This window comes from Ambystoma mexicanum, chromosome 1q (genome assembly GCF_040938575.1).
Source record: "Ambystoma mexicanum isolate Mex_15411 chromosome 1q, UKY_AmexF1_1, whole genome shotgun sequence".
NCBI classification, from domain to species: Eukaryota; Metazoa; Chordata; class Amphibia; order Caudata; family Ambystomatidae; genus Ambystoma; species Ambystoma mexicanum.
This window is the reverse complement of record NC_090922.1, coordinates 359,471,690-359,615,868: the sequence shown is the minus strand read 5'-3', so window position 1 is coordinate 359,615,868 and position 144,179 is coordinate 359,471,690.

Below are 144,179 nucleotides of genomic sequence, written 5' to 3'. Positions count from 1 at the left end.
TGCCATCTCCCTTACTGATTTTTGGGGACCCTCTTATAGTCAGGAGTAGGGCTCAGTGAAATTCAGCTCCTAGTGGTTCCACCTCTATTTGGAAGGTTTCTTCCTACCTGCAGACCCAGGTTATTTTCTTCTAAAAGGGAGATCCATGCAACTCATGGTACCATCACTGAAGCTAATGCGACTTCTCTGATTGATCGCTTCCTGCTGGGTCCGCTCTGGCTTTCTTCTCACACTCCTGCCATGGTCATTCTGCATTCATTATTTCTGCCTGTTTTAGCTGTCCTTTTATGCATGTTTTGCTTGCCTATAATTGCAAATGCTGTACAATTCCCATCAAGCCCAAGGAGAATCTTGGTTGGGAAGTGCTTGGTTCTGGGACGTAGTGATCACTCTTACCCTTGAGTGGCTCTAGCTTCTAGCCCATAATTGAAGTTTGTATCTGTTGACAGCCGTTGGAGACAAGCCCATCCGCAGGACTGTAACACATAATTGATTGATGACATGCATACGCAGGCAGTTACTAAAACTAGCAAACGCTAACCGTGTATATTGGATAGAATTGTGTTAGCACATGGGCTGAAGCTTCAAAGAAGTGAACCTGAACTGCACAGAGCAACACATGTGTGAACTACTGCACTCCAATCAAGAAATTCCATTAAGTTATAGGTCTAGATCAATGCAGAGTCAGACAATCTAGGCATGCAACGTGGGCTGTAGACATTCGGGAGGTCATTCACAATTGTGCATGCATTCAAAAGATTCGACCACTTAACGTTTGCACCTACGTGCAAACAGGGCCCCTCTGTGCAATTTCTGTCTGTCGAAGTGAACAAAACAGGTGTGAAAAGCAGATGTAATCACATTTACACCTTCTTTTTGCACTTTGAAGCGCAAAACAGGCAGCGTTTACAATGGATTACTATGGAATCTGCCTGCTTTTGCCATGTGGATTTTGGTAAAGAAGACCGGCGAAACTGGTACTCCCATTCCATACCACCCTCCTCTACTTCCAAAAATCTAAAACATGCCCCACAGTGTAAAAAAATAAATAAAGTTGTTAAGACAGACGTAACACCTTTATAGCAATCTTTAGCTCTTTTTTCTTACCCTCCATGCACTTGGAAAACGAACCCCTTTATGCATGCTGTATAAACCTAATCTACGGTCATGACACGTAACGTAGCTTCTGTATGGCAATAATATGTAAACAGTATATTAATAGCATAAAATCTGTTTTATTAACCGATTGAAACGTGTGTTTATGTGATTCTGCAATCTGAAATACATTTCCACTTTGTAATATTGATTGCCTAGTGTTTAAAGAAGGACTTCCATTTTGATGAGACTGCCCTCTTCCATGAGTCTGGCGGCCATTTGAGAGGATGAAACCAACACGATTTGATGCATGCTGTCAGGCGTGTAATTATAAATATCATATTTGGATTCGAGAAGATAACATTTCTGTCCAGACCTTGCAAGCTGTATGTAATACACGTGGAATAAGAGAGTTCTTAAACACGGCCAGGGCCAGAAGAAGTGGTGCAGGGCTCCAGGGCCTGCGTTGCAAAAAGCCCACACATTGCACTGATTCTGGCCAGGAAGAGGAACATTCCAGATTCGGATGAACTTCTGAATTATTCCTCTCACCATTCGTTTTCAGAAGCAAGTAAAGCAATTTCACAGCACTCGCTGGGCGTGGGCACGCTTTTATTAAATTGCTTCACAATCATGTGGTGCAGGGAGCCAAGGAGCACAACGTCAGCCCTCTCACGGTCCCTGTTGCAACACGCGCAGCAGCATTTACTCGACGTGCTGCTCCACTAGTTGGGCAGTGTGTGGTACTTATCCCATGTTGTTTTTGGGCTCTGTCCAGACTGTGTGCCGTTTGCTGTCTCATCGTTCGACATAATTGCTTTGGCGCTCTTAAATTCAGATGTAATTCCAGATAGAGAAATACACTTAGAACTACATCTGCAGCCCAAGAAGTATTAGTATTACTTTTCCTTGGCAAGACAAGTGATGTCTCTGCAATCTATACATATTGATTTAGGCTGATAATAAACAATTTGATTAGCCCCTATCTATAGGCTGTCATTTCAATCACTGTCACTGGCCCAATAGAGTGGAAGGTAGCCAGCAGACACATATGGCAGCATTTCTCCGAATAAGAAACTCTGGCCTGATTAGAGCCCTGGGTTCAGTGAATTGGACAAGACAGCTCGGCTGCCAGGTTATTAACTCCCTCAGAAAATACTCTGCCTTTTCCCCGGGGCAGGCCTGAATATTCTGATCTAGATCGATAAGCAATCTCCGGTGTGTACAAAATGCCAGCCAGAATCATTTGTCTCAGCTCGGCCTCCCTACAAAGGATGAAACACCTGCCGTGCGCGGCCTTCTCCTCAGCTTCTTCTTCTACGCACTTTTAAATAATTCCCCCTGGAGGAGTGGACGCGGCCGCGTCCATTCCATACCGAGGGGGCTTTCTCAGGTTTTGTTTGGGGGATATAATGGGAGGCTCTTAATCTGAACTAAATGATAGCGTCCATTGAACGCCTGAAGCTTGCTTATGTAGAGGAACTGAAATGAGTTGTTAATGCAGCTGCGGCGACAGCGCTCGTGCAGATCTTACATCCCACAGTGCCCACGTTTTAAGCAAAAGTAATCTTCTGCCAGGCATCTAGTGATGAGATGCAGTGTAAACGCTCATCTGGTGTGGCTATTGCATACGTTCATATGTTTCCAAACAATGATGATGTTTCTGCTATGTGTAGACAAGTGGGCTGTTGTGGCAGTGCTACGTTTGGCCCTTGCAGACAGGGATCCACAAAAAGTTCTTTATGTGTATTTTTCTCGCGGCGGATACACATACATCCTTAGTGTGTGACGCATTCCAATGTGCCCTGTGAGTTCAGATAAACATGTGGCTCACACCTGGATTGCTATGCATATGTAATCCCAACTGCTGTGGCAAAAAATCACCTCATTGCCAAGTGCTGATGCGCTACAAGGTGTCCGGGTAAATATTTGATTGCGCATGCACTGAGAATCATTTGAGCCCAGCACCTTTTCACCTGCCATTCTACCCACCAACCTAATGTAATACCACGATTAGCATCACAGTTCTCTTATAATAGAGTGTTATTGCCATGCAAAGGGCTGTTTCAAAGTGCTGCATATTACAGTACTTGTCATTGACACTTGTGATATTGGTCAAAAGGTCATGTACCCTTTTCTGAAATATGCGACCCTTTGTTTCAGTGAGCACATTTCAGACACATTTATTATGAATGCCCTCATCACGGGAAGGCCTAAAGACAAATGAACTGTGGCTCTCCGCTCTTTCCCCGGTGTTGCAGCTGATGAAAATCACCTCATTGCCCACTTTCAAGATGTTGGCTGTACATAACATGTTGCATTGACTTCTGTCCAGGGGACCCTATACACCATCCCCAAGATCGCGCCTAGTGGATGGTGTTGGGGAAACAATCAGCCCCGTGGCTTGATAGCTGATGAAATCTGTTACCTGTACTTGTCACTGTGCTTGATGTAGTCTGTCCATGGATCAACGTGTCCCTGCTTAGAACCCCCCAGATGAGCATTCCCATGTTCCCCCTTCTATAAACAGATTTTCAATTACACCAATTCAAACGCACTGCTTCATTGAAATGTGCAATGTTTAGGATCATGTATTTGAAATGATGCTTATGCATGGGATTCTCTGGCACTGTCCTGAATTGGTTTACCTCCTGTGTCTTGGGCAGACATCAAGCCAAACAGATTAACTAGTTCTGTTCTAACCAACTCTAGGTTTTCTGCAGAGCCCTGCAAGGCTCCAGTCTCTCACCAATCCTTTTAACCTTTTTTATGGAGCCACTGGGTACTCTCCTGAAAGATCCTATATAGCCATCCACCAGTACAAGGAATATACTCAGTTGTACATGAGAATAAATAGCAGAAATGGCATCCTTTCTTTTCTTTATTATGCAGCTATCATCCAGTCCTGGGTGTTGACTGCCTATCTCAAACTAAACCCATCCAAGACTAAATTCATCCTCATTGGTTCACCACTAAAAAACAGCTTGTCCAACAATGGCTCAATGATGTGCGCCTATAAGGATTTGATCCACAACTCTTTGACTCAGCAAAATCTGTGGGCTTTATAATTGACAGCAGCCTGTCCTTCCAGAAACACATAGTCAAAAAGGCCCCAACAGCCTGACTTTTACTCTCCATCCTTCACAAAATCAAACCCTTCATCCCGCCGGAGGACTTCCAGTCCATAGTGCAAGCTCTTGTGGTCTTGCACATCGATTGGGGGATTAGCGACTCACTTGGCTTTCCTAAAAGCAGTCCACCACACTGCAGCAAGTCTTATTATGAGTCCATAGAAATATGACGGTGTACTGGAGGGCGGAGCGACCTCTGAACGGGCCCATGAGATTCAGAGCTCGCCCTCCGGCACCTTAAATTGAGATAGCTGCACCTTGAGGAGGATGGGGTTCAGGATTCTCTTACTCCAACACCACTCAATAAGGACAAGTCAATGGTTTGGCAAAGGGAAGTCTGTTTAATGACAAGTACAAAAAACAGGGAAACAAATGGAAATCATCAGAGCTGCGATCATCTGTCTCGCTTCAACTCCCAAATTCTTCATGCAAACAGTAACTTTTATAGCAAATTCTCATCATCATTGACGTGTAAAACTCATAAGTTTGACATGCAATTCTATTGGTTGGAAAAGGTAACTTAAGTATAGGTACTATATCTGCATATGTTAACAGAGTGTGTGGATTGGATAACTCTTACCGGTTGGGTGTCTATGCCCATCCCTCTACATCACTCGTGATAGACGTCACTAAAAGTACAATGTCTCATTGGTTCTACTAGCTATAGGACCCTAGATTATTTGGTCCATTGTGATAGGGTGGGTTACACCCCTAGGCATAAATCTTCACTTTAATTAGCAGCATGCAGAATGGTCGCCCAGGTGCGGGATGGCCCAAGATTCACCCTTCCTCCCTTCCATCAATCATTACCCTCAGGCCCATGTGTCAATTAGTTGACTGAGGATGGCCTCGAAACTGTAGCTTCTTATCGGGGAAAGTTATGACATCCTCCAGTTTTTGGTGACATCAGACGTTGGTACCTCTTTGCGCTTGACTGGTCACGTGTCAGTACACTGCGAAGCTGCTTCATTTTCCATCTATTTGTGTATTTGATTCTTTGTTCGGCCTCATCACGTGCCTGGGCCTCCTTATCTCAACCTTCACGGGGCAGGGTTCTATGCTCTTAGCTTTCAATTCTTCAGAGTTGCTGCTCTCCTCCCTTCCTTGGGTTGACCTCAAATTCCTAGCCATGAGCTGCTTCTTGCTAAGTTTTGATTCTGCTCTTTCGTCCGACTTTGTGCTGGTACATGAATCCTGGCCTGTTAGGCCCCTACCATACTGGGCTTAATTCTGCTTTCGTAAAATGGAGTCGCGCTTGTATAATGTGCTTCTTGAGGTAGACATATAGTTGGCACTTGCCGTTCTATCCTCCTACTAAGCATTGCAAGCAGTACCGTTTCCTTCGCTTCATATGTTCCAAGCCTATTTACAAGCATTTGGCCAGTTACACATTTCCATCCTGCTCTCAATGGTTACGTTTCTTTAAAGTTCAGCATTTTTTCTTCTTCTATGTCTATTACATGTTTCGCAACATTTTGTCTTCGTTTTATCTCATTTTTGGTTGTCATTTCTTTCATCTGACCGTCTGTCTGGGCCATTGTGTCGTTACCATTCGCCTCCAATTAGAGCCCTTTTGGGCTCTTCAGGGACAGTTTGTAAGTGGTCTTCATTTCAAGTCAGCTGCTGGTATGGTTGTCTTAATGGGTACCTTACAGTCCATGGTTGTCTGGTTATTGGCACTTCAATAGGTATACAAGTCCTTCTGATGGGTACTGGACAGAGCACCACTGTGGCTCGCTGTTGGTTCATTTGCTCCTTATACGTCACGTATCTTGGCGAGTATGCTTCTGGTATCTCAAAATGGGTGGCTGGAGTGCAGGCCATATTTGGGACCTCCTCTACACACCCCCCTCTGGTCGGTTTATCGACCACTTTTTTTTCCTCCTTTAGATTACTCTTACTTGGTTCTTCTATATCCAATTCTTCGTCTTCTGGGTTTGTACATGATGGTGTGAACGTGTGTTTCTTTGGAGTCCATATTTTTATCACTCCTTTCAGGCTTCCTGCTGTTCTTACATGTTCGTCTTTGTTCCAGGTCATACGCTGACATTGTCCATTTGGGCTGCACTAGATCAATTTTCCTTCATAATGTCTACGTCTTCTGGGATACACACATTTCTTTTCTTCTGGCGCAAATTCACTGGCCTTGACGAAGTATCTTATTTCTTCATCAGTCAGGTCTCTGGGCTTCCATCCTGATTTGACATCTATCATGATCTTCATGCCAATGGCTTTCTTCGCACTTTTCTGGCATTGTGTGATGATTATCTTGATAACACAAAACCCTAATAGTATCATCAATAATAAGGCTCCCAGAAACTTGAATACATCTGCCATCCATTGTGGGACCCATGAGAATAGTGTTGCAAACCAGCTGTCCTCATCTATCTCGTCAGTTTCGTAGATCATCTGGTTCTGTAGGTTTGTAAGCATACTGATGGCTTATGTTAAGGTTCCATTTTCCTCATCATGTGAAGGAATAAATGTGCAACATGATTCTCCAATTTTTGCACAAACACTTCCATCCATCGCTGTGATCATGTCAAGTACACATCTGTTCTCGAGAGTCATCAATCGGATTGCTCTTAGTTCCTCTTTAATCGCATTGAATCCTTTTATGGTAGTGTTAATGGTCTGCAATAAATCCCATCGGGTTATCTGCAACCATTTAGTGTTTGCTCCAACCTGGAATCTTGGCATGAGGATTGTTGCGAACACTGATGAGGTAAGACTAAACAGCCTGTGTTTGTATGGGATTGCATGAAATGCTTCTTCTGATTTGGCAGAAAAGTAATTCTCTCTCTTTATTCGGGATACCAGTTCCACAGATCTCCTTTTCCTCAGGTGAGCATCTGCAAACTGCCGATATTCAGGTCACTCTTCGGGAACACTAGTGCAGGAACGTGGATGTTCACTATTGTGCATATGCCTCCCCAGTTTTTCGGCAGTCTAATGAATGCTTTGGATCCACACACCCAGTAGTGATCCATAATTACTGCAGTTCCGTGAGTCATTCCTAGAGCTTCAAAGATTTGTCCGCAGTTCTGATTCTCTCCCATCTTCCTCGTGCCATTGTTCCTGAAGCACAATTTCGGGAATTCCAGTGGCACTATCTGCAAGGGTTGTGGGATGTTTTTGCCCATGCATACAAGCCCTACCATAAAACTGTGCAGTACTGGCATGGAAAACATCATGATGGCCAGAACTCCCCAGAGAGTGCACAGGGAAAACATGAAGAATAGGCTGCCACCCATTTTTGCCTATGTTGTGAGCACAGGAGGGCACTGCCTAAAACCACTATTGGGCTACACACACAGTAGCCTGAAACCATTGGGAATGGCAATGCTGATTGCCAAAAAAGCAACTCAGAACTGTGGGGAATTCATTTTCTTAATCCCAAAAATGGTTGCATTACCAGTACTCACCACTATCAGAAAGCCAGCGTTTTAAAACCACCAGACTTTTGTGTAAAACTGCACAAATGAAACAAAACCAGACCAAGGAAAGACTTGCTAAGAGGTGGAATAATGTAAAACCACATTCTGAAATGACTTGAAGGAAGCAATTATTTAATGTATAGGTACAAATTGTCAGTTTGATTTGAATGTAGAAAACTGGGAACAAAAAGTGACATTTAGCTGAAACCTGGCTTAGTGAAACTGGATTCTGCCTGATAACTACCCCTGACAGGAGAAACCTGTTCAGCAACTCTTCCCAGGCCTAGCTGCATCCTGCTGCCCCTTGCCAAAAGGAGTTGTCACCTCTCTGTTTAGATTAGGGGTGGAGCACCTGGGAACTGGAAGGAACAGAACAATGCAACTCCTTGACTCAGGCAAATGTTATATTGGGGGCGTCGTAAAGAGGCTTCCTCTTAGGGGAAACTGGGAGGGGCAGTGCCTCTGCTAGCAGCTGAGCTTGGGGGAAGTGGATAAACCAGTTATTCCACCCTGTGATGTGGGAAGCCACACCCCTTTTTGACCAGGGCATAATTTTAAAAAGATAGATAACTCATAGTGCGGACTTGTCAGAATTATATAAGTAATATCATTATTTTTGTGATTTTTCTGTGAACATTTTGAGAGGCGTTAGGACCCTGTGGTGTATTCTGGGGGGTTGCTAGCGGAAAATTGGGTCTCACTCCAAATGTCTGCATGTTAAAAATCTGACACTTCATCAATTAATGTCCATACTCCTTGCGCACATGTGTGTAATTTTGGGTAAATGTCCGATATTGCAAAACCAGTTAAAAAGCGCAAAATGTTGTCATTTTTGAATGCAAGCCCCCAGGAAGATCAGAGGCGGACAAGCATGGACCATAAGGAATATATAATGTGCACATGTAATTTAAACAAATTGTATATCTGGGAAAGATGTATTTGAATCAAATATAGATTTGTGGGCAAACTGACCAGGGGAGGATCCTCTGACCCATAAACATACCTCATCATGATGACAATCCATTTCCTTCCCCCAATCATGGGAGAGGGGAGAATTGGGCCAATGACAAGTAGAGAGGGGCAGGCTTAGCTAGGCCCAGGCACACACCCATTTCCAAAACACATAAAAAGAGACTGCTGGGACAGGTAGGGACATTCAATTCCATTTGCTGCGGAGCATGCTGACCGACGACTTCACATCCAGAGATCCAGACTTCAAATCCACCAATCTCTAAAGACCAGAACTTTACTTCAGAACTTAAAGCAAGGGCCTAAACCCACAAACTGAGAACTCTTCTCAGCAGGCCTCAGCATCCTTAAAATCATTTGCAAACTATTCCACAGCCGGGCGAGCTGTTTGAATTCTTTGGCCAAGAACAATTGCCAGAGACCAGACCAGATATCCAGAGTAACCCAGACCGCTGTGAGCAGAACCAGAGAGCTGACCCAGATCACTGTGAAGTGCCGAGACCAGAACCGGAGTCCAGTCCAAAACCTGACCAGATCCGTGACGAGGCCTAGTTCAAATTTATATTGTGAGTACCTAGCAGAACTGTGCAGAACCAATCTCTTAGTTAAAATAATCTAATCCAAACTATTTTAACCTAAGTAGAACAGCCTCCTAGAAATCGTGTCATCTGTCATTTGTAAAGCTGCACAACTGTCACCTGTCAACTCTGAAGCTGCAAGCTGTCACCTGTCATTTTGAGTTTACTTTAAATCCGAAAAACTACCTTTATTTAATCGTCCGTATCTCTGGAACCGTTTGGGCTAGGAACGAAATTTAACTTTTAGAATCTAAGCTTTCCAATGAACCTAAAACCGACTTGCTACTCCTTATACTTTTGCCGTAATAGCGATTCACGCACTCGCGAATTTTGCCGCGATTTGCGATTTGGCCTGATATCTTTACCTGTAAAAAGATAGCAGCTTTTTGCTTTCCTTTGCTAAAAATTTGTTTGCCTCATAATAACCATCCCTGAATCATTGCTAAAGTGAGCCTGAGCTCATCCCAAGTATCTCTCACTCACCCTGAACCTCCTAAGGGAATTACAAGCATTTTCAGCATATTTCTCACTTCACTGCCACCACATTCAAAGCATTTTGGGCATGTGTTTCAAACTCCTACCTGTTTCCTCTAAGCTTGCTTGCTGGGGGGGAACTGAATTTCGTATTGTATTTGATTGCATTCCTGAGAACTGTGTGCTCCTCTTTCCATCTCCTTCCATTTCTTACATTGCATAGGGGAGGGGGGAGAATTGCAAGAGAAAAAGTGATTATTTGATCTTTTGCTAAAATCATATCAAGTATTTCTGTACTGCATTTTATTCCTCATTGCTTTTCCCTTGAAACCATAAAAGTATTTTTGCTACTTTATCCATCCTATACTCCTCATTGATTGTAAATAAGTGTGCTAGTGCCAGATTACCCATTGTTGATCAACATCATATGTCTAAGTGTACTATCAGATATTAATTTATTCTAAAAGTGTGACATATATATATATTGTTTAATTTTTCAAATAAACCAATTAATTTGCAAAACAAACCTACTTCTTGGCTCGGTGGGGTCAGGGGGATTCTAAGAGGGGGGTGTTATACAAAGGTTGTCATCCAGGATACTGAACTGATTATAAAAATACATCAATAAGTGTTTTCCTCAGCATCCCAGACTAGGCATTGACTAAGCTGTAGTGTTGATTGAATATCGCTTACAAAAGTGGGGGCTCGTCCGGGATATTCTGGGTTAGATTTATCACTTGTGCAGATTAATACAGTGTGCTAACTGACAGGAGACATGCATCCGGTCGGATCACCACGCTGTGTTACGCTGTAAAGCACTCCTCAAAGGAACGCTCTAAGGAAACGGTCTGTTTTGCAAAAATAAAATACAAACTTCTGTAAGTCAGGAAGGAACTCAAATTCCAGAATGACGACACTGGTAGACATCAAAATAGCCAGAGAGCACTTCTTACATAAGCTATTTGTGAGAGGTGAGTGGACTCATCAGGACCAAACGATCTGGTTGCAGGCAATCGCGCAACAGGTCACTGAAACAGGGTCAGATATATGGGGAGATCAGGGTCCCCTACATGTGGCCCTGAGCGAACTATATATGTCCCCTAAAGCCAAAGATGAACATAATAAGATTGCCAGGATAGCGGCATATTTGTATCTATATATGGGAGCCATGCAGGACAAATGTGCTGAAGGCCAAGATCTGGCAAATAGGCAACAGATGGCGTTAGAGAAGGCCAAATCTGATCTGGACTCTTCTGAGCAGAGGCTGCTCAGGAGCCAGGAGTCAGAAAATGATAGACAGTACATCACTAAAATAAAGGAGGATATGGATATGCTGCAACAGGAAAAGGCTGACCAGGATACCAGATTTCTGGCCTTGCAGAAGGAGTACCAAGAAGGTTTGGACTCCCTACTGCAGAGCCAGAAAAAGCTGGAGCAACAATTAGATTTCAAATGTGCCGAGCAGGTAGTCACCCTGCAAAGCCACCTAGATAGGGAGAAGGAAGAGAGCAATAAACTGATTTTGAAAGACCTGGATACCCAGGCAGAGTTTGACCAGGAGCGCCAGAAAGCTGGTGCCTTCCAAAGGCAAAGGGACGACCTGGCGGCACAGATGCAGGCTCTTAGTCAGGAAAGGGATACCTTAGGCCAGGAAGTCTGCCACTTAAAAAGGAAAATGGAAGAAAATCACTTGGCCCTCCAGGGACTGGGTGACCTCCAAAAAGAACACCAGAACTTGTTAGAGCACACCAGGAGGGTGGAGGATGCTCTGGCAAGAAAGGAGCAGGCCAGTAGGGATGGGTCTGAGGAGGTAACCCTCCTGCAGCAGAGACTGGCCCAGTACTCCAGGACCAATCAGGAGGCACAGAGAGAAAATGAGGCTCTCTATCAGCACAATGATAGGCTCCAGCAACAGGTAGCCATGCAGGAGAGACTGATAGAGTCTAGTAAGGCCTTAACTGAGGAACTGAAAGCGCAGGCTCTTGCATTGCAACAGGAAGCAGGGGCGGATAGAGATGAGGTTCGCTGGGAAAGAGAAACTCCTGAGCATAACCTCAGGAGCCCTAGTACCAGAGGCCTTCATCTCTCCCAGTCCCTGGACTCTGCCACCCCCATGTCCCCTCGCGCACATGAGCCCAGAGCCTTGGGGATGGCAGATTACTATCCAGCTAGAAGTATGGGGCTCATAGGCCAGTACCTCCCAGGAATGGATGGGCGGGCATCCGGGTATGGGCACCCAAGCACAGTGCAATTTAGTGGGGAACCCCAGGAGAGTAGGCCCATTAAGGGCATCCTGAAAACCTCTGCCCAGTTAGGTCAGTGGGGGGGTACCCAGCAAATCCTGGCAGCAAGGAGGGGTCTGAAGACTCCTCTGAGCATTACAGGACACAGGAGACCAAGTCCCCACATTCTGCCAGCCATTCCCAGGCTCGCAGAATCCGGGAAAACCTGGAAGATCAGACGGGCACCTCTGGAAGCAGTGCTTCTGAGTCGGAGGATGAATGGACCAGGGTTACCCGAACCAAAAAGGCCAATAAGGCAAAACGGGCCTTGCTTAAGGACCCCTTAAAGCAGATCAAGGCAATCAGGAGTGTCATCACTCCCTATCATAAGAATGCCAAGTATTCCGTTTGGCAACACTTGGAGCTCTATGAGCAAATGATGGAGACTTTCCATTTGAAGGACAGCAGTAGCTGCATCCAGTACGTCAAATGGACATTCTCCCCAGAATACTCCAGTTTCTTTGCGGGGCTGGAAGACCAAAATCATTTAAGATGGTCCACCTATAAGGCGGCCATCTTGAAACATTTTTCTGTTCACAGAAATCCTCAAGAGGCTCGCAAGGCAGCCTACAATTTGCAATGTGGGGAGGATCAGGCCCCACAAGAGTTTGTGCAAGAATTAAAACGTGCTTTTGCGCAGACCACCAGAAGGGTGCGCACGGATAGCAGAGAATTTATCAATAAGTTTTTACATGCCTTACCCAAATACATATTGACCCAGCTCGAGAGAGATTTTCATGAGAAAAGATCTTTAGACTGGGTCATTGAACAGGCTACCCGGATCTATGAGGTGCAGAAGCCTATTGAAAATAAAAATAATGCGCCGAAAAACCCCAAAACCAACAGCACCTCTGCTGCTGCCAAGGTGGCAGAGGTAAAGGTTGCCCCCGTTTTAGATTTGGAGATGGGGGGGCCTAAAAACCTGCCTGCACCAAATAATTCACAGCCCAGAAGGCCCTCGGGCCAATCACAGACAGGGAGTCGAGGAGGTAGTCCCACAAATGGGGTCCCCCGCTCCCCTGACTATTTAAGTCCCCACTACAAGGGAAACCGACCAATCCTGGGTTATGTGTGGACTCCTCCAGCCCAAGGGGGGGATCCAGCCAAGCACAGACCCGAGGAACTTCCCTCCTAACTTCCCCCAGGAGGGCAGAAATTCACCAAATCCTGGGTAGAACTTTTTTCCCAGGTATCCACCCAATTTCGAGCCCCAAAATCATCCATCCTTCTTTCCCCAATTCCCTGAGCCCAGACAACCTAATCCGGGAGAGGGGAGGCCAAGGGTGGAGGGGTACCAAAATCTTTCAAACCAGGGGTACTACCAGAGAAGGGGTCAGCCCAGGGGAGAAAATAGAGCCCCCTATCAGCCTGAGCGGGTTTCACAACTTGAGCGCCAGGTCCAAAATATGGCACGGGATCTGGGTCACATACTGAGGGCTCAACAGAACCCTCAGATGAGCATGCCACCGCAGAATGCCCCAAACTCTGGACCTGGTGCTCCAGAACAATGACGGGGGCAGCACCCCGATAGCCCACCGGTTCCCAGGGAGGATGCACAAGGGGAAGGGCGGTGTAAAGCCTTGGAGGAAGCTTCCTTCCCAACTTTTAAACAGCCCCTGGAAAACCAGGAACCGGAAACAAAATCTCCTGCCCCTGAAAGCCTGCCTCCCAAGGAGAAGGGGGGGGGGGGTAGGAGAAACAAAGGACCCAAACACACCCACTTTGTGGAGGAGGTACAGGTCTTCCAATTTGAGGGAGAGGGATCCTCAGAAGATCCTGGGAAAAGGATCTTCTCCTTCAGAGATGGGGGAACTCCTCCCAAGGAAAAATGGGTCCCAAGGGATTCCAATCCAGACTGGGGAGATGTGGAGACTGAGCTACCGCCGCCCATCATCTCATCCCAGAACCGACAATACCAAAATCCCAAGGGTCAAACCCATCCTGGTGACTGCCTCCAAAAAGGGCAGGGCGGCCCAGAACCGGAACCAGGGGAACCCACAATGGCTCTGATCTCCAGTTGCCAACTTTTTCTTTCAGATTCCCAAGGCCCTCCACAGAATTCTGCCCAAATCTCTTCGCTAGCAATGTCCAAAACCAGAAAGTTAGCCCACCAGTTGTCCAAAAATGTGCATTATCTGTACCCCCTTGAGGAGAAGGAGGGAAGATACTATGCCCCGGTACAAGTGCAGGGGCAGGGTACAATTTTGGCACTGGTGGACACTGGATCCCAAGCTACCCTTCTGTCCAAAAGGGCCTTGGAGGAACTAAATGCAGGAAGGGGGGAGAATTACCGAATTCCTCTCACCTCTCTTCCTGGACAACTGCAGAACTTTGACGGGAAGGAAATTCCCATTGAGGGGACTGCAGACTTGGACATTAAAATTGGGCGACACAAGGTGAAACACCCGGTCATAGTAGTGACTCCAGAGGGCACCCCTTGTTTAATAGGGAACGACCTCCTGAGAAGTTTGTCACCCCAATAGATTGCGTAAACAAGGTCCTCTGGACCCAGACGAGCCGACCAATAAAATTAAAACGGAGTGTCAACCATGTTAGTTTAAACGGCACCTGCCACATGGTTGAACAAAAATCTGACCAAGTAGAATTTCACTTCCAGAACAACCAAATTCCAGACGTGACAGTAATAGCAGTAGGACAACAGACTGGTGATGGTGGGGTCCTCTCTATTTCTGAAAATCAACCTTCCTTCCAGTTTAAGGTGGTATTCCACACTGGAAGGAAACACCCTGAAATTCTTCACCAATGCACAATCAGACACTCCCACTCCTATAGTCCAGAAAGATGTGAAATCAGCTCAGAGCCTGGCTGATATTCAGCAAATTGGAGAGCAGTTGTTCATGCCTGTTCAGTTAAATGATGGGAAGGACTCTGTTCTCGCTCGAGTGTGTGTGAACAACGGTAAGAGCTTCATCAGCGAAGCCATGTTCCGCCAAATCCCAAAAGATCCAGCCATTCCCACATTCAAACTGATAGACAAATGGGAAATGGACCTGGAAGCACCTAATTACAAACATCTCCTGCCAAACAGGTGTATGCTCAAAATCTCCATTGGCAACAAGAGCATAGTCCATAATTGTTGGGTCGTGCGAGACGTCACTGCCGCCTTTTACTTAGGCAGTGACATTCTCAATCGCTTTGCCATTAGTTTGGACCTAATAAACTTCAAAGCTTGGTCCCGATTAGCGGATAATCCCATGGTCTTTGATGATCCAGAAAAAGCATTTAGGTCAGCTCAATTGCTACCTTATGCAGTTGAAATTCAGATCAATGGGGAAGTCACCATCCCAGAAAGGACCCGACAATTCTCCCTTGAAGTGAAAGTTAAAAGAGGACAAAAATTACAAAACCCTGATGCTTATATACATCTAAATGCTTCTCTCCAACAGCAAGGGTTGGGGGTAAACCCAACTCCATTAGTCAACATAGAACATGACACCATTCCAATAGAGGTGGATAACAGCGACTTAAAGAGTATTACTCTAGCCGCAGGCACCATTATTGGAATGGCGATTGATGACCGACATTTCTCCATTGATTTAGGAAATGAACTGTTAGGACCAATCCCCAAGGACTGTTTTGACAGTGACAGTGAGGACAAAACAACACCAGACAGGATTTTCACCCGGCATGGGGGGAACTTCCTGGTGTACACTTCTTGCCCTTAAGGTAAGGAAGATGTGACTTGTGACTTCAGAAGGGATGAGGTGATTTTCCAGGTCCATGAGGGCTGCCTTTCCCACCTGAAGCCTCCAGTCCAAATCAGCACTCTGACCAGGGACTTCTCCACCAGCTGGAGGAGGCCGCTGAGATAGCCAAACCAGAAGTCTTTCCAGGCTTCAGGCAGATGGTGGAAGAGAGGGTCAACCTAGCTGACGCCTGCGTGACTCTGGAACAGAAGCAAAAGTTGAAACAAGTTTTCTTGGATTTCCAAGATCTCTTTGCGGTAGACTCATATGACTGTGGTTGCACCGACATCCACACCACAACAATTCCCACGGACCCTGGAATGACTCCAGTGTTTGTGAAGCAATATCGCTTGCCTCTCGCATCCATGGAGTCCCTTACTGAAATAATTAAGAACCTTGAGTCCCGGGGAATAATCCGTCCAGTCCAACGCACTTTCAATAATCCGGTGCTGGGAATATTGAAGCCAAACGGCCAGTGGAGACTCTGCGCCGACCTTAGGGAGCTCAACAAACGGGTCCATACTTCCCGATGGCCTCTGCCCTACATTGACCAAGGGCTGGCCCAGATCCAGGGGTCACAGGTATTCTCAGCAATAGACTTGACCAATGGATACTGGACCGTGCCTGTCAGTAGGGAGGACCAATACAAACTGGCTTTTATCTTTGGGGGAAAGCAGTACACATGGACCCGGACTCCCTTCGGATACCTCAACTCCGGCAATGAATTCAACATTTTCCTACATAAGGCCATGCCCGACCTGGGTGCGAGGGGTAACCTGGCTTATGTAGATGATGAAGTAACTACAAATTGGAGTTTGGAGGCAGTCGCCTCCTGTTTATACCTCAGTATTATAACACATGTGTAACAGAAGGCTAGGTGATTACAAAAGTTATTCCTGACGCTGAGTCCCTAGCACAAAGTTAAATGACCCTACATGTAAAAAATCTCTCGTATCCGATGTGGAGTGGCCCTAGTGAGTGCTGCTGAGCCGACTACAAAGGATGTTGAGATCCTGACCCTATCCTCTCTAAAACACTTTCCTAATATCTACAGGTGCACGCAAAACATGGAGGTCGGTATTTTGTTTTTAATCTTTCCGCCCCCACAACGCGTGTCTTATCGTTAAAATAACAAAGGTCCTCACTGACTGTCACTAGAGGAATTAAAAGACCCTATTACCTCCCCACTAAGTTGTAGTGGAGCTAGAGTATGTAATGATAACTTCAGTAATTTCTTTGTGCAACCCCTTTCTCTATATATAAGGGTATTGGAGTCTGGGTTATCAACCAGTACTCTTAAACCAACAGTCAACCGGTTTCAGCGGGATTCTTGGCTGGCCGCTTTCATCAGGACGAATACTTTTCTGTTTTTAGTATTCTCAAATTGTATTCAATTTTTTGAGGAGTTTAGGGGTATCTTCCGTTGTCCAGAGTGGGTATAATGGAAAGATCCCTGATCCTATAAGGACAAAGACAAGAAAAGACAAGTGGGACCCTTGTCAGTCTCAAAGTACTTATTTAAAAACCTTTTTTAAACTATAGGTTATGAGGTGTTGTCTTTACCTATATCTGTCGAGGTCCTGGATCGTGTATTAGTCCCGATCTCTGTCTTCGACTTTCTGTTCTGGGAGGAAGGTGTTGAGTCCTCTCTTCTCTCCCGGATTGTTCTCACTGAGATGAGAGCATCGGTGTTAGGTCAATAGTGTAAAGGTTTTGCAGCCTACTATTAAGCACGTTTGCTATCACCAGTGTTTAACGACTTCATCCTAGTTTGGTAAGGTAAGTCCGGTGCTCCTTCTCTAGGTTCTGAGGCAAGATATCGTCTAGCTTTTATTAATGGTGCAGGAGATATCTTGTGCGTTATTTTCATCATAGTTCACATACATTATTGTTGGCTATGCGGGAGTCCTTCCCTAGTTGTTGCAATCTAAGCAGATATTGAAACGCTACTTCCGAACGCTTACCTCTGTTTAATCGTGGTGACCGCCTCTCGTTGCACGTACCCTTATCGCGCCATCTTGGATGATTTTTGTTTACATCCAAGCGTCACGTGTGCGCGGTCACGTGTGGGCTTCAGAAAGGACTCTGAACCTCCTGGGAAATGTAGTTCAGCGCCGTTTCTGTTCCCCATGGACGTGTTTTTAGGCTGCAAATGGTTCTACACGAAGTGTCTGAGCATGTGGTAGAAAAGTTTGGAGTTCCACAATGGCCTGTGCGTCTAATCCTTTTGGAAATGACATATTGGTGTTTGGCATATAGTAGGTACAGTGGATGAAACCACTGAGGTCGCCTCGGTTGCCTGGTTGATATCAATTGTCCAGTTGTTTCTAATGCGTTGAATTTTGTATGTATGTAAGTCACGTGTTGTGGATTATTGTCAAATTATAGGAATTTTTGGTTTTCTTTAGATTGTTTCTATTCACTTCGCTGTCACTTGTAAATCATTTATAAGACCGCCAGAGTTTGCCAGCAGATCTCTTCATTAAGGCCTGTCTGGTGGCTGTGGGTCTTGTATATCCATTGTTGTTCTCTGCTGGCAAACTCTGGCGGTCTTAAAAGGTACCGTGTCCGCCTGGCTTCCCTTTTTGATCGGTTCGAGTGAGGTGTCTTAATCCTCTCCGTTCCGTTGGGTCGCCTCCAAGCTTTTCTCATTCGTTGTTCTGAACTGGTTCAATCTGCCGATAACAATTTGCTACAAAGACTTGAATGCATCTCCACTAGAGACTTTTTGGGACATCGCGCCTTGCCTCTCTCCGAGTGGGCCTGGCCTCTGAACTTTATGATCTATTGTGGTTCTTGCCTTCTTACCGTACATTTTGCCCGTGAAGTATTGAACTGTGTTGATTTCATCTTTTTCTCTCCCGTCCTAACCAATATTAGAGTGTCATCTAGGTTGAAGTATACACCTCTGTCTGAAAATAAGCGGTGCCGGTAGAACCTAGACTTGTCGAAATATTGCAAGGGGGATTGATCGTTTCGTAGAGTAATTGTGTTTGATTTGTTTGCCGTGAAAGTGCTATAGTGTTTTTCATAGATGTTCCGTTATAAATAAATACCTTAATATCTTTACACTAAGCCTCGTTGAGTGTTTGCTTGTCTTGCGGGGAAGAATTGCCCTATTTTGTATACTCCACATACTGCTCAACTCTTCTTGAGGGAAGTCTGACTGCTCAGCCACAGCTACCAAGTGAATCTGTGTGGTACAGACTGCTACCAAGTGGGTTCACCGCCAAACACCTGTAGTCCTAAATCTTTTGCAGTGGTCCCAGAGGGAACTGCACAGGTTTCCGCCTAACACTGGTGTACAGCGGTGGGATTTGTATCGAGTATACAGTTTAGAGTGCTTTTCGACACTGTAGGATAACTAACCACAAAACTTTGCACAAAAAGCAACTTTCAAAAAACATGTCTACGATGGAAACTCACAGTCAAGAGTCCTTGTCAGGTGAAAATACTGAGAGTTTGCGAGCTCTCTGTAGGCAAGAGAATCTTTCTGTAAGAGGCAAGAAGTTAGAACTAATCGAGAGATTGCTGGCGAACCAAAGTCTGGGTACTGGTTCAGAGGAACCAAACTCTCCAGCAAATGTAGATAACAGTAATGATGTTGATCTAAATCATAATTCTAATGATAGCGATGAAGAGGCTGACGAGGACGGCGAGGCTAACGAAAATGTCTCCCCTGCTCCTCTACCCGCCTTACCAGCTGTGCCTACGGGGCCCATACCAGGTCCCACGAGTACCCTGCTTATTTTGAACTTGAAAAAATGAAGCTCGAATTAGAATACAAACGGTTCTTGGCTCAATCTGAACGAAACCAAGAGCTCGAGTTCAGACGGATGAATGCCCAGACTGAGCAGAAGCAAGCTGAGTTAAGACTCAGGCAAATAGAACTTAATCACGAGTTAGAGATGAAAAAGTTGTCTATGGAAAATACTTCTCTCTCCTCTGGTTCCTCTAGGAGCTCCAGTCCCAAAAGACCCCGGATGCCGAAGGAATTAGTGGGTATGTATGAACCGAGATTGGATGTGTTGGATTGGCTGAAACTGTTTGAATACAATCATGGGCTCCAGGACATCACCGGGAATGCTTTACTTCCCTGGTTGTTCTCTAGGCTCCCTCCTGTTGCGACTGATGTGGTAATGGAGTTGGGGGAGGTGGATAAGACGGATTACGAAAGTGTGAAACTCGCTTTGATAGCTAGATTCGGGAAGACCCCTTCTCAGTATCTTAAGAGGTTTAGAACCCTCAAAAAGCATGATGGTACCCCTTGGGCTACCTGGGTGAGTGAAGGTTTGAAGAACTTAGAGGGATGGATTAAGGGTTACAAAGTGAACACTTATGAGGGTATGAGGAATCTTTTTATGTTGGAGTCGATTTATGATGCCTGTTCTCCTGAGCTCAGACAGCACTTGGCTGACTCAAAGGAATTGGATTCCCGGGAGCTAGCTAAGGCTGCTGACTTATGGGTTGCCAACCGGGCTACTCATAAGGATTCTGGGGCAACTCAGAAAAAGGATGAGGGAAAACGGCCTAAAAAAGACTCAAAAGAGAATTCTAATAACTCACATTCCAAAGAGGGCCCCAAACAAAACCAGAAGGGTAAGCCACAAGGAAAACCACAGCAGAATAGTGTGTCTTCTGGTGCCAAACCGGAAGGAGGTCAGAACAAGCCACCATTCCAGAAAGCATTCGGTAAATGCTTTGTTTGTGGCTCGACTGATCACGTGAAAGGAGATCCCAGATGTAAGGGTAAACCTTCACGGGTCCAGCTTGTCTCCTTAGCCTTCGCTCCAGAGGAGGAAGTCCAAATGGCAAGTGGAAACTTTCTACTGCTAGCTGACGAACCCATTGGAGTCCCAGCCAGCGTTTCATTAGTATCTCTGGGGTTGTGGGAACAACAGAATTTAGATGTCTATAATTCTATCCCCGATAATACTAAAGAGTATTATAAGGAAGAGTATTATAAGGAGAGTGTCCAGGTGAATGGTCAGGAGACTCCTGCCATTAGGGACATTGGGGCCAGCATAACTGTGGTGGATAAATCGTTTTTTCAGGCTGAGGATGTTGCTAAGGCACCCAAACGCCTCACCAAGTTAGCTGGAGGGCCTGTGCAGATGCTTCCCCAATTACCATTTCTCATCCAGTGTAACGACATGACTGTGAAGATACCTGTCAGCATACAGGGTGAGGTACCAGGACGCGTACTGTTGGGTAACGATTTGAAAACTCTCGGAGTTGTATCGCATACTCCCAGACCTCCTAGTAAACGGTTACAGGAGCTAACCAGACCTGCAAGAGAGAGGACCATGCGCGGTACTCTCCAGGAGATGATGAAGAAAGAAATCACTCCTGCTCCACTGGAATTGTCGGCCGCTGTCTCCAAGAAATCAGAAGCGAAAGGGAAACCTAAGGCTTCTATCCCGAAACCAGCAGCCAGCATTCCAGTGCAGCTAACACGGACTTCTCCGCAGTTGTCCAAAGTTACACCCGTAACTCCACCTCCAGCCGAGGCTGAGAGGGAGGTACAACCCTGTGTGGTAGAATTGGACTCTGAGGAAGAGCTAATGGAGGGCCAGGAACTCATTGGAGATCTGGATCCTGTTGACCATCCTGAGCTGCAATCGTTACTGGCAGAAGGTGGACCCAGCAGGGCAGACTTCAGTAAGGGACAGAGAGAATGTCCAACTCTGGAAGGTCTTCGCCACCAGGCAGAAGCTCAGGCTGAAGGGCAAGAGCCTGGGAAATACAGGTTGCACTGGGAAGATGGCCTCTTCTACAGTGAACCGACCGAGTCTGCACCTGGAGACTACAAACGACTTGTAGTACCCCAAGAGAACAGACCACAGTTCTTGCAGTTAGCCCACGAGATTCCTTTGGCTGGTCACTTCAGTTTCAAGTAGACTATGGAAAGGCTCTCTCTCTACTTCTATTGGCCAAAGATGGGGGCCGAAGTAGAAAAACACTGCAGGAGCTGCCACACCTGCCAGATCTCTGGTAAGGTTGGCTCCAAGAATGTGGCAACTTTAGTGCCCCTCCCAGTTGTGGGAGTCCCATTTGAGAGAGTAGGGTTTGACATTGTTGGTCCCCTTGATCCTCCAACCTCCTCAGGCAACAGGTTTATACTTGTTGTAGTAGACCATGCTACTAGGTATCCTGAGGCAATTCCTATGAGGACTGTTACAGCTCCGGCTGTGGCTAAGGTCCTCCTTGGTATTTTTACTAGGGTCGGGTTTCCTAAGGAAGTAATCTCTGACAGGGGGTCAAACTTTATGTCCCACTACATGAAAGCCATGTGGGAAACCTGTGGAGTTACTTACAAGTTCTCAACGGCTTACCACCCACAAACCAATGGGTTGGTAGAACGGTTCAACCGAACCATGAAGAGCATGATAGGTGCTTTAGAGGAACCCCTTAAGCGTAAGTGGGACCTTCTATTGCCATGCCTTCTCTTTGCTTATAGAGAAGTCCCTCAGGAGGGCGTAGGTTACTCGCCCTTCGAACTACTCTATGGTCATCCCGTCAGAGGTCCATTGGCCCTGATTAAGGAGGGGTTGGAGAGTGCTCCTTCCCCCAAGCCAGTCAGAGTGACTGACTACGTGATCGGTCTCCGGAGGAGAATGTCACACATGATGACGGAAGCAACCGATAACTTGAAAGCTGGACAAGCATTGGTCAAGCACTGGCACGATCAAAAAGCTAACATGGTTGAGTTCGCTCAAGACCAGCTCGTTCTCGTTATGATCCCAACAAGGCAGAGGGCCTTGCAAGATAAGTGGATGGGACCCTTCCGAGTCGTGGGTAAGCTCGGAGAGGTTAACTATCTGGTGGACTTGGGCAATCCCAAGGAGGCTCCGACAGTCTTTCACACCAACCGACTCAAAGCGTATGTCTCGCGACCTGATGTAGGAGCGTTGCTTCTAGCGTCATCCGAGGAAGAAGAAGAGAGTGAAGCTCTTCCGGATCTCCTCAGAGGCTTACCTTTAGATGAAAAAATTGAAGGAGTAAATCTCTCCTCCAATCTGACACCCGAGCAACAAGAAGAGTGCAAATCTATGTTGAATCAGTTTGCCTCTCTCTTCTCGCTTTCACCAGGCTTGACCCCTTGGGGCCAGCACGACATACTCACTGGTGACTGTCTGCCAGTCAAAAGCAGAGGATACCGCATGTCAGAAAACGTACAAACCCACATCAAAGGTGAGGTCAGCAAGATGCTTGATCTCGGGGTAATAGAGCCCTCGACTAGTCCATGGTCTAGCCCAGTCGTATTAGTACCAACGGCCGGATCTAAAGAACTTAGATTCTGCGTGGATTATAGAGCTCTTAATGCAGTCACCAAGACTGATGCCCACCCTTTGCCAAGAACAGATGAGTTGGTGGATAAACTTGGCGCCGCCAAGTTCCTCAGCACATTTGACTTGACGTCAGGCTATTGGCAAATAGCCCTGACAGACCATGCCAAGGAGAAAACTGCATTTTCTACCCCCGTTGGCTTATACCAGTTTAAGGTAATGCCTTTCGGATTGAAGAATGCACCTGCTACGTTTCAACGGATGGTAAACCAGGTTCTGAATGGGATGGAGGACTTCTGCATGGCATACTTGGATGACATCGCAGTGTTCAGCAATTCCTGGGAAGAACATGTAACCCACCTGAGAGATGTTTTGCAGGCTCTTGGACGAGCCAATCTGACCATAAAGGCGAGCAAATGCCAAATTGGACAGAGTAAGGTAGTCTATCTTGGGCATGAGGTAGGCGGTGGAGAAATAAGGCCTTTGCTCAGTAAAATTGAAGCTGTGCAAAATTGGACAACACCGACTACTCAAACCCAGGTGAGAGCCTTCCTAGGCCTCATTGGGTATTACAGGAATTTCATAGAGAACTATGGGACCATAGCTTCTCCACTGAATGTCATCTCCTCGCCCAAAATTCCTAAAAAGGTTAGATGGAACGAGGAGTGCAATCAGGCTTTTGAAAACCTGAAAAAGGCTCTTTGCCAAGCCCCAGTACTCAGAGCTCCTGATTACCGCCAACACTTCATTGTGCAGACAGATGCTTCAAATGTAGGAATAGGTGCCGTACTCAGTCAACTGGATGGGAAAGGTAGGGAGCACCCCGTTTGCTTTATCAGCCGCGAGCTAAAGGATCCTGAAACAAGGTGGGCAAAAATCGAAAGAGACTGCTTTGCTATCGTGTGGGCTCTGAAGAAGTTTAGGCCGTACATGTATGGTTCTACTTTTGTCATTCAGACTGACCACCAACCCTTGAGATGGTTAATGCAAATGAAAGGGGAAAACCCAAAACTATTGAGATGGTCGATCTGCCTGCAAGGGTTTGATTTCACCATTGAGCACAGGTCAGGATGTCACCACCAAAATGCTGATGGTCTCTCTAGGATGTATGTCATCGACTAGAGGTATGAGATTCATCCAGGAGTGGATTAAATCCTCCTGTCCCTTAGTCTGGGGGGGCGAGTGTTAGGGAGAATTCTCTGTTTAGGCTGAATTTCCTAACCTAGTGAGTCCCCCAGCAGCTTTGCTGGATTTCGGGAGTTGTGTTTTTCCATCCTGCCAAGAGTGAGACTCTTTTTCTCCCACTCTTGGACATGTATCTGTGTAATTCCTTTGAATGTCAATGTGTTCAATGGGCTATGGGGTCTTTTACTCCATAGGGTCTCATATGTTTTTCTATGTGTGTTACACCGCACCCTATGTGCCGTAGCACTGGGGCGTCCTAGCGGACCTGCACCATAGACTCCATACCCGGGGACTGACTACTGTCTCCCCGGGCATGTAAAGTCACCATTGGCTTTACTAGACCTAAATTTACTAACAGAACTAGTACAAACCATCTTATTGTGGACGTACTAGTAGGGGTAATTCGATTACTCCTGGATCTGTTACTCGAGGGGGCACTGTCCCGTCCCCCCTCGTCGAGTTTTGGCTGGTGGCAGAGGAAACTACTTGTTATGTTCGACCCCGAACCTAACCCTATGGGATTCGTCCCATTGTTGGAGATTGATACTTTTTCTTGTTAATCTCTAACGTACCACCGATCTACTTATCGTAAATAAGTTTATCGGATGGTACTTTCTTCCAGAACTCGGTTTTTAAAATGGCGTCTGTGTTCGTCTCTGTGACTCCTAAACCAAAGGTTGAGCCCTTTGTTCCACTTTTGGCGGGCCTCTGTACAGAGACCCTCCAAAGTGGTGCCATTCTGTCTGGGTTACCACAGGGATGTGGGAGGGGGTTTAGGCACCCTGGACCGAGTTGCCTTGCCAACTCCGGTCGCACTCTGGAGTGATTGGCCCAAGTGGTGAGCCTTCCCGCTCACCACTTAGCATGTGTTGATTGACAGCTAGGCTGAATGAATGGGGGTTTTCTGCATAAAAGCAGGGCTTTTGGGACTGGATCTTCAGAAGTCGCCACAGGACCTAAGAATCCGACGAGGGTAACGCTGAGCCGACCTGCACGACGACACCTCCGGTGGAGCCCTGCGGAACCGACTCACCACTTCCCGACGACAGAGGAGATCTCCCTGCCGGAGAGTCTCTTCCCCTGACTGGTGGGAACAACCAGTCCCCTTTGCTTTTTATTCGCCTCAGGACGCAGTGGTCGAATTGCCCGTGCAACGCACCCCGGCAACCGGATAGCCACTACCCCTGTACCGCGACCAAAAGGTGGTACCTTGTGACGGAGCACTCTGCGGCTGGTCTCTTCCCTGGTGGTGCACCGGACTTCACTTTTCTTCGACGACGAGAACCTCTCTACTCTTGGCAAAGACCCGACGTGCATCCACCACCAGGAACAACTGCCCCCGCCGGAGCTGCCCTCCACAACAAGGTACCGTGTCCGCCTGGCTTCCCTTTTTGATCGGTTCGAGTGAGGTGTCTTAATCCTCTCTGTTCCGTTGGGTCGCCTCCAAGCTTTTCTCATTCGTTGTTCTGAACTGGTTCAATCTGCCGATAACAATTTGCTACAAAGACTTGAATGCATCTCCACTAGAGACTTTTTGGGACATTGCGCCTTGCCTCTCTCCGAGTGGGCCTGGCCTCTGAACTTTATGATCTATTGTGGTTCTTGCCTTCTTACCGTACATTTTGCCCGTGAAGTATTGAACTGTGTTGATTTCATAACCTGCCTATCTTTTTCTCTCCCGTCCTAACCAATATTAGAGTGTCATCTAGGTTGAGGTATACACCTCTGTCTGAAAATAAGTGGTGCCGGTAGAACCCAGACTTGTCGAAATATTGCAAGGGGGATTGATCGTTTCGTAGAGTAATTGTGTTTAATTTGTTTGCCGTGAAAGTGCTATAGTGTTTTTCATAGATGTTCCGTTATAAATAAATACCTTAATATCTTTACACTAAGCCTCGTTGCGTGTTTGCTTGTCTTGCGGGGAAGAATTGCCCTATTTTGTATACTCCACATACTGCTCAACTCTTCTTGAGGGAAGTCTGACTGCTCAGCCACAGCTACCAAGTGAATCTGTGTGGTACAGACTGCTACCAAGTGGGTTCACCGCCAAACACCTGTAGTCCTAAATCTTTTGCAGTGGTCCCAGAGGGAACTGCACAGGTTTCCGCCTAACATTAACCACATCTTTTCCCGTTTTGGTCTACCTCAAAGGATTGAGTCAGACAGAGGTAGCCTCTTCACCAGTGAAGTAATGACAAAGATGTGGGAGATACTGGGGGTTAAAAGGAAGCTACACATTGCTTACAGGCCAGCTTCTTCTGGAGCTGTGGAGAGATACAACCGAACCATTGTGAGCATATTAAAAAAGTTTGTGGCAGATTCTGGGCCAAGTTGGGATATCCGATTACCTCTGGTCCTAATGGCCATCAGATCTACCCCTTCATCTGCAACCAAAATGTCACCATTTGAGTTGATGACTGGACGCAAGATGGTGCTTCCCCAGCATTTGCTCTACAGAACCCAAGAGCAAATGTTGATAAATGCCTCCACAACTCATGAGTATGTGGAAAATTTAAGGAAACACCTTCAACATGCTTTTGCCTATGCTCAGCGGAATCTAGAAAGATCAGCCGAGAGCATGAAGACCCACTATGATTTAAAAACTACCCAAAAGGAATATAAGGTCGGTGATCGGGTCTATCTATACAATTTCCAAAGGAACCAGGCCAAACAGCGAAAATTCTTGCCTACATGGAAGGGACCGTTTGAAATTATAGACAAGATTGCCCCTGTTGCCTATAAGATCTGCATCCCCAAAGGCAGTCTGGCGGAAGGGGAAGACAAGTGGGTACATATAAATCAGCTTAAGTGTTGCCATCCCAGGCACACTCTGCAACAACTGGAGGAATCCACTGGAATCCCAGAGGGGGCCGCTCCAGAGTAATTCAGTTCCAACCCTAAAATATTCCACATATAGCATATAAAATTCTGTGATCCTTGTATATATATATATGTTTTTGTCTCCTAATTTAAAAAAGAAAATGTATATGTTCATATCTTCTGATTCATAAAATGTATATGTTCGCCACACCATTAATAGTGGTGAAGAAATGTCTACGAATAGGTATTGCCGCTTTGCTTTATCATCCTAGGAGAGATGAAACCATGGAGACTGACCAAGGAGGACGACCGGGGACCGGGAGCAGAGACCCGAGGGGCCGAGGGTACCGCCCAATCCTCCCATCAGGACCAGCAAGGAGAACTGATTGATCGACTGGAGGGAGGAAAAGATGCTGAACTGTGCCAATCATGGAATTGGAAGAAGAGGAGGCGAACATCCCAGATCTTGCGAGTTCCATCAGCGAAAGGACAGAATGGCCATCGCAAGAGGGGGGGCTTGTGGGATGTTTTTATCCATGCATACAAGCCCTACCATAAAACTGTGCAATACTGACATGGAAAACATCATGATGGCCAGAACTCCCCAGAGAGTGCACAGGGAAAACATGAAGAATAGGCTGCCACCCATTTTTGCCTATGTTGTGAGCACAGGAGGGCACTGCCTAAAACCACCATTGGGCTACACACACAGTAGCCTGAAACCATTGGGAATGGCAATGCTGATTGCCAAAAAAGCAACTCAGAACTGTGGGGAATTCATTTTCTTAATCCCAAAAATGGTTGCATTACCAGTACTCACCACTATCAGAAAGCCGGCGTTTTAAAACCACCAGACTTTTGTGTAAAACTGCACAACTGAAACAAAACCAGACCAAGGAAAGACTTGCTAAGAGGTGGAAGAATGTAAAACCACATTCTGAAATGACTTGAAGGAAGCAATTATTTACTGTATAGGTACAAATTGTCAGTTTGATTTGAATGTAGAAAACTGGGAACAAAAAGTGACATTTAGCTGAAACCTGGCTTAGTGAAACTGGATTCTGCCTGACAACTACCCCCGACAGGAGAAACCTGTTCAGCCACTCTTTCCAGGCCTAGCTGCATCCTGCTGCCACTTGCCAAAAGGAGTTGTCACCTCTCTGATTAGATTAGGGGTGGAGCACCTGGGAACTGGAAGGAACAGAACAATGCAACTCCCTTGACTCAGGCAAATGTTATATTGGGGGCGTCGTAAAGTGGCTTCCTCTTAGGGGAAACTGGGAGGGGCAGTGCCTCTGCTAGCAGCTGAGCTTGGGGGAAGTGGATAAACCAGTTATTCCACCCTGTGATGTGGGAAGCCACACCCCTTTTTGACCAGGGCATAATTTTAAAAAGATAGATAACTCATAGTGCGGACTTGTCAGAATTATATAAGTAATATCATTATTTTTGTGATTTTTCTGTGAACATTTTGAGAGGCGTTAGGACCCTGTGGTGTATTCTGGGGGGTTGCTAGCGGAAAATAGGGTCTCACTCCAAATGTCTGCATGTTAAAAATCTGACACTTCATCAATTAATGTCCATACTCCTTGCGCACATGTGTGTAATTTTGGGTAAATGTCCGATATTGCCAAACCAGTTAAAAAGCGCAAAATGTTGTCATTTTTTAATGCAAGCCCCCAGGAAGATCAGAGGCGGACAAGCATGGACCATAAGGAATATATAATGTGCACATGTAATTTCAACAAATTGTATATCTGGGAAAGATGTATTTGAATCAAATATAGATTTGTGGGCAAACTGACCAGGGGGATCCTCTGACCCATAAACAGACCTCATCATGATGACAATCCATTTCCTTCCCCCAATCATGGGAGAGGGGAGAATTGGGCCAATGACAAGCAGAGAGGGGCAGGCTTAGCTAGGCCCAGGCACACACCCATTTCCAAAACACATAAAAAGAGACTTCTGGGACAGGTAGGGACATTCAATTCCATTTGCTGCGGAGCATGCTGACCGACGACTTCACATCCAGAGATCCAGACTTCAAATCCATCACTCTCCAAAGACCAGAACTTTACTTCAGAACTTAAAGCAAGGGCCTAAACCCACAAACTGAGAACTCTTCTCAGCAGGCCTCAGCATCCTTAAAATCATTTGCAAACTATTCCACAGCCGGGCGAGCTGTTTGAATTCTTTGGCCAAGAACAATTGCCAGAGACCAGACCAGAGATCCAGAGGGACCCAGACCGCTGTGAGCAGAACCAGAGAGCTGACCCAGATCACTGTGAAGTGCCGAGACCAGAACCGGAGTCCAGTCCAAAACCTGACCAGATCCGTGACGAGGCCTAGTTCAAATTTATATTGTGAGTACCTAGCAGAACTGTGCAGAACCAATCTCTTAGTTAAAATAATCTAATCCAAACTATTTTAACCTAAGTAGAACAGCCTCCCAGAAATCGTGTCATCTGTCATTTGTAAAGCTGCACAACTGTCACCTGTCAACTCTGAAGCTGCAAGCTGTCACCTGTCATTTTGAGTTTACTTTAAATCCGAAAAACTACCTTTATTTAATCGTCCGTATCTCTGGAACCGTTTGGGCTAGGAACGAAATTTAACTTTTAGAATCTAAGCTTTCCAACGAACCTAAAACCGACTTGCTACTCCTTATACTTTTGCCGTAATCGCGATTCACGCACTCGCGAATTATGCCGCGATTTGCGATTTGGCCTGATTTCTTTACCTGTAAAAAGATAGCAGCTTTTTGCTTTCCTTTGCTAAAAATTCATTTGCCTCGTAATAACCATCCCTGAATCATTGCTAAAGTGAGCCTGAGCTCATCCCAAGTATCTCTCACTCACCCTGAACCTCCTAAAGGGAATTAAAAGCATTTTCAGCATATTTCTCACTTCACTGCCACCACATTCAAAGCATTTTGGGCCTGTGTTTCAAACTCCTACCTGTTTTCTCTAAGCTTGCTTGCTGGCGGGGAACTGAATTTCGTATTGTATTTGATTGCATTCCTGAGAACTGTGTGCTCCTCTTTCCATCTCCTTCCATTTCTTACATTGCATAGGGGAGGGGGGTGAATTGCCAGAGAAAACGTAATTATCTTATCTTTTGCTAAAATCATATCAAGTATTTCTGTACTGCATTTTATTCCTCATTGCTTTTCCCTTGAAACCATAAAAACATTTTTGCTACTTTATCCATCCTATACTAACTCCTCATTGATTGTAAAGAAGTGTGCTAGTGCCAGATTACCCATTGTTGATCAACATCATATGTCTAAGTGTACTATCAGATATTAATTTATTATAAAAGTGTGACATATATATATATATATATATATATATATAATATATATATATATATATGTTTAATTTTTCAAATAAACCTTTTAATTTGCAAAACAAACCTACTTCTTGGCTCAGTGGGGTCAGGGGGATTCTAAGAGGGGGGTGTTATACAAGGGTTGTCATCCAGGGTACTGAACTAATTATAAAAATACATCAATAAGGGTTTTCCTCAGCATCCCAGACTAGGCATTGACTTAGCTGTAGTGTTGATTGAATATCGCTTACAGGGTCCTCCTCTGTCTTCGACCCATGTCAGTAATCTTGTTAGTTTCGGCCATAAAGATTTGCACAACCTCTGTGAGTTCTCTATTGCTTCCTTATAGGCTCCATAGACCATCCATGCTCGGCAGATCACCACTCCTTCTTCCCATCCGTTTGGTGAAAACACTGTTCCCCAAATCTGCATTTGGCCTCTGTTCTTCCAATTTTTTTCCTCTTCTGGAGTTTTTCCTTGGACAGTTAACTTTGGGTTCACTTCCCATCTGATTGCTGTTCCTTTAACGCCAGGCTTCTCGTACCTGATCACATGATTCCTTGTATGGGCTTTTTTTCTCGTCTTAATGTCCTGTATATAATCATCTTCATCGGGGTAATCTGTCTCGGTTGCCCATATCAATGAGGCATCTCTTCCCATGAACTGTCCTCTGGTTTTGTACATTGCTACGTGTGAAAGACAGTGTGCTGTCGGAACGTCAATTTCTACAGCCACAAAGATCTTGGATTTCCCCATGCTGTACGGTAGAAGTGCACAAACAAAGCATTCTCCTTCTGATTTCCTTCTTCCAACTTGTTTCATGTGCTGGTACCAAATTTTGTTTACTAGATGTGCTGTGCTATCTAGGTAGTCGTTCAGTTCACTGTTATCTTCATGCAGACTTCTCTTGAATCTTAGTGTCTTCCTGTAGTCCGCTATAACTACATCTCTAAATGCGTCTGTGTGGCTTTTCCTTGCTGGGGGATTCTAGGGCATTCTGGTCGATGGAGCAGGTTTCCTTCTCTGCATCGATGTGGTAGGTGGAGGTTTTGCACTTCTCTCCTTCTCTTCTTGCAGCCCTTTCCTGCCCTCTATAAGTGTCTTTATTAGCCACCAGCCTGTCACCGGCCCCGTGTATGGCTGCATCATGGGCCTGGTACTTGTTCCTTGTTGGAACTTGTGTGATTGTAAGTACAATCTCTGTGGGTTTATTTTTCAGTTCCTCATGTAGTTTCTTCACTCTAGCTATGAAAGGGAATAAATGATCTATCAACATTTGTGTCCTTGCAGTGAATCCCCTCGTAGCCGCTTCTGTCTTCTCGAGGGCTTTTGCTATGTCTGCATTAGTCGGCCTTCCATTAGATTCCTTTTGGTCTCTCTCCTTGTTTTCTGGGGCTGATTGTTCAGTAGGCAGTCTCGTGCTCTCTGCTGCCTTTGCTTGAGGTTCTGCAGCAATTGACACATGCCCTAGTTCGTGTGCATTCGGTGTATGGGTGCGTGTAGTAGTTAGTGCTATGTTTTCATTCATTCCATGCGGACCCTGTCTCCAGCTTTTCTCTTCATTCGTTACCTCACGTGTGTGTGTGTAATACTGCTAATTTCATTGGCCCTCATTACGACCCTGGCGGAAATCGGAAAACGATGGCGGAAATGCAATACCGCCATCGAATAGCGCTCGGTGCGACTATGACCCGTCACCGCAAAGTACGAAGCCATTAGCGACACCGTAGTGAACGCCAACGCTAACTGCACCAAGCACGCGCGCGCGCGCCATGCCAAACCGTAAACACCACCATGGCGCAAGGGTACGCTAATTCCGACCCTAGCGGACATGTACCTAACGCCATCAAGCATGGCGGAATGTACCATTCCGCCATGGTGAGAAGTACGGCATCGCGAATCAACCGTAAACGGCACCACTGAGTGCCTGTACACCGCTCCCTGCCCACAAAGTACAACTCCCCGTAGGTGCACTGAAGTCACAATGCAACCATTGAAATGTACAAGTCACCCATGCATGCCAACGAACAAATGAAACACAAGAGGGGCCAATGGGAGCTGCAGGGCACAGATGGCACGAATACAGAAGCCTTCCCAATGGACATGACCACAGTCCCCCACCAAGAAACGCACGCAAACACAGGCACCTGTGACCAGCAATATTGCGAAAATCACATCATTCCACCAGTCCACCTGGCTGACCGGCATCTGTTACACAAAACCCAATCCCCCGCCCCTGAGCATGACAACATTCAAACAGTCATATTGGCAGCCCCCATCCCTGACCTCACGGGCTTCGTAGGCAAACGCGCCCAGCACAGTACCACGCAACTAAACTCCGAAGCTGGAACCCAATGCAGATCTCCTCACAATACATCGCTCCCCAAATAGGAATATGCCACATCACTTGCAAAGAAGAACGCTACACGGGCCAAATCAGAATAGAAATTTAATGCACAACAAAATCACCAAGCCCATACAGCCATCAGGCCATGAACTCCAAAACACATTTCACCATTGTGGGCTGCATCCGCAAGAAATGACCAGCCACTACTTGTGTGACGCCCTGTTCCATCATGGTACACAGAGCCACATTCACGTACGAAAAGGCAACATGGAAGCGCACAGAACCGCAGGGCTGTCCCAATGGGGAGGCGCTAGTCCAGCTGAAAGGCGAAATGTTGCTCCGAGCCACCAGTACTGCGTAAGGGCATGTGGCCCATTGGCGATCGTCCCATATGATCGTAATGCTGCTCCACTGATTAACACGAAGCAGCAGGTGTCGGGAGTAAAAGCCATCTGCAGGAGTGGCATACAGATGGCAGTGGCAAAAGGGGAGGAGATACCTGTCAACCAAAAGAAAAGAAAAAGAACAGAATGGCCATCAGAACTACATTCGAACAACTCACTTCAATGATCACACTAAATCCACAGCCATATGCATGCTAGCCCACTCCAAAGGATCATCACCACCCAAAAACCACTTGCGACTCATAACTATCTATATCGAGGTGTAAACACCATCACAAACGAGTGTACCTGTGCATGCGTCTGTCAAAACAGAATCCATCAGATGGGATTGGTAACGTGCATGGACACAAGTGTCTGAGGGCGCGTCGAGACAGGGAGGGCTCAACAAGGCCAGATAGACGATGGTCCCACTATGGCAGCCCTGCATCACATAGCGTAGGGGAGGCGGATAGATTCCAAGAAGCCCTGTACATGGCAAACTCTGTATCAAATCACCTGCCCATGCATCCATTCATCATTCCCTCATCCCGGGATTAAAACGCCTGAATATATACTCACATAACATTAGAAATATCCATTGAGTCTGTGCGTTATGCAGCCTGCAAAATCCACAGTGCCCCAGCCCGTAATTCCAGTGTAGTGAAGTAACATGTATTTGGGAACGTCCGGCCTCATCGCCCACGTCGCTATTGCGCATCCCAAACCATTCATATCAATCATTGCATCCTCGCCATGGCCCCTGTCTCAAGGACATTGAACAATAGAACGTTATGTTTGCAGTCAGACCTGTGGGCATTTCCTCGCCGCTAGCTGAGAACCGAAAGCGCCGCCCTTCGAATTCCTCATTTGCAACATCACGTCGAGGAGGCATCTGTGGCCGTTTGAAATCACTAATTAATCCATCGAGTGCGGCTGTGTGTGAAAATGGCAACTGCCTTCACCCACAAATGGGACGCCCCGCCCGTCGTTGCAACTCGGTACAGTGATGCATGAGGGCCCACCGTTACTCGAGTACTACGTTCCACTGACCCTTCACAAGTCTGTTCGCGACTGCACAGATAGTATGTGAAACAATGGGACCACAGCAGAATGAACATATCAACCAATGTTACACGGCCATCGGGTACAAATACATGATTGCAATAGCAAGATGCCATTCCCCGAATTGCAGCGTTGTGTGCGGGACGTGCTCGGCCAAAGGGGAGAGCAGTTTGCACAGGTGGAATGAATCACCACAGGTGGAGGCCATACAGCCTGAAAACACATAAATTGCACAGCCAGTCTCCTCCCACAACCACACCGAAATGCTACCGGCAGGACTCGCGATGTTGGCCCTGGGGGACATGATAGCACTGCAAGTACTCCAACTCCAAGAAGAAGACGAACACCAACTACAACCGGCCGCACGGAGGAGACGCAGGAGGAGGAGGAGGGCAAGGCAGGGCCAGCAAGGGCCGCCAGCACAGCCACTACCACCACGCAGGCAGCCCGCAATCCCACGCCTCCGAGCACATCCGTTCAACCTCACTGATGAGCAGATCCACACCCTCTACCGTCTGGACCGGGACACCATAGCCGCCATTGTGGACATGACACAGGCTGACCTTGTCAGCATGATAGATAGCCCAACCGCCATCCCACCCCTACTGAAGGTGGTGTCTGTACTCCACTTCCTGGCCACAGGCACCTACCAGCACACAGTCGGACAGTTGCATGGCATTTCTCAGCCACTGTTCTCACGGACACTATTGCAAGTGCTTGATGCCCTCCTGCAGCACGCAGACGACTACATCTCCCTACCACGCTCGGAGCAGGAAATTACCAACACGAAAGTGGGATTCCATGCACTTGCCGGCATACCGGGTTGCATTGGTGCCATCGACTGCACCCATGTGGAATTGGTCGTCCCACATGCCATGGAGGCCCAGTACCGCAACCGAAAACAATTTCATTCTCTGAATGTACAAATGGTGTGTGACTCCAACAGGATCATTACACATTGTTGTGCCCGATTCCCTGGATCAACCCATGATTCTATGGTCTTGAGGAACTCTACAATACCACGCTACATGGAGCGACACGCAGGGAACAGATCCTGGCTACTCGGTGAGTCTCATTACATGCATGATAATGTGGGGTATGTGATTCGGCAATGACCTGGCAGGAAGGGGGGGGGGGGTGTGCGTACGTAGCAATGGCATTCCACATCATACGTTTATCGTCCACATACAGGTGATGCTGGATATCCACTGAAGAGATGGCTCCTCACACCAGTCCGGAACCCACGGGACCAGCATGAGGAGGACTACAACCATGCCCACTCACGTACCCGTGTAGTCATTGAACAGGCATTCGGCCTACTGAAGGGTCGTTTCCGCTGCCTCAGCAGGTCTGGCGGGGCACTCCTGTACCGCCATGAGAAGGTTGCAAAGATGGTGATGGCATGTGTCATGCTCCACAACATGTGCGTACGTAGAAATGTGCCCATGCCCCCTGACGCAGAACTGCAAGCACCTGATGATGGTCATGATGAGGGTGGGGATGTGGCAGCACCTCAAGGAGTCTGCGAGGCACCGGAGGGCCGTGACATTCGTCAGCATCTCATTGATGTATGCTTCTAGCACTCACGCCTGGTGGCTGATACATGGACACGGGACTCGTGCGTGTGTGTCTGGGACATGCACAGTATGGACTGTACGCCTATGATGGCCTAGTACACAAAGATCAATGTCCACACATCTCATTGGTTGATCGTGCACTGTTTATGGCATATGTGATATCATGTTGTACACCCTATCGACCCGCCACCCAAGTGAGCCCAACACACCCCCTCCACCCTCCTACCTCCCCCCCGAACACCAGTGTCCACAGATGCTCATTGTCAGTGGGCAGTCGCTATTGCAAGCCCCCTCTGCGGGTATCAGGGGCACCCCTGCCTGTGGAGCGCAGGTTCCTCCCAGATCTACGTTGGGGGCTGCCCTGGACGGAACTTGCAACGGATGATGTCTCTGCCTGCTCACGTCCATGCATGTCCCTAAGGGTTTGCGAGAGCTCAGTGAGCACACGGCGCACTGCGGCAAGTTCGGCACATACGTCCTTGGACGTCGCATGCAGTTCCCCCCTCAGGCTCTCGGTGCTTCTCTCCATTTGTGCCCTTAGTGTCTCTGTACCTCTCTCCATTTCTGCCCTGAGTGTCTCAGTTGATGTTTCTATGTCTGCCTTAGTGCCCCCACATTCATCGGCATGGTCCTTGAGGAGCGTAGCCAGTTGCTGCTGTTGCACGATTAACTGGTCGAGGGACTGTTGCCTCTGCTGGGCCATGGCCATTTGCGGGGGTGTCACAGAGGGGCTGTTGACCTCATGTTGCCTTGCCACAGGGCTTGTGGGGGATGGCCAGTCGTCGTCTTGTGGGTGCCCCTGCGTGGTATCCTCATGTTGTACGGGATGGGACAGACAGGGGGATTGGGACAGGTCATGGATGGATCTGACTTCGACATCCCCGTCTTCTGTGTCGGAGCATGCTGCCATCAATGGGGTGTCACCTATGGTGCTGCTGCCACCAGAGGCAGTGCCTTCTGTGGCATCCGTTGGGGGGACCTGTGGTGGTGGTGTTGTGGGCATGCTGGCTGCTGGGGTGCCTGTTGATGTTCCCTCCTCTGTGCTGCCACCTGATTTGTGCTGCTGCCGTGTCTTGATGCGTGCAGCTGAGGTGGAGGGTCTTTGGCCGTTGGTCTTGGCCCTCTTTGCAGGTGTGCTGGTAGGGGTGTCCTGAAGCTCGTCGTTTGGATCGGACCCTGTGGTGGAGTAAAGGAGGGCGAGGGTTATTGATGGGTCTGTGGGAATTGGAATGGCATTGTATCACATGCATTGGGGTGGTACCTGAGGGTGATTTGGGTCGGGGCCTTGGAGGTGCTTTCATTTGTGTGTGGAGTGAGGGTGCAGTTGTTTGGCAGCCTGCAGTTAGGGTGTGCCTGCTGCACGTGTAGTGCGTGTTTTAGGGTTTTTTAATTATTTATGTATTTATTGTGGGTTTTAACGTGCGCTATCAGGCCGATGTGTGTGGACGTTCTCCTGGACATGTGTTTCTGTTGCACTATGTGGACACATGGTACTTCACATGGATGGACTTTGTGGATTTGGCATTGTTTTATCTGGCCCACCTACCTGAATCTTCGGATGTCTGCACTCCTTTCTCCATCCCTCCGACTCCCTCTATGCTCTCCATTCCGATGGTGGAGGCACAGATTTCTTCCCAGGGGGTCAACTTGATGGGTGATTCAGGACCTCCCCCGGTGGCTGTGGCAATGTTGCGGTTGGCAGAGAGTATGCTGCGGACGCGTATCCGCAGGTCGTCCCATCGCTTTCGGCATTGCTGCGGGGTGCGGGGTGCGGTCCCCACCGCACTTACCCGCTGTGCCACCAGAGCCCATATGGCCTTCTTGTTTGCAAGTGCCGTCCTGGTCATTTGTGTGCAGAAGACGACGGCAGCATTCTCCTGGAGGGTCTCTGTTAGCACGGTGAGTTCCTCACGGGCGAAGTGGACCTGCCGCTTGCGGTCGCACGCTTTCTTCGCTACTTTTCCCATTTTTCTTGGTTTCGCTAGGGTGGATGACGGGTTGGGGTGTGTCTCAGGGTAGTGTTTTTAGTGGTTGTGTGGTTTTAGTGGTTTTATAGGTGTACGGCGGGATGTTTCCCGTTCCGGGCCCATGTTTTTACTTCCGTTTCCGTATATTTCCGGTCACCGTACTTTCCGGTAGGCGCACACTGCGGTGTCCGCTGTGATGGGTGGCGGTATTGCACCTAGGGCGCCGTACGGCGGCGGTGTGGGCCGTTTTGGGGTCATTTCCGCCATCGCGGACTTTGCACTTCCGCCATGCCGTGGTGCTCGTGCCCGATGGGTCGGAATGGGCCGCACTTTGCTCCTTCGTGCAATGGCGGAAACGCTATTTACGCTGTGGCGGTCCGGTCAGTCACTTTCCGCCAGGGTCGTAATGAGGGCCATTGAATTTTAGTTCATTTACCTTACCATCAGATTTTCTTGGGACTGGAATGACTATATAGGGTTTGGTTGCCTTTGTGGGACTCATGCATACATCATCAGGTGGATGCACTGCAATTGGACCGTTTTGTGCACCAGTAACGAATGCAGTTCTGATTGTTAATGACAGAAAGACAATGATAATCACCATGCATATACATATAATCGTGCGGTATGAAAGGTGGCAGCATTTCCTTCCAGGGAAGCGGTGGTGCTCCTCTACTGGTTGAATGACCAGGTTACTGTTCTGGGCCCCCATTTCAATCATCACAAAATGTCAATGTTTATTCCTTTTTCCCCAATTCACTTGTTCTCGAACAGTTTGTATCGTAAAGTGTCTGGTGCTTCACAAGTGTCCCCCCTCTTGCGGGTGATGATTGTCTCTTGATAAAGGATTCAGTATCCCCGCTAGACTATGGCGAATAGGTTACACTAACACTTAGACAAGTCACTTTTACTTTATATATTCAAAAGAGCTAAGTTCCTAGTCCACCCCCCTGAATCTGCTTCAGTCCTGAAGACATGGTGGAACCTGTTCAGTGTGAAAAAATAGAGAACATGGAAAATCAAAAATCATATCAAAATCAAAATAACAAAATAACAGGGGAAGTTCTTGTCTCCGCTCCCTCGATCTGTCCCGCAGCAGAAAGATGAAGTGCTTTAACTCTGTCTCCTGGATCTGTCCCACGGCAGACGGTTTCACTGGAATCTCCTCATTTAGTCTCTCTGAAAATTGGACAGCTTCACTTGCAGTTCTCATCTGTACGATGTTAGCTGGATCTCTGATGAAAGTGAGGACGTCAACCTTGACAGGTCTCCCCACTATTTCCGGAAAGTCAGTGACTAGGCGAAACAGTACGTTGTGTGCCAGTCGGCTGTCCTTGGGCAACATGGACATTTGTCATGCTTTGTTGGATTCAGGATTACAAGCCCTTCTTTTGACGTACACAGTCCTTACACTTTCCTGCCGCATGGATTGCGACCAAGTAGTTCAGCTTAGTCCACAGTTTGTTCAAATGTTCAGTGTTCGTTGGATCTCTGATGAATGTAAGAGTGTCTGTGGTTCTCCTGATAAAAGCTGGGCACTCTTCGATTATGTGAAAGAAAAGTGTATAAGTAAGTTCATCTATAATTGCCTGTGGTGGAAGCATTTGTGTCCTTATCACTGTATTCTGGCAACGCAATGAATGCTTCCGCGATGACATTGAGTAGTTGCCAAATTACTTTCTTGTTGGCAGGATCTTGGATGAAGTCTGTGACACTGGTGACTCTCCCTACAAGTGATGGATATGTCTCTAGCACTAATTGGAAACAGGACAGCACATCCCTTGTGATATTTCTGCTGAGTTACACCGTAAATGCTCCAAGGCGACGTCTTGTTCTTTGATGAGTCAGGATACTGTGTTTAGCTCTTGGCAAAGTCTTTGATCACGATTTATTTGAGTCGTGTTTTCACTGACGCTTCAGTGTGTTTGATTTACAAGTTCGTGTCAACAAGCGTGTTGTGGGTTAGATGCGCAATTGTCTTCTTCACCCTACAACTTAGATGCATAGAGTGTCCGTTATGTCCTTATCCCCTTTTTTGCTTACAGGAACTGTCTAGTTTAAGCCACAACTTGCAATAGAGTTCTTTGTCTTGTATTTGCTCCTCATACGTCCTTCTTCCTCATCATGGATCTCTTCTGCACGTGCTGAGGTTCTTCCCCGTTGTCTGTATTTTTTTCGCCGTGGGGTGAAGCTTGAGGGCTTTCTCCGATGCAGGGCTTAATGTCATTGAGAAAAATACATGCTCTCCTGCCCTTTAATTTTACTGCTGATGGAGTGCAGTCTTCTACGATGAAAGGACCATTGAATCTCGGCTCGTCCCACCTTTTCCTCGTGTGGTTCTTGATTAGGACTGCGTCTCCAGGGAAAATGAGTGGAATACAAAGACCTTGAGCTGGGTCTGTTGCAGTGTCTTCTGCAATGCTTTGTGCTGTGCTGCACCCTTTTTGCCATCGCTGCAGTTGGTCTGAAATTACAGTAAGGCTGGCTGTCATGCAGTTCAGGTACTCTTGTAACTCAGTTCCCAGGACCTCTCGAGTTGGCTGGACATCGCATCTACCTCTATTTTGTGGGGTATTCATTCTCCTTCCTGTGACTATCTCGTGCAGCGTAAGATGATGGTTGGAGCCTGGTTGGTTCCGAAGGGTATACAATGCCAGTGGAAGGCAGTGCAACCATCCCCTCTTTAGTGTAAGCTTCAACTTGGCTATCCTTTCCTTTAACAAGCCGTTGAGCCTCTCACAAACACCATTATCTTCCGGATGATACGCCGACGAGAACTTGTGCTTTATACCAAGCAACAAGCTGATCTGCTCAAAAACTGTGTTAACAAAATGAGCCCCATTGTCTGACCTCATCACCTCGCATACCCCCCATCTAGGGAACACTTCCCTCACTAGAAATTTGGCCGCACAGGTAGAGTCTGGGTGTGCACATGGACCTGCTTCTAGCCATCTAGAGAATGGACACACCACTACAATTAAGTACCTGTACCCGTTACACACTTGGATCATGTCGACATAGTCGATATGTAAGTGCTGAAAAGGCCTATTTGGCCAGGGGGGACTCCTCTCACTACTTTTAATGTGTGCCCAGCGGTGAATTGCTGGCAGATTATGCAGTTCACCATAAAGAATACAACATGCTCTGCTAAATTCAGCATAAACCTGTCTTCCACAAGCGTTGCTGCTAAGTTTTCCTTTGTCATATGTATGGGGTAATGTAATTGCTCCAATGCTATTTTTAGTAGGGCTACAGGCATGACTGGTTTACCAGTGCTGTCTTGCCACCACAATCCATCAGAGGGGTTTAAAGTACACCCTCGACATTTCCAAAGGTTCTTTTCATCTTGAGGTGCCTCCCCTTGAAGTTCCATTAGTTGCGTCTGCCCCATATTACCATAGGCTTCTTGTGTGGTTCGTGCTACCATCATCCTTTCATGGGTGCATGCCACTTCCACTTCCATGATTCTCATTTTTAGATGCCATACGCTTGGATTCCATGTCTGCTGCTTGATTTCCACGCTACACAAAATCTGTCCCGTGGGTGTGGGCAGCGCATTTCATGACCGCTATGCCCACTGGAAGCTGTAGTGCCTTAATCAGTCTGTCCAATAAGGCTGCGTGCTGCACTGGCGTGCTGTCCGCTCGGAGGCAGCCCCTCCTTTTCCAGCATGCTAGGCCTGCGTGCACTGTGGATGTCACATAGGCGGAGTCACTGTACACCGTTACTTCCTGGTCTGCGTGATTCTCGATGGCGAGTATCAACACCAATAACTCTGCAGCCTGTGCTGAGTAATGAGATAGTATTCATGCACTGACAAGTACTCGAAATTCTCAGTTTGCTATTTGTTTCATCACAGCTATGCCTGTGTATCTGTGTCAGTTTTCTTGGTCGATTCTCGAAGAACCGTCAATGAAAACGTTCCCTCCTCCTGCTAGGGTATTTTCTTTCATCCTCGGGATTTCATCATAGAATTCCTCATAGTTTGCACAGTCATGTATCGGTTCTCCTTCAGTGACTGGCTCGGCTATGAACGTAGCTGGGTTTACTGTTTTAACATCAAACTATTTTGATCGACGGATTAGATATAATAACCTAATAGACAGAAGCTCTTTGAGATGTCAACGTACCTTTGGTTTCTCTAAGATGGCAAATAATGAGTGCTCGACGTATAACGTCATGGAACATCCCATTACAATGGTTGGCGCCTTCTCTATCGCGAACGCTGCGGCAGCTAAGCTTTGTTCACATGGGAACTGGCCTCTCATTACGGGGTCCAGATTCCCACTGTGATACGTCAGAGGCTTGTACCCCAACGAGGTTCTCTGAGCGAGCACTGCCGTCATAACGCTGCCATCTGTGTGCGAGAACAGGTAGAATTCCTCTGCATAATTAGGAATTCCGAGAACTGGAGCCATACAAATCGCTCTCTTAAGTTCTCTGAACCCCTTTTCCATTGTCTCAGTCCATTCAATCTTTTCCTTTGTCACAGGGGCCTTCTTTAGGGCCTGGAGCAAGGGCTTGGCATATGAACTGTAATCGATGACCCATGCTCTAACATAATTGCACAGGCCTAAAAAGCTCTGCATTTGCTTTACCGTGAATGGCTTTGCCATGTTCAAGATAGCTTCAGCCCTTTCTGGTGTTACCTTTTTCCCCTCATGCGAAATTAGCTGGCCTATGTACAGCACCTCTTGTTGACAGTATTGCAGTTTTTCCTTGTCAATCTTATAACCTTTCTCAGCCAGTATAGTCAGTAGCTGAACTGAATCGCGCCTGCATTGCTCTTCTGTTCTTCTGTTGTGCTGCAGATTATAATGTCATCCACATACTGCAAGACGACACTTTCTACTGCAATATTGCTCAGGTTCATCTGTAGGACTCTGTTAAAGATGGACAGGGACACAGAGTACCCCTGTGGCAACCTCGTGCTTTTCAGACGCATCTGTCTGAATGTGAACGACGTCGGATCTTGTGAATCATGATGCAACAGTATTGAGAAAAAGGCTTTGCCTCGACTGGTATATTACATAAAATTGTAGATAGATTAGGGACTATAGGGAACTCGGCTTCAACAATATCGTTTAATGCTCTTAAATCTTGGACTAGATGCCAAGACCCTCCCTTTGATTTCTTGACTGGATAAATCACTCTATTACATGGTGACTCTGACATCACTAGGATGCCCTGTTCCATCATGGCGGAAATGTTCTTCGCAATCCCTTCATCCGCCTCCCTGGACATGGGATAATGTCTTGCTCTTGGTAAAGTTGCTCCTGGTTTCAGCTTAATTTTCACTTCTCCCACCCCCTCAGGAGGCCTACATCATAAGGTGCTGTAGTCCATACTGAGACAGGCACTTGGGCCATGTCATCATCAAAGTATTCAGGACATACCAATGCCAACATCATTCTCTGAGGCACTTCACTTTTAATCACTTTTACACAAAATATGAGACTCACTTCCACCCTTGTCTCCTCTGAGTCTGTTTGTTCTTCAAACAGATTGTCATCGGTGATGTCAGTCACTCGATACCCTTCTTCAATGGTGATAATCACACACCATTGTCTGCTTTCGTCATCGTAGCCTTCAACTAGTTCTAACCTGTCTCACACTGCTGCAGCATGTATCATCAAGGAAAATATTTGTCCATCCTTTTCATGCATTGCTATTCTCGGCCTGAATAGAAATTCGTCAGGGGTTCTCCTGGCCTTGTCTGCAAGGCCCGGTAATCCTGCCATAAGTACATGTATGCCATATGTGAAAACCTCAGGTTCCAGCGGTGTAGCTATCATGGCTCTGTGTCCTGAATAGGCCCTGATCATATCACACACGTTTGAATAATGCATTCCCGGAGTAGAGCATACTATGCCCTCCTCTGTAAACAAGATGGTCATATTCAATTTTGTCATTAAATCTCGACCCAGAATGTTTACAGGGGTCTGACGTGAATACAACAAAGGTACATTCATTTTGTATTCCCCTATGGAGACTGGGAGTGTGTCTGTAAAGGGAACTTGACTGTGAGCTCCTGTAAAACTCTGAGTATCTATAGCCTCGCCGGACAAGGAAAACTTGCCTTCTCATATGCACGAGCATGTTGCCCCCGTGTCAACTAAGAAGGAATATTCTTTACCCCCTATGGCGACATTCATCCTAGGTTCCCTATTAGGGTCTGGTGTCACTGATAGGATAGAGCACATCAGGGTTCCCAGTGAGCTGTCCTAGTTCATATATAAATTCGGTCCACTGTACACTTGTGGATTCTCTCCATTTCCCGGGTTGGCTCCCCTTCCGGAGTCTGTGCCCTGAGACATTTGTGGTGGTGCCTGTTGGAATTGCCCTTGCGGCAAGTTCCCCATGCTCAGGGGTTGAACCCCCTGCTGCGCACCCTGCTGCATGCCTGGTGCTTGCTGCTGCACTGTGTGATTCTGTGCACCGCCCTGTTGGGAGATTGCAGGTGGATTCACTGTGCCTGCTCCCATTCCGTGGCTATTTAGCCACGCGCCTAGGCTTCTGACAAGCGTGCCATATGCCCCGTCATTCCACACAGCCAGCATACCGGCAGTGGTCGGGCTATTTGTCCATTCGCCATATCTGTGTTGCCCATTTTGTAAGATCAAGCACATATCGAGGCTTGGTAGAACCAAAAATTAGATCCGCCAGTCAAAGATTTATTCTGTACGATTCAAATATCAAAGCAGATAGCTATCTGGTTCACAACACCTCGCAGTGCGTACCAGAAACACTGTGAAGGGAGTGAGGCCTGGTCATCACAAAACATGCAGTATTTATACACAGTCCTGGTCAAGCCCATCTCCAAACTAATAGGTTACACATTTGGGTTTGTGCCCAGTTCACATGGCAAATATAACATTATTGTCTTTACATACTTCAAGTGTTTTCCAGTCTTCAAAATGCAATAGTTACAACTTTGTTCTGTCTGGTCATGTTGGTTATCCAGCTTAGGCTGATCCTAGTTTCAAGAAACAAATTCAATAGCTTGTTGTTAAGGTACACAGTTCTAGTTTGTCTAACATTCAGTTCTTATGTTTGAATATGGCTGAGGCTATTGATACAGAAAACACTTTAAATTGGAGTTCACTTTAGCTCCAAGGTTCCTTAAACATACTGACAAACTTTGTTGTCGTCAGCTATGTGGATCTTTAGCTTTCTAAAGTAAATTCTATTTCCAGAAATGTACACAGGATTCCTTCAAAAACATGCAGCATTAGTTTACATTCATTGTATAACACTGTTTGTGGGAGGATGAATTTTGTATAACACTTTGAATGAGAGTTTGTTCTGACTACAAGGTCTTGTTTGCACAGGACAAATAGTCTGCTCTTCCAGCCCTAGTGTTGACATAGGCTCAAAGGTCGATTCTGCCCTGGAAGCTGAAAACATAGCTAATCATTACTGAAGAGTGAGCAGAAGTTAGAACCAAGATGGAGGACTTTTTCCAAGATGGTGCTTGAAGTCAATTCTAAATCAGAACTTTGCAATGCGGTTTTCCCCGTGGAGCGACTAGGCTTAGGCTAATATAAATCAAAAGGAGGCATAATATGATTTCCGTTTAACAAACCCTCCTTTTGGCCTAAGCCAAGTGCTAAACTAAAAACTAGTCGCTTTACGAGTAACTCCACATCTCAATGTCCATACATCCTGAATCACATTCATCAGATATATCAATTGCCATAAGATCCGCGGGGGGAAATTTCCTCCATCACAAATTTGTTGGTCATTCTTTCCGGTGCGTGTACCTTTGGCCCTAATGTTCCCATCCCCCTAACATTGAACATATTGCAGGGAAGGCTTTGTATATAGCAACAGAAAAACAACAGAATACCCAGAATTATCAATATAAGACCGAGAGAAGCTTCCATCGCCAAGATTGTAAGAAGTCCCAGAACCAAGCACTAAGATCCCAGTTTCCCTCGGGAACATGTACCTCTGAACTTAGGACATGCAGATTTTGTATTGCCTTAAATATGGTTGGGGAGGAATCTGGACCGAAACCGCAGCAAGCGGACCCCACTAATTTGCATACTGCACCACGCTCAGCCAAGATGACGTCTAATACCATCCGGTTTTGTAGCACCACTAATCTGGTTGCCTTTTGCTCTAGAGTCATGTTATAGAGTATGCCAGTGGTCTGGTTCATGGTTTTATCCAGTACTCTTGCTAGTCTCCTGATATCCTCGGAATTCATAATCTGCCCCCAAAAAGGTACAAAGGATTTTGCTACATCGCCCAGAACTTGTGACAAAATATCGCCATTCTCGTCCCATCTAGGACGAGCCCTAGAGATTTCAGTGGTACTGGCTACATATACCCCAGGTGGCAGAATTCCCAAATAACAAGTTCCCTGCCAATCCCTAGATAGCCATGGAAAAGCTTCATTACCGCAAACAAAGTAGACAGGTTTGCCTACATACAAAGGTCTGTCCTCACTGGTAAAGTTTGCAACCCTCGAAATCACCCATTGACTGAGTACCATTCCTCTATATGCATAAAGAAACTGAGTTGGGGCTATGGTTAACAGTGTAAGAAGGTGGCATGGCATCCCTATTGCCTACAGGAGCCATCTTAAAAGAAATCAAAGATTGAAAATGTCAGGACAATCTATCAGAAGGCCTAATAGAAGCAACATTAAGCTTGCTCCTATTTGCGAAGAGTGAGCATCCCAGAGGCGTTATGACTCGCCTTTCAAATTCGTTCAAATTTGTCCAATCAAAGTTCCCTGAGATACTATCATTCCATCGGCCGAAGAAGAGTGCCTGTAGAGAAGCATAACATGCAGTAGTTAGAGGCAAAGGATAAATATACCAGTCCAACCCTTTTTGCCAATGTTGCAGTAAATGGGAGCAGATCCAGCAATTTGTCCTATTCAAAATGGCATGAGTTGCGTTCATTATAAGCAGTAATGTATTGTTATGATAGCTCTGTCTATGTTGAGTGTCTCTAGGAGATAGAGTGCGCAGGTGCACGAAAGGTGTAGATACAGTAGGAACATTCTCAGTAGGCAAGACTGTTTCAAGTGGGCGTACTTCTTCCATATACCAAAATCAAAAGGCAGCTAATATTGTGAAACTGGTTAACGCTATGACAAGAAAACAACACCTTTTAAAATACCATGTATTTGATCGTCCATTGTCATTGTTGGCCACACACGTGACTGTTTGTACGAGTAGGGTCGATAACAGGCATTGTTCCTTTGAAGCGAAAACTCTGTAGTCCGTTTGCTTGTGATCTCCTGATCACGTGTTTTCTTAGTCTTTTCCTTATCCCAGGCCACCTCTTTTCCTTCGGATGCAAAAGATGGGGTGAAGGATAAGCCCTATATTTATTTTCCTGTGGGCACAGCCGAACCGTGCAGTAAGTCTAGCTCCGTGGACGCAGATTGTACCTTGTGACTCCTGGTACAGTGTGATCTGCGAACAGCGTGTCGTTGCTTCCTGATGGAAGTGATGAATTTGCAGCAGAACCAGACAAGGATGCAAAAGGATCTGCAGGAGAGTATGGAGATGAAGCAGCTATTTCCCCAGGCCCCGAGGGCTCACGGAGTGTTTCCAAAGCACTCTCAGTACTGCTCAATGCTGACGGATCGCTGGGAGCAGAGCAAGTAAGTTTCTCCTTATCTTCTCCATCATGTGGCAAAGGGAAAGGTATCCTCTTGACATGCGAAGCGTGGATACAGTGTTTCTTCCCAGCTACTCGTACAGCGGTCTGTGTGGCCAATAGGACCTGATACGGTCCTCTTCTGCGTGGTGCGAGACTGGATGCTCTCTCAAATAACTTCGGAGCACCCATCTACCTGGTTGAATTATGTGACCTGGCCCCTCGTACTTAACTGGGAGGGCTTCTCGCACCTGTTAATAAATCAAATAAAAGTCTTGAGTTAACTGGTTACAGCATTTAGTAAGAAGCAAATATTCCAAATATTTTTAACAGGATTTTGGTAGACTTCAAATATTAGCTGGCCTCCCCTCCATGGTTTCATCCGGGGGGGGGGGTTCCAGTTCTTCTAATCTGTGGGGTCATCCATAGGGACAATGGAGCTATTCATAAGTGTCTAGTTATTTCACATTACTGAGATGTTTTGCATTTACCCAGACAGATTCTAGTATTTTATGGATTTTTCGAGCACATATGTAAACGGGACCATGAGCCTTTGTGATCATGGAGGTGGCTTGTATCGGGTAGCATCCATCTCCCTTTTGAACTGTCTACCCAACACCTTTCCTCATCCAAAGTCGCTAAAACCCGCAGCCCAATATCTAAATTCTTTTGGAGTAGCATCAGCTTGAATATCCTTCATCAAATCAATCCCTTCATCTACTGTACATATATTTGTGGTTTCTTTCCTGACATACATTTCTAAGTACAAATCAATAGAGATATGTACAGCTATCCTGTCCGCAAAAACGTTTTCTCTCCCTACATCATCTACTATCTTTCAATGTGTTATGCGCTTCATGATCGCTAGTTGAGTAGGAAGCGCAAGTGCTGAGAGTAGCTGAACTATCGGGGTGCCATGTCGGATTTTTTTGTTTTCCGTGCGAGGTCAAGAAACCTCGTTCTAGCCTTTGTCAATCCAAGTTATGAAACACTCCAGAGGTATACCAGTTATCTGTAAATATATTCACTCTAAATCTTTCTAAAAGTTCACAAGCTTAAATTGGTGCAATAATCTCTGTGGCCTGCGTGGAGTTATGCAAAAGTTCTCCTGGTTTCCACAATCTTGCTTGGTGTACTGATGGCATAAGCAGCAATGGAGGTACCATCCGAAAGTTTTAAAACAGGAGCCATTGAAAAACAGCTCCCCTTGTAGATCGTTCAAAGGTGCATCATTTAAATCAATCCCGCCTTTAATTTCTTACTCTGTGGTATAAAGGCGGTCATGTGACATTTTGTCACTGCAAGCAATGTCTTGCGGAAGAGGAATCAATTCAGCCAAATTAAATACGTAACACCGTTCAATTTGAATATGCGGTACAAATAGGATCAATTCATATTTTGTTGATCGTGCGGAAGTAAGGTGTTGCGTTTTGCGTTCTTCTTAACAGAACATCTACAAAGTGAGGTGCCATGCCAGTTAAAGTATGGCCTAGAACCACCCCCTCACTCTGCTTTACAAACGCAACAGCTCTCAGACAACGCAGCAAAAGTGCATGCAACAGGATCAAGTATGAAGGAAAAAATAACCGCACAGTCTATTCTCCCCCCCCCCCCTTCATGCTCCTGTATTAACACAGCCAAAGCACATTCATCACATTCATACACATACAACACAAAGGACTTATCATACTTTGGTGTGCCCAAAACTGGTGCTGAACACATTGCAGTCTTGAGTAGATCAAAAGCTTTCTGGTATTCCATGTTCCACGGTAGTGGCAAAGAAATGCCCTTCTTTGTCAATGCCAACATTGTTTTTTTCTTTATTTTGGATCCACTATCTACAGTAAGAAACCATTCCTATCAAGGCTCTAACTTCTTTCTGTGTATTTGGGACAGACATGCTAGAAATACTTATTTTATTTGTGTGTCAATCTTCTTCCCTCCTTTGATGGGAGATAGCCTGAATAGGCGACCTCCTGTAAACAGTACTAAAACGTTATCAAATGAAGCTTTATGTCCATGTTCTACTAGATTAATACTCAATACCATGGTACCCTATTTGCAAGCATTTTCCGAGTCTGTAGCTAAGACAAGGTCATCAATATACTACAACAATGTACAAGCGGAAGGCAACTCAATTGTCTCAAACTGCCCTTTCAAAGCCCTACTATAAATGCTCTGACTCTCTGTGTACCTTTGTGGTGCACGGGTGAATGTAAACAAGCATTCCCCTAGGGTGAACGCGAACAAATATCTACTATTCTTGTATATGGGAATGCCAAAGAAGGCATTCTTAAGAACCGTAATACTAAATGGAGTTGCAGAAGCTTGAATCATTATCAGTGTCATTGTTAAATCAGGCACAATAGGAAATTGTGGAGCAACAATCTTATTGATAGTGTGTAGATCGGCAATGAAACGGAATAGAATCGCATTATCCCCTTTCCTGTATTCCGGTGAAATCAGGCTATTGCACCAACTTCCTGCAATTACCTCAATCACTCCCTGATGTATAAATTCGAAAACTATACACTTCAAAAGCTTGCTCACCATCAACTGAAATCTTATGTTGTGGAATTCGTGACACCTTTAACTTCAAGTTTCAAAACAATTTTAACAAGCTGTCTGTAAAATACCAACATCATTATCGTCAACCGCCCAAAAACGCATCGGAACTAAATTCTGGAGGTAAAGGTCTAGTCGGAAACTGTGCGGCAGAAAATTACTGAGGTGAAATCGTCAAACGCACTCCATCCAAAGAACAATGAATTACCGCATTTAATTATTTCAATAGATTCAACCCCAACAAAATTCTCTCCACAGTTCGTTGTCAGAAGGAACGAACAGTAATTTGCGAATGGACCCAGTGAAATCAGTACCAAAAAAGAAATCAAAATTAACCACTGGCGTACCAGAAAATCCTAAAAACGTTGTTCTGCCTTCACAGTGGAATGTCTGGAACCCGTGAATGATCAATGGAACACTTCTGTGCCCCCATATCTATGAAAAAATAGATGCTTCCTATTCCCCTCCTTCATCACATTGTAGAGACTTATTTGATTAACGGGAATAGGCATCGGTTCCAGACCCTGCTTCGGGCCACCCTAACGGAACAATATGTCATCAAAGACAAGATCTTTAGAAAGATAGACAGTGGAAGCATTATCAAAGATATTTCTACAATCCACATTAGATTGCTGATTATTTCATGAAAAACTGAGAATTTTGAGCAAACTGGCTCCCCCCAGGACTCTCTGCTCCAGGGCGGCCTCTGGGTCATTTACCCATGACACCATAGGTGTTATTTGACCTCTACTATAGGATCGGACCTTGTGCTCTCTACTGACCCTCTTGTCTGTAATATGCACATTGGCCCATCTGTACAGGATTCAACTGCTCATTATTCTGTGGAATAGACTGACCTCGAAACTATGTATTCCCACCTCCAATCCCTCTAACTTTCTGAATCTCAACTCTAAGAACAAATGTCAGAGGACCCTCCCTCATAAGCAACTGAGAAGTAGGCAACTCCGATCATTTGTTTAAGAAAGAAAAAACCAGATCAAGCACTAAAAAGTGGTAGGAATAATATCGGGTTCCAAAGAGCTCCCTTATAGACAATCATCTGTGGGACAATAAATCTCTTTTGCATACACTGATCCTTCAGGTATTCTATCATTACCTGTAACATTTACCTCTGCATTTCTGGAGTATACTAACTATACGTAGCATATACTTGTGTGGGAGACCACAACACATTCAAAAATCCATCTAAGCGCATCCCTTGTGCAAATTCGTGTTTCTTTACTCTTTGACTTACAAGGAGGAAGGAACCGTTCTGCGCATACAAAGCGTCCAAACTATCACCATCTATTTCATCATTCTGTAACCGTTCTAACTCCCTTCTTAACTCAAAACCCTCTTGACATGCTCATGTTCTTTCTCAGCAGAATCCCTTGAATAGCCTAAAACATTCAAATCCCTCAACCCTTCTGGGACATCCACGTCCGTCAATCCATTCCATTTCAACTAAATGTATCCCCATCCCCTCAATAAAAACACCCTGACCGGGAATACCGTCTAGAATAAGGAGTTTTAGCTAAGACAGTACATTTTTCTCTTTTCTCTATACATTGCTTAGCCCATGCATTCAAATCTTTTCCTCTTCTCTTTGGAAACCATGTCCTATGTTACAACTTTTGATTCAGTGCTCGCCCCTTCATCAGCTACAAGCGAAGCAAAACCGCTTGGGAAAGAAAGAGAGTTGGCAAATCCTATACAATAAATAGTGAAGACAATACTACTGACAACAAAAGATGAACTTACTGGAACAATAACAGTCGGAAAAGGTGGAGATACAAGTAGAGAAACAACACTAGAAAACAAAGCAATAACTAGTGATGGAGGAACAACAGGAATTACTATGGGAGAAGAAGCAACAGCAAGAAGAGGTAAGACATCAGGAATAGGTACATAAGGAGGTGGTGCAGTGGCACCAAGCCTTCGTTCATTTTGGAGTTTATCAATTAGTTCATCTAAGACATGAAAATCTTTAGACAGATATTTTTTCTATACACCAAGTTTAAAGCACCCTATCTACGCTCCTAACAGATTCTGACTGTTTTTGTTGACCAGAAAATGATGGTTTTCTTCAGAATTTTAACATATGATGACATGCATACTTCTATTTACTCTTAAATTACTACATAGCTTCTCTTTTGTAATTCTGTATTACATCAAAACACCGCAGGTCTAGCATTTTTTTACTTTCTTTAAAAATATAGTTTCTGAATACTCTATTCAGGCAATCTCAAAACTACCATTGACTGACCACTAAAATTCTGAAACATGTCTAGTTTGTCTGTGCCAAATATTATGGAATACTCTACTACCAAATGCTGTTCTTACAGTTCATAGACATGTCGGCGACCCTTCCTGTGGTGGCGGTCGGACAAATATCAAAGATTGTCTGTCTCTGCAGAATAACGCCCTGGAACAGGCAGACAATTTCTCAGGCATGTCAGTTTACTCGTGTTACCTGGTCAATAATTGTACTCGCGACGACAATTTTCCAAATCAAATATCAGGGTGCTTAGGAATCAGGGCACGACTCACCTGATTCAAAGGACAAAGGGAGGGCCGATCGGATTACAAAGGATCAACCTGGCTGGCGATTCTGGCAAAAATACCCGCCTGGATATGGGGACCCTCGTCAAAATGCCATCTCGGACTGCAAGCTCACCGTCCAGGGATCAGGCCGTGCAGTACTGTTGAGGTGTTGCGTCTCATCCAAGAAGGGGCCCCCTTTCTCACCGTCCGATCCCGGTCCGATAGCCGCGTCAAATCTTCAATGAGATGGCATCAATCTTGAGGGTGCCTATTCGGGCACCATCTTGTAAGATCAAGCAAATATCGAGGCTTGGTACCACCAAAAATTAGATCCGCCAGTCATGAAGTCAAAGATTTATTCTGTAAAGATTCAAATATCAAAGCAGATAGCTATCTGGTTCACAGCACCTCGCAGTGAGTACCAGAAACACTGTGAGGGGAGTGAGTCCTGGTCATCACAAAACATGCAGTATTTATACACAGTCCTGGTCATAGCTCAGCCCATCTCCAAACTAATAGGTTACAAATTTGGGTTTGTGCCCAGTTCACATGGCATATACAACAATATTGTCTTTACATACTTCAAGTGTTTTCCAGTCTTCAAAATACAATAGTAACAACTTTGTTCTGTCTGGTCATGTTGGTTATTCAGTTTAGGCTGATCCTAGTTTCAAGAAACAAATTCAATAGCTTATTGTTAAGGTACACAGTTCTAGTTTGTCTAACATTCCGTTCTTATGTTTGAATATGGCTGAGGCTATTGATACAGAAAACACTTTAAATTGGAGTTCACTTTAGCTCCAAGGTTCCTTAAACATACTGACAAACTTTGTTGTCGTCAGCTATGTGGATCTTTAGCTTTCTAAAGTAAATTCTATTTCCAGAAATGTACACAGGATTCCTTCAAAAACACGCAGCATTAGTTTACATTCATTGTATAACACTGTTTGGGAGAGGATGAGTTTTGTAGACATAGATAACACTTTGAATGAGAGTTTGTTCTGACTACAAGGTCTTGTTTGCACAGGACAAATAGTCTGCTCTGCCAGCCCTAGTGTTGACATGGCTCAAAGGTCGATTCTGCTCTGGCAGTTGAAAACATAGCTAATAATTACTGAAGAGTGAGCAGAAGTTAGAACCAAGATGGAGGACTTTTTCCAAGATGGCGCTTGAAGTCAATTCTAATTCAGAACTTTGCAACGCGGTTTTCCCCATGGAGTGACTAGGCTTAGGCCAATATAAATCAAAAGGGGGCATAATATGATTTCTGTTTAACAGTTTGCACGTTTTGAAAACCTGCCATCCCTTTCCTCTAAATCCCCTTCCCCTCGGGTACAATCCTACGTTACCCTGGTTGTTCTGCTATGGGTTAGTCACCTGTTGTACGTTCTGTTCAGCTGGGCTAGTCAGCATGGCTCCTTCCAGAGCATACTTTGATAATTTATTTTCCACCAGCTTCGCTTCCTCACCTTTCCACGTTGCCTCCTTTTTCCAATTCTTTTCTTGCAACAATCTACAGTCAATAGTTAACTGTATTTCAGCCCAAGGTTTGGCCTCAACTCCTACCAATTTCTTGAGTTGTGTCTGCACTTGTTCTGGCAATCCTGGGCATAAAATGTGGTAAAACACAGGTATGGATTTTGTCCAAGATTGATGCATTTCGAGCACCCACACGTCTTGGAAATTCTGGATATAAATTAACGGATCTCCTGACTCCTTCATTTTGCGAGTCATTATAGCTCCCATATCGGAAGTGTCTGGGTAAAACACTTGTAGCGCTTTCCATACTGCTGCTCTAGAATTGTTGAATGGTGCTCTGTCGTGAGCAGTGTTCATTATGGTAACATCAGGGTACCCAGCCCGTGCCCATACATCGCCTGCTCTCTCACCGAGTATGGCAATCAGGAGACCTTTAATGTCCCCTATAGCTAACGTGACACTCCCTGTCATCTTTTCTAACTCGTGTATCCACTTCCCGGCTCCAGATGTCAGCATTGAAAGCTTATTCTTCAAGTTTTCTCAATCCATGTGTGGCCATGGACTATTTTGCTGCCTTGCTCCCCCCTTTTCTAGCAGCGGAAATTGGAATGCGCAGCCTACTTTCTCCTTCCCCATAGTTCTTCTGTCTATCGCTGGGGTAACATTCCTGCAACGCCGTCTGCCTGGCAACGTACTCAACCTGTCCACACAGGTGGGCGCTGGCACCCCCTCTGACCATGGGGTGTTCCTTCGAGTTGGTCAGACTGTGATGTAGATTCAGATGCCCTTGGTGCAGACTCGCTAGCGTCGGACCATCTTACCCTTTTGTCCCTTGGGAGCCGCTTTTCGCGCTGCCTCCCTTCTTCATTTGTCTCGCACTCCGTCTCCTCTCCGGAGTCGGACAGTGATTGTTCTCAATTCATGCAACTCCTTGCGTCATCGTCATTCTTAGTGATTTCTAGCCTATCCAGGGACAGTCTCCTGCTCCCACTACTTCGGGTGACATCCTCAGTGTTATGCAGCTGAGTGCTTTCCAAGCGTTCTTCTTCCCCTTGGGTTATTGGTTCTAAACCCATTTCACCATATATTTTATCGATCGTTTCCCCGATGCTCCTGGTGTCAAAGTCATCCTCAATATTCGTCCCACTATTGCCTGGTACTGAATTGTACGCAGGGAAAAATTCTTCACTGTCTTCCCATTCTACAACAGGATTGGGTTTTTTAACTTCCTGCTCCAGATATTCGAAATCGCGTGCCCTCTGTCTACGCTTACGTTCAATAGCATCATCAAATTCTTTGTGCTTCCTCGTTTCTTCTCTGACCTTATCTTCTTCCTTTTTCCTTTCATTTCTACGTTCACTTGCCCTTCTAACTCCCTCATCCTATCGCCTCTTTATCCTTTTTTCACATGCTCTTTGCTCTTCTTCCAGTTTTTCCAGGTTCTGCCTATACTGGTCATAGGCTGCGTTCTGTTTGCAACTGAGCTGCTTTCCTTGCGCTCTGCGATATAGCTGTTCTCTCTGTAGCCTATCTTTCCTTCTTATTCTTTCATCCCTTATTTCCCTTTCCTTCTCCTTCTCCCTTCTCTGTGTCTCATCAGACTTTTCTCTCGGTCTCACATCGTCAATTCCTTTACCATCGAGTTTCAACAGTATCTGTCCTCCCATCCATTCTTCTTTCGCGAATGCTATGTCATCAGTTCTGTCTTCGCTTCCTTTCCATTTCATTCCCTCTCTCTCCTTATCGAGAGGTGCACTTGTCTGTGCCTGATCCTTCCTCTCATCATCATGTCTCTCCTTGTCCATCAGGACTGCAGAGGTGAGATTCTTATCCTGATCCTTCCCTTTATTTTCGTCACTACTGTACGTAGGTGACTCATATGCGTGTTGCTGTACCCCGCAGCTGCCTTGAGCTCTCTTAATGGGTAGCGTCCCTCTGACTTACTTCCCTTGGTTTCTGTTTCAGGGGGGCAGGTGGCGCAGTAGGCGTCTCACCCCCCTCCGTGCATACATTTAATATCCAGTCTGGCGGTGGCTCTTCATCCTTCCACTGTTCGAACATTTTCCAAAGTTCTAGAACAGCGAGGTGTTTCTCTAGGTTCTTGTCTGTATATGTGGCATGCACATAAGTTGTCATATGTTGCAAGGCGGCTTTAGATAAGGACCCGTTCTGTGGCCACGGCATGAACATCATGTGGGCGGTACCCTTAACCCACTCTGTACTGTATTTCTTAAGCTTAGGTGCATGTTTAGGCAATTGTTTACATAAGTGTGCTAGCAGAGTAATATCATCCATGCTTAAATCTGTTCTAGCAATACTTTCATGCAACTTCACCACACCCAACAATATGAGTGAGCACCAAATATCACAAGCTCCAATCCAATCTTTTCCCACCAAATTTTATATCACCAATTTACTCAAGAACATCAATTCATGTGCGATTCCCTCTCAACTATAGAATCGCGTCAAATCCCTTGACCAATTTAAAACAACAAGGAAACAAATTTCCTTAAATGTGACACATCAACAGAACATGTATGACAAATGTTAAACAGACCAGACAGACACCAGCTGGACACAGATATCTCTGCCTTCTAATCAATACACCGACATGGAGTTTAAATGAACTCCTTTTACGACGTCTTTAATCGTCGTAGTAGCCTAATCTTTCCCTATTATGTAGGACTATGAGTTCACGTTTCTTCTGACCGCTATATTAAAGTGCAGGAACAAGGCGTATCCTTTACCTCGGGTGTCCTCCCCGGTATCCTCTCTCTTTATCTCGGGTGTCCTTCCCGGTATCCTCTCTCCTTATCGCGGGTGTCCTCCCCGGTATCCTCTCTCTTTATTTATTCAGTTATTCTCGAGTCATTATCCCCCTATGTATATACAGTCTTCTCTACTTCTGATTATTTTGTTTTCTCCACCTCCCTCTGTTACCTTTCCCCTTACTTGTTCTATTGCTTAAGGACATTGGCCAAAGCATCAATTTTCATTTCACTCACTGCTCGCTTCATTCCTCTCTGTGTCTTCGGGATCACCGTCTCCGTTACCGCCTTTTATGGTCTTTCATCTGATCGACTGCCCATAGGAATGGAAGGGTTTATGTTTGTAAAACAGGTGCCTTCAAACCCACTGCAGTTTTTTGGACATGTTTATACTATCATTGTCCACGGGAAGCTTCACAGTCTACTCGGCCAAAATGGCGAAGCACTTGTGATATTGCCGAAGACCTAGAGTTACTTAGTGTCAACGGTCAATAGGTGGCTTATCAATAATCAATATTCAATAGTTGATGGTCTCTCTGCTACCAAGTGAACTGGAGGGCGGAGCGACCTCTGAACGGGCCCATGAGATTCAGAGCTCGCCCTCTGGCACCTTAAATCGAGACAGCTTCACCTTGAGGAGGATGGGGTGCAGGATTCTCTTACTCCAACACCACTCAATAAGGACAAGTCAATGGTTTGGCAAAGGGAAGTCTGTTTAATGACAAGTACAAAAAACGGGGAAACAAATGGAACTCATCAGAGCTGCGATCAGCTGTCTCGCTTCAACTTCCAAATTCTTCATGTAAACAGTAACTTTTATAACAAATTCTTGTCATTGTTGACATGTAAAACTCATAAGTTTGACATGCAATTTTATTGGTTGGAAAAGGTAACTTAAGTATAGGTACTATATCTGTACATGGTAACAGAGTGTGAGGATTGGATAAATCTTATTGGGTGGGCGTCTATGCCCATCCCTCCACATCACTCATGATATACGTCACTAAAAGTATGGCGTCTTATTGGTTCTACTAGCTTTAGGACCCTAGATTATTTGGTCCATTGTGATTGGGTGGGTTACACCCCTAGGCATAAATCTTCACTTTAATTAGCAGCATGCTGAATGGTCGCCCAGGTGCGGGATGGCCCAAGATTCACCCTGCATCCCTTCCATCAATCACTACCCTCAGGCCCATGTGTCAATTAGTTGGCTGAGGATGGCCTCAAAACTGTAGCTTCTTATCGGGGAAAGTTATGGCATCCTCCGATTTGGGTGACATCAGACGTTGGTACCTCTTCGCGCTTGGCTGGTCACATGTCAGTACACTGCGAAGCTGCTTCATTTCCATCTATTTGCGTATTTGATTTTTTGTTCGGCCTCGTCACCTTCCTAGGCCTCCTTATATCGACCCTCACGGGGCAGGCTTCTATGCTCTTAGGTTTCAATTCTTAGGAGTTGCTGCTCTCCTCACTTCCTTGGGTTGACATCGTATTCCTAGCCATGAGCTGCTTCTTGCTAAGTTTCGATTCCTCTCTTTCATCCGACTTTGTGCTGGTACATGAATCCTGGCCTGTTAGGCCCCTACCATCCTGGGTTCAATTCTGCTTTCGTAAAATGGAGTCGCACTTGTATAATGTGCTTCTTGAGGTAGACATATAGTTGGCGCTTGCCATTCTATCCTCCTACTAAGCATTGCAAGCAGTACCGTTTCCTTTGCTTCTTGCGTTCAAAGACTATTTACAAGCAATTGGCCAGTTACACATTTCCATCCTGCTCTCAATGGTTACGTTTCTTTAAAGTTCAGCATTGTTTCTTCTTCTATGTCCATTACATCATGGTTCGCAAGATTTCGTCTTTGTTTTATCTCCTTTTTGGTTGTCATTTCTTTCATCTGACCGTCTGTCCGGGCCATTGTGTCGTCACCATTCGCCTCCAATTAGAGCCCTTTGGGTCTCTTCAGGAACAGTTTGTAAGTGGTCTTCATTTCGCGTCAGCTGCTGGTATGGTTGTCTTAATGGATACCTTGCAGTCCATGGTTGTCTGGTTATTGGCGCTTCAATAGGTATACAAGTCCTTCTGATGGGTACTGGACAGAGCCCCACTGTGGCTCTCTTTTGGTTCATTTGCTCCTTATACGTCACGTATCTTGGCAAGTATGCTTCTGATATCTTGAAATGGGTGGCTGGAGTGCAGGCCATATTTGGGACCTCCTCTACAACCGAATCACCCCCATCCTATGCGAACTACATTGGCGTCCAATCCAGGCTAGGATACTGAGGAAATATGCCCCGAGGTGGTGAGCCCTCCCTGTGGGTAATGGCCTGCCACCCAAGTTAAGGACCAGAGCAAAACAAGGGTCCCTTAATGAGGGTGGCGGGCCATTATCCACAGGGAGGGCCCAGCCACTGAGGGGCATATCGGCATTAGCACCCATGTGCAAGTGCAAGTGCTAATGTTTTTTCTTTTTAAAAAGGAGAGTATTTTCTTTCCATGCATGAGACGCCTCCCAGTGTCCCGTTCACAGATAGAAAATACTCTACCAACATGGCCGCCATGGATTAGGAACTTGGGGCTCCGAATGGATCCCCTCTTCCATTTCCATGGGGGCCAGAGCGGGGACGGTAGCAGCAGCAGCAGCTGCGGCAGCGGGACTCACTGCTGCAGGGAACAGGTAAGTGGGATGGGGTGTAGGGATTTAAAAAGAAAAGAGGGTGTAGTTGAGGGGAAGATCGTGGACAGCGTGCCGGCCATCAGGCGGCATAGAACGCATGCTTTCACTAGCAGTGTCAGTCTGTGTTTCTAGCCACCTGATTGGCTGAATCCCCTGCCCAGGGTGCTAATGTCAAGACTGCGTGTATCATCTATAAAGCAGTCACGAGTCGCACACTAGTGTACCTGGTGCCGGCAGCTAAGCTCTATAGATCAGGTGGCACACACTCCTCACGCAATGAACTGACCAAACGCCTTGAATCAAAACTCATCTGAAAAGAGAGGTCCCACAAACAATCCTTCTCTTATCATATACCCACCCTCTGGAACTCGATCCCAGTGTCAACCTGGAATACCCCCAAAATTCTCCAATATTGCAAATCTCTCAAAACATGGCCTTTTCAACAACACCTGGCCAAAGACTATCTCCAATGGATGCACGTACCAACGTACAGAACTCAACTCACAGTACTGCGCTACTATTAAAATATCCCAGCCCAAATGCTGGCTACACACACTCTATACAGCGCTCTGCTGCTCTCGATCTAGGTCTGTGCTTTTAACAATAAAAATAAAAGAATTTTAAAAATGATGCCATGTAACTTATTTAGGAGTACACATCACACAATTAATGTGGAAGAAAAAAGTGGTGTTTGTGATGTGACATTAGCCAAGGAGGCGAGCGCAGTATCAGGAATGGGGGCATGCTAGGCGTGTCTACGTTTTTTTTCTATATGTTGTTCAGGTTCAAAAAAGGTAGCAGGCAACCCTCTCTCGAAAGAACACAGCATGATAACCTGTTCAGTGGTTTTTAACCACTTTGAGAGTTTGCAGCCATCTGCCTTTTGCTCACTGTACCTTTCACAGATGGGAAATATCCATTAGCATATCAGTCTTTGTCCAGCACCAAAATGCTATGGCAATTCCTTTCTGAACAAGAGTACCAACAGCAACCCCATACACATGTTTCAGCCTTGTTGGGCCTCATCAGTGAGGTGGAGCTGTGCCTCTCTGAGCACAGTGAGCAGGGAGTCCACGTCAGGTTGCCCCAATGTAACTTAGGGTAACCAACCCCAAGTTCCTTCCAAAAATACGTTCAGGTTCATAGTCTTGTCTGTAGTGCTGTAATGGTTTGAACACTCAACATTAAAAGGGGAAACACCTGTAAGTGAATTCAATCCGACACCCACCCAATTCACGCCCAGCATGTAGTGCGCAAATTAAACCCTTATTTATTTTTATCTATAAGTTCAATATTCTGAACGATATACCAGTCATATCACACCCTTCTCCTGAGACCCCCCGGGTCGCACTGAACCAGGAATCAGGCTAGTTTGCAAAGGTAAATAGTTATTGATGTATTTAGAATTTAATCACTATATATTTTAATAGGTAACAGCAATCACCAATGGGGTGAAGGAACACTGAATAATATCTTTAATACACTAGGAATCAAGTAATGAGCACTAAACAAATGCAGCACAGAAAAGAATACTGTTGAGTTGGTTTAAAACAGATAGCACTAGGAATACACAAATCAAACAGAATATCAGTCCCACCTTCCCCCTTCAATGGATAGCTAACGATGTTAGGTAAAAACTGAGGAAGTTATAGAGTTTTTAGTGAGAGTAATTTTTGCGAAAAAAGCACGAGAATGGAAAACAGAAATGCACTTTGAAAATGAAAGATGGGATTAATTACACTAGATTATGACTATGAAAAAGAGGATGACACACATGAATCTCCACAGTTACGTGGCCAGCGTAACCCTTCACATAGTGGATACTCGATTTCTTTCTGGGATCCACTTTAGTTACTCAAACACTAATTACTTATGATTTTATAAAACAAATGAGAGAAAATCAGTGCAAGAAAGGTTCTGACATTACTAGGATTCTGGATTTACAGATAAAACGGGTTGAGATTGGGATGAGACAATGCAATTATACTATGGGTCACTGTTCTTCCTATTAATACTTACAGTCCTTTGTAATTAAATGGGACCGTCAGTTCTGGTCATTGGACTGGGTCTGGTCTAGGAAAGACAGCACATCAGGCGCGGGACTGGATCAGCTATGCCGGTCACTGGTTTTGCACAGGATCTGCCCTTCTTGTTTGTGGGTAGTTCAATGAGCTGTATAGCATGATCCTCAGGCAAGCCTTGTGGTAGCCAACCAGAGAGTTTCAGGTTATTAGTTCAAAAGGCCTTTCCACACCCCACAGCGCTTCACTGGGTGGTGAGAATAACTTTGAGGATTTGGACCTTGCTTAAATCAATAGTTCTCTACTGCTGGCAAGAGTCTTGGCATCTGGATCTGGAAGGATGTTAAAGCTGGATGTAGAATGCTGGATCAGAGTGCTTCGCCGGAATCAGGAAAGTGAGTGGATCAATGTGTTGTCAACTGTCTCTATTTATCCTTTCAAATGACTTCACAAAAAGGGTGTATGGGCCGGCTAGCTAAACTTGCCCCTGTGAGCTGGGATTGTATCAAAACCTCATCTCTGCCTTGCATTTGAGTGAGTGGATCAAGGCCGGATGATGTCACATTTTATGGTTTGCTTTACAGTTCTTAGAAACCTCACTTTAGCCACTGGTTTCAAAATCAGATTTTATACTAAATACATATTTCTACATTGGTCACCTTTACACAAATCACATACAAAGATATCATATGTTATGTAGCATCTGTTCCTCAAAATCCTGCAGCTGTGGGATCTTGTTTCAACTTTCTACAGAATGTTGTCCTTTTCGCTATGAACACAATTTCCAAACTTTATGCATATTTCCACAAATGTGTGTGTTTAACATAGGGATGTGTGTGTAAATTTTCACAATTCTAGGATTAATACATTTCACATAAAACCACATATATTGCCATTCCTGTCCAGAACATGTCACACAGTTCTACCACCTCTTAAAATGTGCAGCCAAAAATTAGACTAACAGATCTGTCCTTTGTATATTTTTCACCACTTTGAATCACAAGTTATGAGTCTCTGAAAATTGTTCATTGTTCATTCTTAACAGCAAATGGTACACCCCTTTTTCTCTCCCTGGAGTCCAGGAGCATCCCCCTCCTTGGGGAAGTTCCTTCCAGGAGCCATTTACGACCCTCTCATACCCCTGTTTCATGGGCTGAAGGGTCTGCTATTCTTTTTCTTTCTGTAGACAAAAGTCTGGGGTAACCCACAATTATCATCTACCAGTGAGTTTCAGATGAGAGAATTTCCCTCCCCCTGGGAGAAACCTGTTGCCCACTTCCAAAGGGTTGCAGCTCACCCAAGCTAATTTATTCTTAATTAAAGATCCAGGAAAAAACAAACTTGTTGCATCAAACATAAATACATTACTTTCTTAGCTTTAACTCTATGGGATAAAAAGCAACTGAGATCTGTATTCTTTTTAGCCACAATCCTTTTTATGTTTGCTAATCCGGCAGACTTTTTAGTTTAGATCACTTTGAAGTTTCATCAGTAACCCATCTGACAGCTGTCATTCAGGTAGCCCAAGGTACTGCAGCCAGATTTTGACAGGGGCTGTCAGTTTACAGACAATCCAGTTTGTCTGATGAATGTTTTGCTCTTCACATTAGGACTTTGTATGTTCGCAATGCTTCATTAGATTACATGAATTTTAGCGACAAGCAAGATTTTGAATGTTGAGAAGTGTTGTGTTATAGGCATTTTGGAGTTTTTAGCAACAAAGCAAATGTCATTTATAGGCACATTTTGGAGTTTAATTTGCAAAGTGCTGCTTCTCCCTCTGCACTCTGCTGGTCATGGAGCCCACTGGCACATTTTCTGCAGGGTGTGCTCTATTCCACCACACATGCACCATGGGTGGCTGGTTGTGCATCAATATTTTTGTGTGCTCGAGAACACAGTTTTCGTAGGTTTTCGGCACGCATAAGTTTGCTGCCATTGTTGCAGTTCCTTGCACCATACTATCAGAGTGATGCCGCATAGCATAGCGGAGTGGGTCAATACATCCCACACACCGGGATATGAGTTTGAAGTATGGCTCCTCGAACGCCTGTTTGTGAACTGGCCTAAATGACCTGGTTACAACAAAATACTAATGATTACCTGTATGGCATTTGTTTTTTTTCTGTGAGCAATTAACCTCACAGCTTGATAACCAACACGATCCGGGGGGGGGGGGGGGGTGTTTCTACACTTGGTAAATTGATTTCAACGGTTCATGTTCCCATCTACAAACAGTACAGCTCATGGATAATAGGCCAACATAGCTGACTAAGACACTGATTGATTGATTGCTTGAAATATGTGCTATTGTGAAACAATACAAAACGAGCGATGTATATCAAGAGGTGACATTGCGTGGCACCACTAAAAGGGGGAACAAATGAAGAATAATACATAATATCATACATACCAGTGTTCAACTATTTCCGCTCCAACCTGTGTCTGTGTATCTCAGGGCATGGTGTTGCTGCTATGATGTATTTATTGCATTCTAGTTTACTACTGACTGGGGTGCCTAGCTGGCATGAAGCATGTGCTAACTTCCTCCATTGCGCCTAGTATTGCATTTGAGGTCTGGTGTAATCTAGCCTCTTGTCTTTGCAAAATGTGCATTCATATCTTTTCACTGTTCAATTTCTTTCTACCATGGATGCAAATGCCAAGTAACCCTGTTTAAAATGGCACCAACCCAATACTGATTTTGCATTATAGGTGTTGGGACAAAAGATACATGATACTAACTGGATCCATTAAAACACCTTTCAATTCACAGTACTCTAGGGAGAGTGCTCACACTGGTGCAGAAAAGGTTAGGGGAGGAATGAAAACTGGGGCGGACAAATTATCAAGTGGCTAGGCTGTTGACAACACTGATTCGTTGGCGGCTGCTCTCCCACATTCTCTCCGTTAGTTGCATTTATCATGTGGCCCCTGGGCCTCAAGCAACTTACCAGGTACATTGCCGTGCACCAGCATAGGCTTTTTTTTATTACCGTTCTGAAAGCCCTTATCCACAACACACATGCATATGTTGCCCTTTTTTACATGCCTTGCTTCTGTGCCTATGTTGTGCAATTATCATGTCTGCCGATAGCATGTACAACACTATGTTACTTGTCTAGGAGCCAATATGAAACTTGTTAGCCCTGCTGAGTCTGGAAGTTCAAAAACGGGGCTGCCCAAGAGCTGCTCTCATTCCAAAAAGTGACACCCTTATTAAGCAATGTTGTCCCAACGTGTGTGGTATTTCTAATCACTGTATGGTGATTTTGTCAGTTATGGGGGCATGATGCATGGGGCAGGCCCAGGGCTTTTTCGTACTATCTCTTTTATTGTGTAGTCATTTGGCCACTATGAACATAGGTTTTACTTGACCAGCAGCTCTCCATATATTTTAGTCTACGCCTCTCACCTTCCCTCTCCATTCACATGCTGGCTTGTTGTGCTTGAAGTCATAGGAGCAGTTTGTATTCCCTAATTCAAGGGTCTGCAACCTTTAGCTCTCTAATTGCTTTGGACTACAACATCCATCACTCCTTTCCAGCTGTACCAATTCGGAGGGTTGAGAGAAGTAGGGGTCCAAAAAATATAGCGACTCACATATTGTAGACTTCGGCCCTATTTCTCTTGCCGTCCAGTGGTAACCAGTCCCACAACACAAAGCCCCTGGTTTTCAGTGTGTCCACAGTTTGTCTCGTGTATACCTGATATTTAGTAATGTTAATTAAAGTGACCTATTATGATTTCCAGTTGATGTTGGACTGTTGAGTATTTTTGGCTAGTGATTCAGCCAGACGTGACAAACCCATCTAATAATCCCATGTATACAATCCCACACAGCAGTTCATGGCAAAGAACAGACAGTGATGTATTGAAAATCAAAATATATTTAAAAGAGTACAGTTTCAATTCCAAAATGGCGCCAGTGAGTGAGGACATATTGTTCTCAGCTCTGATCTGGGCTGAATCAGCAGGCCGCACATATCCATATTTCAGAGGTGGGTCCAGCGAATAAGACATACCATATAATACAAGAATATGGCGTTGACCCACAGGAGCAGCTAGTGAGCCCCACCATATCAAAAGGGGAACAATCCTGCATATACACCAATATGGTGACACATGGAGCTGGCAAAAACATGACAGGCGCATGGTAGTCAGAGAGCGGTGACGAGTTAGGCGTTGGCCCTCAAGGTAACTGCAGCATTGAAGTGGTGTACCAGAGACCTGCGTGGTTTAGGGGCGATCTAAGAAGGAACGCCTCAGAGAAAGGTAAGCTATCATGCGCGGGGTCCAGCAGATCTGCAGCTGTGATCGAGTTGGATTGAGATACCCCACCACTGGTGCCAGATCATTGGGAGAAATTTGGAGGTGGAGGGGTTGATTCAGTGGCGAGGCGGACCCGCTGGGAAAAAATGTATGGTGTGAGTCGGCAGGTAGAGTGTGAAGCAAGCTCTGCAGCAAGGAAATAAACCCCAGCGAGTGAGGGTGAGGCAAGGACTCTGGAGAAATACATGGGGTTACAAAAGTGGGACTGACCTTCATGGGAGATACTTTGGTGGTGACCCCTGACGAAGGAATGCGGTGGTGGAGAAATGGGTAAAAGGAGAAGAAACACCAGAGGAAAGAGAGCATTGAGGGACAAGAGCGCATGCCATATAGTCAAAATATAAGTGAAAGAAGCAGGAAAGTGGGGGAGAGGCCCACCAGAAATACGGGAGACTGCCCCCAGTCACAAGTATTTAAGGAATAAACATTGGTGGGGCACCACCCAGAAGCCAAAATCTAAAGAAAAATATACCCCAGTCAGAAAAAGGCAACCCCAAGTAACACAGGAAGGACAGCTGGAGCGCTGTTGGAAACAGCGGGGTGAGGGTATACCAGGATCTGATAAAAAGGATGTTGAGGAGGAGAAAGGGTATGCCCTAGAAAGTGTGGGGATGGCTATCAGCAAAGAAGACTTTAAGGAATGCCTCAACGATATGGAACGGAGAATTATGAACACCTTCCAAGCGCAATTTACATCATTACAGGATGAGCTGAGCAACTCCCGGACTGAAGTTAAAGTGGAAGTGAAGGTATTGGGGGAGAGGGTGGATGTGACTGAACAGGGCCTACCGGAGTTGTCGTTTGAGGTATGACAGAACAGTGAATTGCTGGATCAGTTGGCTAGGGTCTCACATAACTTGGAACTGCAGGCAGAAGACCTGGAGAACCGCTCACACCGGTCCAATATTCGGGTGAAAGGCTTAAGTGCGACAATATTGGAAGCTGATTTAAAGAATATGACCCAACAATGTTTTTGGAACTTATTGATGGACATACAGCCGGAAGACATTGGAATTGACCAGGTGCATAGAGTGGTGCCGAGGAGAAGGGTGCCAGGAGCAAGACCGAGAGATGTCCTGGTTGCCCTTACTTCATATGCATTAAAGGAGAACATTTTGCAAGCAGCGAGAACAGAAGGGAACGTCTCAGTGAATGGGGCATAGGTGCAGCTGTTTCAAGACCTGGCTTTAGTAACATTACAAAAACGGAGAGATTTGGGCCAGGTCACACAGACTTTCATCGCAAAATAAATTCCATACAAATGGACATTTTCATTTTGCGTACTCTTCATGCCGGAAGGTGTGCAGCATCGTATAACATAATGTGCAGAGGGCCTGGCATTGCTGAACTTGGAAGAAGAAGAAGGTCATGGAGAGAGATGAATGAGGCCCTCCACCCAGCATGGGCTGAGACAATGGGACTGGTCTAAGGTGCAGAGGAAGATGAGAGGCAGTGGGACTAGATTGAAAGGTTAGCTGGGAAGAGGAAAAGGGGGAGGGGCGGAGGGTGCAGCAGGGGGTGAGTCTTAGTACATGGTAATGTTGAAATGAAGGAGGGTGGACGATGCAGGGTTAGATTCTGGGCATTTAACCTGGAGTGGAGGGCTGGTGGGCAACATTTTGGAATCAGGGGGAGGTGTTAGGATACTTCATAATGGGGGTGACCTCAGGTCCTTTATTTGGGCCAAAGCTTTGGGGATGGTCCCAGAAGGTATCATCGGATCTTCGGCCTGATCCTGGGATGGTTTGTTGGGGGGGTTCACTTGGGGAAGTTGAGAGGGGAGGGGGTGAGGAAAGGGGGCAGAGGTTGGTGAGAATTTAATTTAGTAGAGGGACTGTGATCTTTATAAGCATGGTAATAATCATACATTATGCTTCACATTTAAAGTAGTGTCACATAATGTGAGAGGTCTAAACTCCCCTGTGAAGCGTAAAAAGGTGGAATCCCTAGCGAGAAGGAAAATGGCGGATGTGTTTATGCTACAGGAGACAAATATAAAGAAGGCAGATAAATCTGCTGTGAGGTGGCAGGAATTTTCCCGGATTTTCTAATCCAATGCGACAGGGAAGACCTCAGGGGTTTTGGTATGGTTTAGAGACTCACTTAAGGCCACGATTGTATGGTTCCTGGTGGATGTAGAGAGGAGGTATTTATTTGTACTATTGCAGTTGGAACATACACAAGTTCCCATGGCAATGGTATATGCACCAAATACAGGACAGGATACGTTATTATGGGATGAGGTAGCTAAACTGGAGGAATTTGCAGTAGGTGAAATAATATTCACGGGTGACTTTAATTTGGGATCCTATCATGGATAGTAGTGTGGGAGGGGATCTCTACCCCCTACAAAGGCGCTAAAGGAAAGCTTCGAAACCCTGACCCTATGAGAGGTTTGACGGACTAAGAGGGGAGAGGAAAAGGGTTATACGTGTTTTCCACATGTATGTCAATCCATGTCCAGAATTGACTATGTGTGGGCAACAACTAGGTTAATGGGTGAGGTAAGGCAAGTAGAACTGGGGTCCATATCATTATCAGACCATGCCCCTCTGCTGCTAACCATTAGGGACATAGGGCAGCACATGGAGTTATGGGCTCGTACGTTCCCAGCGAATTGTAATTGGGGACAAGATAGACAGGTATTTCTCGGTTAATGATAATCAGGAAGTCTCACCAGAAGGGACTTGGGATGCATTTAAGGCAGTAAGGTGTGTGGAACTTATAGCGCTGTGATCTCAGTGGGAGAAAGTGAGAGTGAGAATGGAAAAGGACTTAGAAGCTCAAGTAAAGTGTGTGATACCCAACTGGCCAGAGCAAAGCATAGAACGACTGGTTCTCCACAAAAAGCTAAAGGAACTCGATAGTCAGCGGGAATTGCTTTGGACAAATGGGGCAGAGAGATCCCTGCTGATGGCAAAACAGAGGTATTATGCGTGGGCCAAAAAAGCAGACAAGCTGTTGGCTCAGCAGCTGAAGCGGTCAGAGGCAGCTAGGACGGTCCTGCAAATTACACAGCCCGATGGTTCGATTGCCACTGAATCAGAGGCTATAATAGAGGCTTTCGCTAAATTTTACGAGTCATTATACGCCAGTTGTCAGGCATTACTTTTCGGACATATCACTACCGATGATAATGCCTATGGAACAGAAAGGGCGGGCCACGATATAAGAGAGGAGGAGGTTGAGGCAGCTATCAAGACACTACTGCTGAACAAAGGTCCGGGACCAGGTGGTTTCCCGGCAGTTTTTTTACAAAAAGTACACTTGGCAACTGATTCCAACGCTGGTGTTGCTGTTTAACTAGATGGTGGCTAAAAGGGGGGGTAACATTGATCATGACAGAGGCGAAAGTGGTTGTGTTTGGGAAATAGGGCAAGGATTTGATGAAATGCAGGTTTTACAGACCTATTGCATTGATGAACATTGATGCGAAAGTTTTACCTGCGAGATTAGTGACCCTTCTTCCGAACCTTACAGATATCGACCATTCAGGGTTAATTACGTGGAGGCAGACATGGGAGAATGTTAGGAGGGTAGTACATTTAATAGAGAAGGTTAGCACAAATCAAATTCCATCAGTGTTAGTCTCCTTAGATGCAAAAAAGGCACTTGATCGGGTGGAGTGGCCCTTTCTATTTACTGCAATGGAGCAGATGGGAATGGGGGCTAAGTTTATATGAATGGTCCAGGCAAACTACTAGGCCCCTTGGTTACATCTGTTGGTCAATAAGCTATTGTCCCCTAGTATAGAGATAAGCTGTGGAACAAGACAGGAATGCCCTTTGTTGCCGCACTTTTATGCAGCATATTTGGAGCCACTTCTGGTTAAACTTAGACAGAGATCAGCAATGCGGGGCATTCCTTTTGTATGGGAGGATCATAAGATAGAAGCCTATGTGGATGACATGCTAATAACATTGGCACACCGGGAGCAATTGATACCGGCACTTGTGGGGGAATTAATGGAACTAGAGCAAGTGGCAGTCTAACAGTTAATATGGGGAAGTCGGAGCTACTAGACTTGGGGCTCTCGATGACAAAGAAGGAGACTCTGCCCTCTTACTCTCAATTTGAGGTGGCAGACAGTAGTATTAGTTACCTAGGGGTTGATATAGCTAAAGCGGTGTCGCAGATGTACGATATAATTTACATGCGGTTGCTCCAACACGTGAAGGTGGATCTGGGGAGGTGGTCTTCTCTCTGAGTGTCATGGCTAGGTAGGGTGGCCACCATCAAGATGGTAATACTCCCGAGGGTACTTCACCACTTTCAGGGTTTCCCAATACCAGTCTTGTGCCTATTGTTTTAGGCATTGAATAAAAGGTTCCTATGACAAAATAAACCTCCAAGAGTAGCATTGTGGACTTTAATGGCACCCAGAGACAAAGGGGGTGGGTCTTCTGAATTTTATAAAATATTCGGAAGCCGCACAGCTGTGGGTACTGCGAGAATGGTTTATGGGAGATACTTTGAAACCCTGGGGGGGGATGGATAAGGCAGTGACGCGATGTACTTTGGAGGGGGTCCTTCAGCTACACAGATGAGATAGGCCCCAGAACAGATTAGCCAGGTTCTGGCAGTGGTTTGCGATTTATGGGACTGACTACTTGAAAAAGGTAGTCTGTCTATGTGCCCATCCCCTATTACCCCATTATTTGGGAACCCACAGTTTTACCCGGGGACAGTACAGGGAGCATTTAAGCAGTGGCAGAAAATGGGGTGTACAAAATGGCGAGATATGATGCAGGGAACAGATATCCCCACTTTTGAGGAATGTAAGCAGTTTGTGGGTCTTTCTAAAAAGGATAGAATGGAGCATTATCAAATAAGGTATTAGATAGCCAGCTCAGTGGGTGGGGGGTCAGCAGTGGGGAGAGAGTTTACAGTGTTTAAAAAATGTATTCCCACACACACAGGTGACAGACAAATGGTGTTGACGCTATATTCAATTTTGATGGAAGGGGAGTTGGGCCAGATGGAAAAAGACTTTGGAGATGAATATCCCAAGTGAGCAATGGCAACATTTATGGGTGATTATCCCTAAACTAACAGGTCAATCCAGGTCAGAAAAGCATGGTATAAAATAATGGTTCAGTGGTATTACACCCCAGAGAGACTGCACAAACTTTTCCGGCAAACAACGAAGCAATGTTGGAGCAGATGTGGCATGAAAGGGGATTGGAGACATATCTGGTGGGGATGTCCGGGCATGGAGGAATTCTGGTAGGAGGTTACAACCCAGCTAAAGACAATGTAACCCCTGATGCAAATTTGACACCTAGGATGTGTGGTTTGTATGATCCAGAGATCTGCCTTCCCACTAGGGCGCATGGCAAAGCCTTTATTAATGATGATAGCAGCATGGCTGGTGACAGTGAAATGCTGGAAACAAAAGCAGCCATGGCTGGCTGTTTAAACTATGGGGGTTTGTGGCAATGGAGTGGATGACATATGTCCAGCAAGGGGAAACTAGGAAGTTCCAATAAGATTGGGTGATGTTTCGGGACTTCTCAAAGGGGACTATGTATGCCAGTGGTGTCCTCACAATTTAAGAATACTGGACATTATTTAATAGAACAATATCCCAATGACATCCTGAGAGGTGAAACACAACTTCTGCCAAGGGATGTGGGGTGGAAGTGGGAATTGCGGGTGTTAGGGGATAATGTTGTGCTATTTAAAATGCTAATAAAAATATGTTTAAAAAAAAGAGTTCCGTTAAAAAACAAATGGGTGTCGAGCTTTACCCTGGAGACCAGTACAATCTATATATATATATAAAGGTTTGTTGCAAAGCGTTGTTCCTTATACAATTCCACCCCCTTTCACCAATCTGCACCAAATTGTGCATAGTTACCTGTTAAGACACTCCGGATATTACTGACTACATGACGTTTGAACACCCGCCCCGGATTTCAGCACAAGTCAAAATTTGTTTGTGGGTTTCTGGTTGGATGTAACCTTGTTCCTTAAACAGTTCCACACTGCTTCACCAATCTTCACCAACTTTTGCATAGTTAACTGTTAGGACCCTAAGGATATTACTGGCTACATGATATTTGACAACCAACCCCGTTCCCCGGATTTTAGCACAAGTCAACATTTGTTTGTGGGTTTGTCGCATGGCAAGGCATTCTTCCTTTTACAATTCCACACTGTTTCACCAATCTGCACCAATGTTTGCATAGTTACCTAGTAGGACCCTCTGGACATTACTAGCTACATGACATTTGCACACCCATTCCAATTCCCCGGAGTTTAGCACAAGTCAATATTTGTTTATGGGTTTGTAGCTCACAAGGCGTTGTTCCTTATACAATTCCACACTGTTTCATCAATATGCACCAACTTTTGTAATGTTACCTGTTAGGACCCTCTGGACATTACTAGCTACATGACATTTGGACACCCCACCCCTTTTCACAGATCTTAGCACCTTCACACATGAGACAGTTGCCTGAAATTGGCAAACATCAATGTGGTCGTAGAAGGACCGGTCTCGACAGAGGAACAAAACTCAAGGTCTAGGCCCTAGGATGCACAGTTTCCAAGATATGTGCACCTCAATGCACTGAAAAAAACTGGCGACAAATGGGGAGACAGCACAGAACTGCCAAGTATGCAGCAGCATGCCAACTCTTGCCTCTCCCCAACGTCTGCTCTGGGGTATGTCAGCCAGCCACATGCGCCCCTTCTCAGTGCAGTTTACTTCAGCATGCAAACCACCTCAAGCGATAAGTGACTTGGAACAGGGAGCTAAAGGATCAGTGTTATCATGTTTGTCTACAGAACTCGTTTGGAGAACAGGTACTTCTGCTAGTATTGTATATATCCAAAACAAATAAAACAAAATGTTTACTTGCCTATATGAATCTCACTATTACAAGTCCAGAAAGGCATTTCTGTTTAGCATTGAACAATTTGAAAACATTCCTAGTTTCTCCCAAGAACATTTTACATAATGCAAATATGTTAACCATTTGATTTTCTCAAGCATCAAGATAAGTATGGTATCAGATAAAATTTGATTAAATCCAGAAAAATTATTTATTTTCACTTAACTTGTGTAATGTTATAAATGTGGGGATTATAGGTAAACGGCTTATATGCATACATTTCTATAAGTTTGAATTCAAAATTACTTTTTCAATAATTGATTTCCCCTAATCTGAGCCCACATGTATATTGGGTGTTCAATACACCAAGGCACAGCTTTCTCTGAACATGTGTAAGTTACTTTCACTCAATATAAGAATACTGCTTGCAATCTGTACATATATGTATGTGTGTGAGTGTCTGTGTCTTTCCTTTAACATTAATGTATTCTTGTCAATCTAGATGCATGCTCAGTTTTAAAAGGGCTTGCATGTAATTCTTTTAGTCTCTTTTGATTTCTGAGCTTTAGATATACTATTCTCCTATAACAGATACTTATTTGAAGACCCCTTTCCCTCCCACATTACACCTGAGCCTGCCTATTCATTGAAAGACAGGGGAATTAAGAAGATTTGTGCTTCACACAGTTCTCAATTAATATAATTGATTCTTCCTACATACATTTTGTTGTGCACATGACCAGTCTATACTATAGTCTCCAACAGCAGCATTAACTGAATTATGTCTCTAAGGCTATAGTGAATCACTATTGTTGTTACATACCTTTATTATCCAGTTTTCCATGAAAGCATAAAATCTAAGATAGTAAAACAATAATATAACAATATCAAATTGCCATATATAAATAAAATGTGCAAGCCTCATGACAGGATAATTGATAACATTAAACAAGTTTCAAACATTTGGTACAGTCTCAATAAATACTCAAAATGGACCAGCACCCCAAAGTTCAAGAAAACAGCTAACAGGATATGCGTGATCATATGAAGAATGAACAAACATAATATTACACAACTTAAAAGAAATACATATAATTTATGGGGTTTAAGCCCCAATAAATTGACAAGCCCTTTTCCCATCAGTGTGCGGCAAGAATCATCAGAGGTGTAATCAGCTAATTTAGTAAAACAGTATGATGTAATAAAACAGAATAAGCCCTTTTACCATCAGTGAAAGGCAAGAATCACCAGAGTGGTAATCAGCTAATAATAAAACAGTAAGATGTGATAAAACAGAACAAGCATGACCATAATACAACCACTTGGACCTTCTCAACCACGCCCAATAGAGATATTTTGAGACAAAGAAAACTGCATTCAGATCACGTGTATGTTTACAGAAATCCAAGGCTAATAGTGTTGACCTAATATTTTTCTGTCTAAATAGCAGGAGAAGGTACCTTTTTCTCAGATCACACAATCCTTCACAGAATATTAATAAGTGGATAAGTGTCTCTCCGACAGCACCACAAACTGGGCTCTTAGCAACATTGGATAATTTCCATTTAGCAGTAAAAGATGCAACTTTGAGTTTAGTAGGCAGCTAAATAAAAAGGGCATGCACGAACCCTTTATTGATGATAACTTAATATGATTCAAAACCAGGGACTTTCTTTGTGCTTAAACACCACCGACCCGTACTCAAATTTAGGCAACCTAGTTTCATTTGGCATAGTATGGCCTCTGATCTTGCAGTTTTCACTATTATCTAAATGACTCAATACCAGCCTCTACCCCTGACTATATGTGCAAATAATACTTAGCTCTACAAAGGCAATCCCAGTTTACAGTGGCAGCCATAATGCTTTTGAGATGTGGATTCGTTTTTCACTGCAAGGTGGATGTGCTTTAAAGAAACCACATCTTAGTTCGTTTTTGATATATGTTAGGAACACAGAACATTTGGATATTAGCCATATTATCCCTGTTTTCGAATTGCACCTCGCTGCTGTACAAGTCCATTTATCTTCGTAGATTTTACCCTGATCAGAAATGCACAATTTGGGTGCTGATTTACATTTTAAGATATAACATGATTTTGGGAGAACCAGCAAGGGACCCAGTCAGCCAGACATCATTCCATCAGCAAACCTTCTGTTCAGGCAGTCTATTTGTAAATCAGTCAGCAATCACCGACTAGTCTTCCTTCTATGGGCTGTTCTGCTCTCTGTCTTGGTAAAATGACAGATCTTCCCTCTGATTAGAAATAGTCCTACGGTTTTATAATCTCCAGTTTGTTCACTTCCTTAGTCTTCATCACTGACATCCAAATCCCACCCTTCTCGCTCTGTTCTATAAGTATGCCATTATATTTCTCTCTAATCAAACCCCTGACTTGTCAGAGGTGTGGTGTTCTAGTCACCTCACTTATAAGGGTGAGAGAGATGTGGTTCCCTTTTGAAGAGAAGCTCATTTCATTTGTATACTATAATTTCTGACTCATCTGTGCTACCTTGATAAAACCATATTTTTAGATTCTGCAAGTCTGGTGAAAATTTGGAGATATGAAATAAATAAACTCTGGTCATTTTTGATGATTGTACTTATTTTTACAAGTTTTGGGCAATTTGAAACATGATGACCCCCTTTTATTTCACATAATCTGATCAGTATTACTTCTTTCTACAACATATCCAAAGTTCAGATCAATTAGAGCATGCAAAGTGATGCACTGTGTAAGGGTGTGGATGGAGGAGACTGACACGGGTGTCATGATTGTTATTAAAGACTTGTATTAAATGAATGGGGGTTGGGGAAATACCTTCCTGTCCCTAATACTAAGAGGGGTTCCCTGTCTTGAAAGAATATTCCAAGGAGTCTGTCAGGATAGTCCAAAGAAACAAGTCCACTGTCATGTGAAATATCTTTTTTCCAGCCCTTACTCTAAGAACTCAAACTAAAGTTAAAAGGAGTTCTTCTTTATCCTCAAAGTTCTTTCCCAGATTACAAAACAAAGTTCCAAAATGGTGCAACAAATAAACTTCAGAAGGAAGGACCACCTAACTCCCCATATTGTCTCACCGACTGAATGTCCCATCAGGGTCTTTCTTCTTTCAGTGTTCCAAAAATGTCCACAAAACAATTCCAGGGGGCTTTGCGTACCTTCCCCTTGGTTTGTTCCCCATATATTTCACAGTCAACCTGACTCCTGTTTCTTCCAGATACTGTGACTATGAAAATTCCTCTTGTCTTCCCCTTGATTTCACAACCAACCTGGTACACTGTCCTGCCAGGTACTGTGACTATGAAGAGTGCTTTGGCTCTCTTTTCATATGTGAGTGAGTCTCAGGCTTTTGGCTTTTCTGTAGTTGTAATTGTGTTTTTTTCATTTTACTAATACGTTGTTCATCACATTAAACCTGGTATGCTATCCTGCCAGGTACTGTGATTATGAAGACTGCAAAGGATGCCCCAAGAATGCCTTTACCAGCAGGTAAGCGTCCTGCTCCTGGTACCGTCAGTGTCTCATATCCTTTACTGCTGTCCGGTGTTAAACCTCCCGCTTTCTCCTGAGAGGGCTTCTCTCTTCAACAAATCCTCCTTCCATTTTTATGTTCCATTCCGATACTCTTGAAAAAAATGGACTAGTGCATTTGTAGTGTTTAGTGGATTGTTCCACATTCCTCTGCACTTTCTACTTGTCTCAGTACTGGGAAGGGGGTTTCCACTTAGGTAACTCCTATTCTTCCTTGTCCCAGTACAACTGATGTTACTTCCTTCTAGGTTGTTCTTAATCTTCTTCGTCTCAATTATATAATGTGGTTCACATCGGTAGTTCTTACTCTCCTTCGTCTTGGTATCAAGTAGTGAGTAGTAACTTTCTACCTTACCGACATAAATAGAGCTTTGGGGGACTATGTTACCCTTCTCAGGGTGAGAGGGTGAGGGGCTTAGGGAAAAGGGTTCTGTGGGATACTGTGCTTTCCTTGAATGGTCGTCCCTCGTCCCATAAGGGTTTTTCCTCCCCATGTTATCTGCCCAGGGCGCACCACCCCTAGGGGGACTTCCGGACTGTAGCTGCACTGCCCTGGACCCATGTTAAGGTTTTCTCACTATGGGAGAAGGGACAGCATCCAAAGATTCATTAAAACTGATTAAATATGTCATTATACATTGCACTGACAGGTTTTCTCATGTACATGCATTTGATTCTTCTGTCATACAATTGAAACTGTTATCCACTCAGAGGCAGAGATGATACATTGCCTAAATATTCCTTTTCCATGTTACCACTTATCCAAAGCAGAATTCTCTTGGCATGCATATTCTCAATCGCTTTTCACCTTGACTAATCCATGGAAGATGCCTGGTGCTGGGCATCTGGATGTCATCCTCTTATGACTAATGCATTTTTGAAATGCTTATGGAAATTGATTTATGTGGAATGTCTTCTTTGAAGTCAAAACCAATATTCATTAGTGAATGAATGAAGTAGACTTAAAGTGCTTATCGTGTTTAAAGCCTGCCTTGCATACAATGGAGCAGCAGTTTAGGGTGGCCTAAATGCCATCTGGTCTGAACATAGCATTAACTAATCTTCTAAACAGGCCCAAACTGATCTTCACAATACTGAATTTCTGACTATGACATGCTTGGAAATGTAGAGACACCACGCGTTTCCAGTTCTGGTTCTCTACAGTTTGTATCCCCAGATTCAGGCATTTGATTTTAAATCTAGACTGCAAGAACTCCAAGTACATCCATATGTGAGAATGCATTAAACTGTAACATTGGTTCCAGTTGTATAATTCACAATATTACTTTAGGTAACTTAAATCTTACAGTCCTAGAAAATACACGTAGGTTTCTATGTCAGATAATTGCAATTTCTGATATCCTCCACTGGATATTTTAGGCTCAGGAAATCTCACATGGCTAAAAGAAAATGTGTAATGGCATTCTATCTAAAAATTACAGTGTGCAAAATGTGAAGTATGACAAGTGCCCTTTTAATTGTGACAGTGAACAAGAGGCAGAAATCTACAATAAATTCCAATATTTGTGCGTATAATTCCTTTTGCTCTGCCCAGAATGCCTTTCCCATATCATGTGTTTGAGGCCTCATTTTTATTATAAAATCCATGACAATATCCAGCACTCACACTGACAGAGAATGGGAGAACGACTTACTGTTTGCTTGTTGTGTATTTGCATATATTTATTCAACTCTTGTTTTGTTTTAAATGAAAGCATTAATTACCAGTGTTGCATTAATCAGTGTGTGTTCTGAGGGAGAGAGCTTTGTCATTTGTCTAATCAAGTCTTTGAAGGTTTCAAGAATGTCGTGTGTCAGCCGGAGTTAAAAGAGAATGAAACCTGATTGATTAAGTGGGGTGGAAGCTGACACAAGTGAGGAGTGGCACAAAACTGGCAAGGCATGTCATTGCTGAATTGATGAGTCTTGCCATTGCAGTGCTAGATGTGATCCTCTCTGAACCTTGCAAATAGAAAGGGCTGAATCACAATCAACCTATTGAGTGACATGAAGGCTTTATTGTCCACCTTCTAGGAGTTAACCTTTTTAAACTGTTCTTAATACTGCTCAAGAGGGACACAATGTTTGAACAAACTGTGGATGTTGTCATCTGGTGAGTAGTTTCAGATGCTACTAATTATGTGTTTATCCTCTCTGTTAATGGCTTGCAATGATGAATGAGGTAATGGGGCACATGTGCTGGTTTTCCTTGTTTTACCAGAGGGGAGGGATGGATTAGGGGTTTATATGGATGGACTGGCTTTGCTGGGGTTCCAATGTCAAGTAGACAGGAAGGTGGTGATGTGGGGGAATTTGTCATGATGATGTGAATTGGAGAGGTGTTATACTGGACCAATAATCATGCCTGGTGGGCAGGATGATGAGGAATGGATAGGTCACTGGGTAGGCAGCCCGAGGAGCGCTTGGGGGGACTTTTTGGGGGATGGAGTGGAATGAATGAATCCTGGTTAGAATGTATTGTGATGCCTGTTCCTCCTAAGGTAATTGCTCAATTATACTGTTACTATCAAAGAACCCTGACATTACCATCTGTGTTTCGCCCTACATATAGACCCTTGCAGCCACCTTTACCTTTTCCATGGGTACAGTTTACCGCAACAGCAAACATTGTTGCTTAGAAGGCACATATGCTATTCAGCAAAGTTCTGTGAACATCCTCTGCACCTGAAGGTCCTTGTTCTTCATTAACAGGTATGTTGTGGTTCACCAAACTGTTGTGTTCTTTTTGCAACTCCAGTTAATTGCAGGGATCATAAATACGATATTCTTACCCCGGACCTTTCTTCCACTCCATGATGTCATCCATGTTCAATGTTTCCTCCAAGACAATGTCCAGTGGGTTGTAACTGATAAGTTCATGCTAAAGAAAAGAAACATACAGTATCTTAATATCATGGGCCTTCATGAGGATTCATACTGTATCTCTCAGTACACTATTTACAACAGATGTTACAATAACTTAGAATTTAGCCATTCCCCGTGGACTACCGAACCTCTGATCAACGTGGTAGTTCATGTTTTAAAGCCTACTGTGCATACATTCAATGGAATGGAGCCCAATGTTTATATTTGTATAAAATAACAATCAGAATACAAAAATGTTTATCATGTTGGGGTCTGAACAAACAAGCTTACCACCATGACAACAATGAACAGTATCTGAATGCCTATATGTTTTAAAGGACGTATTCTCCACACTTGTGCAGTACAATACAAAAAGTGGGCACTCCAACAGCACAGGTTAAATACTCAACTGCTTTACGTTTATATCCTGTTAGGTTGCAGTAGTTGAATGCATGTGCTCCCATTATCTTTAAAGCTTGATTAGTGACTCACAGCATCATAGAATCGTCATGCAAATGTTTTTAATTGATTACAATCCCACATCAACTTGAAAGTCATGAGACAGTTTACTAAATTAAACAACAGATAATGCGACTGATGAAAATATATAGAAAATTATAGAAAAATGTGTAGATATAAAAGAAAACAAGGTGAAATAATACCTGACATGATTATATGTGGGAATGAACAGTACCCTAACCAAAATAAAAAAACATGACATAAATAAAGACACAGTCGCCCCAGTAATGTCTATTGTATACTGGGAACAATAGCATTGGTAGTGAGGTTTGAACTCTAGTACTCATTTGACTGAGGGTTCTACAAAGTGTTTGAGGGGATCCACTGGGTAAGTTCTCTGACATCATGCCTCCAAATGGAAATAGGGTAGGATGCGGTCCTATATTTCTATGTACTTGAACATGGTGTGCCTGTGAGTGTTGTGGCCAGGTCATGTAGGTGGTTTGACCTCTGACACCTACTGACAAAATGATCGGCAATAGGTGGCTATATCCACCATTTATAGGACTTAGATTGGGTCCAAAAAAGTGGTGAGATGTGTTGGTGATATGGCCAATTTGAAAGATAAGTGATATGTGCAAATGGAGGTCATTTTGTATGTGCCTGAAATGGTAAACAAGATTGTCAAACAATCTGCTTCATCTCAAAAAATCTTCAACAACATAGAAGTGCATCTCCACCAACTTCTGATTTGCTTGCAGGAAGTGATGCTCTGGATTCCTTCAGAATTCACCTGGCTTTTGCACCTGCAAAAAGCAGTTCGATTTCATAGTAATCCATGTATATGTTGGGTGTCATGCACACATGTGTAATAAGTACATTCTAGATGGTAGTGTTAAGAACAGGACATGGGATATCCAAGCATGCTGGGTGGGGTAGATTTTCAAAAACAGAAGCATAGGTTAGCTAGATGTCATGCTGAGTTAGCTTGGGGATGACAGGGCTCTGGCCTTCACAATGCTCAGGATGGCTGTGTATGCTATATTCAGTTTTTGATGCAATGACTCCCTGTATTAGGAAGGAAAGGAAGCAGCTGCTTCATAATGTATGTTGTCATTTCTACATTCTGACTCGCCAGCAGAAAACATACAGAGCTGGTGATAAAACTTCAGAGGAAGAGATTGTATTTTGAAAAAGGAAACATGGGGCAGCTAGATACCATCCTTAGTTAGCTTGGAATTATAAGACAGTTGTTCAGCGATGCTCAGTCCTAGGTGAGCAAAAAAAGTTGTAGAGAAACACATATGTGATCTATCTTTAGCTGCCTTTGGTGCCCATCAGTTTTTAGCTTTTGATGCAATGAGTAAGGGTTTTAGGTCAGGAAAAGGAAACAGATGTTTCATAATGTATGTTGATATATTGATCAGCTATTTCCATCTTCTGATACGATGACCACCCTGTATATTGATATACTGTGCATTCAGGATCAGCAGCAGGAAACAAATGGGGTGCTGATAAGAAAGTGTGTATTGCTAAACACATCTGATGTGACCAGGAAGCAGTTGGGATGTAGACAGGACACTGGAACCGTATGGAAAAGGTTTTGGAGTTTGACAACCGGGATAAAAGAACATCTAGCGTCATGTTCTGGTCTATGGATGTGCAGGCTTCCGGTTTCCTGTCAGCACATCCTCAGCGCTGACATCCAGACCCATGGATGTTATCTAGGGCTACCGGGGTGCCTGTCTTGGCCCCTTAGAAACAGTGTTATTTCCTGGGATGGTAGATCATCGGACCGATTTGGATTTGCTACTGGAAGCAGGAGTTGAATTTTTGGCAACTGAAACCATGGATGGTTTTAACATTGGAAACCTGGTTTGGAGTTGCATGCTGGGTGATTGATTAAAGCTGTTTGCAGGACTGCAACAATACTCTGCTGAAGTGCCGCAGAGCTAATTGTATATTTTGGAGCTCCAGGTTACCGTGCAGAGGGATGCCCCCTGCAGAACCCTGGGGGGTTTTAACAGAATGCTAGTGCTGTTGTTAGTTTTATTGGGTTTATATTTTTGAAATCTATATATAAAATGCCTAGGTATGTTTCCATACTCAGCTGATGCAATTTATCAGTATTAGGTTTCCCTCTGCTGTTCAAATGGCAAAGTGCACCCACTTCAACAACAGCTATCATTTCAACAAACGGAATGAGCACGGTTCTACACGGTCACCTTCACCTTCCACTATCGCGAACATTACGAATAATTTCAAGTTACTTGGTTCTGCCCCCACTTCTCTTCACACAGGGCACTGTGGTTCCAGTGTCAATGAACAGTTAGTTACCGGCTCAACGCTTCCATCTCTAAAGAGCGTAATGCTGTAGGACGATTGTCTCTTCATGAGCTAAAACTGAAAGTAGGTGCTGAAAGTATGCTACTATGCAACCTTATGCCATCAGAGGGACTCTGCAATGGAACAAAGTTAACAATTATGCATCTACAAAGACAAATAATAGAGGCCTGTGTGATCAATGGAACTTAGATGCTGTTCTCATACCGGGCATACCTCTCATTCCATCTGATACGTTTTGCCTTTTCAACAACCATTAATAGGTCACAGGGAACTATGCCCCCTTCCAGGAAGCTATCAGTGGCAATTATGATATTTAAGAAGGGGGACAGAAGTGATCCTATTAATTACCGACAGATATTGACCTTTAAGATATGCAAGCATGGCATATGTTATGCTGGGAACAGCCAGTGTGATATAATTAACTAATGCTTTCTCTAGCATTTTAGGATATTAGTCATAAAATGAAAACATAGTTACATTTGTAAATGAAAAGTATCCTATATAAGAAATAAATTATGCTTTTTTCAGTGAATTCAGGTTTGCATTGTGCATGTTGTTCACAGTTCCAATGTAGTATGCATTTAACACCAAGATGCATCTATGTGGTGTGTTTATTCATATTAATGGCAAAACGTGTGTTGTTCTAATGTTAAATTACGTCTTTTTATGGTTTGTTAAATTCCTAATGTGTCGCAATTTTTGATTCCAGAAACAGAGTTAGCCTACATATTTAGGCTAGGAACTATCAATGCATTATTAGTTCTATCTGGGAGGTGTTTGCACTGCAAATGCATTTAAATGTTTCTGTGTTTGGGGGTGGGGCTCTCACTGCTGCAGTTATGCTGTACCATGGTGGGCAAATTCAAAGGCAAGCTTTTGCGCTCGATATTCGGAGTTCCTGCTGCTGTGCCATTCGTGGCCCTTCAGAGTGAATTGGGTGGTCCCCTACATTTGTTCATTATGGCTTCAACAATGCTGCAGGCTTTTTGACAATATTATCACTGCCAGCCTGGGATCTGATATATTAATAGGCCTTTTGGCAACCCACTATTCGAAGGAGTGCTCCAATACATTTTTGTCTGACTTACACTCCACAGCACTCAGTCACTTTAGCAATATCGAAATTGTATTTGACGAAATGATACAACTTTTTTTAGAAATCTTTAAGACAAGATATTAAACCTTGATCCTTTAGCACAAAATAAATTATGTGTGATATATATATTACAAAGGGCTTCAAAGAAAACTCTCCTAGATCATGCTTGACTAAGCTATGTGCAACACAACTTCATCGATTTCTTACATATTTACGTTTCAATATACTACCGTCCAGAGAGCATACAGGCAGATGGACCAATTTACATTGTGAGGAGTGGACTTACCATCTTTGTAACTCAAACACTGAAACAGCACGTCACCTCCTCATTAGATGTTCCAAACTGATGCCGTACATCTTGAAGAGCTAAACCAGTCAGTTAATGAACATTATTTCTTTGGAAACAGAGCAGTTCTGGAGCAACCTTTTGAGGGCAGAATCGATTGCAATATTAGCTGCTGCTTATCGTGTCTGGAAAGTTGTTTTTAACTTGATGATCATTTTGCTGTGATTGATTAATTTTATGAGAGTTTTAATCAAGAGTATATACATTCCATGTATTTGTTGCTTTTTAATTTTAGTAAGTGCGAAAGGTTTGTATAAGTATAACCAACGCATAACAATACAAACAAATTTAAAAAAATGATGTGCCTTTAACCTGATCCTCCGGATGCACACAGACCAAACAAAGGCATGTATTCTGCACCATGTATCAGCAAAAATGCTACCAAATGATTGCTGACTTCCAACATTTATTAAAATAATCTGTCTTGTAAAGTGTTTCTACACCATTCTCTGTGCCTTCAATCCCAAATTAGCTGGCATGTTAGATAAACCTAGACATCCAAAGCCTATCAAACATAGTCTCATACCTTACTTCAATAATCACTGAAACCTTTCAATTCAACAAATCAACTTTTTTATGGAAGAAGGTTCTCCTTGGGAAGGTATGCCAAACAATGAACAGGAGTGTTAAACATGTTTTAGTTGTGAAATTATTCACACACTTTAACAAGAGAAACAGCACAAACATAATTAGTTTTTATATTAAAACTTCACAGAGACATCACCAATACTACACTCCTGTTTTTCCAAGCCCTGTATAGTCGCAAAAAGCTTCTGTTAATTTATTAAAAAAAAGATTTTTCAAAAGGGTGACAATCTAGATATCAATGACTGCAACAATAAATATATTTGTTAAATGCTTCCCAAATAAAAAAATCTACTCACCACATTCTTTCAAGTTTTAAGGGTTTCTTTGGTGCACATTACAATTACTCTCCATAATTGTAATGGAAATATTTGTACAACAGTCTACATATGAGCACCACCACCAGTTCTTAACCCCACAGCTTATAGAATACAGCTAGGCTAGTTCAGGTAATGTGCAGAGAGATGCCTATGCTGCGGATCACCTCTTGCAGCCATTCCACTTAGGATGATTGAGAAAGGCGCATGATTGAAAACAAAATAATTTCCATAAAGTTTTGTATCAAAGCATCAATCCCTACTGAAACATGAATGCCGGCATTACCGGCAGTGTAAATAAAGGGTAAACTACTTTGCATTAAGGCAGAGGAAAAAGGTATAAAGTGGCTCTCCAGCCAACATTACCCTAGATAGCAAAATAAGACAATTGAGGTTTCCTTCTACCAGGCACACAAAAGTCACAATTGTTCAATACACAATTCAACATCAACTAAGAGCATGCCGCATGTTATCATTCGACCGGGATATGGTAGCTACATATTGCGTTCAACCTAGTTTTCTCAAAGCAATGGAAGCATCTCTTAATGTTACTCCATTGTATTAAAATAAGTTCTCAAATACCACAGGCAAGCAAGCAGAGGATTCTTTTCCAAACTGATTAAAATATAGAATTATTTTAAACTGAATTTACTGTGTTTACCAAAGCCCCATGGAAAACATAGCACAGTACCTGTTGATGTTACAAAATGTATCGCATTTAAAAATAAATCTCACTATTTCAATGTAGTGGTTCACATTGTATAAACTATTCCAAATTCTGATCCTATATTCTTTTTGTATTTATTTAGCGACAACATGTATTCTAATGGAAATGTGCAGTCGTCAACAATGGATCTAGGCTTACCCATGGATATGGAATGTGGAACCTGCCAACTGCCAGATGCAGAAAATATGGAATTTTCTGCATCTGGTTCAATAAACTCCAGCACTTTGGAGGGACCAACAAGACCTATTGGATGTGGTGGACCAAGGATAGGGCCAAATGTTTTTTGTGATTCAGCAAGGAGCTATGGTTTCTGCAGTATTTAAGCGATGGGGCTTCACAACTGGTACTGTGGGGATGTCTTGGCCAGCAACTGGGGCTCTTGGGCCCCTCAGCGATCCACGAGGAAACGTATGCTTGATCATGCCCATTGTTTTGTCATTGTAAGGGTGTGTACAGCAGCAGAGCCACAGCTGTCAAGGCAATGGATTGACCCCATGCCATGGAATCTAATAGGCCATGAAGTTGAACCCCCACAGCCATCACGCAGGATGTGTTGGCTGATATTTCCGTTTTTTTAATCATGAAGAATTTCTTTCAGGGCTGAGAATGGTCCACTATAACTTGTGATTATAATGCTTAAAAGTTATGTCATATGTCATCTGTCATACACACTGGATGTGGGTTTTTATACAGCTTTTAAAGGCATATTATTGAAGAAAATATATTACATTGGAGCATATTTTTGGATAGTTACTAACTGTGTAGTGCTCCTTCTCGGTGGTTATTTTACCCAGCACAGGAGAGTTGCTTTATCAGCCCCAAAAGTATGAAAGGCGGAGTCATCAGGGGTGTTAAACCTATTGTGAAGTTCACACATAAATATCTGAAGATGGTGCAATAACCCATAGGTATATGATGTTATGGGTACCAGGGTACAACATCCATACATGTGGGCTGGCAGGGCCTTTCGAGCTGCAGCAAGACTTACGTTGTCAGAAAACCACTAGAAAATACCAGCATACAGCAATGACCTGCATGCCCAAATAATATTGCTTGGTTCGACAGCTGTTGGCAGCCTCTTTATACACTCTTGCAAAAGCAGTTTGAGCTCCTTTGTTTTGTAGAAGGTATGTCTGACAGCCTCAACAATGATCATTTACTGCTGCCGAACATGGTGACTATGATCATTATAGATGATTTGATGACCAAGGGTGGCCAGAGCACCGAACTAGAAAACGCCTTTACTCAATATCCATCACCGCAATCTGAGCATTTGTTATATCATGCAAAAAGTGTTCAACAAGGGAAAGAGCAACAAATCTATAATGCTAAACGCTAGTTATATAGTATAATTTAAAAACATCTGTGATAAACAACTAGCCGTGATAGTTTGACAGATGTATCCATCTAAAACACATTTCTTCATGTAGGATTTTGAAGATGGAACCAGTAAACCCTACGGATATCTTGTGGTTGACTCAAAAACAACCACTCTAGAGAATTATAGATTGTGCACCAACATATTCCCGCTGCTGTTTACACTCCTGAAAAGATATCTAAAAAAGACCCTTAACCGCAATACAGCATCAGTAGCCAGTCATGCTTTCACCATGTTGGGAGGCATAAAGAGGAATACGGTGCTGCTTAAAATGCTTGTATACACCACCCCTCAACAACACAAGGCCATTTTAGCAATGGTGGGCACTATTCCAGAGATTGCCCAGAACACATTAAAGGGACAGGCTTCCTTAACCCATTATCAAATAAGTGTTTTGAAAAGGAAAAAGAGCACCATAAAGAAACTGGTCAATAAGCGGATATTGCTATGAGCTAAAGAAAAGGGGTCTCTCAGGCCAGTGGATTCATAGGATCTGTCACAGGCATAGCCTTACCACTAATCACTAGATTGCTTGGGGGCCAGTGATGGACCATATGCATAAAATGTATTTGGTGAACCAGCACCAGTTAGAAAGTCTGGTGGCCCCCAGACCCTGGATGGGTTGGGATAGGAATGTATATGGTAGTTTGACACAATGCCTCTCAACTTGGAAAAGAAGGATGTTGTTGTGCGTTGAGAGTCGTGAAGATATAGGAGACCTCCGTCCCCAAGTGCCGCACAGGGAGAATCACTTATCACTCCCTGTGCAACCCTTGAGGCCACAGGTGGAGAAGATCCGAAGCCGGAACTGAAGTACCAGGAACCCCCAGGTAGCTGTAAGGGAAGGCAATGATTACAATCCAAGCAAGCAGGGCACAACGAGTAATCAAACAGAGAACAATCAGGGTCTTACCGGGGACTTGATAGGAAGGACGTTGAACCTGAAAGGGAGGATGGTTCCAGGACTCACTCAGGCAAGGGACCGGATAGGACCAGATGTAATTCGTCAGTCTCCACCTGAAGAATTTTGTACCGGAATAAAGGGTCCCAACAGTCTGATTACAACCACCACTTGGGAGGCGTGACCCACCGTGCAGCGAGGGGATCTGGAAGATCCAAGAGAAGTCCGTTGAGCAGAAAGATGGGTCTGAAGCCAGGAAGAGCCGTCCGTGGAATAACCAAGAGCAAGATCCAGAGGGAGTCCGTGATTCAGTCCGAGGTCAAGAGCCGTGCTGAACAGAGGAGTCGGTGTCGCCGTAGCCAAACGTGATCTGCAGGAAGTCCAAATAACAAGAGCAAGGTTTCAGGAAGCCGGGTAAGTAATACGAGTAAGTTCGCCGCCAGTCAGGGTCTCCAAGGAAATCAGCTGTGAAGCGTGGAGTACAGGTACTGCCCGGTTTAAATACGTTCACCTCCTGGTCACGTGACGATGATTGGAGTCACGTGACCGTGAACCCGGGGCACATGACCGTATGGACGAGTCACGTGACCGGGTCAACACGGTACGAGGGCTCGAGCGGCTGCCTAATCTCCATGGCAACTGCCAATGGAAAAACGGCCGCAGGCGCGACTGAATAGCGTGCAGCGATTGTTTCGCCAGCGCGCGAGCCACACCGGGTTGCCTGTTTGAGCCCTGGGGGACAGGTGGAGGAGAGTGAGTGCTGGATGACGGGACATGGCCGGAGGTACGTACCGAAGACATGACAGAGCCCCCCCCAAAGGCCCACGACCCCGTGGGCACGAAGGATGCTCCCGGTGAAACCGAGCAACCAGCCGGGGGGCCTGGACATCCGAGGCAGAGACCCAGGAACGTTCCTCCGGACCATAACCCAACCAATCGACCAGGTATTGCAGGCGACCTCTAAGAAAACGGGACCCTAGAATGTTTGAGACCTCGAAAACATCAGGCACCCCCAGGGAAACAGGGGCAGGAGAGGGGCGAAGACGGGTTGAGGAGGGACAGGGCTTGAGGAGGGAGGTATGGAACACAGGATGAACCCGCCAAGAGGAAGGGAGAACCAGGCGATAGGCCACCGGGTTGATGACCCGGGAAACGACATAAGGACCCACGAAACGGGGCAACAGCTTGCGACAACCCTTTAAGTGGAGATGACGGGAGGACAACCAAACCCGAGAACCAACGGGATACAAGGGTGCCATGGTACGCCTAGCGTCCGAGGAGGCCTTCATGGAAGCCTGCGCCTCCTGCAGATGAACGAGGACCTGGGCATGGAGGGACGTCATATCTCGAATGCAGGCTGCGGCGGCAGGGTTCTCGGAGGGTGAAATGTCAGGGACAGGGAGGAATCGGGGATGCTGACCATACATGGCATAGAACGGAGAGAAGCCCGTGGAAGAGTGTGTAGCGTTGTTGTAGGCAAACTCAGCATAACGGATGTTCTGTAACCAGGTTGTCTGTTGCTGCAGCATCAAACAACGCAGATACTGCTCCATGGACTGGTTTGTTCTTTCCGTCTGACCATCGGTTTCCGGGTGGTAAGCGGAGGAGAACCGTGCATCGATACCTAGCAGAGCGGTCAGGGCACGCCAGAAACGGGAAGTAAACTGAGAACCACGATCGGACACCAGGACAGAAGGAAGGCCGTACAGGCAGAAAATGGAATCAAAGAACAGTTTGGCCAAGACAGGGGCAGAAGGGATACCATGACAAGGAACTAAACGAGCCATTTTGGTGAAGACATCGACCACTACCCACACGGTGACATACCCCTGAATCCTGGGTAAATCAGTCACGAAGTCCATGCTCAGGGTGTGCCAGGGCTTTGGCGGCGCGGGTAATGGGCGTAATAGTCCCAACGGACGACCCCTACGATGCTTGCCCTGAGCACAGACCGAGCACGAGGCGACGTAACAGCCCACGTCCCGTCTCATGGAGGGCCACCAACACCAGCGTTTTAAGAGATCCAAGGTGCGGGCCTGGCCTGGGTGTCCATTGACCGGGGCGTCATGTGACCACTCCAGGGCTAGGTTTCTGGTGTCAGTGGTAGGGAGGACTAGACGGTCCTGTACATACGGTAGACCGTTATGAAAGGAGGGATCCCATTCTGACAAATGATCGGGGTGTTTTTTTTACCCAAGAGCGGATCTCCTCGAGTAGAGGTAGAGGAGGAGTACAAGTACAAATAACATGCCCCCGGGGCAAGAGCGTGTCAGGAAATACAGGTAACGAAACCCCCCCAGGGGAGCGAGACAAAGCGTCTGCCTTACTATGCTCAGAACCAGAGCGATGTTTAATCTGAAAGTCGAAAGCGGCGAAGAACAGGTGCCATCTGACCTGTCTGCTGTTAACGCATTTCAGGGCTGCCAGGTCTTGCAAGTTTCTGTGGTCGGTGTATACCGTGACCTTATGTTTGGCCCCCAACAAGTGATGACGCCAGGTACGAAAGGCGTCCATCACCGCCAGCAGCTCTTTTTCTGTTACGGTATAATGGGTTTCTGCAGGGTTAAACTTACGTGAATGAAAGACTACAGGATGTAGCCGCCCCGTATTGGGACAGGCTTGTGACAGGATAGCCCCCAATGCCAAGGAAGAGGCGTCAGCCTCAACTACGTACGGCTGGTCAGGGTCGGGGTGCTGGAGCACAGGGGCAGTGGTGAAGGCGTTCTTCAACGCGTCAAAGGCCTGCTGGTGCATCACCTCCCATTCGAACGGGACAAGAGGACTGGTAAGGGAAGTGAGAGGAGACACAAGAGAAGAAAACCCAGAAATAAAACGCCGATAGAAATTGGCGAAACCCAGGAAGGATTGCAAGGATTTCAGGGTTTTTGGTGTTGGCCATTCGAGGACCGCCCGTACTTTGGCATGATTCATTGCTAGACCACCAGGTGTAATATTGAACCCCAAAAACTCCACGTTAGTTACATGGAACAAGCATTTTTCGGGTTTCACAAACAACGAGTGGTGTAGCAGCCGGGACAACACTTCTCGTACATGTTGGACATGTTCCTTCAATGTGTGAGAAAAAATGAGTATGTCATCGAGATACACCACCACAAAAATGTCCAGGATGTCCGAGAAGATGTCATTCATGAAATGCTGAAAGGTGGCCGGGGCGTTGCATAGGCCGAAGGGCATGACTGTATACTCGTAAAGGCCATACCGCGTACAGAAGGCGGTCTTCCACTCGTCTCCCTTTCGGATGCGGACGAGATTATAGGCCCCCCGCAAATTCAACTTGGTATACATGGAGGCATGGGTTAAACGGTCTAGAAGAGGAGAGATGAGTGGAATCGGGTACCGGTTCTTAATAGTGATGGCATTGAGCCGACGGTAATCCACACAGGGGCGAAGGTCGCCCTCTTTTTTGGGCACGAAAAATATGGGGCTAGCTGCAGAAGATCTAGACGGTCGTATGTGACCCAGGTGCAGCGCTTTATCGATGTACTCTTTAAGCGTCAGATCCTCCGACATAGATAAAGAATAGATGCGGCCCGAGGGTACTACAGTCCCGGGAACCAAGTCAATCGGGCAATCATATGGGCGGTGAGGAGGGAGTACTTCGGAGGAGCCCTGATCAAATAGCATGCTGTAATCCCGATAAACCACAGGAATGTGATTGGTGACTAAACCCACTATGTGTGAAGCAGGGGGAATAACACCGCCCAGTATTGATAGTTGGGCAACCGCACCAAGAGCCACTGCTGGGGTGTCAGTCTCTGTGTCTGCAGGTAGACAGAAGTTCTGGCAGAGCTCGGATTCGAAATATATCTGACCTGTTCCCCAATCGATATGCGGGTTGTGCTCTCGTAACCATGGTATGCCCATGATGATACCGAACTGGGGCATGGATATCAGATGGAAGTGGAGGGTTTCTCTATGGGTCGATTGGATGGTCAGGACGAGGGGAGCTGTCTGTTGCTTGATGGGACCAGAAACAAGCTCAGTCCCGTCGACTGCTTGAACCGGTTCGGGTCGGTGTTTGTTGATCAAAGGGAGATTCAGTGTCTGGGCTAGGGTGATATCGATATAGTTCCCGGAGGCCCCGGAATCTATGGTGATCTGTACGGGATGAGTGATACCAGGCGCAGGTTGTATGGTAGCTTCTACCTGGATGGGCCTGATTCGACCAAACGACGGAATGTGACTCGGGGAAGGGCATGGAGAACTCGATCCTACCCCCGTATCTAGGATCGAGATGGACGAAAATCCGGTTTCTTAGTTTTGGGTTTTCGAGGACACTCCTTGACTAAATGCCCCCCCAATCCACAGTAAAAGCAGGCGTTCTCGGCCCTTCTGCGCTCCCTTTCCCTTGAGGTGATGGGACTCCTAACACCCCCTATTTGCATAGGCTCACTGGTGGGTTCAGAGTAAGACGATGAGACGGCAGAGCCGGCAGACTGGGAGAATCCGGCCTCAGCCCTGCGTTCAGAGCGCCGTGCGTCCACTTGGAGTGCCAAATCCACCAGAGCCGGAAACTGAACTGGTAGGGACGGGACCATGGCCAGAGCGTCCTTCATAGGGTTGTTTAGCCCTCTGTAGAATACTACCGATTTTTTGCTTTCGGGCCATGAGGTCTCAGCTGCTAGCTGATTGAATCGTGTGATGTACTCAATGAGGGAGCTCTTACCCTGCGATAAATCCAGTAATTCTAGATCATGGGATTGCGCTTTGTATCTGGTGTCAAACACCCTGGACATTTCTGTTATTAACTGGTCGAAATCATAGAGGGCAGGATGATTGTTTTCTAACAGCGGGTTTGCCCAAGCAGCAGCCGTGCCGGCTAGGTGTGATAGAGTGAATGCCGCCTTGGTGGTGGGGTCAGGAAAAGCAAGGGGTCGACACAGAAAGTGGAATTTACACTGGTTAAGGAAGGTTCTAAACTTCCTCGGGTCCCCATGGAACTTTTCTGTGGCAGCCAAAGGAAAGGGAGAGGGCAAGACCACCGGAACAGGAGCCGAGGGAGCCGGGAGTGGGTGTACAAAGGGTACAGAAGCTGGAGTGGCGTCACCCAGCTCTGGATCTGCGGGCAGGGGATGCTGGGCACTCTGTAATAGGTCGAGACGCTGATGGACTGCTGCATTAGCAGCCACCATGTCGGCCCGTAGTACCGTAAGTGCTTGGATAACAGCGGCCAGGGGGTCTTCAGCGGCGCCCTCCATATCTCACACGACTAGGCTTCACAGTCTGTTGTGCGTTGAGAGTCGTGAAGATATAGGAGACCTCCGTCCCCAAGTGCCGCACAGGGAGAATCACTTATCACTCCCTGTGCAACCCTTGAGGCCACAGGTGGAGAAGATCCGAAGCCGGAACTGAAGTACCAGGAACCCCCAGGTAGCTGTAAGGGAAGGCAATGATTACAATCCAAGCAAGCAGGGCACAACGAGTAATCAAACAGAGAACAATCAGGGTCTTACCGGGGACTTGATAGGAAGGACGTTGAACCTGAAAGGGAGGATGGTTCCAGGACTCACTCAGGCAAGGGACCGGATAGGACCAGATGTAATTCGTCAGTCTCCACCTGAAGAATTGTGTACCGGAATAAAGGGTCCCAACAGTCTGATTACAACCACCACTTGGGAGGCGTGACCCACCGTGCAGCGAGGGGATCTGGAAGATCCAAGAGAAGTCCGTTGAGCAGAAAGATGGGTCTGAAGCCAGGAAGAGCCGTCCGTGGAATAACCAAGAGCAAGATCCAGAGGGAGTCCGTGATTCAGTCCGAGGTCAAGAGCCGTGCTGAACAGAGGAGTCGGTGTCGCCGTAGCCAAACGTGATCCGCAGGAAGTCCAAATAACAAGAGCAAGGTTTCAGGAAGCCGGGTAAGTAATACGAGTAAGTTCGCCGCCAGTCAGGGTCTCCAAGGAAATCAGCTGTGAAGCGTGGAGTACAGGTACTGCCCGGTTTAAATACGTTCACCTCCTGGTCACGTGACGATGATTGGAGTCACGTGACCGTGAACCCGGGGCACATGACCGTATGGACGAGTCACGTGACCGGGTCAACACGGTACGAGGGCTCGAGCGGCTGCCTAATCTCCATGGCAACTGCCAATGGAAAAACGGCCGCAGGCGCGACTGAATAGCGTGCGGCGATTGTTTCGCCAGCGCGCGAGCCACACCGGGTTGCCTGTTTGAGCCCTGGGGGACAGGTGGAGAAGAGTGAGTGCTGGATGACGGGACATGGCCGGAGGTACGTACCGAAGACATGACAGATGTTTTAAACAGACCTGATTTACCTGCACTTGCTAAAGCAGCCTTATATGTAGATATTCTGCATAAATACTTAAATCACGCAAAGCACAGTGATGCAAACAAAAACAATTAACCTTATACATGCCACCCGAGGAATGTAACGGTGTGAAGGCTCTGCCTGCAGTTGACCCAGTTTTGGCAGACGTGGTGAACACACTTAGCCAACGCTGAAATCTAATGTGGAATTATTGCTACATAAAACGGGACTTGAAAAGAATGTGGATGTGTGAAATGATAGGGGGGAGTTTATCTGCAGAGGCACGGTTGTAAGGGGCTTGAACCTGAACAGCCTTGTACAGGGTATTACAAGTCAACAGCCCACTCATAAAATAAATGCCCCCAGTGGCAGAAGTTCATGCAAGCGGTCACTGATTTAAATATCTCAACATCCGTTGTGGGTAATGTCACCCAACAATGCCTTCTGGAGCGACTAAAAACTGGTACCCCAGGTACCATGCAACAAAAACACAGTCCTCTAGATACACCCATAAACAGATCCGATTCACAATAGTCCCAATGCAGGGTAGAATATATGGAGGTTTAAGGAATCTTTACCCACCCCTCACAACTCTACAATCCCCCTGGTTGCTACCTATACCTCTGAACCAATTAGGCCACACCTGAGATGCGTCCCTCCTAGTTGGTTGTCTGAGAGCTGGGAGTCTTATTAGTGCCAGGTATACACTATGAGTGTATACATTTGCTTTCTGCATTGAATTGCTTTTACACTTATAACTTTTTTCATTTCTGTTTTACATATTTATTTTTTATTTTTTATGAATAAAATGTGTTTTCAATTCATAAAATGGGCTGGTTCTTTATTATGTTGTCCTATTTGTTATGTATAATAGCGCACAATGCTTGTTGATTTTTAAAAAGTTATTTTATTGACACATGCACCACTAGATAGACGACATTCATATTCATTTTTGACACACTGTAAACATGTTGTTAGATCTATACACCTTAGGTAATGTCTTATTAATGAATCTGGTCACCATTTGATCATTTTGCTTCTGGTTGTCCAAAAACATTCTCAAAACAGCCGACAGATCTCCAGTCTAACATTTGACTGATAAAGAATATACAGTGCTGGCTGCAGGTAATGGCTTTAGAGTGTTAGACCGGCATGGTAGTGTAACGTAAATACTTTGCAGCGCTTTCCACATAATCCATTAATACTCTGGCATATATGGGATGGTGTGGGATGCGTGCTAAGCTGTCAAGCACAGTTATCATGTTCCCCTTCAACCACAAAGTTATCCAATGCATTCCACGACAGGCCTGAGGATCGGTGTTCACCACTAGGCTAACCAGGCGATTTCTGGGTAGATGCTTGGGGCATGCATCACTGGCACACACACCTTGAAATGTTTTCCGAGCGTGTCTCTGCTTACACAGAAATCCTTTTATCTGTAGTATCCATTAAATATCAAAGAGTATTTTTCTTTGTGTGTTGATCTTGATAAAGCTATCAAAAACACTCCACACTAGCGGCGAGTGTGTAGCGTTTAGGTTTCTTTCAAACTTTATCTTGGCGCGAAGGTTCCCGCTCCTCAAGAGGTTGAAATGACTCACTGATGTGTTGTTGGGCTTTGAATCAAAGGCCAATAGGGAATAGACGAGGGTATACTTATTGCATGTGATTGAAACCGGTGCATCCCGCATGTGCTTCACTGTGATAGCTACCAGGGCCATGCATTCCCTGATTGGAACTCCAAAATTAGGCGCTTATTCTTTGGCAGGGATTAGGACATCATCCTTATCCAGCACTGATTAGTTAATGTTACAATGTTTGAAGTTGAAGTCGAAGGGATGTTGATCTTATGCGCGAGTGATCGCTACTATTTTAACAATTCCCATGATGATTATTTTTCAGAGCTGCTCCAGGAACAGGTTGTCTAGACTGGTAGACCTGCTGCCGGTTGGAATGCTGAAACCTTTAAGGGCAACCCTCTCCACAGAGTACTTTACATTAGATATTTGCAATGCCTCTGCATGTGCTAGTCTAATGGTCAGAGAGATACTCACATGTTTAACTAATAAACTTGCGAATATGATGACTATCTTGTATTGTTTGGCATCCCTGCTCATGAGGCAGAAAACGTATGTGTTTTTGGATAGTTTCACTTTGAGATTGATGCTGTTGATCAATAGTGTATCCTGGAAGAAAAGGTCAGCGTGCAGATGGCCTAGTAAATCAAATTCTCTACTGGTCCTGACGTGGCAGCTCTATTCACAAACCTTGTGTTTTCTCCATCAAGAGTGGTGGCATCAAAACGTCCTGCATTGTCAAGGTAAAACAGGACTGCTGAGAGCTGTCTATCCAGGGTTTGTGGACATAATTTAATATGCTCTCCATATATGCCCTGTAGGCAGACATATTATCACTGTGCATTATCATTCAATCGCCCAACAGCACGTCCACATGGTCGGTCCTGTCTGCTGTCAATATTTTACAAATTGGATGCAGCAGCATGTCATTCAAATCCAGATTCATGTCTGTCAACCCTGATACAAAGTATTCTATGGGGGCTAGTGGCAATAGAGCCAGCAGAGGCGAGACCTCTGTGAAAAAACTGTTATCAATGCTAGTCTGGGTCTGGGGTATGGTGAAGAGATCGAGCTCCAATTTTACACACTCCTCAGAGGCCATTGTTCGTTAAAAGATATCACCACCCTTGTGTCTTTTAGGGATAATGCGCTTCTTCTTCTTACTCTCCATGTCGGGCCCTCAAGCAGCTTGTTTTGGTGGGTTCCGGGGTCCACACAGATAGGATTCTGTCCTCTTCCTCTTAACGTTTGTACGTGGTCTGTAAATGAAGCCTGATCCATCGTAGCCCTCCTTTTTCTGTTTGACGACATGCTCGGAAACGTCCATTGTCACACTCCTCATGATGTCTTTTGCAATATTGGTGGCCACTGTTTTCACGTGTGATTTAGCTCATTCAAAGCCACAGCATAGGAAGGGCATTGCACTTCTGAAGAGACTTCTAAAGATACTGCTGAGCCCTGCTCCATACATTATGGGGATCCCACTAAAATACAGCTGATCATAGTACCCCGCCTCATTTCCGGTGAGATTCCATATTGGCACTGTGGTCCCCATAGTTCTTCACCACAGCCATTGCAGCACTGTTTTATGAGTCTTTCAGCAGGAGTGGTCTGAAGTGCAGTCTCAGATAGATTTTCCCATATTTAAATGATACAAACTGTCCTTCATTATCTCTTATCTGTATGTTTACAGCTTTGAAATGTTTTTTACACACAGGGACGTAAACAGGTTTGCTGTAATAAATGTTCACAATATCGTTGCTGTTTCCTCTAATCTCCAGGTTTCTAAGTAGCGGTGCAAAACTATACCCCACCCTTTCACAATCCATCATATTACTGTAAAGTAGTAAACTGTTGAAAAAATGTTTAATGTTGGCATGGTTACTGTCCAGCATCTAGTCTTCACTTCTAACATGTTTTCCAATTCCCAGTATGTTATGCTGCCTCCCTGTTGATAAAAACCTGACAGATGCATATGGCCCCTCAGAAAAATGTTCAGTTGGTGCGGGTCTAGCTGTAACTTTGTATCAATGGCTTTGTTGATGACTCTGACAAATTCCTGTATATTTGGGTAATAACCCTCTGTGAACCGTGCCAATGAGAGCCTCAGAGGGTTTGTTTATTTTATGATAAACATGGTTTTCCTGTTGCCTGAAGTATCCCACGAGCGGACACACTGAACTTCAGTGAGCACCACAGTCCATTGTCCCTCCAAATGTATGGGTTTGGCCAGCTTCACTTTGAAGTGGATATTTTGTTTCCTGGCAATGTCTCAGATGAAGAATTCCTGGAGAGCACAATGTAAATGTTGCTACTCCCATTATACACCCATGGCCTGTAAAGATCTGGCGTCCACCCAACTGTTGAATTTGTCAGGCCATGCCAACCAATCAATTGACTAGATAATGCTTTCTAGCACTGCAACCTGTATTCTTTATGACTTTTTCTATTCTATTAATTTGTTGTTGGTCTTTACTGACTTTCTGTATCACCTCCCTGTAAAAAACACCTTGAACAGCCTCCCCCGAACAATCAATTAGCCTCTATATATAAAGACCCTCCTGCTGAGTCACTCCATCTATGATAAAAAATCTCATTGTTGTAGTACTGCTCATATCCCTTTTGTAAAGGCGGCCTTGTGTTTCGAGATCTGCACATTATTCCCCTTTTTAAGGGGCATTTGTTTCTCCTTTTTTAAAAGTCTTTTGCTATACTGTGATTTCCAGACCTCCAAGGAATTTACAGCAGCAGGGTGGTTTTAACCGATCTGTGATTTGTGCATATGCAAGCTGTTATGCACATTTATAAATTCAGGTTATGCCTCCACATATTTACAGGTGTTTTAGCCAAGAAGAAATGCCTGCACCATGTTTTAAGGTGTGTATAAAACATTCTACAATAGAGGCATTCATTTCAGAGTGTGTTATGGAGTGATGTATCCCATGTTGTTTTAAAAGACTCTGTAACGGTTTATATGAAAACTCCTTACCAGCATCCGTCTGTAGTTTAATGGGTACTCGGCTGTAAAATATATGTTTAAAAGCCATCTTGGATCTGTCTTGTTTTTCTAAAACCTCAACATAGATGTATTTTGATAGGACGTCCATGATCGCTAGAATAGAGCAAAACACTTTGTTTTCTCCCTGGAACTGGCTCCAATACATAATATATGCATGCCATCGTTGATCGATGTCAGACACCACAGCCATTCATTGTTCAAAATGTTTTCAGGACCCGCTTGTGCAGTGCGTAGGCCTCCTGCTCTACTTGCCACATCTTGACATTCCCTTGATGCATTCTCACCACCGGTTCACAGTTTACGACACAGGCTTTCAACCCATCCATAACTACCAACATCCCCTTCGTCGTAATATATTTTCAACAGCTTTACGTCGGCCATGTTCCCCCCATAACCGCTGAACATAAGACACAACTAGGTTTTATAAACAACAGATTTTTATTAACATTTCAAAACATCAATTTTGATTCAAATTGTATTCACATGAAATAGGTTGGATTTGTCAGCTGCTGGACAGTGATCCTGGGTCTTCAAATTCTACAGTATGCACAATTAGAAATAAGCATAAATAAATGCAAAATATCTACAGGCTCAATCTTTGTAGGTCAGTTTATGGGTCGCCATTCCCGTTGGTCTGTCGTACTGATTTAGTTATACTTTTATACCCCTCCACTAGCAACCCAATTTATCAGTGGTGCTTCTAACACACAACGGGCACCTCTGTCTAAACTGCTCCATTTTCAAAAGAGGATTATCAGCTGTTTGTATAGTCCACAGTGTTTCAGTCCCCTTCCCACCCTTACCGGGTTAGTGGTTTGATCAGCTGCATCATTTCAACATGGCATTTAGGAGTTTCTGTATCATCTTTAACAGCTATCAGTCTACAATAGCGAGGTGTATTCCTTACACACTCTATTATCACAATCCCCGGGTTTTCAAGTTGATTTGAACAACAAGCATAATAAATGTTGATATTGATAGTCTCCACGGATGGTCACTATGGCCACGGGCTGCTCAAAAACCACACTGTCCTACCAGGTTGCTTTTTCCAAAATATCTCAGGATACAGCTGTTTCCTCCTAAATGTTTTGAATAAAATCTACAACAGATCGACCCACGCTGGTTGCATAGATTAATGGATTGTTGCTGACAGAAAACCTTGCCATGTTCTCCCAGAGCGCCCAGGTTTCGCAATCTGCCATCAAATCTGGAGCAACTTCCATCGCATCATGTGAACAGAGGATAGCACATGTGCAATGTGCTGGTCTTGGAAACAATTCGGATCCATGCTTAGAAACCAAACTCAGGTATTTAGCACGTTATGAAATAACCAAATAAAATCATTCTCCATAAGACAATACAGGGTATAATTGTTGCTGGAATCGCCAGAACTTCAGGTGGTTGTCTTCCCTGTGATGTAACTGCTGTGGTTCATAATCACAGTTTCCTCCAAACCACTCTGAATAGTCTCTGGGAAGCCAAAAGAGGGCATGTGTTTTCCAGACCTACAACAAAAGCTGTATAGCCGCATTGTAAGCCCCTCGCCCAGCACTGTCATAGCCTTGGAACCACCCTTACAACGGGGTCTATGTATAGCCATCCAATCTATATCAAACATTCTTGGGATTTATATCCAATTTGTTTACATTTTGATATCAAATTTATACAAACATTTTTTGGGGCACATCAAAATTATATCAAATTTATATATAAATGATATAAAATGTTTACCGAATTTATATTAAAGATACATTAAATGTCTATCAAATTTAGATTAAAATGATATCAAATGTATATAAAATGTATATCAGAAATGTTGAGGGTCAATAAAATGTATATAAAACATGTTGGGGGTAAATCAAATCTAGTGGGGTTCAGGGGCTGGGAAAGGGGCAGGAAAAGGGATGTGCCGCCTATCAAATTTCACATTGAGATAAAAGGTACCCCATACAACTACTCAGAGACCTTGCCATTCCTTCTTCCCCTTAGTACACTGTGGCTCTACTTTGATCACACTTGAAGAGTACTTACATTCCTTGTTGTGAGCCAAAAAGCATATCTTTTCCCCAAAGCTGCTCTTTGCATATTAAAAACTCCAACATACCAAAGAAATATTGCAACTATTCGTAATATCTAATGAAGGCGCCTGGGGACATGGAAAGAAAATGTGAGTCTTTTTCTTTACGAAAATAGCGCTTGAATAACTAATGTTAGCGCACATAATATTTTGACAGCCTCTCGGGAATGCTCTAGTATTGCCGGCAAAAATGGTACTGCACTAACACACCTCACATACCTGTAGTAATATTATTACAATGTGCTAATAGGCATAAAGGCTTCGGGAGGTCTCAAGTGTAATGCAATTATTGACTTTGAAGGCCTCTCTGCAGGTAAGACAATCCTTTCCAGGAAACCAATGAACAAGACACGGCCAAAATAGCAAAAACGGTGGCCTGTCTTTGGGCCAGGGCCAGAGTTTGTGCTGCCCCAGTCAACGTTCCATTTTAGTACCTCCACACCCACTTACAGAGGCACTATAGTTTATATTCGTAAGCCAAAACGGCGCCATCTGGTGGTCCTCTTCTGCTGGTGCCTTATAGCACCTAGAATGATTGGAGTCGAGGCCCTGCGTTAGGCTGAGGAACAATGAAGGAGCAGAACTGTTCATAGAAGACTCTGCCAAACGATTCATGTTTGGCTTGGAAGCGCACTTCCCTACACAATCCATGGGCATGGCCGAATAAATCTCCCTTATAGTGCAAGCTGTGAATAAGAAACACGTATGCTATGGTAATTTCCAATCTAATACCAACACGGACATGAACCAACTTCCTAGAAATGGGATTTTGGTTTCCTTGAAATATATTTGAAGTGGAAACATCATTTTACATGGAAACCGTGTAAGGCTGTGCTGCAAAACACACACTCCAAATGTTCTGCTTTTTTAAAAGAAAAACAGTGAAACACTTCGGTTTCTGCATTCAAACTTCCCACACGTGTGTTGGCAAACAGGCCGCTGGTGGGTGCTTGCTGCAGTTATGCTGCATTAGGCGCCATCTATCCACCGGCGCTCATTGTAGCTATTGATTGGTTTTTAAATTAGATGAAGGCAATCAGTAAATACCACCCAATCAAGTACTAAAAACATACCGGAGATGAGACAATTTAAGGTGATCAATGAAAATATTCCATGATTTGCGACAACTCAATTTCGCCCATAAATTACACCCATAACTGGGAAGTTAGTAAGCCATAAAACAAGAGGCGGTGACAAGAAGAACTATAAGAAATGAATTAAGGAGATGAGGGGGAAGCACTCGTGCTGGGGCCTAATGAGACAGAATGACTCCCTGTGCAAACCCTGCAGCTCGCGCCCAGCCTCCCAGCCGGCGAGATGCCGCAAGGAGTGCCTGCCACGGCAATTTCCCGAATGCTGTAACTATAAATGACACGGATCTGCTCGACAAACAGATTTGAGCAGTGAGTAATAAGTCAACAGGCTGCGCTCCCACACATAATGTATTCAGAGTGATATAGGACCAGAGCATGTGTTGCTATTTCAGGAATATTTTGTAATACCAATATCCCTGGAGGGCCTACCTGAGGACGCCATGAGGGCTGTGCTCGCTCGGATGTAGGCTCCTGCCTTTGCAACAATAGAATTGCCAGGTGGGTTTGGTGGAATCGCCCTCCAGATGTACTGCTCAAGTCGATTGCTAGGAATCCACCCCTGGCCAGATCACAGAAACTTTGCCCCGATGCAAGTGCAAAGTTGCTGCGTCCTAGCACTGGTGCAAAGTGCCAAAAAAATGTGTTCTGTGACAAGTGCAATTTTTCATGATATACGCCACTAGGACAAAAAACATGTACTTTCAATTCATTTTGGAACCAGGACAAAGTGGTGCAAAAATGTACTGAAAGTGCATTGCACTAGTGTCATTTTTGCTCTACTGCTTATAGTATGAACAATGGCACCTGTCGCAGTGCACATGTTTTCTAATATGGTTCCAATGTTTTCTTGCAGTATGCTAATACGGTGAAACGTTTCTGTAATCTGGCACCAAGACTACAAGTCACAGAATGCAAAGTTAAAACCCTAACTGGACCAGTGCCTTCCAAATAGAATGGATGATGTTGGCATGTATTGTGTGTGTACAAAACGCACTCTCCAGCATCTTGGAGGTATTCCACAACACCTATAGTAAAGGTAAAATGATTTTCGGCACCATAGTAAGTGTCCGATTTAGAGTGATGCTTATAAAAAAAAAAACACCCACAACATTCTTTTTTCATGATGCTTAAAGCAACCTATAAGCCAACATTATTGCGTTGGATTACAGATAAGAGGGGGATGATATGTGTGATAGGACACCGCGCTTTGACTGGCATAGTCATTGCCACCCACTATCTGTCTCTCCCTGCCGTAAGCACATCCTTGTGGGATCTCTTTGAGCCAGCTCCATCAAGAAGAACCATCACATTAGGTTTTATATGGGGCCTGCAACTGTTATTTCTTAGTAGTCTTCTGACAGTGCACTACTGGTGCAATGAAAATGTCTTAATCAAGTATGTCTTCAGTAACTGGATGTTTAAGATCTATAGGCAGTGTGTGCACCTCACATCTGTTCCTTGCACTTAAAAACAAACATTGGAAACGCCTAACATTTTGGCAGTTGTATAGGTTTTAGGCACCATACGCCTAGTTACTCACGCCATCTTCCAGCTGTTGCCACTGTATGGCCAGGTTCTATTTTGCCAGTGCCTGGCAAGTACCTATCCCATTTCTACACACAAGCCCAAAATGCTTGTTTTTAACTTTTTACTTCTACAGAGCGCCTAGTTAATCATAAGAGCTCATCGTAGTTACTCCCTCATATCTCTCAAACCCACTGTAGCATGCAGAACATTTTGATCAGTATTTTTTGAGAAGCAAACTTGAACTGGCCAAAAAGAAGAGTATGACATTGAAATGTCGTGTTCTGTGAAGCAGGGGAAGTCATGTGTTACTCATGTGCAAGACCCCAAAATGATGTTTTCTTAATGATATGTAAAAAATTATAAAAAGTGATAGGTCGTAACTGGGCATGTTTACAGGGCAGCATGCTGTATGCCAAAGATCCACTGATGCATAGATATTGGACATAGCATAGGAAGCCAAGGAGATGGGAATGCAAGCGGAGAGCAGGCATCTGGATGAAGGTTGATGAAGCTATGGGGATTAGCTGAAACCACAGTCCCGATTCTTCTGGGGTGTACTTCTCTGGGCCTCAATGCGGTGAAAGGTGGGAATGCATATGTATTCACCTTCTCCTCAATAGAAATGTGCCAAATTTTTGAAAATGTAACTTCTTTGAACGCTGATCGTGGCAGAGGATGCTCGACTGGACACAACCGAATGTCCCACCTCATGTGAACAGTGACCGCTATGGTTCAAGATAAACCACCTTTCACTAGAACAAAGCCAGCCTTCTTCACACTTAGAGACTAGTTTCAAAGATCATGTGCCAATCCCGCAAAGGTACAAACATCTTTACAGGTAGTGTTCTGCATTACCTATTCAGGGCCTCTCCTCAGCATTTTCGGACTAATTGGATAACAATTTCCCCAAGATCCAAACATAGTGAAATCCGTGCAGGGCTTCCAAACAAATTTATTTCCAAACCATTTGAAGCATATCCACCCCTACTATTTTGTCATGACTAAGCATTATTCAAGTGGATGTTCCAAAGGTCTTAAATAGAAGAGATAATCCATTCCCAAAGCAATTGTATAACAACCTCTTCCTTGTGTGGAAGAAAAAGGAGGTTTTCCCATCTGTAATTCGAATCCCAAAAATTCCTTCTCTAAGATAATTTCAAGATGGAGACGATTGTGTTTTTTATAAGCTGTGTGTCATGACCCGGCGAAATTGCCCCTTCTGGACCTCATGGTCATTGTCACGAAGGGCTTGTACTCCTTGTTCCTCCCAACATGGCCGCACCAAGCTCCGTGCTACGCACTAGCTTTCACGTCGTAGCACGTACTATAAATTGGTCACGCCCTTCCGGGTCCACGTGTCTCAACGCTATCTTCGATAGTGACCGGACGTGTGTTTGCTCTCTACATTTGCTTCCTTGATCCTCATACTTCCTTCCTTGCCTTTTTTCCTTTTCCTGGACTTCCCCCCTACATTGCTTGTTTATCGCTAATCCTGGACACCCTGGAACCACGAACTTCCCAGAACTCTGAACGCGCTCTGCAACCTGATGAGGCTCGAGCGAGCCTATTCAAGACCCGTACCACAGGAAGAGTCCTGCGGCCAACAAGGGAGACCCCGATCACAGGTGAGACGGGGGGAGATTTATGACAGTTTGAGACGCCAAACGATCAATACGGATTCTACCATGGAGAATGCTATTCAGGACCTGATGCACGGAATGCAAGAACTTTCCACAGAGATGCAGAATATAAAAGCCGAGAATGCAGCGCTAAGACAGCTCATCTTGTCACGCGACTCCGCGAACAAGGACAGTGTATTATTGGGAGGAGTGGTTGATAAATACGACGGTTCAACAAAGACCTTACGTGGATTCCTGGATTCTTGTTAGGTACATTTTACCTTCAAGCCCTACTATTTCACAACCCCTAGGGCTAAGGTTGGCTTCATAATATCACATCTTTCCGGTAATGCCCTTACATGGGCCACTCCATTACTCAATTCAGGGGATGCTCTCCTGGATGATTATGAAGGGTTCATCGCAGAACTCAAGACCATGTTCGAACGACCAGAGCTGGTTCACAGTGCTCAAGAAAAGCTACTTGACTTCCAACAAGGATCCCAAGACATGTTGACCTATGTTACCAGATTCAAACAGCTAGCCAAAGAGGCAGACTGGCCCCTGGAAGCCAGTATTACTTTGTTTCGCATAGGTCTAAATGAAGAAATTAAGGACGAGCTAGCCAGGGTGGCACGTCCTAGTTCATTCCAGGCCCTCCTGGACTTGTCTATGCAAATAGACTTTAGAATCCAAGAAAGAAAGGCCGAAAAGAAAAAGAATAAAGTATCAATTCAAAGATACTCCCTAGAGAATACTACAAGGACAGAATCTGCCAAGAGTCCGAGCACTGATTCTGAACCCATGCAACTTGGAGCCTTTCGTGAACCAATTTCCCAGCAGGAAAGGTTAAGAAGAATACACACAGGCTTACGCGTGTATTGTGCCTCGGATAAACATCTAGTTAAAGTATGTCCTCTGGCTCCTCCCTGATGCTCGGGAAACGCCAGCTCCCGATCCTAAATGGAGCAAGGTTTCGGGAGAGCGATGTTTGCTCCACATCAATTCCATTCTTGAACTCTCCTGGACAAAACAAATTGGTGATATTACAGGCCTTTTTATCACCATCCAAGGACAAGGTCTACCCCATACTGGCCTTGGTGGATTGCGGAGCAATGGGAGTCTTCATTGATCAAGATTGGCTCAGAAGTCATGACATTCCGTATGAAGCAAGAAGTTTTTCACAGCCAGTGGAAGCGATTGACGGAAGACCTCTTTCCTCCGGACCCATAAGTCTGCAAATAAGGGAGATCCATCTTTCCATAAATCATCATCAAGAAAGAATTGTGTTTGACATTATAAAATCAGCCCATTACCCCTTGGTTTTGGGCATGCCCTCGTTACAAAGGCACAATCCATATATCAACTGGACGGCCGGATCCTTATTCCTGGGCTCGGAGTTCTGTATGAACCATTGTTTAAACCTGGATACCTCATTCACAGACCCTAAAAGTCCACCAAGGTGTCCAGATACACCACTCATGGTTTCAAATATTGTACAAGTTCCAGAGATCTATTAAGGGTATGCTGATGTATTCTCTACTGCCATCGTTCAAGCCTTACCTCCACCCGAAGACTGTGGCATAGATACTGAATCCTCAGCAGTGATTCCCTTTGGCAGGATGTTTATCCTTTCAGAACCAGAAAAGAGAGCGCTCCGGGAATACCTAGACACTAATCTTGAGAATGGCACCATAAGACCTTCAAAATCACCAGCTGGTGCTTCATTGTTCTTCGTTCCTAAAAAGGATACCAAAGAGCTCAGACTTTGCCTGGACTATTGGGGCCTAAATCAACACACCCTGAAAGACAGATACCCACTACCCCTGATCTCAGATATCCTTGAAGCTGTGAGAGGTGCAGTGATATTCACGAAACTGGATCTCCGAGGTGCTTACCATTTGATCCGTATCCGGGAAGGAAACGAATGGAACAGCCTTTAGAACACCCTTTGGTCACTTTGAATACCTAGTCATGCCCTTTGGTCTGACTAATGCTCGTGCAGTTTTCCAGCGTTTTATGGATAGGGTGTTCTCTGACATGTTATTTCTCAATGTTATCGTCTACCTGGATGACATATTGATCTTCTCAAAGGATTCCTTGAAACATGAAGAACATGTAAAGGCAGTACTTCAACATCTCCGTGAAAATCAACTCTTAGCCAAAGCAGAAAAATGTTTGTTTCATGCTACATCAGTTCACTATCTGGGGTTTGTCCGTAGTTCAGAAGGAATTAGTATGGATCCTTCAAAGGTGAAGGCCATGCTGGCTTGGCCCGCCCCAACATCTGTAAAGCAAATACAGTCCTTCCTGGGGCTTGCCAATTTCTACCGGAAATTCATTCCCACCTTTTCCGAGATTGTTCAACCCATTGTTAATCTCCTGAAGAAAGACGTTCCATTCAACTGGTCTATACCACAAGACAAGGCATTCCAATGCTTGAAAAAAGAATTCACTCAGGCCCCCATCCTGGCCCAACCTGACATAAATCGTCCTTTTCTAGTGGAAACAGATGCCTCCAATTACGCCATAGGAGCAGTTTTAAAACAAGAATCCGATTATAAGTTGGAACATCCTATTGCTTACCTTTCACGGACCCTGACTACCAGTGAGACTCACTACTCAGTTCTGGAGAAGGAGTTATTGGCCATTCGTCATGCCTTCACTGAATTGAGACATCTACTCCTGGGTGCTAAATATCCAGTTCAAGTCCGTACTGATCATCGAAATCTTCAGGTCCTACAATCCATGGAGTGCAGGAACAGTAGACAAGCTCGATGGGCCTACTTCTTTGCTCAATATCAATTTCAAATCTCACATGTTCCTGGACCGCAAAACATGATTGCCGATGCCCTTTCTCGGCATCCCGACTACGTTCCCTTGGAGGATAAGATCTATCCTAGAATTGGCAGTGTGGGTCCTCCCAAGTGTTCCCTCTACACCCCCCACAGCCCCTACAGGCAGCCCACACCACAGGGGACTACCCTGCACCCCTGGTCATGTCCCGCAGGCAGCCCATCTACCATGGGCATGCCCCCCAACCAAGCCACATGTCAGCTTGCACTACTGATCACTCACTCATGTCCCTTTGCACCCCCACCCCCCAGCAGTCAGGGGTACCTGCCATCAGGTCCCCACTTATGTCCCCCTGCACCCTCACCCCCAGCAGTCAGGGGCACCTGCCATCAGGCCCCCACTCATGTCCGACTCATGTCCCCCTGCACCCCCACCCCCCAGCAGTCAGGGGCACCTGCCAGCGGGCCCCAACTCATGTCCCACTCATGTCCCCTTGCACCCCCCAGCAGTCAGAGGGACCTGCCAGCAGGCCCCCACTCATGCCCCACTCATGCCCCCCCTACACGAAATAAAGATGCACAGTCATGGCCCACTTCTACAACAAAAAATACCACATCACACCACCCCATTCTTGAGAAGCAATGATTTCCCAATCCACCCCACACTGACATGCCTATCTCAAGACACAAACCAAAACTCAACTATGTACATCAACACATGTCCATCACACACATCCACAGGTTGGCATTGCTTGTGTAAACCCACAATTTCACATGCATCAACCCAATGAGCAAATCCCACACATGGAACTAAAATATGAAAATGTATTATGTACATAAATAAATAAATGAAATGAAAGCATACCAAAATATCAAACATGAAATGAAAAGCATGTGAAAAAGATGAGTGAATGAAAATGATAAGCAATGCAAAAAAATTTGAAACAAAAACAGTCCAAACTCTCCCTCCACCAATGCAAATCCAAAAAAAGGTAAAAAAAAGATATCCATTGTTTCATGTTCATGATGATAAATAAAAATGCGAAATCAATCCATAGTCCAACTATTTACAATACATTCTCCTGAAAAAAAAAACATTACTCCATGTCCATAATGAAAAAAAAATCCAAATTAATCCATGATGTAACTATATACAATCCATTGTCCAAAATAAAAATCCATTAATCCATGTGCAAAAATCCCAAAAATAAATCAATCCATTGTCCAACGATGTAAAGGGTCCATGAGCCCAACGAAACAAATGAAACCTACCTAAGAAACTACCTAAAAATATAACTATATACAAATGTGTGTGGCATTGTCCATTGACCACAAATAAAAGGAAAACGAAAAGGAAACCTAACTCTAAAAACTATTTACAATGGCAGCGGGAGCCCGATCGACGGCTCACTTTTGGATGTCCCGGGCAAGGGCATTGTCGAACTCCTGCTCAATGTCCTGGAGGCGGTCCTCTTCCATGGCCCCGAGGGTTCGCAGGGACGATGAACTGTTCTCCTCCAACTCCCTGCGAATCGCCTCGAGGCACTCGGCCCGCCTCAGGGCCCTCCGCATGGAGTTATCCGCCCTGACCATCGTGAGCCGTGCCTCTTCTGCCCGCTGCCGCTCCACATCTATAGCATGCCCTAACCGCTGCCACACGGAAGACACTTCCAGTCCTGGGTCCTCCTACCCTCTGGCCGATGCCTGCCCCTCCGATGACGAAGGCCCTGAGCCATCATGGCTCCCACCTTGTTGCTGCTGCTGCTGTGCCTCTGCCTGTGCCCTGGCTCTTGCTGTCTGCACATCCTCCTCCGGCTGGGGTGCAGTTGTTGATGTGGCCACCCCTGCTGGACATCTGACTCCCAACTGTGGCAGGGATGTGTCCTCCACCAGCCTGGCCGCAGGGTCAGAGGCAGCTCCACAGGGTACCCAGGTGATACATGGGTGGGAAGATGGCATGGAGTACGACTGGCGCATAGGGGGTTCAGTTGAGGAGGGGGTCAGAACAAGGTCCAGCAAACGGAGGAATCCAGCCCTGGTGAGCTGTCCCAGTAGGTCAACGTGGTCAATGAGCCATTCGAGATGACGTGCAGTCTCCTCATGAAAAGACTGCAGGTCACCTCGCATGGCCCGTTGACGCAACGCCACCACACCCAGGACAGGCTCAACCCAGTCCCGGATAGCCACATCCGCAGGGAGAGGAAGGCCAGTTGTAAGAGGATCCCCTCCCTGAAAACGGGTCTGGACATAGGCATCCCTGCTGGTGCGGGATGATGCAGTCACAGGATCGGGGACAGGATTACACACAGGCACCTCCGCAGTGGCCTGTGCTGCCGCCTGTCTCTGCCCCTGCACTGCACCACTAGCACCAGTGGAATCCCCACCTCCAGACCCCGTGTCTGTCCCTTGCACGGCCTCCTCCTCCTCCACCAAACCCCCCACCAACCTGGATGACTCCGTGCCATCTTCCTCCGTCAGACCCTGTGGGGTCTCAGCTGCCCCTTCTGCTGCCAAGGAGTCCAACTCCGACCTCCGCCTCTTGAACCTTCCCTCGGCAGCTGCGGCCTGGAACGGGGCACCGGACTCCTCACTCCCCGACAAGATGACAACCTGGGAGGGGAGCCGGGCCTTGCGTCTCCGGCTGGCGGGATGATCCCTGCCGCTGTGCTCCACAGCACCCTCTCCGCCCTCTTCTTCAGTTGACGCTGCAGACAGGGAGAGATAAAACACAGGCATCAGGGCACTGTACAATGGACTGATACACACATGACAGTTGCACATGAGTGGCATTATTTGACTAAAGACACGGCATCACACTCCACGACACACATGTCATTTTAACTCACACACATGAACATTTCAACAGCAATATTGCACCAGGCAGCACCATCCATACACATACAACAGCATGAACAGCCAAAGGTGAGCCTGACATCACATGAAACACAAGGAGTGCACTAGACATGCACACACAACACCACAATTACATGCATGTTTACATCTCCTCCAACTGTTGCAGTGATGAGATCGCCATACATGTCACATCTGCCATTCATCCTTCTACATATCAGTGTCACGTGCATCCATGTTGCATCACAGTTGCACACTTGTCAGCAGATACACATACATGCACATGTACACAGTGCAGATACATGCATTATGAACCACCATCCATGCCACAACCATGCCAATGTACATACACAGAAATTCAAACATGTGTGCTCCCACACCTGCATTTGCCCAGCATGCTTACCAACACATACACCATCAATTTGTCTCACAACTGAGAGGACTCACATGTGGCAGCCTCACGCCCATGTTCATACACATCCCTACATGGCCCTACATAAACACATGTGCAACCTGTACACTACTGGCACACCACGACACGCACAGCATACTATCAACATGCATGTACACTTACCGCTCGACTCAAGACGGGTCTGTCTCTCAAGGATCTGGACGTAGAGCGCTGGGCATATGCGTTCCAGGACCCTCATTTGATGGTTCGACAGGCCTTGTTGAGGGTCCTGGACCTGAATCCTCCCAGCGCTTCTTGACATGATGTAAGTCGCGGACTGCCACCCCCTCCGTGTTGATGGCAGTCACGATGTCCATCCAGATCCTGGTCCATCCTTCATTGTCGGCGCGCAAACTTCCAAAGAGGGCATCATGCTGCCCCAGGACTTGCTCTACCAGGACACCAACTTCGGTGGCAGTGAAGCTGGTGGCCGTCTGCCTCTCTGGCTGGGGGTTGCCAGTGCTGCCAGATGGTGTTGTGCTGGACATGGCAACCCCAGAGGCAGGAGTGGGTGGGGAACTGGGTCCTGGGGCTGGGCTGTGGAGCAATGGAATCCCAGTCGGGAGTCTTTGGTTCCAGCAGAGGTGGTCACAGCAACTACACCACTGGCTGACATGCAGGCAGCAAATGGCAGGGCATGTGGGCAGCAGGCAGTCAGCCAGCAGCAGATGGCAGGTGGGAGCGTGTTCGGGGCTCTGGGGGGCTGTAATTTGGCCTTCTGGGCAGGAGCGTGGTCTTCCGTGTGTTTTCGCGTGGCCAGCTTGATACGGAGTGATTTGGCACATGAAACAATTGCATGTCAGTGTGTAATTGGAGGAAAGGGCCTTAGCGTGTAAGCGCGTCAGCACATGCACGCGATTTCATTGGACCAAAGGCCCTTATCGCGTAAGCGCGTAAGTTACATTATGCGCGCATCCGTTTCCCTCATAGCACATGATGACAGAGCACACGTGGAAAAACTGCACGTCCGAGTGTCATCGCGTGTAATTGGAGGAAAGGGGCCGCGTACACGCGTATCTGACGTGTACGTGTGGGCCGGTTTAAAAACTACGTGTAGGATGCTATTTCCTTGTACGTGCTTTTCGTGGAGAGCGAGTGGGTGAAATATGTACTTCTTGTAGGTTCACACGCGATTACTTCACAGCGTTTCTAGTTCGTACTCCCTGTTACCTCTGACAGCTCTTTTCTGATTTTTTGTTGGGCCTGTTTCCTCAAACAGAGTTCACTTCTCCTTTTGTCTTGTCTCCTCAGACAGCGTACAATTCTTCCTTTGGCGGGGGTGTTACCAACGCGCACATGCGTGTATTTTTCACGTTCTTTTTCCAGGCAGACTGTGAGTTCCGCACATACTGAGCAACTGTGCTTGCCCCGTGTGTCGCGTTCCCCTTCAGAGGTCATTGTAGGCTGCGTGTATTATGCATACGCTTATTTTTGTGTTTCAGGGTGCCACAGCGTAGTGCGGGTTCATTTCATCACACACGTGGTCTACGAGGGGTTGCGTGCACGTTAATTTTTGATTTCGGGCTGCCTGTGCGTTGCGTGACCCGTCATCTTCCCCCAGGGGTCACAGACAGCCTTGTTAGAGCTCTAGGGTATGAATTCCATCTGGTATCCTACCCCTTTGACCCCCAATTGGCCAGGACAATAGTTTACTGCAACTCCCATACGCACAACAACATCAGTGCCATGGTTGGGAGGCGACCAAGTGGTAAGGGAGGCAAAGGTGGCCGACCTTCAAAAGGTGGGCGTGGTGGGCGCGGTAGGGGACGTGGCTGGGATTTGAAGGGTGCCCCTATACCCCAATGTGTGGAGGAACAATCAGGGACACCCATGCCCCCCCCATGGTTGAGGGAAACGTGGCTGACACCATCCCAGCTCAGCCCCTGTTGGACCAGCCCATTGTGGCACCTGACCTGGCACAGAATGACTCCCAGGCAGACTTCCAGGTCAGCAAGTCTAGGCCACGTGTGGCGGTGCAAGTTGTTGTCACCAAGCCACGTGGATCTGGGGCAGCTATGTCATCTGCTGCCCCAAGTATGCAGGGTGGGGAGGCTGCAGTGGCAGCTGCAGCTCCATCCGCCCCAGCTCTCACTCTCCCAGCTAGGACAGTGTCAGTCCACGTCCATCAAACTGACGTTCCCCCTGCCAACATTACCCTGCAACTAATGCCTTCATCAAGACCTATGGTCATTTGCATTCCCACACTCCTACTACCCAGTCCACCAGTGATTCTGCCCCTACTGACCAGAGCGGCGTAAGCCACTCTGGCTCTGCTCCACCTTTAAAGAAGAGGAAGAAGAGTGCTCTGGCACGACAGGCTGAGACCCCAGACACGGCTACACACTCCGGCACGTCAAGGAAGCCTTGCTTTAATGACGCAGAACTTGATGCACTTGTGTCCTATGTGTCGGCACATAGCCGCGAAATGTTGGTGACTGCAGGGTGCAAGACCACACCTGGTCAACATAGGGCACACTGGCAGACCATCGCCGACCGCATAAGTGCCCTTGGATTTGTGAGGCGCACAGCTGATGATTGCTAGAAGCGGTGGAATGACTTGAAACGCAGAGCAAAGAACAAGCTGGCCTCAAATCATGCCGCTACTCTGGTGACTGGCGGTGGGTCTCCACAAGAGGACAACAAACTCACTGAACATGAGTCTGTTGTGGGGCCTTCGTCACAGAGGAACAGATCCAAGGTGTGGGAGAACTACCTGATTATGATGCATTGTCCAGTGAGTGCCCATGCATGTGTGTGTAATGCATGTTTATGGTGTTTGGGTGACAGGTTCTGATTGAGTGCCAGGTGAGGGTGTGTGTGCCTGAGTGGTATGGGTCACCCATGTGCTTCATGCAAAACATTCAGCGGCCTTGGATTTGGGTGTGACAGTATCCCTTCTGCCCACAGTAGTAATTTAGCGCAACATTACGGCAGTTGCCCTTGAAGTGGCATCTTGCAACAACATTGTTTGTATTTTTCAGTGTTCGTTCAGGCTGATTGTTTCAATTCTCCCACTTTTGCTACGCATTCCTCAGCCCTATTGTCACAATTGTGACATGCTTCTGTCATTGATGAACCCCACATTGGCCCACATGTGTTACCTTGTTAGGTGAATGATTTGACCATTCAGGCTGATTGAGTATTGGCCTGATCACATACATTTTTGGGGCCCTTTTGAATGTGGAACATGATAGTTGTTTCCTGTCATGTTGAAGTGCACAACCATTGATGTGTACATCGGCCTGCAATCACTGTATTTTTGTACACTGGATGTGTTGCAGTGTGTGGCATATGCGTATTTTGTCACACTATGTAGCATTTTTCATCTCATCATGTCCATCTCACATGGATGGCTGACAGTACTCATTCACTGACATATGGATGTACTTGTGTAATGTACCATGGCTATGGTACATGCCATCTGTGTGATGGCATGTGTCATGTATGTGTATTGGACATGCCACTCACAGGCCAATGTGTGATGGCAGTGCTACCCAGCATGCAGCAAATGTGTTGCTCTTCCATCTTGGTGTCATCAGTGTCTGCCTTTTGCCTCCCCTTCCAACTCAAAGACAGTGCATGCATGGGAGGGTTATAGTCATGTGGGACATGTTTCAATCATGTACTGGTTCTTTAGCTTGTCAGGTCTATTTGTGTGCTATGGTGCTAATGCCTGTTTCCATTTTTTGTCTTTCATGTTTTTGCAGGGGATGACGCACTTGATTGTGTTGAGGAGATGGTGCAGACGCAGGAGGAATCTCAGGCACGACCGGGCACCAGTGGGGGATGTGGTGTGGTGGTGGGTGAGAACCCAATCTTGCTGCAGACCATTCTGTCCAGGGGTGCCTCTGGGTGCACCTCCCCAGACCTCTATTCAGGTGATGATTCGGATGTTGAGACCTATGTGCCGTCGCAGGTAAGTGTTTCTGGCAGGGATTCTGTTCTGTCCAACCCACCTGCACCAGGGGTAGAACCCTCTATGGGGATGTCAGTGTTGGTGTATCCACCTTTGGCGGTCACGGATGCAGGGTCACACCCCACAATATCTGATCCTGTTCCTGGGCCAGCAGATCAGAGGGGGAATGCAGTCCTGCAGCCTCAGACAGTGCCGGCACAGCAAGGCGCAGATCGCCTTGCCCCAAACAGGTGTGGTGCCCGCCGATGCGGTGGCCGTACGTCACTAGGCAATACCATATGCGAACAATCCATGTACAACAGGCAGCATCAGTTGAGATGATGGCTCAAGCATTGGAGAGGGTGGCCACTTCCATTGTCCCCCTGAAAGGCAGATGGAGCAACTACAGCAGGCAACAGACTCCATTTGCCAATCACACAGGGAAGACATGTTGACGTCTAACAGGGACCAACGGGAGGCACTGGAGACTCTACGCCAATCGATATCAATAGAGTCCCAGGCCCACAGGGAAGCCCTGAGGGTAGAACTCCATCACCTCAGGGAGACTTTTGTTCCACTAACTTGAGGACAGAACAGCAGCTGGAGTGGCTCACACGTTCGCTCTCAGCTGAGATGCAGGCAACTCGGGAGGAGATCCGGGCATCACGTAAGGTGCTGCATGGGGATCGCCGCACTATAATACTATAATCCTCCAGAATGAGACCTTCCACACCCACATGCTTGCTGCCATGGAGGACCATACCAGGGCTTTGCGGGGGCTGCCTCCCATAGCACCACCACCACCTGATGCAGCAGCATAGGGTGATGAGAGCGACAGCAGCAGTTCTCCCACATTGGCATAGCAGTGCAGGCCATGAGCCCATGGAGGTGTTTTTTTTCCCCAACATCCACACAGGTGGCTGTTGGTGCACACCCTCCACATTCCCCTCCCCACTGGCCCACACATGGCCATTTTTTTTTTTTTTTTTTTTTTTACAGTGTGTTGCCTTGTGTGGCTCCAATGGGCATCCACTGTATTCTGGCTGGGCACATGACATGCAGGCTTGTCCTCAGTTTGGTTTAGATGCTTGGGTTCGTGAGACACACACCCCTCCTGCTTCCCGTTTCCATGGGCTTGCAAAGGGTGTGCCCAAGTGACAGTGAATTACACAGTGACGTTGGACTCCCAAGAGCTGTGTGGGCAGTCTGTAGTCAATACTGTGTATATATTCCTAGTGGATATTGTTGTTGTATTGTACACTGCATGGTGTATTGATATGTGCTTGTGCATCCATGTCTTCCTCCTAATTTGCAGGTTCATTCCTCATGTCTTCACAAGGCCGTCTACTTTGGAGATGGAGTTCATGTTGTAAGCAGTGCACTTACACATTTGCGTGGCAGCAACACTGTACAGTTGGAAGGGGTCGATGTGCTGGCATAATCAGGTTGTAAGACTACCACTACTTTAACTTAGAACTGTCATGTTTTTGCTATGTTTGAGGTTGTGTAGCTGCATTGTATTGTTGGTAAGTATTTGGTCATGTGTGTTGTTAGTTCTACATTGCTGGGAGCATATTGTGTGTGGCCAGTTGCCATTAGGGACACTGTACTTTGTGACACTTGTGTCAGGTTTTGGGGATTGCTTTGTTTGCTCTCACATAGCATGACATGCCATGGTGTGTTGGGTGGCGGTGCTGGGGAGGGGTTGGGTGACATGGCCCTGTTGTCATGTTGTATTTTGCAAGGGGGTAATGAATTTAGCAGCATAGAAGTGTGTCTTTTGATGACACAGCATTGGTGGTGTTTGTGTAGGTAGGGATGCACACAATGTAACACTTCCAGGTGACCAATCTCAGGCTGGTATGGTTGTGACAGTTGACTGTCCCTTATGTCATCATCATTGATTGTCAGCTGATATGTGCCAGGGCTGTGTGCACACCACAGGGGTGTGATTTTAGGTGAAGTAATTAGCCACCAGCTGCGTACGGGCTGCCTCACCCCGTGCCCTTTCCCCTCCCATGCGCAGTGGCCGTGCATGTGGGGGCACCACCATGTCCACGGGCAGGCCCCGGCATGTTGCAACGTTGTGCAGGACACATGCTGCCACTATGATCCTGCACACTACTGGGGGAGCATATAACAGCTGCCCGCCAGAACGGTCAAGGGAGCAAAAGCGTGACTTGAGCACTCCGAATGTGTGCTCCACTATGCCCCGGGTTGCAATGTGGGCTGTGTTGTATCTTACCTCGGGTGGCGTGGTGGGGTTCCGAATTGGCGTCATCATGTGGGTGCTCATAGGGTAGGCACTGTCCCCTGGGGAGGTGGTGATGGGTATCATTAGTGGGGTTGTGACATTACTCAGTATCTGACATGCATGCATGTGCTGTGGCATTTATACTCACCGAGCAGCCATGTATCCCCATGCCGCCCAGCTTCTAGGTCCCGGTTTAGGGTTGACATTCTGTAAATAAAACTGTCGTGGGTGGACCCTGGATAGTTGGCATATACTGAGGTGATGAGTCCCTTGGCATCTCATACTACCTGCACGTTGATGGAATGCCAGTGCTTGCGGTTTCTATAGATGTGCTCTGATGCCTTGGGGGGACGTAGAGCCACATGGGTCCAATCAATGGCACCTAGGACTTTGGGGAATTGTGCCACCCCATAGAAATCCTGGATGGCAGCCTGCCTTTCTGCAGGTGTTCTGGGCAGGTATATGTGCCTGCGGACTGATGGGCGTGCAGTCATGATGGCCAAGACCTGGTGTAGGCAGCGTGACTGCGTGACCTGTGACACCCCCCCCACTATAGAACTTGTCCGCTGAAATGATCCAGTGGCCAAGGAGTGCAGTTCATTGAGGACCTTCTCCAGGGGGCTGAGTGCTTGGGAGCACAGGGTGGGTGATGTGAGGTCATCCTCCCACTCACTCACCAGGTTGAGTATTATGTGAGGTGGAAACCTTTACCTCCCATACACTTGGTCATCAGGCATCCCAAAAAGGCTGGTTCTGGGTATGAAAATTCTGGGCCTGACTATCCTCCTCCTCCTCCTGCGGTATCCCACGACCACTGCTGCTAGGAACGGTATGTTCTTCCTGGCGTCTGAGCTTGTTTGTTGTTTGCGCGCACTTTTATGCTGCGCGGGTCCACGTAGGCCTGCTTCCTGCTGGCGTACGTGTTTCCGGATTAGCGCATCTTTTTTGGCGCACGCGTTAGCCCCGTTCGAATCCATGAATACGTGTTTTGAACATGCGTGTGGGCGTTCCGCGTATTTGGCTCCTGTACTTCCCCCATGACGCCCACATTTTCAAGCGTTGTTCCCCATTCCGCATGTCACGCCCCCTGTTCCTCCTACTTTTGTTGTGTGCGCCGCGCTATGTGCGATGTCGCTGTGCGCGTAGCGCACGCTGTTTGGAGACGTGTGCGCCAGCGTGCGACACGCAGAATTTTGGCACACATCCTGAGATTTACACGCACACGGACTTCCATGAATCGCTGTGCGCGGGTTTCGCTGCGATTTTCGCACTGGCACTGCGATTCGCACGCTTTTGCACGCTTGCGCCGAAAATTTCAGCGCACATTAATTCCATGAATCAGCCTGTAAATCTGCTGATTGGTTCAATGTTTCAGTTTCTCACACTTTTCACTCAAAACGTCTTATGCATGCGACTGTGGTTGTACAACAACTTTGAACATTCATTATAGGAATCCTCCATAGGTCATGCTTTGGATTCTGCTAGTTTCTAGAGGAATACATCAGAAAGTCGCAATTATTAATCTAATAGATGCAGGTGTAATCCCACCTATTCCACCCTTTAATCACAGTTTTGTTGATGTTCATATGCCTGCGGGTCTAGGGGATCAGAGGTCAAAGGTTTGGGGTTGATGGTTGCTGCTAAAAAGAGGCTGAGGATTTAGAGGACAATGGTGATATGCATGAACATAATACTAAGAGGTGCTACCAACCTCGGTCCTCTTCTCGATATCCCTGAACTCAAACCTCCATTTAACCATGACCCCACCTCTCTCGCCAACATTTATACCAAAGCTCTCACCCAAGCCATTGAAACAATTGCCCCTCTAGAAGATAAAAACGAAAAAACATCTATCCACTCCAACTCTTGGTTCACTGAAGAACTATCTGCCCTTCGCACCAAGAAACGAAAAGCCCTATCCAGGTGGCAATCAACGCCTAACCAATCTTCTCTCAACGAATTCAAAGAGATCTCAGTGACCTACAAAAAAGCTATATTCCAAGCTAAATCCGAATCCTATAACCAGAGAATCACTAAAGCCAGCTCCAAATCAAGAGAAATATTCTCTATATTCAAAGAACTTACCACACCCGCCTCCAGCCCTGACAAAATCATCAAGGATGAAGCATGGTGCACAGGCATCCAGACTGCCCTCATCAATAAAGTTAAAATGCTGCAAGATAAAATAACATCCCAACGTAAAGCTCTCAATACCCACACCAGTCCTCCCTCACCTCCCACTCACAATCTTCACTCGCAAACTCCCCTTTTAGCCTTCAGAGAAGTCACAGAGCTGGAAGTCTCTGGCCTTCGCAAAAACATCAAACTATCCACTTGCAAAGGGGATATCTGCCCACCTACCATCATCAAAGAGTGCACAGAATCACTCACCCCTATCATCACAGCATTCATCAATGCTTCATTTTCCTCTGGAACCGTACCACAATGCCTAAAAGAAGCCTGGGTTCTCCCACTCCTAAAAAAACCTTCCCTTGATCCCACCTCCCCCAATAACTATCGCCCCATCACCACCGCCCCCTTCCTCCTCAAAATCTTAGATGAAGTTGCCCATAACCAAATCCAACACTACCTGGAAACCTATGCCATCTTAGGCAGTAGACAATCGGGTTTCCATAAAGGCCATGGGACTGAAACTGCCCTCCTAGTTTTAAAGAATCAAATCACCAAAATAATGGACATAGGCAAACCTGATCTCTTTCTACTGCTCGATCTCTCTGCAGCATTTGACCTAGTGGACCACGGCATCTTCACCTCTCACCTACTCAACGCAGCACACTTCTCTCACAAGGCAACCACATGGATCACCTCTTTCCTTGAAGGTAGGGCCATGAAAGTGTACTCAGACCAGGCCAGCGCTCCCCCCGCCACCATCAGTTGTGGAGTCCCACAAGGGTCATGCACCGCACCGACCCTCTACAACCTCTTCACCAAAACCCTCTTTGACTTACTGGTCACTCTCGGCATAGGTTACACAAACTATGCCGACGACACACAAGTTCTCCTCCCCCTCACCAGAGATTTTGACCAAGACACAGAAGCTCTCCTTAAGATTTATACCACTATCCAAACCTGGATGACTATTAATGGTCTTTGCTTAAACAGCGATAAAACCGAGATCATCATCCTAGCCCCTATCGAAACTCTAAACAAACTCAGCCTCGAATACTCACACATGATCATTGACAATACTAACATACCTGTCTCCACAGCCGTGAAGACCTTAGGAGTCTACCTAGATGCCACACTCTCCATGGCAAGACACATCAGCACCATCTCCTCTGCATCCGCACTGACCATCAAAATCATTTATGCCATAAAACCCTACCTTACCGCACCCAACTGCCTCTCCATCGCCAGAGTAACTATAGGAGCCAGATTGGACTACTGCAACGCCCTTCTAGCTGCAACGTCAACCAAAACTTAAACAGGCTCCAAATAGTGCAAACTAATGCCCCCCGGAAGGCTCTCTCCCCAATTCACTCAGAGCAGAACCCTCTCTGTACTCCTTTCGCAAATCTCTTAAAACCACACTATTCATTTAACCTTTACCCTTACCTTTACCATCCCTGACCCTCAACTGTACCGTAACGACATGTGTCTGTAATGCCAGTATATGCAACCAATTATGCTCCCGTAATGCAAATTGCCTTGTAACCATGTTGCCTTCCTCTGTAACCAGCTTGATGTCTTTATCTGTAACAGTGGCACGATGCCCCTGGGCTGTTGTGCGCTTTAAAAATACGAATAAATAAATAAATACATGAATAAATAAATAGATTAACCAAGAGGAGGGAATTAGACACATTGGGCCTCATTACGAATGTGGGGGAAAGGCAACAACGGTGCCGGTAGTGCTACCCGTGCCGTTGTTACCTCTCTGCCACATTACGAGTTCTGCTTGCCGGTGCCGGACTGCATGCGTGGTCTGACCAGGCGTGCAGACTGGCACCAGCGAGCAGAACCCGTGATTGCACCAGCACCGTTATTAACGGTGCCGGTGCAACCATGCTCCCGAACCCCATTCTGCCCTGTCGGGCAGAATGGGGATCGAGAGGCCGGCAATACCAGCACCCGCGAATGGGCAATTACCAGCCCATTCATCTCATTATGGGCCGGTAATGGCCCATTCGTGGGTGGCGGGGCCGGTAGCGAGTTTGGCGGTAGTTATTAAGGGCACGGCTACTGCCAAACTCGTAATGAGGCCGATTATATTTTTACAGTAGTAGTTCTTATTAAAACTCATTTTAAACTAGAACTAAATTAAAGAAAATAAAATGTATAATACTTACATCAGTGTCATAAAAGAACCATGAGTATCTGTCCTGTACTACTGAGGGATGGGCAAAGTTTTCTCGTCTGGTGCTGTAATTTTGCAAAGTTCACGACTTCACAAAATTGCATGGTTTGATTTTCTTTATGCTTCAGACGACAGTGAAGTCGATAAAATGTTGCTACAATGCTCTTTGCATATAAAAGCATTGCATATTTGAATTTACAAGAAGTAGCGCACAAAAATACATTTGTGCTGAAGGATTGAGACACATATCTCCATTTGCAAAGTTTATTATATGGCACAGTACATTCAGAGTCACACAACAAGCACGCAATGTATAAACTTTATTTTGTGCAAAAGTGAATTTAGCAAAAACCAAAAGACATATAGTTCCATTTGCACATTTGTTTTTTACCATAATCCGCATGATGCAGGCAGAAGCAGAAGCCAATGGGCACACACAACACACACGGGTCTCAGATCAGCCTGGCTACTCCTGCTCTTTCTTAATGACCGTTCCTGAGAGTTTTTTATTTCCTGTTTGCAAGATGACCCCTGCTAGGACTACAAAGGTTAAGCGGATGGAGGTGGCCTGTCAAATATATGTATGGGGTTGGGGAACATATATTCTCCAAGTAAGAAAGGCCACGTGCAGAAGATACAAAGCTGGAGGGGATAACTGTTGTGAAACACATCCCCATAAAGTTCTGAAATCGGTGGGATTATGTTGCACCATGATCCAGATGTTATTATGAGGGACCCGTTCTGGAAAAAAGTGCCGGTAACAACGGTTACAGGTGCCTTTTCCTGACCAGGTCACACTGAGGTTGCCGATAGGGGCTGTGAACTACCCGCAGGCCTGACCTCCCGTAGTTCAAGCTCCTACCGCTAGATTTTTCGCTGAAGCACCAGTACCGTTACTAGCAGTGCCAGTGCTTCAGTGTTCCCATTCCAATTTACTGTACCTCCACCACCCGTAATATCCCGGGATTACCGGGGTATCAGGTGGCAGAAACGAAAAGGCAAGGTTGCTACCAGCGATCTACTGGTAACATTGTTGTAAGTGCCTTTGTCTCATTTCACCTTTAACTAAATTAAGATTCTTATATTTTCTCCTCCCAGACTTGATCTCTGTCCTTCTGCTGCTCGCTCCGGCAGCGCTAAAAACATGTTCAGAGTTGTCACTATAACAGGGCACAAGGGTTACTTGCTTGACAGCTTGTTAAGTGTTGGCAAAACTGCACCATTCTGCTGTGGCAATAATGCAGCAGCTTATTATCTCTGAGCTACTGCTTGATCATTCCACTGCTATCCTCTTGGACTTGGACACTTGTTCAGTTGTCTGTGCCTTGAGTAAAAAGTTGCCTAAGCTTTTCCAAATGGGGGTCCTGTGCCCCTGACTGAACTTGGGACTCTCCTGTAGCAGAAGACATACTTTGTCATGCGCTGTTGTGCTCACTGGTAACAGATGGAGAAGGAGGGTAGGCTTATAATGTTAACTGTCATGGGAGTGTGGTGGCAGTTTGGGGTGGGGGCTGCTGGTGCCACTGGGGCTGCTCTTTATGGCTGTGGAATAAGAGAGCAATTCTCCAGTACTTTCACCGGAAATGTGCTAGTGAGACCTCTCATGTGCCACAATTCAGTCCAGAATCTATGCCTTTTGTTTTTTCATATTACCCTCAAATTGGGCAGATAAGTAGACGATCAAGATCAGTGTCATGGGTTTAAAAATGTGGCACATATAGAATTCTCAAAGCCGCCTATGCCCGTGCTGATCCTGACATTAGTTTTAAAGCACTGGTGTATGCTATTGGCCATACCCAGATTTTCGAAATCTTCTTCTTCCCTAATTTCCTGCCACATTGTCATGATGCTGTCTTTAAGTACGCAACCCAACGTATCCCATCACTGATTGTAGTCTTATCATTGAAAACTCTGTGTAGCATATTTAAAAGGTGATGATATCTGGATGCAGCTTTTCACATGAAACTTTTGCCAAGAAATTAAATACATGGATCACTTTGCTTCACCTTTGTGTTGCATCACATAATTATTGATAGCTTTTCAAAGAGGCATTGAGGCATCTGATGGGTTGAATTCCATTAGGTGAACCACTTCTGCATGATGCCTAGCTGGCAAAGGCCACTCACAGTTTGCAAGCTTCTCAGCATTTTCCGGGTTTTAGCATAATTATATTTTGGACAAACATCTTCAACACATTCCCAGAATTCTTTTGTGTCCACCGAAGAATAGGGAATGAGTGAAACTACACACGTTCTGGCCAGCTTCCTGTTGTAAAAATGCACTAAAGGATGTTTTTTGTTGTAACTTGTAGTCTTGGTGAAAGCCGTTTGTCTGCTGGATTGTTTAAGTGGCTGTGAAATTATGCTGCCAGTGCAACCCCTGGCGTCTGTATCAATTTAGGATGACCACAAACAAACCTCTAGGCCACTTGGGGGCCGTACGATTTACAGGCTTGATGCCCTGTTCACATGCTATGCTATATGCGTGTTATGTGTCCCTTGCATAGCACCTACTGCCATTGGTAAGGCCTCAAAGTACTGTGGGGTTGAACGCCCTTCGGAAGACCATAGTCAGAGATGTAAGAAATTATTTCTAAAATGCACGTGTGCATTTTTAGCCAGCAGGAAGGTGGGTAAGGAGTGGCTAGGTCCTTAGCAGCAACCCATAGTTTTCAGGTGAGACACTGCATGCAGTGACAAATTGTCAGGCGAGTAGGATTGCCAGAAGGGTCAGATTATGTGAGCCGCTGATCTGAATTTTGCATGGATCTCAGCTGTATTATATTGGATGAGTTGATGCATGTTTTGGTGTGTAATCGAGCAGTGTTTATTGAGAGATATGCAGGCAAATGGGCCGTGATTGTACAGGATACAGTTATGTTTTGTAGTATGCAAGTATGTCAGTGGAAAACATGCTGAGGATGTGTTACAACAGATCATTCTCCATCTTCATCTTTTCGCACAACTATAAGCACTGTCCCTTATGAAGTTCCAGCACCTCACCCAATTATTTCCTCATGAAAATGCAATTCCCCTCAATTATTGGTAACCATGTAACTCTACATTACCCCAATGTTAAAATGTGTGCCCAGCTTCCCAAGAAATATCTTTTCCAGAGTGTGTGGATTGCAATTCAATCATTATTCTTATCAATTTTGAGCGGAAAAAACAGGCCTGTCACCTTTTCCCCACTAGCAAAGTCAGTGATAGAAATTCCAATTTGTTGGTGCCGACAGATGAAGTAATGGCTAAAGAAAACCCCTGAGCCCCTACACATCTCCAAGCCCTTTCTGCTTCTGGCACTTTGCTTCCTGTATTTTACTTGGGCACAAAATGGCAATGCTGGCTGCGATAGACACTCTTTTATTTGCATCAATGCTAGAAAGGGATATGATTACTTACTTTCTTTCACTAGCATTAGTCTGTAGAAATTACCTTGGAACTTCTTATTTTATTTTGTACTTCCCCTTCATACTCTTACTGTTCCTCACCACTGAATGATGACTCTAGCACTATAGAACCAGCCACCTTATTTCCACCGTGATTCAAATTGGATGATGCTTAAGGTCAGAAGCAGCATCACTTCCTTATTCAATACCAAATTACAACCCAGGCGTTAAGGGGTTAACAGCGCCGTAAAAGGTGTTGGCGCCGTTAAACCCTTAACGCCTGATTACGAGGTCCCTTTGCGGGTTGCACTTTAACGCCTGCTTTTAGCAGGCGTTAAAAAACCAACCCGCAAAGGGACCTAGGAGCTAATTACGGCACTGTAATTTACGGTGCCGTAATTAGTGCCTTCCCCATTCCCATTGAGCCCTATGGGCCAAAAATGGGAATGGGGAAGGGGCCATGGTGAATGGGGAATTACCGCCCTGCCAAACTTGGAATGGGGCGGTAATTCCGCCATTCACCATGGCGGACCCCGGCATGGACGGTTTAGCGCCGGGGTCGTAATGAGGCCCCAAGAATGGTATTTTTGTTTGCACCAGGTCCACCAGACAGGGGTTTGCAGTGGTTGACTCCCTCAGAGGTTTTGGGATGGTTTGTCCCCAGACACTGCTGGTTTTCTGCTGCTTGGGTACTTTCTTTCAAGTTCCAGTATGCATGCACTTGTTTGTAGTAGTCAGGGTTTGTTAGGAAAAATAAAAAGGTTATGGAACATACATTCATATGGTAAATTTCTTTATACTTGTATTACATAAACCTTTGAATTTTACTGAGCTGCTGGACCTGGCTGGCGCATAGTTTGAGTAGATGCTAAAATGGACAAAAAACAGATAATGTCAATTTCCTGAAATTGTGAATTACTTTATTAAACGAAATTGGCACAATTTCAATTATTTTACGGATATTCGGTATATGATCTCTTCTTTCCATATTGGAAATGTTCCCCTGTGGGAGATGTAAGTAGTTCTGCTAGTAACTCTTCCCATAACACTACAAGGTATAGAGGTGCAGATGATCAACCACCTAAAATGAGGGGGGAGATTATTCACCACTGCAAGAGGATTGCCCTCACACGACCTCACAGTGGCAGAGACAAATGTCTAGTCTTGAGCCTAAATTCCACAAACCGTATTGGCGGGCCATGTAACTCATTGATCATCAAACTATGTCTATGTGTAATGGCTCCCATTATTTCTCAGGTTGTTAACAGTTTGTTTTGGTCATCTCTGATCCTTGACACTCTAAAACAGGGGGGGGTTCACTACAGCGCTAAAAAAAGTCCTCTCTGGACCCTGAAAGTTTTGCCAACTACAAACACCTTCTACATGTTCTCTTCAAAGTGAAAGTAATGAATATAGCAGCCATAATTCAACTTTAAAATCACTTTGAAAGGAACCTCATATTGGGAGACAGACATCCTAGCTTTAGGCCCTATCGATACACAGAGATGGCACTACTGGAAGTTAAAGCTAGCCTTATTAAGATATAAAATGAAGGACAGACCAACTTGTTGCTCTTGGATCTGTCAGTAGTGTTTGACACCTTAAATCATACCATCTTGCTGAAGTGCTTAAGGAGGTCTTCCTCATTATTGGAGTCTGCAGTCAATTGGTTTAAATCCTCCCTGTCAGATAGAATATCCAGAGTTTAAGTTAAGCAATGCTCCTCGAATCCAGAGCATCAGATGTTTGGAATTCTGCAACACTTTTACACATCCCCACTGCTCTTTAATATATATGAAACCTCTGCATGATCTCTTCACTGACTTGGGTGTCATCTTTCAGATTTTGTCTGATAACACCCAGATTTTCTTTAGGCTAACTGGTTCATACAGCGATAATATGACTTTTGTTCAGGGTACATCTCAAGAGATTGTAGAATGGATGTCAGCTAATTGGCTGGGTAGAAACCAATGGAAGACAGAAATCTTGTTCATTCTGTCTTGTCAGGCTTTTCTAAAGATCCCCACGGTTTGTAGCCATAAAATAATCTGAATGCTCAGTTCAGGCTTTTGATCAAGAAAATACTCTAGGCATGATCTTCGACTCCTCACTATTTTAAGCCTCTCATATCAGTAATTTATCAAGCTCTGTACCCTATTACATAATGACCTTGCAGCAGAAAAGAACCACTGAATTCTGAAGATCATTGTGCCACCTTAGCCAGAGCCGTATCAGGTGCAGAACTGGATTGTTATAGCTTCTACGTGGTCTTGAAGACGCAGCCGATTAGTCAGCTATACAATATTTAAAATGCTGTTTCCTGTGTTGTTACAAACACTCACAAATGGGCACAATCCCTGGCTCTCGATGCAGGCTAGGATCAAGTATAATCTCTTGATCTTAATTCGTAAAACCCTCTATGTTAATTCCCCTGAATATATGAAATGGAGAGTCATGTGGCACCAATCCTCAAGGCCATTAAGATCCTAAATGTGTTTTTCTCTTGAAATTCCTAGATATAAGGAATCCAAGGCATACAGGTGATTCATCACCATTAGGTGTGTGTACAATTATGGAACAGTCTTACTCTGGAGATCAGGATAATATTGGTTTGATCTGTGTTCAGAAAGAGATTAAAACCCTTTATGTTCTGATTTAATTCCTCTGGTCTCTTTCTCCTTTGCCCATGGCCTCTTTATTCATGTTGATTGAGCAATGTGAGACCCTAGGGTAGTAGCACCAGATGAAGCTGTAAAGTCAAATAAAATAAAATAAAATCATCATGGATGAGTGTCCTTCTGAAGGACCTTTTCAGTAATGGCTATGTTAAAGAAATCCATCAAATGGCTTTAAATTTTCAAATAAATCCATCATGCATTCTGCCATCTACTACCACACTGAATGTGAAGTTCACAAAAAAGAGGATAATTAAGCATCCATATAAATCAGTGCTGCAGAGTGCTGTGGAGTTTTGTACAGTATTATGTCGGTGGGTAGTATTTCACTCTATGTGCTGACTCCCTTCATCCACGCTATACTGCACACACCTCCCTGTTCCGATCCTCAGCCTTGGGTCACCTCTGAGGTCTAGATTCTCAATAGAAACATGCATCATGCTGGTGCAAATCTGCTAATGATTTTGTTCACTACTTTTCCTCTTAAAACCCTAAAAGGTGTAACCACTTCTTCAAACAGAGAGTGGGGGGCAGGTCTCTCTCCTCCACTGGTACCTCCCTTTGGAGTAGCCGCCCTGCCCCTCCCAGATTTGAGCTGGACCTCCTTAAGTTCCGGAAAATGCTCAAAACTCTGCTTTTCTCTACCTCTTTCCCTCTCTGCCTTCCCTTCTAATTACCCCACTGCCACTGAGACCGATGGCCTGGCCCTTATGAATCTCACAGGATACCAGGCCCTTCTTCCCAGTCGATACCAGCACCCCCCCTCACTGCGCTACCCCTGCAAGCCGCTGCTTGGCGGCTCTACATCACACCCTTGGGAGTTGCCCGCACTAGCACTTAGCTTGAGTCCTCCTCCTTGGCTCCCCTTGGCAATGACCCCCTGAACCCTCACCAGCACATTTCCATGCCTTGCCCCCACCCATTCCTACCTCCTGCACTTCTCTTCACTGCACTTGCAAGTCCGAATATCACAAGGCCTAGTAGGACAACGATTATATATTTACTGTTTTGGCAATGTTTCCCCTGTTCTTTTCCCATTTAGCCTTGTGGCGCTTTGAAACACAATTCTTACGTATATTCTCCTAACAAATGCTCAATAAATTAAAAAATAAAAACCTTCTCACAGCCCTCCTCTCTCTCCCTCCAACACCTTCCTTCTGCCCATCACCTCACCACCTTTGAATTCTACTCTTGCTTTTGCTTCTACAAGTATTTGGTGGACACACTCATAGTAGGCATGGCACATTTTCTTTTCTCTAGTTCAGTGAAACTTGGCAGGCTGTTCGCCTCCTTTTTGCTACAGTTGACAATCTTCAGGAGATGAGTCTTATTTAGCCCACCGCTCATCTATGTATTTAGTATAGAAACACCCAAACATAAACCTGTCTCTGATGAGCCTGACAAATTTACCACCAAAGTTACTTATCAGTGCCAATGGTCAAAGCCACCACATAGTTCTCCACTGTAACATGAGGTTCCTGTAACCTTATACTAAAGGAGTAGAGTCCAAGGATACAACTTATTTTTTTTACCACACTACAAATTAGATTTTCACAGCGCAACTTGAAAATCATGAAAGGTCTTTTCACTCTGCTGTTCCTAAGTGAAAGGTGGTGGTGCCTCATTTATTCTCTCTACCTTATGTCCCAGAAAATGTAGTAGTAAAGCAGTTTTCAATTATACACTATAGTCTGGTCTGCATGAAGCCACACCATGGTTAATAAATCCCCTTTTCTACCTTTTCCCTTCTACCGTGGGCAGGACAGTTGTGTTACCAGGAAGATTCTACATCGTAGAGGGAAGGCAACTTAACAAACTAAAAAAAAAACAACTGACACATCAAGGCAAAAAGACTCTTTAAGAGGACAAACTAAACACAAAAAATTTCAATAATAGCATATCCATTGATCGGTTCGCCTGCTGGCATCACTTTGCACACAGCTTGACACACGCAATAAGTGTATGCATCACTTCTTAGCATGGATGCTTCACAGTGTTACTTTCAGCTTTCCAGTGGTTTTGTCTTCAGTACCCATGAAACTGGTTCCCGGGCGGAATAACCCATGAGAATGTGAATGGCTCACATATACTTGCACATACAATCCTTAAATCATTTCAAAAACATTTTACATACATTTTCATGTTCAGTTCTCCATTTCGTCTTGCGAACTCTAAAGAAACGTCAGCGAGATATGTAAAATAGGTATTTATTACAAAGAAAAAAGCTATTTTAAGAAGTCCAATGCATTTCAATCCGGAGGACCATCTTCATGGAGACATTTCTACGAAAAGAATCAAAATAAACAGGCTTGTAACCAAGCTTCATGGTCATGTTTTATCAATCTTTCGATTGTACTTTACAAAAAATAAACTCAATTTACACAAGAGTTGTTGTGTTTTTTCGAGTTCTGGATAGCCTGTTTGGCTTGTTCCCATAAGGTGATCCTTCAAGCCCTGGGATCTGTCTTTCAGACCTATAGTATAAGTATGTTTCCATGAATATTAACTACATGTTCCTTTAAGCATCAATTGTGATTTGTGTTGTCAAATATCAAATGAGGGTGGGTTGGATTTAGCATATATGTCAAGGTTCATACCTTTGTGTAGGGCTTAGTGTCCTTCAGTGATTGATTTTTCTTTTTTCACCATGTGTCCTACAAAGGACGCCAAAGTGGTTGGTTCGTTTTCAGTTGTACTCTAAGCAAACACATTTCCCCTATTCTTTTATGTCAGGCTTACCTTGATTTCTGTTTTTTTTGGCTGACCGGAACACAGGGACTGCTGTAGAGGCAGCTCCCCACAAACAACACAGCTTTTATTGGGAATGAAATGGCACCGGCAAGACGCTAACGTGATGACTTCACCATTCTGGTGACACCATCGAGTGCCGGCCGCCATTTTCAATGTTTTGAAAAATCCACATATGAGGCTGTATCTTCTTATGTGAGATCATGTTTCAATCTTGGATGCATGGAGTGTTTCTAGCTGTGTGATTTCAGTTAGATGTTCATGGGGGCCATTAAATGATTTGGCCCTTTACAGATTCACAATTGTTTCAATGCAATATTGTTTACATTTGTTTCAATGCAATGTATGTCCATACATAAAAATACAGTTGCAGCACATTTTATTAAACAGATAATGGGCCTCATTATGACCCAGGCGGCCATGGAATTAACGGTGCCGGTAAGGGACTGGTACCGTTCATTCCGGGCCGCCCTATTACGAGGTCTGCAGCGGGTCCCGCTAAGGAACGCCTGGTCAGACCAGGCGTCCTTAACGGGACCCGCTAGCAGACCAGGATGCTAACAACGGGCCCGTCATTAACGGGCCCGTTGTTAGCATCCTCCCCATTCCCATTGAGCCCTATGGGGTTCAAATGGGAATGGGGATTCATTTTTACCGGAGCCAGGAAAAGGGCAATTACCGGGTCCGCCAAGGTCGGCATGACCCAGTAATTGCCCTTTTCTGGGCTCCGGTAAAAAATCATTCCCAGCGGCAGCTGTGCTCTTAATAAGGGCACGGCTACCACCAGGGTCTTAATGAGGCCCAATGTGCCCACGTTCTCCCTTCAGCATAGAAGCGTGAGAACAGGATTTATGTAGCAGTGCAGTGAATTGAGAGCAACATTATGAACAGTTTCCCAGAGGATTGCAAGTGGTAATGATTAAATAAAAACGTTGCACCCAACATGCCTTTTTTGGTAATAATTGTAATAGTTTGTCTCCCTATGTGACACAGTGTATCCTCAGGCACCGGTCCGATGCTTCTTGTGGCATAGAGAACCATGCTGCACCTCAATGTTGTGACTCAACAAAGCCAAAACATGTCTGACATGGCTTGTGTTCTGGCGTGGTAGCTCAGGCTGGACTGCTCTCATTGGTGGCAGTATGAGACCGATTTGTGGCCCAAAAGGTTTCAGATCAGAATGTTTCCCACATCATTTCTAGTGGTTAAGATTTGTTAAAAACTGTCCACCCATAACATTTTTGAATAGTGTTTCTCTCCATATGTGAGAAAAGATAGACCTAGGTCCTGTGCACGTGAATCCATAGCGAACCAAGCTGCATCTCAGTGATGAGGCACAATAAGGCTGAGTTACCATTGTGGAAGTATGGGACTGATTTGCATGTGGTGTGTCCACTTCTACAATAGCATAGATGAGCTAAAAACAGTTGTTTGGAAGAACGCCTGGATCATTGCCAGTAATGAAGATTAATGAAAATCCTTCTATTCATCAAGGTTTGGGCAATCATCACTTCTAGCCCAACATGCTTAGCCCACCTGTTAGTTCCTTTTCCAGGTACAAGGATAAAGACACAACAGCTGCAATTTAGTGCACAATATTTTTGTGATGAGATATAAGATTAGTTGTTAATGTTAATGTTAAAGGACATTTGTACCGTGCACTATCACCACCAGAGTGGTCCCCTGGCGCTCTTGCGGCTCTGAAAGAGGTGAAAAGGGAGGGTGAGTTAGTGGGAGGAAGCTGAAAAAGTGAAAATGAGAGTGCTGTTGGCGGCCTCAGCCCTGTGGATCCGTTGGCTGGGCCTGGGGTGTTTGCGTTCGGTAGTCATTGTGTACTGTTGTGTGAGTCTGTGTGTGTTTTTTGTTTTGTTATTGTAGTGTAGTGAAGTTTGTGCGGTTTGTTGTGCTGTAGGTTTGTTGTTGTTTTTGGTTTCGAGTTTGAAAGGTGTATGCAGAGGGGGAAATTGTTAGTGGACTGGTTAGTTGTCATTTCTGTTTCGAAGTGAGACGCTGGGTTTGCCTAATCTCCCCCGATGGGTTGTCGGAGCATTTCTGCACCTCTGTCCTGATCTGAGCTTGTCCGGTACTCACAGTTCCTTTCACATCTGGTCTCCGCTTTCATCAACTTCCTTCATAACCTTACCTGGCTACGTTTTCCACTCATACGGCCCGTGTACATGCTAATGTCCACAACTCAGTTTGAGTGTGGTGATTGCTAACATTCAGACTCTATAACAATGTGGTACCTGGTAGCAATTATGGGGCGGTTGAGGATGTTGGCTGGGATTGGCTGGGTTGGTGATTATGTCCTAATGGGTGTTGCCTGTGTTCATTTTGACATTTGTGTTACCTGTCTAGTGTGGGGGGGAGTTTCTTGGTCCGTTCTGGGTGTTATCAGTGTCCTCTTAAGTTTAGTCCTTTTTCCTTTCTGTTGTTTCGGTTTTCAGTTTGAGTCTGTGGTGTTGAAGAGCCAGGTTTTTAGTAATTTCCTGAATTTTAGGTGGTCTTTGGTGTTTCTTATTTCTTCTGGGATGTTGTTGAAGGATTTTGCGGCTAAGTGGTAGAAGGAGGTGCCTCCAAGTTTTTTCTTAAGGTATGGTTTTTGTTCCAGGCGGATTTCGTTGCTTATCCCGTGGAGCCTCGTTGGCTTGTAGATTATTTTCTTTTGTAGGAATTCTGCTTCTTGTCCATCGATTGCCCTGTGCGTTATGCACATTGTTTTGAAGGTGATGCAATGTTTTACTGGGATCCAGTGTAGTGTTTTTAGGGAAGGAGTGATGTGGTCTCTTCTGGATAGTTTGAGGAGTAGTCTGGCTGCTGAATTTTGGATCCGTTGTAGTTTCTTCAGGAGGTATTCTGGTATTCCGAGGTAGAGGCTGTTTGCATAGTCAATTCTTGACATGATGAGGGCGACGATTGTGAGTGTTTTGTGCATGAAGGAGAGGAAAGGTAGGATTCTTCTTGTCGTGTGGAGGAGGAAAAAGAATGTCTTGATGATTTCATTTATTTGCGGTTCTAAGGTAAGGGTGTTGTCCATCAGGACTCCCAGATTTTTTACTACCTTAGATGGTGATGGCACAGTTCCCATTTCCGTTGGCCACGGGATGGCGGTTTTGTTCTCTTGGTCTTTGGATATGATCATGATTTCTGTCTTTCCTGGGTTGATTTTCAGATTGTTGGCATTCATCCAGTTGAAGACTTCTTTAAGACACTCGATTAGGGTTGAGTGATCGGCTTGGGTGTTTTCAATTTTGTAGATGATTTGGGTATCATCTGCCTAGTTGTAGCATGTAATGTTGTATTTCTTGAAGATTCTGATAACTGGAGTCTGGTAGACGTTGAAGTATAGTGGTGATAGTGAGGATCCTTGTGGTTGTTAACTCTTGGGGTGGATTTGAAGGGTTTAATCCATACGGTTTCTGTTTCTGTCTGCTAGTGATGATTTAGTCCAGAGTAGTGCTGTGTCTGTTATGCATATGTCTTCTAGTCTTTTGCTTAGGGTGTCATGGCTAACTGTGTCTCAGGCTGCAGAGGGGTCGAGCAGAATAAGGAATGAGGTTGTGTTTCAGCGTGCGTTGGTTTTTAGGTCGTCCCAGATGGATAATAGTCCTGTTTCTGTTCCTCTTGAGGGTCTGAAACTGACTTGAGCTTGGTCTAGCAGGTGGGGTTTTTCTACGTATTCTTGGGTTAGTTTGTATACATAGGTTTCAAGGAGTTTCGCTGGGTGGGGAATGTGTATTGGCCTGTAGTTGGAGAGGTCTTCTATCTCACCATTTGTGTTTTTTAAAAGTGGTTTGATATATGCTGATTTGAAGGTCCTTGGTACAGTTCCTGTTGCTAGTGATAGATATAGAAGGTTTCTGTAATATTCTGCTGGCGTTCCTTGTGCGAGGATGGATTTGAAGATGTCCGGGGGACAGGGATCCATGGGTGATCCTGCTTTCTTGCTGTGTTTTACCAACATGGTGAATGCCTCTGCTGATATTTCGGGGAACTAGCATTATCACCCCTTTCTTTAACATGGCACGAACTTTCAACAGCAGTTGAGGGATGTGATTTTCCTGCCATGCCACTGGTGGTATTTGAGGGCACTTCCATTGAAACTCTAGAGTATGTCCGTGGGTGAGAGCGTCCAGCACCAAATGGTCAGTGGAGATTGTCTTCCACACGCTGATGAAGTTTGCCAGCTGGCCTCCCACCGGGGTGCACGGGTGGGGGCCCAACATCACGGCTGGTTCATTCCCGCTTGGATGTCAATGGGCCACCTGCGGTTCCTTGGCAATGACAGCAACCTCCACCGAAGGTCTTGGAGCAGCCACTTTGTGAACAAAGTCTTGCAATTGCTTGGCGTCATGATATTCCATTGAGTAGTGGTAATAGCTGTGCAATATTTTTCTGAGAGAAGAGACAACATATGAATTACCAAGATTTCAGATGAGACAAAATAGTATTTGCAAAAAAGAAATCTTAGAATTGTTTGGGTGCAGTAATAATAATAATAATATCTAGTTTTATTTAACACTGAAAACCCACAGGTATCTAAGTGCTGGAATAACAGTTGATATTATTATCCCACTGCGTGGTACTCAATTTATCGACCTCGGAAGGATGAAAGACTGAGTAGGCCTTGCAGGGATTCAACCCTGCATCAGTAGGTTTTGCACACATGTCAGAATGAGCGCTGAACTCGCTGTGCTATCTGAATGGCAAAATACATTTAATGGCTGTACTGAGTATATCATATTTATGTTATTATGATATAAAATAATATTTGCTAAGAAAGAATATTAGAAATGTTTGGGGGAAAGTGGAGGTTACATTCAATGACTGTAACTGTGTTTGCCATTGTCTGTGATAAGAGAAAATACAAGTTGCCAAGAAAAAGTCACTGAATTTTTTGGTGGCAGAAGATTACATTCAGTGGTCCTCCTGGGTATGGCACCTTGTTTTCAAGGATGAGAGATCAAACTGGTTGCAAAGAAAACAATTCAACAATTCTTTTGAGGCAGGAGAGTATATTCAAGGGCCGATCGTGGGGTATATGCAAATGTAAGAAAGTGTTCTTCCATGAAGGAGGAACACTTTACTTACAAACACCATGTTCTGATAAAGAAAGAATGTGGTGCAGGGACATGAAAGCCTCTACTTTTGCATGTGGCTGAATCATGGCTTGACAACAGCCTAGCAACCATCAGGCATGCAGGGCAGCCACATGGAGGGGATTCTCCTGCCAGCAGCACTGGCTTAGTCCGTCAAAAAAAGTTGTTGAAATACAGCATCTGTGAGGTGGCATTAAACTTTACTGCACAATATTTCCCTTTATAAATATAGCATTTCTTAGACTACAGCACCACTGTTCTAGTTTAATGAAAGTTTAAGAAATGCTCACAATCCCACTGGAGCACTTATTTCCCCCACAACAAGAGATTTTAGCAGATTGTGTTGCAGGTAAGCACAACAACTCCCCTCCAATACGTCCACCAACTTCAGAATGGTGGTGCAGGAAATGGGAGGGGAGAATATAAGATTTCCACATTCTTTTTATCATGGGATCAGAATTGTCCCCTCAGTGGTTGTATGCGGTGGGCCAGTGTTTTGGGCTGGATGAGAGAAAATATTTAGATGCAAAGAGGAAGTCTTACATTCAGTGGTTGTATGGGCTGTGTCACATTATTTAACCACATGAGAGAAAGTTTACATTCTTAAAAGAATAGGCAGTCTTAAAATTGTTTTTCGGCAGGAGGAGATTACACTTAATGTAGTAGCAGACTGCACAATGTTTTCCTGATGTGAGAAAATACTAGTCGCAAACAAAAATATCTTAGAACTCTCTAGTGGCCTGAGAGTACATTCCTACGTTGTGCTGAGTGTTCCAACACTGTATTTATAGGAGAAGCCCTTGTTACAAAGAAAAAGGTACTCAGGAAGTGGATAAGTGAAGTTGCTGGATTCCCTCTCCATCACCATGCAATCCTATGTACGAATGTGAGAATATTTATGATGATGAGTAAGATGAAGGTGACCATCAGATACCAGGCTGCATCACATGATTTTGGAAACAGCAGTATCAAGGAAAAGAAGCAGAGGTACAATGTTGCAGTTAGAGTGCCAGTAGGGAAAGGTCAATCTACGGTTTATACCATTGGATTTGAATGTGAAAACACAAAGCCTGTGGAAGCCACGCCACTAACTCCACTGGCACCACATTAGCAGCTTGATGAGCATAGAAGAACATGCATTGACCTACCAATAAACTCAAAAATTATGGGATATATTCTTACAGGACAACAAACCATGGTACTCTCTGCAAGAAAATGTTGTGCCTCGAAACAATAAGGCCAAGTTGTGTACCATATCCTTGCAGTGTGACATGATGCAATGTCACACACAGGACTGGAATGAACCTAGAGAACCTCTGCTACAACCTTCTCTTTGGTAGCTAGTGACCATGCCACCTGCAGCTCATACAGTGAACCCAAAAATAGTGGATGCTGTGCCCCCGCTTTAATGGCTGACTGCAGTTGTGACAGACTTCAGCAGTATGAGATGCATTTAGCATTTGTGCTGCTGCTGCTCTGATCTGTTCTGATCTTGAGCCCTGTTGCTGATATTTTACAACTACAGTAATGGTCAGAGATCCACCTTCCAACCGGGCAGGCAGAACCTCTTGCAGAACTGTGGGTTACTTGTGTTGCATGAGCATTTTTTGGCAATCCAGTACTATCTACATGACAACTTGAGGGACACAAGTTTGAGTACCTGCTAAAGTACACCTAGCATTGGATCATGTGTGATTTTTAGGTGGACAGTCTTTTAAGCTTGTTATCACAAAGCATGAGTCAGTCATATATTTTCACGTACAATGATCTCATTATATATTAAAGTGAGCTTCAACTCCAGTAATTAGCTGTGGTGCATTTCCATGGTCTAGGACATTCTCCGCAGTCTGGTAAAGCTGAACAGTTGCTTCAGAAATGCAACATCACCCCTATCAATGGCAAGATGCAATACGCACCAAACTAACTATGATGTTCACTAATCCTGACTGAACTAGCTGGTGTTGTGTAACTAGTACCTAACATCCTCTTCAAATTGAAACATTTGTGACTTCTTCTTTCCCAGTTTAAATCAACATTGGATTTGTTAGCAGCTGAATACATGGTCCATAATGATACTCCATTTGAATCACACATCATGCTGTACACATTTTGCTTTTTACACCCATGATAGAAGAAAATGTAAGGGGCCAGCCCAATCCTAGCTGATAAAAATGTGGATTCCCTGAATAACTACTGCAAATGGGCGAGAGCAGAGGAATGTAAGGGACCAACTCTGCAGACAGTGGTGTAACTTCCAGTGTTGAGTATAGGTGCATGTTTTACCACATAAGGATGTGAAAGAGTCTCCTGCAGCTGATTCACATTGTAGCCCATTTGCACTATTCTAGTGGCTCTCCCTCTCTCAGTGTATTTCAGAACTATGCGCCCAAGGAAACTACTGATGTTTTTCTGATGAAGGATATTACTATCAAGGAACTTATGGCGATCGATATTTCTGAAGAATGCCATTCAGGATGTACGGACATTGAGGCATGGAGTTTTGAGTAAAGCAAATGTTTGAGTAATGCTCTTGGCTTGGGCCAAAATGAGGGTTTGTTAAACTGTATTCGTATAATACCACCTTGTTATGAATATTGGCGTAAGCCCATTCGCATTGCACAGAAAACCGCATCTGAAATGTTTCGATTTCTGATCAACTTCGCCGGCATTTTAAGAATCATCTGCCATCTTGATTTCAACTCTTGTTTTTTGTTTGAAAATGGTGGACTGTGTTTTCAACTTGCAGCCGAACCGAACGACCTTTGAGTTGTGTCAACATCTAAGCTGACCGAGAGCAGACTGTTCTATGCAAAGAAACCTTGTGACTCGTATGAACTGCAATCCAAGTGTTGTCTGCACTCACAAGCCTCATCCTCATATAACATCATATAAACAACGAGACAATGTAGAACAAACAAACTCAGATTGTGTGCTTTTGCTGAACTGCATTGTAGCGATTCTTGAAACAAGGCTTATTGTAGATTAGAGAACCAATGTGAACATTGTAACTTCATGGACAGGCAAACTTGTTTAATCCGTTGTACAATACTGTAATATTTGTCATGTGAACTGGGCATGAACCCTAGCATGTAAATTATTAGTTTGGAGAGGGGCTGGACAATGTTTGGAGAATTGCATAAAAACATCTGTGTTAAGATTTCCAGCACTCTCACCCCTCACTGTGTCTGCTGGTACACACTGCAAGGTGTTTGGAGCCAGATAGCTATCTGTTAGCTTTGACATCTGTACAGAATAAAAGATACGGCGTATTTCATTTTGTGGTACTAAGCCTCGATATTTCTTTGGTCTTTCTAATGGGCTTTTACTCTACCAGATATGCACTTTTCTTATACTCTTAAATGGTCATCTACAAGATGGTAGGATGTTGGTGAAGCATGTGCCTCTCTACAGCATTCTCCACTACTGTGGGGTTCAGCTTCCACATAACATATGACCCTCTTCCAATACAGGAAGTATGCATGTGCCTGCATATCACATCAGTCATGTCCGCCTTGCCTAGTGACTTATCACCATGACCTCCTCCATTTCCATGATATGTGATAGCTCCATCCCAGCCATCTCCCCGGCAATGCAGCAGTTCCTTGCACCACCTCTAGTTCAAGTACTGCAAGTACTCCCTGCACAGGCGTGGCCCATCTAATGACATTGCCTACTCCACCTTCTACTCTGGCATCCCTCAATGACTCTCCCATCTTAGGCAACACCTTCTGTAGGCAACTGGTGGTAGGACCTACCGCAGAAGCACAGGAGGCACACCATCATCAGCAATAACCATGGCATTTACATCTTCATCCTCGAAGCAGTGAATCTTCTTACCCTCCTCCTCCTCCACCTCTCCCTCTGAGTGCCATGACCAGTCCCACTTCATGATTTCAATTACTCTCTAAGGACTCAAACACATAAAACTATATTTACATGAGACTTAGGCAGACAATTGGAAAGTTTTCTCAACCACAAAGAGGACTAAAAACGAAAGAATGATTCTCTATATCATACACAAATGCGACTTTCTATTAGGTTTCACATACAATTTTCATGTGAACTGGGCACGAAATCTTACATGTAAATTATTAGTTTGGAGTGGGGCTGACAATGTTTGGAAAATTGTATAAAAACGTCCGTGTTAAGATGTCCAGCACTCAAACCCCTCACTGTGTCTGCTAGTACACACTGTGATGTGTTGGGAGCCAGATAGCTATCTGTTTGCTTTGAAACCTGTACAGAATAAAAGACCTGTGATTGGCGTATTTCATTTTGTGGTACTAAGCCTCGATATTTCTTTGGTCTTTCAGATGGTGCCAAATAGCGACCTTCAAGATTGATGTCTCCTCGCTGAAAAGAAGATGGGGCCCCTTTGTATGAGACGCGACACCTCGACAGGACTGCACGCTCTGTTCCCTGAACGGTGGGCACGCAGTTCGAGAGGGCATCTTGACGAGGGTCCCCATATCGAGGCAGGCTCTTTGCCGAAATCGCCAACCACGAGATCCTTTGTAATCCGATCTGACCTCCTCTGTATTGGGTAATCAGGTGAGTCGTGCCCCGATTCCCAAGAATCCTGATATTTGGTTGTAGATTTGCACTCGCGAGTTCAAACGATGCCAGGTAATACCAGTGATCTGACATGCCTGGGAAATTGTCTGCCTGTTTCAGGGGTTTATTCCGCAGAGACAGACAATTTTTGGAATACGGCCGACCGGCACCACCCAGTGTGTACTATGTACTGTAAGTACAGCCTTGGTAGTATAGTATTCATCAATATTTGGCACAGACAAACTAGACATGCTTCCGAATTCCAGTGGCCAGTTCATGGTAGTTTTGAAATTGCCCGTATAGAGTATTTGGAGTGTATATTATTAAAGAAAAAGGCTAGGCCTGCAGCATTTTATGTAATTAAGAATTGGAGAAAGGAAGCTATACAGCAATTTAAGAGTAAAGAGAAACACGCATGTTGACATATGTCTAGCTCTGAAAAAGCATTATCGTATGATCAACAGAAACAGGCTGAATCTATTAGAAACATGGATAGGGCTTTTCAACTTGGGGTACAGAAAACATATCTGTCTCGGGACTTTCATGCCTCCGATGAGCTAATCGATAAGCTTTTAAATGAGCATAGGACTGTTGCCACTGCACCACCTCCTTATGTGACTCTCCCTGTTGTTTTACCTCTTCCCGCTGTTGCACCTTCTCCCATTGTTGTTCCTGTTCCTCCCGTTGTCGATCCTCCTTCAACTGTTGCTCCTCTTCCTGTTGTTGTTCCACCTTCTGCATCTCGGCCCTTACCGACAGTTGCTGTTCCCTTAAATCCATTTTTACCACCAGCTGTAGTGTCTCCACCACCTATTGTACAAGATTCTTCTGAACTTTCTTTTCCAAGTGGTTCTGCTCCACTTGCAGTGATTGAAGGGGCGACTGCTGATTCAAAAATAGAGACTCGAAGCACAGTATCTAAAGCTAGAAAAAGAGAAGTGTATGCATGGGCTAAGAAATGTATAGAGGAAGGTGAAAAATCAGCTGTCTTAACTGCAATTTCTAACCAGGAAAGTATTCCCAAACAGAATATTTTGATAAAGGGGATGGGACTGCACTTGGCTGATGTTTGGAGTGATTTGACGGACATGGATGTCCCACAAAGGTTGAGGGATTTGAATGTCTTAGCTCACTCAAGGGACACTGCGGAACAAGTATATGAGCATGTTGAGAGGGTTTTTGGTATAAGAGGGAGTTAGATCAGTTACAGAATGATGAAATAGATAGTAATGGATTGGATGTTTCGTATGTACAGAAACAATTTCCTCCTTCTTTTAAACCAATGAGTGAAGAGACGCATATTTGCACAAGAGACATGCCTAGATGGATTTCGGATGTTTCAATTTCTCCCATGAAGTATATGACACATTTAGTCAGTATACTCCGGCGATGCAAAGGATAGTGTTACAGGTAATGGAAGAGTACCTGCAGGATGATTTTATGAAGAAAAAGGTTTGTAGTCCTGCAGATTTGATGGTCATTTATAAGAGAGCGTTTTCGCCCGATACTGTTTTAACTGCTTTGTCACTTGATTTTGACCTGTTGCTTAATGAAGGTTCAGAATTGCCTACTTCTCAATTGCCAATGAGGTAGGTTGTATCTGCCATTTGTTCCTAAAGTAGAACTTCCAGCTAATGCTGCAACAGGCGCATGAGCCGCTACCATTGAAGCTCATTATGTTTCACAGTTTGTTCATGTCCCATTTTCCAGACAGGAAGTGAACACCATTAGATTCCAGGTATCAGAAAAAATCCAACAGGATTTTATAAAGAAATTGAATCTGTCTTGCATTCGTCAGTTTTTCACACTGGGTGATATCGATTTGTTGTTCCCTGTGATCCTACCTGCTGATTTATGGAAACAGATTAGAACTATAGATGATCTGGCAGGACTGGGTGACACACGGGTTAACTTGGTACGGATAGATGGCGAAAGGAAGGCTGGTGAGAAACCGCCACTGGTGATATTGACACTGCCAGACAGAATAGTAACAACATTGAAGACTTTGGTTCCAGAGAGAAGAATAGTTTGGGACAAGCTTGCAGCTTGCATCCAGGGGAAATCTGAGGGCGCCATAACATTTTTTAATCAGTTTGAACAAGTGTTTTCAGATTTTAGCGGTCAGGACTTAAGTCCTGAGTCAGGAAAAAGGCTGTTTGTGGACAAATTTGTGTGTGGATTGTTGCCTGATATCCAATCACAAATTATGACTTCTGAAAGCGCCTGGCAAGCATAATCACAGTCTGGAGTATTGCACATGGCTCAGTATTATGAAAATAGGGTCAATAATGAAAAAGAGAGGATAGAAAAGGAGAAGGGAGACTTGAAGACAAAAGTATTGTTGCAGCAGATAGTAAGTGGAACCAGAGATGGGAATACAGATTTTAGAGATCAGTTTGCCTGGCAGAGTAGTGCGCGAATGGGTCTGTACACATGAACCAATGTGCTTATTGTAGACAAGAAGGTAATTGGCAAGCACAATACCCGATCCTTCATCATCGATCGAATAACACATATAGTACCATGGGTAGACAATCCAGAGGCCGTCCTGGGAAAGGGGGTCCTGGTAGAAGTCAGTCGCTCAGAATCAATAGTCATTTTCACAAGATAGTCAGCAGCATAGTTTTAATAATGGCAACATTTTTGATAATCCTTCGACTGTCTGTCTTCCTGAGGGCCTTGCATTTGATGATGTACTGTTCCGTTAGGACAGCCCGAAGCAGAGTCTGGAACTAGTATCTTTTCCTGTCGATCAGAAAGGGCCCTGCATAGAAATGAAGGTGGGGAATGGAAAGCATCTATTTTTTATAGATACAGGAGCACAGAAGTGTACCGTTGATCATTTGCGGGTTCCAGATATTCCACTGTCAGGGCAGAACAACATTTCTGTAGGGTTCTCTGGTATGCCAGTGGTTAGTCCGGCCTCTCAGCCGGTACCGATTTCACTGGGGCCATTCACCGATTCATGTCCAATTCTTTTGACGACGAATTGTGGAGAACATTTCTTGGGGTTGAATCTGTTGAAAGAATTCAATGTGGTAATTTATTGTTCTCTGGATGGAGTGCATTTGACGATTTCACCTCAACAAACTTCTTTTGCACAATTCTTGACTAGGCCTTTAACAACTGAATTGGATAAGGTTTAAGCATGTTTATGGGCAGTTGATGATAATGACATTGGTATTTTACAAATTGAACCTGTTAAAATTGTGTTGAAACCAGGTGTTAAACTACCACGTATTCCACAGTATAAGATCTCAGTTGACGGGGAGCAAGCTTTAAAGAGTATAGTTTCTGATTTTGTACATCGAGGAGTAATTGAGGAAATTGCAGGAAGTTTGTGCAACAGTCCGATTCTACCGGTGTATAATAAAAGGGATAATGCAATTCCTTTCCGTTTTATTATTGATTTACGTGCTATTCTTTAGTATTCCTGTACATGTTGACAGTAGATACTTGTTTGTGTTTACCCTAGGGGGTGCTCGTTTACATTCACTCGTGTGCCACAAGGGTACACTGAGAGTCCAAGCATTTATAGAAGAGCTTTGAAGGAACAGCTCGATACACTTGAGTCGCCTTCTACTTGTACATTGTTGCAGTATGTTTTTTTAAAAAAACTTTATTTTTGCATTTACCAGATTACAGTAAAACATAAACGGCCCTGACTGAGGGCTCGTTAACTTGTGCCAAAAACATTCCCCTCTACCCCCCACTCACCCTCCCCCCTCTCTCCAGTGTACTTAGTGCGTTCCATTGTCTCCTTCACGTGCTGTTATGGGGTTCCCTCCTAGTCGGCCTGGTTAGTTATTTGGGATGTTGTCATTGAAGATGTTGGGGTATCTGTGTTAGAAAGCAGATATGCTACGTATGGACCCCAAATGTCTGGTGGTCTCACATGCAGCCGAAATGTCCTGATGAATTCTACTTCCACCTCTTGCCAATATAGGATGTCTTTCTGCCAGTTCTCTAGTGTGGGGGCTGAGCCCCGTCCCCAGGACATGGCTATTCTTCTGCGTGCCAATACCAGTAGGAGGCTGGCCAGTTTCCTCGTTGCTGGTGAGATGTTTTTTGTCATCCCCAGTAGTGCCACCGTGGGAACGGGGCTCAGTTCTTCACCTATAATTGCTTCAATCTGATTGATTGCTTCTGTCCAGAACAGAGCCACCACTGGGCAGCACCAGGCAAGGTGCAGAAAGTCAGCTGTCGGTGTGCCACATCTGTCACATGCATAGTTTTGATTCTGGATAGTGTATGCTTTTTTTGACTGGCGTGTAGTATGTTTGATGTACAAAGTTGAAGTGTAATATAAAGTTCCATTTATCCTCTGGGATAGGCGATTGTAGGGCCTTTTCCCATCTTTCCTTTATTCTTGGGTTTGTTGGCAGCGGGCCTCATTACGATCCAGGCGCTAAGTGGTTAACAGCGCCGTAAAAGGCTGTGGCGCCGTTAACCACTTAGCGCCTTACTACGAGGTCCCTTTGCGGGACCCGACCGGAACGGCTGGTCTGGACCAGCCGTTAAAGTAGGGACCCGCAAAGGGATCTCGCAGGCAATTACGGTACCGCAATTTGTGGTACCGGAATTGCCGCCTTCCCCATTCCCATTGAGCCCTATGGGGCAAAAATGGGAATGGGGAAGGGCTATGGTGAAATGGGGAAATACCACCCCGCCAAGCTTGGAATGGGGCGGTATTTCCCCATTTCACCATGGCGGACTCGTTACAACACCGGCAACAACCATGGTGCTAATAGCGCCATGGTTTAGCACCAGTGTTGTAATGAGGGCCATTGTGTCAGTTAGGGGGGATTTATATATGGTTGAGACCAGTTTTCCTTTCCCCTGCGTCTGTATGACCCTGCGTAGTAATTGCCATGTTGCTGGCTGTTGTGGGAACGAGGGCATGAGTTTTTGCATGGCGTAGCTGA